This window comes from Eptesicus fuscus, chromosome 10 (assembly GCF_027574615.1).
Source record: "Eptesicus fuscus isolate TK198812 chromosome 10, DD_ASM_mEF_20220401, whole genome shotgun sequence".
Classification (NCBI taxonomy): domain Eukaryota; kingdom Metazoa; phylum Chordata; class Mammalia; order Chiroptera; family Vespertilionidae; genus Eptesicus; species Eptesicus fuscus.
The window spans coordinates 40881146-41025324 of NC_072482.1; the positions used below are offsets into that span (position 1 = coordinate 40881146).

Here is a 144179-nt window from a genome sequence, read left to right on the forward strand (position 1 = left end):
CAAATAGTTGTATATTGATGTCTAGAGAAATCATGTCTGAAATCCTCTATTGTAACGAAACGTTTTAAAGGTGGTTTTAATTAATGCCCTTTCCAAAGGCCTGGAACTGGCCCAGTGACTGTGTTTTTGGAACATGGGGTTTATTCTCTTCGGGGCCACATGTTTCGAACAACATAACTAACAAGGCTTGTATTTTCATCTCCACTCCGAGTTCTTTGCTTCATACACAATAGGACTGGCCTGGATTTTACTTCGCCTGAATGAAACTGCCCTTGTTCTCAGCCATGTCCCCTCGGGTTGTAGCCCACACTGCAGGAGGCTATGATGGATGTGCTAGGCCTTCAGAAATGCACAGCTAGGGAGGTTACGTACAAAAGAAGTCGCACTTCAAGGCCCTTAAGTGGATTTATGCAAAATAAGTTATTTTGCACTGTTTAAAATGAAGACAAATCCAGCAGTGTTCACCAAAAAGAACCGCCCCCAATCCTTCCTGCTCCACATGGTCTTTATTGTAGTCTAATTAACTTAAACTATTTTGTTAGCTAAAATCTATAACTAGATGTAATAAGAACCTCCCACAACTTATAACTTAAAGTCAGAGCTAATCATCTTGAAACATCAAGCAGTTTCTCAACTTGACGCTTATTATAAAACTGTCCAGGGAAATGGAATATGATATTTTATTCTTCATCGAGGCCATTAAGAATATATATGTTAGTTATCGCTTTGGCTCAGCGTTATAAATTATTTCTCCAACCTTTCCCAATACCAAAGAACTAGCGGGAATTCAAAGACAGAAGGAAAGCTAGGGCTGTGTCGGGAAAGACCACAGCTGGTGAACAAACTCGGCGGCAAACAGGTGCTCCGGGCCCAAAAGAAAATGATGTAAATGTCACTGGCTTAGAAATACTTTAGATTTTTACATTTCCCTTTTACAAAACTGGTCTTCAAGAGAATCTGAATCCAGTTGCCTAATGGCATAAAATCCTAAACTGATTGCAAAAGGAATGCCACTCCCCAGCACCCGTTTATGCACAGTAAAACTTTCAAAAATGTGTGAAGCATCCCTTTTAGAATTGGCAGACAAGAAATTTCCCGTAAAGAGTTCTGCAGCGTCAGGAATCTGAAGGTGGTTTTCTAAGGGCCTAAGGAAGAAAGTGTCCGCCCTGCTGAGAAATGAGGACGCGCGATCTATCCCGCGCTTTCCCCGCTCCTGGCAGATGAGGCTCCCGCTACCCAACTGAGAAAACAGAACAGCGGCTTCTTCTCCCGCTTCTTATCCCAAAGCCACAGGCCTGCTTTGTCTGCACTCCTGCCCTCGGTGCTCTCCTGTGAGAAGGGCACAAGAGGTCCTGCCCCTGTGAGGATCTCCTCATTCTCCGGAACCTTCCCAGGGACATCACTTCTGCCGTGTGTCTTCTTCCCTGCATCCTCTGTTTGTTCTTTTTCTCTGGATGGTTCCATCATCACATAGACGTGCTCAGGTCTCCATGCTCAAGGAACAAGTGACAAGAGCAATTAAGCTCTTCTAAGCCCACAGAACCCTCTATTCCTGACTCACTGCTCCCTGTTTCACAGCAAAACTTCTTAAAATGGGTATCTATTCACTGTCTCCACTCCCTAGCCCCTTCTCCCCTTCAGTCCACTCTTATTCATCTTCCACCCCACCCTCCACCGACTGCTCCTGCTGGGGTCACTGACAGGCTGTGTGCTGCCCTTTCCAAGGGTCATGTATCTGCCCTCCTGTTACCCAAACTCCCAGGAACTCTCCCAGGGGTGACCACGCCCTCATTCTTCAAGCATTTCCTCTTTGGGATCAGCGACTCCACACTTCCCTCGCTCTCTGTCTGGGTCTGCCAGTTTCTTCTTTCTCTCTTATGCTCCTCTTCCTTGATCCAATTTCTAATGTTAGATGCCTCAAAACTCAATGTTCCTTTTCTACATTTTCTCCTGGGATTAAATATTAGTTATGTGCTAATGACTCAGGAGTCACCAGTTAGGATTCATACTGCAAATAACCAAAAATCAAACTCTGTCTTAAGTAATAAAGATGGTGTATTGGCTTACATAACTGCAGTCCAAAATGAGAAACATTGATTTAGAGTAGCTTTCTCAGTGCTCTTAGACACAAAATATTCTTTCTTAGAAGACCAGAAAATGAGACTCCACATGACCCACTTGTCCACATTTCTCACAGATCTCCTTCTGATTCAATTCCTTTGGGTAGGGTAATATCGTGTACAGAGTGGCTTAAATCTAAGTTACCTGAACCAGTAACAATGATGTGGGAGAGGAAGGGTTGTCCTGATTGAGATAAAACAGTCAAGATCCATATCAGGTTTTAGGTGAGGAGTCAACTCCCTCCAAATAATGTTGGTGGCACACAGTGGTTGTGGGAAAGAAAGGATGGTGGGAAATATCCAGACATAATTTCCAAAACTACGCTTTATTCATTCTCTCAGTCCCAGACTTAAATATTCAGCTACCTATTTGACATCTTGTGACATGATCAAACTAGCATTCTTGACTCTCTCTTACCCCAATCTGTCCTCCACCAAATTCAATTTCTTCTCCAGTATTCCCTTATCAGTAAATGGAACCACTATCACTTTGCTAAAGACCAAAATTTAGAGATTACCTATGACTTCTTACTTTTCCTTATCCCACAATCTAATCTGTCAGCAAGTCTTACTGATTCGACCTCCCAATTTTATGTTGAAGCTATTCATTTCTCTGTGTCCCTCCATTGTCACCTCTCAGGCTCAAGCCATCAGTATCTCTTGCCTAAACTACGGATGCTCCCTGACTTATGATGGGAATATTTTATGATAAAACCATCATAAATTGAAAAAATTGTAAATTGAAAATGCATTTAATACACCTAACCTACAAAACATCATAGCTTAGCTAACCTACCTTAAAAGTGCTCAGAACGCTTATGTTAGCCTAATAGTTGGGCAAAGTCATCTCACTAATATTGCCCAGCATCACTAGATAATATCATACCACTTACCACTAGCCTGAGAAATGACCAAAATTTTAAATTCTAAGTATGGTTTCCACTGAATGCATATTTCTCTTGTACCATGGCAAAGTCGAGGAATTGTAACTTGAGTCAGCATAAATCAGGGACCATTTGTACTGTCATTCTGATTCCTTTCTTACCTTTTCATAATCCATTCTACACAGCCTCCAGAGCAGTCTTTTCAAAACATCAGAGCATTGCCCTTTTTTAAAACCCTTCACTGACTTTTCAGCGTATTTAGATGAAAACCTAAGCTCCTTATGTGGTGGCCCTACAATATCTGGCTCATGCCCTCCTCTCCATCAGTATCTATCTCATACCACTTTCCCTTATTCTCTACATTCCAGACGCAGGCCTTTCTTCATACCCTAGTCAGCTTGGATCTCCTTTCACTGTTGAACTCTTAGATCCTAGTCACCCATAATTTTACCATAACTTCTTGTCCTTTGAGTCCCTCACTCTGTTACTTCAATCACTCCTTATTATGTTCTCTAAGCCCCTGACTCTTTCCTGATCCACAAGTATATCAGTCACTCCACAAAAGTTCCTTCCAATCCAGCCGAGACAATAGGTTATCATCATATACAATGGTCAGCATATCAAAATATACATTTGGAGATAAAATCAGATATGCAGGAGACTTCTAGAAGCTAATTAATCCATTTCCTCTCCTCCAGCTATGTTGAACTTAGGTCAATTACATTAGGATTTCTGTCTCATATTCTTCGTCCTTTATGTACCTCTGCAACTTTCCTTTGCAAAATTTCCATATTCTACATTTTGAACCTCTATTCTAAAGGAACTGCTGAGTCTCTATTGCTCTGCAATGCATTGATCGGAGAACAGGAAGAAATACAGTTAACTCTATTAGGTTATGTTTTGCTTGAGCTGCAAGGCTAAGATCGGTTCTGATATAGGTGTGGAGCTTGAATTTATCCATTTTTGTTGCTCTCTATAGTAAATGGTGTCCTTGAAAAAGTTTGCTATAACTGGGTTTGGGTTTGTGCTTCTATCATGTAGACTCTTCTCTCTTTGTGTCCTAGGAAGATTTTAAGGCTGAGTAGCTTTTATAACTAAAATCAGAATCTTTGGGTGTATAAACATTAACAATGAATCAAAAAGATAACGGCCTATAAAGTGATGAATAGACTTTTATGTAATTTTTCTCAAAAAGTACACATCAAAAATCATAAATTATTAAATTCAGCTTTAACTAAGTAGAGAACAAATATCTTCAAATTATTTTGACCCAAAGAATAGAAATATGACTATGTGGATGGAATCAATAAAGAGCAAGAGCCGAACCCTGGGCAATTTTGTGGAGCTAGGTTAATTTTGTAAAGCTGATTGTAAATGGTTAGAAACTGTTAAATTTCTTCAGAAAAGGTTCTTGGAGTAAGAGCATTTCCATTAGTATTGACAAGAGAAATGGAGACGCAGGGTATACAGCAGGAAGGAAGACAGAAATTATTCTACTTAGGGAAAGTGAGGTAAAACCAGGCAGTTCAGAAAAAGCTCAAGAGGAGGAGTGCACCCAGAGGTGGGGACACGGATACGAGACTATGGTTGGCATTCGATGGAGGTGATTAGAACCCACAGGCAGGAATTTGAATTTCATGCCGGAGGTCACTGAGAAGTCCTCGAGCACATCTGACCCGTTATATATGACCCTACCGGACACTTCCATTCTCTTTTCCAGACCCCACCTCCATGAGCAGTTAATTTGTATTGCACAACCCAGTCTTGTGGCTTAGACAGAAACTCTTCGTTTCTTAGAAATTACCCAAAATATTTATAGCTTGACTAAGCTGATTTAAACCACACAGCACCAGCATGCCATGCCTCCTGCTCTCTGGGCTGCAGCTGTGGGCAGGCGGCCCGCCTCGGAGCCAGCGGTGGCTCGTGCTCCGCTCGTGAGGACTCCTGCATGGGTTACACACGACCCCACTGCTGACGGGGCCACTGTCCAGTGCGGATGCGACTGTCTCCTGTCACGTTTTCTTCAGAACCTAAACTCTCCAGGCATCCGAGCCTTAAGCAAGATCCTGAGCTCATCTCCGAGGTGAGGTATTTCGTGTCCAGATCCGATCAAATCTTTTACAAACCGTTTCCTAATCCAGGAAAAGCTGACTCTTACCCTTAGGTAAACCTAAAGTATATCCTGAAAAACAACAAATAAAAGCAAATTAAATGAAACAGTTGGAAAAAGAGCTCCTTTGTTCTGCCAAGAAGGTTCACCGTTTGCCCCAGGGTCACAGCCAGGCCCTGCGGAGGGCAGCCACCCAGCGCTGGGCGGCTGAACCAGACCCGGCCGCCGAGTCGGCTTCTCGGGCTTCAGGGGGAGCAGTGACTGCTATCAGCTTCTTCAATATCAGAGATGCACCACGTCTCCAGAGAAGATGACGTTGATCAACTCTAGGTAAACTGGACAGACTCTTATTTTTCTGTTTAAAGTAGCAGTGCTTCCTCTGGAAACATCCTTCTGTCATAAATTAGAAAGCACATGCAAGGGGAAATTTTTTTCTCTCCAAAATGTACATGAAGAAAAGGAAAATGGAAGAGAGGACTGGAAGGGGGCTGCTAAGAAATGAGAGAGACCACCGGCTGCGTTTGTTCTGAAAACTTTTCCTTTTTTTCCAATCCTTACCCGAGGATATTTTTCCCATTGATTTTTAGGGAAAGTGGAATAGAGTGGGAAAGACAGAGAGAAATATCGATGTGAGAGAAACACATGGATTGGTTGCCTCCTGCACATGCCCTGACCAGGGCCCGGGTCAGGGAGGAGCTGCAACCGAGGTACGTGCCCTTGACCGGACCCTTCGGTCCGCAGGCTCAGAGCCAAACCTGCTAGGGTTCTGAAAACGTCTCGTGGCCGACATTGGTTTCATTCTGCGTTTGATATACACCTGCCTCCTGGTAAAAGCAAGGGAATAAAGTCACAAACTCCGGTATTGTCATCACCATAAAGCCATGCCCAGGAGAGGCCTGGCGCGTCACCCACCGGAGGGCCGGGCCGCTGCTTCACTTTGCTCTTATTGTTTCTACATTAAGCTCCAGGGAAGCCAGCAAGGAGCTCCTACCAAGCAAGTGTTGTAATTCGTGAAACCCACGAGGAAGGGCCCTCCCCACAAGCGAGCCCCACGGCTGAGACTGGGCGGAAAGCAGCCTGAAACCAGTCACACCAAATAGAATGGTACAAAGATGATTCACCAGGTCCCAGGAGAATCCGTGAGCGTGACTGGCTGGCGCACCCGGGGCAACTCAGTCCCAAAGGGCAGAGCTGACGGGCCTGCCTCCCGCCTGCGTCCCCGGCCCTGGGGCTGCGGAGCTGGGGGTGGAGATGCTTAAGGGACGAGCTGGCTGAGGGAGCCCTCCTGTAGGGCTGGTAGCACTGCAGTGGCTGCTTGTTTGCCGTTAAGGCTCTTTGTGGCCAATGGATACATCTGCTCGAAATGCTCTCCAGGGTGTGATGTGAAATGATTTATCCAGAAGGCTGCACAGCTGACATCCGATAAAACATTTGGAATCAGTTTAGACGTGCGTTACCTAGAAGCAGCATTCCCTCCCCACTGCTAAATTTAAGCTCTAAGGAAATCTGTTTCTCATAGGCTGTCTCTGTCCTGGAAAGAGCATGCACCCCTCTTCCCCAACCCGTGGATTTGAAGTGTATAAATCACCCGTTCTTCTACCTCCCTCTGTGTAAGCGCACAGGCAGACGCACACACACCCCTATCTCTTTTAACAAAAACATTTCGGAACAGAAGAAGGAATTCACAGAAGTGATAACGATGAGCTTCCCAGGCCAGGAAGCGGAGGGAGGGTGCCTGCCAGTAGCTCACAAGCAACGGCTGCCTGACTCCTGCAAAAGCCGCAGAGGGATCATCGGGTCCCTCAGCCGCCCTTTAGAACAGAGACAGAAACTGTGAGATTAAAAATGTCCCCACAGAACCCCCGCGTACTTACTGGGTCCCAGAGAACCAGAGGCTTACCCTGCCGCTCACTGTGCTGGGGTGTGAACAAGCTGACGTGCCCGACAGCTAAAACCTAACAGGAAACAGTCAACACACACATGTAGTCTGATTCAGTCTATCCTAGTCTATGCTTGAACATTAAGAAACTTATTTTAAAACTAGAGGCCCGGTGCACAAAATTCGTGCACGGGGGTGGGGGGGCAGTCCTCAACCTAGCCTGCACCCTCTCGCAATCCAGAACCACTGGCTCCTAACCGCTAGTCTGCCTGCCTACCTGATCGCCCCTAACCACTTGCCTGCCTTCCTAATCACCCCTAACCGCCTCTGCCTCAGCCCCCACTGCTGTGGCTTCGTCCGGAAGGATGTCTAGAATGATGTCAGAAGGTCGTTTGGCTGTCAGGTCTAATTAGCATATTACGCTTTTATTATTATAGATGTTTCTTGATGCAATTTAAAAGCAAAATCAATATGTGGATGTTAATATCCTTATCTCAAATATAGATTTCAAAACAATTTCAAGAAAGAACGAACCAAGTTTAAGCAGAACCCAGGAAGAGTTCCAGGCGCTCAGGGGCTCGGCTCGCAGCGCTGGCAATTACAACCCACAGTCACAAGGACACCACATCTTTCACTTTGCCCGCTTGGCTTGGTTTTGCATGGTGATGATGCTACTTACCTGAGTTCTTCACCTCGCCTGGGATTACTGAGCCAGAGAATGGGAGGCAATAGCAAGGGGGCCAGGAAAGATGCCTAGGACTCTACCCAATCTGTAGCAGTGCTCATAAATGCCTCCAAGTGCAAGAAAGGGTCAGCAAGCCTTGTTTTGTCTGAGTCATCTCCTCCCCGAAAAGTAGCTCAGCAGGAGCATCTGACCAAGCACAGCCTTCTGTGGCCCTCTCTTAAGGTGAGCAAACAGGCAGGACCCCAGAACTGGGAAAAGCCTTTGGCTATTCTATGCCCAAGGCAGCAGATCTTCTGAATACTTACCACCTTAGAGAGTCCAAACCAGGTGGGTTGCTTGGTCCCTTGAGTTTCCAGGGTTTTCTATCAAGGCCTTTTGCCAAAACTGCTGTGGCCACCATGCGTTGTGAGATTACTGGGCTCTGCTAGTGAATGTAGCTAGAAGTTTCCCCTTGGCATTGTCCGGGATTGGCATTAAGCCCCTGGGGGAGAAAGTGGTTCTTTGTGGGAAGTCCTAGAGTCCCACATCATACAGCATGTCAGCGGTCAGAGCATCTTCTTCTGGCCTCAGTGAGCACAAGGAAACCACCTGCAGTCCTCAGGGCCACGGGAGAGCTTTAGCCTTCCTGGGTTCTACCGTGTGGCTCCCCGTCGGAAGTACTGCTGAAACACCTGTCCTCTCACACACTCAGTGTGGGACTTGCCACGGGAGGATGTGTTCTGAAAAGTCAAGCCATCATTGGCAACCTAGTGTATGTCAGTATATCCTGGTGAATGCAAATTGCTGTTGTGTAGCACTTACCATATTACTTTGTGAACTCACTGCATGACACATGGATTGCAAGGCCATCTATAGAATGTAACTGCCTCTAGTCTCCAGTGACAGGGCTGATGTTCTACACTGGCTCTGTCCTACAAATGGGACTACTGATGTCAACATATCCTAGATGTGCCCTAGCCGGTTTGGCTCAGTGGGTAGAGTGTTGGCCTGTGGACTGAAGGGTCACGAGTTCGATTTTGGTCAAGAGCATGTACCTCAGTTGCAGACTCCATTCCCGGCCCTCCCAAAAATCAATGGAAAAAAATGTCCTCAGGTGAGGATCAACAACAAACAAAAACATATTCTGGGTGGCAATTGGTGGTCACTGCCTAAAGTAGAATTACCTGGTGGGAGGTATCTTAATGAAGGCCAGCCCACTCCCTGCTTGGTTACTGAAATTTTCACTCAGTGCTCAGGACAAAGTTTGATTGTTCCCTGATGATGTGCAGAATGCACACAGAATGCAAGTTTTCTCTTTGATTAGAACATGCAGTGATTATGGAGCCTGGCACTATATACTCAGTCATGCAAATATTTTTTGAAAGTATCCCAAGATGCTTCATAGGCAAGAGTCGTGAAGCCAAGATTCAGAGTCGGATATAAAACTAGACACGGCACTGAGCCGTATTCCTTTTCTAATGAGAAATATTTTCAGATCTCTCCTATTGTGATAGGAAGTAATCTGGGTTCCGATGAGAGCAGTGTACAATACTGGCTGTCCCCTCGGGTGTCTAGGGCTCCTGGTCAAGGCTGGGCTGTGCTTTCTACAGAGGAATCAGGGGAACTTAATAGCTTTGATGGCAACCTACTGAGTCAGGAATAGGTGTAAATCAGGTTCTTATTGGGAGACTGTAGTACTAGTCATGGAGGGGCGTGGTGTGCCGGCGAGCTGACTGCAGTTCAACCCAACCACCGGGGCTCAGCATCTTTGCACTCACTGCCAGTCCGTGCGCCACCTGCCCGGCTCCTGCTGCCATCGCTTCCTGCTGTCAGGCAGCACTTGTTCAGTCCGCAGAACTAAATTGAGTCATCTTCCTGTTAAATTGGTGCTTAAACCTTCTGTGAGTTGAAATCCCGGCCCTTATAGCCGTTACTGTCATTGTTCAACGACAGCCACTGTGATGTTTGGTAGCTCTTGGAATCGTGTTCTAATGGGAAAATCTGTAGGAAGTAAATGCCAGATTTAAAAGTTATAAGGGCAAGTGAGCAAGTGCATGTGTCACTAAAACTATTATTCACAGTGGTTTCCGCTTTATTATGCCCAGTGTTCCGTCTGATGAAGAGCACACATTGAAATGCACTAACCCAGGACTTGGAAGCACTGTTTGGATTCGGGAACCAATGGAAACAGGCCTCTCCTCGGTGGGGAGCTGACTATGGATAGATTTTTAAATGTGCTCTGTGGAAAGCCAGGCGTTCTGAGTGTCTCCAGAATTCAAACCCGGTCCTAAGGAAGCACTGGAGGGCGTACCAGGGCCTGGCCTTTCTAACATTCAGATGGAGGCTGAGTGCAGCTGTCCGTGGACACAGGGCCATGGAGTTGGGGCCCCTGCAGGGCCATGGAGTTAGTTCCACACAAAACATTCTCCTGCAGGACGGGGTGGAAAGGCAGGGACTCGGAATATGACAACCAGCATTTACTCACATGACCATTCACAATGAATGGGAACTCAGAACTGGGCCTGTAGCCTAGTCCAGTACCTGGGGGGGGGGGGGGGGGGGAGACGGAAGAGAAAGTAACTTGCCTGTGACTATGTTGGAAAGGGAACAAGAGAGCTACATGGTCAGGGGAATGTTTAAGCCCAAATACGTCAGTGTAGTGACATAGCTTTGTTGGAGGATCACATTGAGATTATTTTAAAAGTTCTTTTTTGTTCAAAGAAAACAGCAAGGACAGTATCCATGAAGCACATTGACTTTGGCCACCGTATGTGGCTTGATTCCTTCTAAGCACAACCTTAACAGTTCTTGGTAAATCCGTATTTCAGTTCCATAGAGAGAAGGACAGTACTCTGCAGCCACTTCCTAAGTGAAATGCAGTGGTAAGGGAAAGGAGGTACACTTTGGGGTTCCTCAGGAAAGTGCGTTTCTGCTTGTCCATCGACCTTGCTCAAGTTCCACCACCTGATTCTCCAGCCCCTCACCCCGAAACCCTCTGTGAGCTGGTCTGTCCCGCTCCCAGAGCCCTCTGGTCAGGCTCTGCCTTACCTGCCTCTGAAGCCCGTACTGAGGCTTGGTGATGCCCACTGCCAGCGTGGGACCCACGAGCTCGAGTCCGGCTGCCACCAAACCCCCCAGTCTGCCTAGTCCCCAGGTTGCTCATTCCTCCAAGTTGGCCTCCTTGTCAGGATTGGGTCTTTGCCCAGCTTTCCCTTTAATTTTTGCCAGTTAGTTGCCCTGTCCAGTAGACTCTTCCCCCTCAAAGACAGGCTGCTACATCCTGAGCACGAGTTCCTAGTGAGGGAGCCCTGAAGTTGGCACCCCCGCCCCACGTCCTCTCCTCCAAACGTGGGCGGATCAGCTGGGACCATGGCTCTCCTTTGCTGGCTCCAGGAGCTCAGGTTCTCAGTCTGTGGCCCCGTTTCCTCACTCAGCTGGAGGACTGTGGCCATCCCACATGCACTTTTTTTTTAAGTTTTGTATTTAGACTCATGGGTGCACGAGTCCCACGTAGCCTCCAATCGATTTCCACAAATGGTGATGTCAACAGCATAGCTGTAGTACGTCACAGTTACAGGACACTCTATCGATGTCCTACACTGTCAACACCGGGGAACGGACAGCAGTATGTTACGGTTAACCAGACCCCAGACCTTACTCAGTTTTCACCACTTTTGAAACCTGTCATTTGTGTGTGTGTGTGTGTGTGTGTGTGTGCACATAGTTCTTGGCAGTCTCACACCGTGTGTGAAGTTGTGTGTCAAGCACCACAGTCGAGGTACAGGACTGTGCCATCACCACCACCGAAGGGCTCCGTGCTCCGTGTCTGTGCCGCCTCCCCCACACACACCCGCCGCACCCAGCGCAGTCTGCTCTCCACCTCGGTACTTGTGTCCTTTTCACAATGTTATACAAATTAAATCATAAAGTACGTAATCTTTTCATTAAGCATAATACCCTTGAGGCCAACCCAGCTTGTTGCTCGCATCGACGGTGCTTTCCTTTTATTGACGAGCAGCATTCCGCCGCCCCGTGTGCCAGCTGCTCAGCTGGATGAGGATGGAGGGACCATCGCCGCCGCCTTGGGGACCCGCTCCGCAGTCCTCCGGCGCAGTGAGTCCGCAGGGGCTCAGGCTGAGAACCCCTCTCCCTGACTGTGGGACACTGGGTTAAAGGAGAGTTAAGCTACTTCCAGCATTTTGCTATTACACTTACAGCTACTACAAACATTTGTATCCAGGTGTTGGGGGAACCGGAGTTTTCATGTCTCTCAGATAAATGCCCAAGAGTGCCGCTGCTGGGTGATATGGTGAATGCATATTTAGTTTTACGTGAAACTGCCAAACTATTTTGCAGAGTGGATGCACATTTCACATCCCCACATTCATTTAGCTGTTCTAGTTGGTGTAAAATGATACCTCACTGTGGTTTTAATCAGTATTTTTCTAATGATTTATGATATGCTTATTTGCCATCCATATCTCCTCTCTGGTGAAATATCAGTTAATATATTTTGCCCATTTTATATATATATTTTTTATAAATGTTCTTTATAGTCTGTAGATTGTCTTTCACTCTGTTAGCAGTGTTTTTCATAGCAGAAGTTTTTAAATCTATTGATTTCTTTTATGGATTTTGATGTCATGTCTAAGAACTCTGCAGTATAGAAACTAAGCACATGTTTATATGTGTTTGAATCTGCATAAAGAACGGAAAGGGCACCTGATCTAATTAAAGCGTAGGAGCTGTGGGACCAGGAGGATGTGGGCAGGGTAGGAGGTATGCCTTTTCATCTTTTCATATTAAATTTTTAACTATGTGAATAAATTAATTTAAAAAAATAGAGCATGGGCTTTGAGTCAGATCAGAATTTCAATACAAGCTCCATAGATTGGTTGTTGGCGTTTGGAAAAGTTATTTATTACTTCAGTTTCCTCATCCATAAAATTAAATGTAAAAATAGACAAAATACCCCAGGACATTTTATGAAGATTAAATGTATGTGAAAATACTCAATTTAATAAATAATGAATCAATTATAGGATTGAATTAAAATCATGAACCAAAGCAAAATTTATATTTTAATATAAAACAGCTTAAATATGTCCTATTGCTTCACAGTCGTCTTTGGTGACATACTGCTCAGTTTTTCTCAGCTGTGCTAGGGAACTATAATGGCTGCATTTGTGATCTCTGCTTCTCCAATAAATGCTGTTTTGATAAGCATTTCTAATGCTTATAAGCTATGTTCTTTACACCACCTAACAATTTCTAAAATTATCATTAGCTAGGAATTATTAGTTTTTAATTTTGTTTTGTTAATCCTTACCTGAGGGTATTTTTCCCATTGATTTTTAGAGAGAGTGGAAAGGAGAGGGAGAGACAGAGAGAGGGAAAAACATTGATGTGAGAGAGACACACAGACTGGTTGCTTCCCGCACGACCCCAAACAGGGCCAGAGATTGAGCCTGCAACGGATGTATGTGCCCTTGATAGGAATCAAAGTCAGTTCCTGGGCCGATGCTCTATCCACTGAACCAAACCGGCTAGAGCAGGAATTATTAGTCTTAATGTATAGGTGAGAACCAAGGGCTAAGAGAGGTAAAATGACTTTATAGTTTGTCTAATTCCAGAGCTTTTATATCTAACTTTGTTGTCGGTGTGATCCAGAATATTCTCCATGGAACTCCAGTCCCTAGGAATATTACTAAAAAAAATAAAAATAAATTCATTGGACAAATAAATTTAACATACACTTTAAAAAAGCATATTGTAAAAGCCCTTCTTCAGAGTTTGTAATGTATAGTAGCAAATCAAAGGTTCTGAGAAGTCCTGTAGTCTCTAACACAGCATTTTCCAAATTAACTTAACCACGGGCTTTTTACATATGCTAGTATTTCTATCAGCCCCGCTCAGAACTGGCATTCCATAGAAAACCTTTTAGGGAACCTTGCACTCAGCATATGTGCTGCCCTGTTTTAAAATGCTTGATATTTCTGTACTATCTAATCCTAATATGAGTGATACCAAAGTGCTCCAGTTTCACAAGAACTCTACAAATAACTTATATGACATGACGGCATCTTCCTGATGAAAGTAATAATCCTATGGCAAACTTAGTGAAATTATACATATGCCTTTGGTTTCTAAAGATAACCCTACAAGAGTAGCAAGTTTATATCAACAACTCTGAGAGCAAATGATAAACATAAATCTCTTTCCTAATAAGCCTGGTGCGCTATTAACATGTTTAAGATAAAAATGTAAGTTTATTGGAGGAGCTCAATTTAACATCAAATCAAGTTTATTGGAGGAGCTCAATTTAACTAATAAAAAAAATGTTAACATACAACCAAAGAATCTATTTTTTTTTATCTGAGTCACTACCTTTAATTCCAGTACTTATTATAGGCTCTCTTCTTATAGGCTCTTAGAAAATACTATTTTATATTATTTCTGCCACTCAGCTCAAATGTCAGGAGGAACTACGCTTTCTGTTCCGTGTCCCGGAGTTCTAACCTCTTATATAGTAACTATTTAAACAAATTCTTGGTGATGAGTGTGATGTTGATGGTAACGGTCTTAGATACATCATTATGGGCATACATCTAACATGAAATCATACTAAATGCCTCTTTTTCTAAAAGTTTTCCTTTTGTAATGTTGGCAAAATTACTCCAATACACTCTTTAATAGTAACAGCATCAGAGCAACGAGCTAGCCCAGGCTGGCCACTGTTATGTTGCTCTTAGAAGGTAAAGGAAAATTATCTTTTCATTCCAGCTTGCTGTTTTTTCTTTTTTTCCATTCTGCTGGGATTAAAAATAAAATATTAGAGTTATAAAACTCGAATGTTGTGCTGTTTTTGTTGATAAGTGCAATTAGTAATGTTTCAAAATTATTTTAAAACCTTTAAATGACTTAATAGAAGTCAGTGACATACGTAACAAAAAGCAGTTTAAAGATACAATAGAAATAAATTCATTTTCCCTAAAAACTAATTTAAATTAAAATGAAAATAAGTTTTATTTCCTCTACATCTTATGCAAGAAATGAAGAACTGAGAGTTACAATAACTAATACAATACCTTGATTATTTTTAATAGAACCACCTGTGATTTTTCCCTATGGAATACTTTACAAGGGTCTAAACTAAGACATCTAATAGTGTCAGGCATAAATTGTCATGAATTGAACTTAAGATTTTCTTATTAATTAATTTTTTTCCATGAGGGTGGATATTACTTCCTCTTTGTCCTAAGCTACTAAAAGTATACAAAAGACACTTTGGTAATATTCTTGAACACACTGTTTCCCAGAACTTTAAGTCTGGGTCTTTAGAGTAAGCTAAACCCTGCAGTGGAGCAAAATTTAGCTTGATTTGATGTTCATGACTTACAAAACAATCCAACTTTATTTTGCCTCTGACTTTTAAGCTTGGCTTACAATAAAATGAAAAATAAATCGATAAATGCATTTTGTGAAACTGTTTAAATGTTTATCTACCTAGCAACTTCAAATGTCTTCATATAGAACACAAAACTGTTACCTTTTCTGTTCTTAAGCTAACAATTGTGATACAATTCACACAACTTAAGATTCTAAACTAATGCCATCTGTTGCTATGAATCTGAAAGGTAGTGCCTCATTTGGCGACTTTCATTACATTAAAACCAGGTAATTTGGACTTGTGAACTCCCAGTAACCCATAAAAATGCTCTAATTTCTAATTTGGGAATTAGAAATTAGAATTCACATGTTCTTAAAATGAAAGCCTCAAAATAGTGATTCCTGATGCTCAAAATTAAAACCAATTTTAAAAATGTTTAACTTTAATAGAAATCAACCCCAAGTATTCATAAAATTTAACGTATTTTGTTAACTTCCTGCTTTGGGTTTATGTTCTTTACTGACTGATGGTCCATATAGGAGGACCCAGCAATTAATATGTTCATTAGAAAAGGATTTATTCAAATGCTTATCTACTGCTATAACTATATGGTATATATTGGTAATACCAGACTACATAATTTACTTGTCTCTTCATATCATACATAATTATAGGATTCCAAAGTTTACTTTTATTTTAACAAGTCTAAAAAGTACTTATTTTCAGGGCTATGAAACAAAATTTAATATATGTAAATAAATTAAATGCTCGTTAACACTCCACCAGATTTTGCCTTATAATATCTGACAGTTATAGTGTAGAGTGAAGATAGAGACTTCATTCTTTTTTTTTTTTAATATATTTTATTGATTTTTTACAGAGTGGGAGAGTTAGAAACATCGATGAGAGAGAAACATCGATCAGCTGCCTCTTGCACACCCCCTACTGGGGATGTGCCCGCAACCAAGGTACATGCCCTTGACCGGAATCGAACCTGGGACCCTTCAGTCCGCAGGCCACTGAGCCAAACCAGTTAGGGCTCTATCAAATATTTAAGTAAGAAATAATACCAATCATTTATAAATACTTCCAGAAAATAGAGATTGGAATATTTTTCAACTCATTCTATGAGGTCATTATTAAGCTTATTCCAAAGACAGCAAAAGAAAACCACAGACCAATATCCCTCATGAATTATAGTAAAACCCTTAATGAAATAGTAAGTAGTAAATCAAATTAAGACCCTCTTTCTGCAGTGCTGTAAAGGGCCCACTTCTTGGCCTATTGGTAAAGTACTGAGTGGGTATTTTTGGCCACTTATGGTTCAAGATTTTTAGATTTAAATACACACATGCAAGAAATAAAAGAATGACTAGTCCATGCCTTAAAAATATAACTAATTTAGTAAAAGATAAAGATTAATAGAAAAAGGTATAAAGTGTTTCAGGAAATAACCTAACTGACCTATATATTTAACTGTTTTTATTTTATTCTTGAGGGGACATGAGAAGAAAATGACAAGAAAAACTTTATAAAGGAAATACAGTTTGGGTTGCCTTAATCATGAATAGGTAAAATTTCAATAGGTGAAGAGAGAGAAAAATTTAGGTGGAGATTTACATGAGCAAAGCTTGAAGTGTATTTAAAGGGAGAAACATAAGGTCAGGTTTGACACTACCACTACATGTATCGATTTAGGGGGGGAGAAAAACACTTGAAGGCCACGCTGAAGATACGAACTTACTTAAAGTGTAGAGGAGTAATTTAAATTTTCAGAGCAGGTTGAGAATGCTATGGTTCTCCAACCACTTTCTCAACCTTTCATGTGTTGGTGAGATCAAAACTATTTTCATAACATGTTATTTGCCTTTTCAGTTGTTCAAGTTTCCAGATGCTACATGACATGTGATATCATAAGACAGTGAATGCAGAGGCAGATATGAGAATCTAAGAGTCCTCTATTAAACCAGGCAGTAAAGACCTAAACCGGAAGTAATGAGTTATATATTTTTACATATAAGAACATAAACCAATCTCATTCTTCTTGCTATTGTTTTGTAAAATAGTTTCATTAAAATGTTATTTACATTAACATATAATGGTTTATGATTTTTATATGAATTAAATTTTTAAAAGTTCTCATTTTGTTTTTGTTTGAGAGGGAGAAGGAGAAGAAATATCAATGATGAGAGAATCATTGATCAGCTGCCTCCTACATGCCCCCTATGGGGATCATGGGGATCGAGCCCACAACCCGGGCATGTGCCCTGACCAACAATCGAATCATGACCTCAAACACCAGCTGGGCGAAGTTTGTTCTAATTTTGAATACATTAAATTTGGAAAGATGTTACCCATATATATAAAAGTTACTTGGGGTCCTCAATAATTTTTATCCATATAAAGGGGTCCTGAGACCAAAAAGTTTGACAACTTCTGAAAAGAATTAAGGACATTACCATTTCAGTTTTATAACTACTGTGTTTAAAGATTAAATAAAAGATAACTCAGAGGGAAAAACTGATATAACTTTAGCGGCAAAATGGGGAAGGACACAAGAATAAAAGTTCAGCCTGAATGATTTGGGAGAATAACAGATTAAGAGATAAGGAAATTAAAAAGAATTACGTTTTGACACATAAAATGTCAGCCAAGTCGCCAAGTAGAGACATAGCTGAAAATGAAATACATAAAGGCTGAGATACAGCTGATGGTCATACGTGTAGGAAAGACCAGGCTGTTTTGGTTTCTTGGATCACTTGTCCCCAATTCCTTATTGGAGGACTGTTGTAGTTTCTTCTGAAAACAATCGCTTTATACCACAATTCTGGAAGCTTCTGGGTTACATTATTTTTACTAAGTGCTTTTTAAAATATTTTCTTAGTGGCAGTCTGGTGTAGTTGTAGGGGAACCAGACAAAAGACAAAAAAACCTCGTTCTCATTACTCACTTTCTCTGGAGTTCACATTCTGCAATTTATAAAATAAAGGGGAATGTGCAAAGATAATCTGTAAGGTTTCTTCAGATCTAAAATTTTATGAAACAGCTATCATCCCCTTATCATGAACACACACATATCCCCCAGCCTCCAAGAGCTACAGAACCAACCCAGATATTACCCAGCAATACCTTTCCCAATTAACTGCGTCTGTTATTGCTTCTGTGTAAACTAAGACTATCGTTAAATTTATTGTGAAAGCCACCTCCTTAGAATTTTAAGAGAAGGCCTGAATCTTGTATTCTGTCAACAAATTTGACTTTACCTGACTGGTAGACTTCTTGATTTTGCAAATTTTAAGCATATCCTGCTCTGATACCTACTTCCTTCCCCCAACCCCCTACCTACCCACCCCCATTCCAGGCTAAATAGTTCCATGTTTGTTTTGCTTCATCTTAAAAACCAATCCTGTCCATTCCACTGATCCTTTAATTTGCCTTTTGCTAGAATTTCTTCAATTCTATTAAATCTTTCTTGAAGTCATGGGATTGAACATGAACTAATAATTGCAGGCTGAATAATGTCATAGGAAAAAACATATCAGTTTCCTGGGCCTTTGGTGGCAATGTATCAGGCTGTTATCTTCATGGAACTGCTTATGAATTATAGTTTCTAGCAGTGCTTATCTTTCATTTTACCAGCAAAAAAACTCTTTTTTTCAATGAAATTTAATAGGATACCCTACAGTATAAAACAGACCATAAAATGCAACTGCTGACTGGGGTTTGTTGAGGCCTAAAGCCCCACAGATTGGATCAGCCCTTGTCCCTCCTTCAGATCTCATCCAACCAAGGCCCTTTAGGTGGTGCCCAGGCAGCATGAAGCACACATAGAAACCCATAGCATTGTTATGTATTAAAGATGTCAATGTACATGTGAAAATCAAAGTTTCAAATAAATTACTCAGAAGGCCTCTTTACTGCAACATCAATAAAACATTCATCTCAATTTACTCAAACACATAAAACTTTTTCACAGGTGCATTTTAGGGAAACTGCCCTTTTGTAAGAAGTCAAGGAATGGATACAGCATTCACTTAAAACAAATACTGACTATAATAACTAGTAATTCCTCCTATAGTAGATGTCAACATAGTACAAAATATCAAACACATATTAGCAGTGATCAAGATTAATTTTTATTGCACATTTGCTTACAAGTTTGCTTCTTTCAGATAGAGCTAAACAAGTATTGAGTTAGTTTCAGCCATTCTTCCAGCATCTGAATTACAGCAGTGAATTTCTTGCATGTTCCCCTAGACTCATGTCCCAGAAACTAGAACATTAGCCTTCCCTATCTGTCTAGGTACTGGAGCAGATTTAACATTTTCTAAAATTGTAACCATTCAAAAACGAACAGCACACTGTAAAGAAAACAATGTGTATGTCTTCATATAATCCAGGCTCAGAGAATTTCTGATAACATAATATTGTAAAGGCAACTATAAACCCATCTTCTTCTAAATTATTTAATTCTTTTAATGTATAATTAAGCATTGATTTCAGAAAATTTTAACACTTTGGAAAACTGATTCTCTCACAATTAGGCTTTTATAACGTCTCCCCTCCCATGAAGAAACAACCCACAATGACTTCAAATCTTATTAAGGAACTATTATCTGAGATTAAGCTGTTCAGTAGTGTTCCTATTTCCTTTCCACTGTACTGCACAGTTTAATGCAAATGGAGAATATGCTATCCAAGCTGAAATAATATGGCATTTGAGCAGTTCAAACTTTAAACAGACTAGAATGGTTCATAGCTTGATGAACAAAAAAAACACAAGAATGGAAAATTACTATAGTAAACACAAAATTTTGGCCATTAATGGAGCAAAAAAGTAATGGCTAATACTCCTACTTTAAGATAGTCAATATTATAGCAAAAAAGAAGTGACAACAGCTATTTGGCAAAAATCTTCTAAATTGTCCCAAGTTTTCAAATGGGAAGTTATTTTTAATGCATCACTCAAATTTTACACTTCACTCACTCACATTTTCCTTTTTAGACCTATTCAGAAGAAATTATTCTATTTAAACTTAATCTAGTTTTTCCTGACACACTTTTAAAGAAAATTACTAAAATCGAGAGTCTAAGAAACTTTTTAATCACTCAAATATTTTAAGCTTAAACCGCAATATAGAAATGAGATCTTTCTTACTCTATCTAGAATGATTTTGTTACCAAATTTGTGAAAACTCTATTCCACAGCTTTTCTGTATAACAATCACAATTTATGAAAAATGCATCTCAATTCCACAGCAAACTAGCATCAATGCTTATTCCACATAGGTGCTGCCAGTGGTCCCTGCGGTGTCCTTTCAACAATGACAAACTCATCAGGATTGCCAAATGCCTCATAGTAAACCAATAAATCTTGTATTGCATGCTCCTCAATCTGAAAGGAGGGAAGAAAAAAAAAAAAAGGCTTGTTTTAGTCTTTTAATTGCCAACTGAGAAGGAGGATGTTAGCATTCCATTTTCCTTCTGTGGAACTACCATTGTCTGGGAATACAACATAGTGGAATTAAAATTAGGCATCCTATTATCCCCTTGCCAAGAAGGCTTAAGGCCTCAACAAGGATAATCAGATACCCACCTTTCCTTGAATTTTAATCTTGAGTAGAAGAAAAAAGAAACTGAAAATAGTTGTTAAAACCCACTCATTGTGAGAGAATTTCTGTTATTGTACAGGTCTTTGAACTTTTGCTTCTCAGGTCTTTAGGGCAACTGTGGGTCTTTGTTTCCAATCCTGGCTCTTTGTTCTTTCAGCTTAAGTTTGTGGAATCTTAATATCCCTCAAATAAATTTTCTTTTCCTATGTAAGCCAGAATTGGTGTGTGTTGCTTCAAGAACTCAATGATCCTTACTGAACTTCCAAGGCAGGTGTAATATGCTATATAATGCCAAATTCTCTACAGGTCACTCTTAAAACAGTTCAAAGAATCACCAGTGCTAAAAATATTAGCATTATCACAATTTATTAGTTCTAAATTAGTTATCCTGAATACATCAATACTTAAATTGCTAAATCTCAGTTTACTTTTACATTGTATTTGCATTTTAATCTGACAAACATATGTACCTACACAAAGCAAACAAACATAATTTCTTAAGATCTAAGGATAAAATGTAGTGTAGAACTTCCCTAAATTAAACCCATTTATGCATATTCTTTACCTGAATCAAAGCCAAGGGTTTTTCTCGACTTCTGATAAGTGCTGCTTCCTGTTGTAGTTCCTCTTCTACAATAGATGCGAAAGTGACTGGGGCTACCACAGGAGGAGCAGTCAGTGAAGAAGATAACCAGGGACTGAAAGAATAACAGTAATGAGCTTTCATTCATCTTCCCGAAGTTCTGCACACAGTACCTCCTCTGAAATACTCTTTAACAGTGTTACATTTTTTCCCCAGTGACCTACAACATAAGGGACCTGGGAACTTTTGCATTCAATTAACAGAATGGCCAAAACCGGTTTGGCTCAGTGGATAGAGCGTCGGCCTGCGGACTGAAAGGCCTCAGGTTCGATTCCGGTCAAGGGCATATGCCTTGGTTGCGGGCACATCCCCAGTTGGGGGTGTGCAAGAGGCAGCTGATCGATGTTTCTCTCTCATCGATGTTTCTAGCTCTCTATCCCTCTCTCTTCCTCTCTGTAAAAACACAGAATGATGAGGTGAGAAACAGAAAAAAAGGAGAACTAATATTTTATTTGGATTAGTGCTGTAGAGAAAACTTTGGAAAACTCCAAAAAGTGGGATGGGGCAGAAGCAATATAACAACAGACAGGTAACTCAAACTGTGTAGCATAGCGTACTCAGAGAATACATTCTATTCAATATACTATTCCCAATATCTTAATATTCTCTTTCAGTGCTAAGCAATGGCCTATCTTTGGAGGTCCCAAAGCTAATCAATTAACCTTACTTGTGACTTTCCAGAAGGGGTACATCTGATATATGGTTGCCTTCTGGTCCTGGGGTGCCATGAGTAGAGCATCTGCAAAACAAATGCCAAACGGAAGACTAAAGCTTCTAGTTACACATCAGTAACACTGCTTATGAACAGGAATCCAGAGGGAGACTGCAATCCCAAACCAGGGACAGATTAATGTGTGCAGTTAGACTTACCTTTAAAATTATAAGCAAAAAAAAATCTGTATGTACTTATAAAATCTTGTATATAATATACCATAAGAGAAGATTTTGCAAGAAGTGGTCTGGTTGTTTTTTGGGTTTTTTTTATATTCATGGAGCCATTTATTGTAATCAAACATATATTAAGAAATACAGACAACTTTGTGAAGAATGTTTTACATTAATATTTTGACTAAAAAGTGACAAATTTGCACTATGTTCCCAACATCGTTTAGTTATAATGTTGATGAGATACAGTAGGAATTTAACTCGTATTTTTATCAATTAGCCTAGGGTGAAATTAGTTTCATTATACCTCTTCTCTCTTAAAGTTGAAGAACCTATCAATGACATTAAAAGAGCACTTACTTGTATATAAAAACAAGATAATTAGTATCTAAATTTTGTGAGCAATTAATATATACTGAGTGGCCAGATTATTATGATCTCTGAATGTATAATAATCTGGCCACTCAGTGTGTGTGTGTGTGTGTGTGTGTGTGTGTGTGTGTGTGTGTATTAGAGGCCCGGTGCATGAATTCGTGCATGGGTGGGATCTGGCCAGCCTGGCCGGGGGAGGGGACATGGGCGGTTGGCCGGCCTGCCTGCTGGTCGAACTCCTGGTCGAGGGGACAATCCTATCTAATAAAACAGTAATATGCAAATTAACCATACCTTCGCTATGCCCACAGCCAATCAGAGCGAACAAGATGGAGGTTAATTTGCATATGCTGAGGGAGGGAGGAGTGAAGAAAGCAGAAAGCATGGCGGGTGGGCGGTGGCGCAGCTGTGGAGCACGCGGCCATGGTGGCCTCTGAGGCGGTGGTGGGCAGTGTGAGCGGTGGCGACGTGGCCACAGCGGTGGCGGCAGTGGCGGTGGGCGGGGCACGCAGTGGAGGCGGCAGGCGGGGCATGGCAGGCGGTGTGCGAGGCCGCGGTGGCCTTGGAGGCGGTGGTGGCTGCAGGCGGGGCGTGGTGAGGCAGGTGGCGCGTGGTAGGGCAGGTGGGCGGGTGGGGCGCACAGCAGTAGCGTGCGGGGCTGAGGAGGCGGCGGCGTGCGCGGCAGGTCAGGGTGATCAGAGGCGGCAGCAGCACACGGCCACAGAGGCAGTTGCGTTAGCGGGCACAGAGGGTTGAGAGTGCGGGGCGAGGTGGGCTGGGTTGGGTGGGCGGGACGGGTGGGAGGCGCCCCGCCCATTCCGTCCGCCCCGCCCGCCGCAGTGGGAGAGGTGGGGGGGCAGGAGGGAAGCTCGCCAGAAGTCTTGCAGGAAATATTCCTGCAACGGGTCCCTAGTTTACATATAAGCCTTTTATTAGATAGGATATACACTGAGTGGCCAGATTATTATGCATTCAGAGATCATAATAATCTGGCCACTCAGTGTATAATCTAAATTTTGTGAGTGACTAAAATATAGTAAATGTTTTGACAAGCTAGGGACTACAGATAGGAAAGAAATATACGATATGATCTCTACTTTCATGAAGAAACAACATATAAAATGACATAATACAACAGAAAATAATTTAAGACAGTGTCTAACAAACTGAGATGTGGAGACTGTAAGGACCTATATAAAAAAGATTTGGTTATTTGAGAAGCCCCCGAGCAGAAAGGGGTGTGGGATGAGGAGAGTAGGAAGCATTCCTGTATGGGGGAAAATTAAAGGTACCACAGAGATGGGCCTAATTATGGAATTTTAGAGTGAGAAAGGTATCTAGAGATTATCTAGATTAATCAAGTGCCCTCTTTCAGCAATGAGCAAACATAGACCTAGACAGGTTTAACAAAGTCTGAGAGTGAACAAACAGGGCCTGAAATATTAACTTCCTGATTCATTTATGCACATCTGGGTGTGTGGCAGCACTATGATGCTGAAAATCAAGATGATTAAAACTCCGAAAGAACTTTGGTAGGGAAATTTTTAAATGTATTTAAGCAAAGATAAAACATGAGAATACTATAATTGATATCTATACCAATACTAGAGGCCCAGTGCATGATTGAATCATGCACGTGTAGGGTCCCCTACATGCTTTCGTTTTCGATTGCAGGGGAGCTGGGTGCCTGTCCGCTGGTGCACCAGGCCTTTCAGAAGCCTCCGGCTCGGTGGAGGCTTCTGAAAGGCCTGGTGCTGGAGCAGACAGGCACCCAGCTCCCCCACTTTTGATGGTCCACGTCGGGACGTGAGCTCGCACCGCCGCTGGTGACGAGAGCTCAGCGTCCCGCTGGCCCAATCAGCTACCCTGGCCACCCCAAGTCCCGCCCCCTGCGCCTCCCACTGGCCCAATCGTGGGCGTAGCGGAGTGATGGTAATTTACATATTACCATTTTATTAGGTAGGATGTACAAAGAACTATGGATTCACAGATGAAATTAATAGGGAAGAGGACATATGCTGTTGGCTTCACTGAGGAAATGACATTAAAACTGAGGAGAGTGACATAAAGATAAGGTTTTGGTCATACAAATACATGGACAGGTAAAATATTTTGGTGGCTTTAAGTAAAAGTAAGCTGTTCTCTTCAATAAACAGAAGAGTATGGAAGAGATTAAAAGGGAAATAAAGTTAAAATGAGGCAGAGGGGCCAGAATGCAAAATGCACTGAAAGCTAGAATGTTTAGACCTTATGTGTGGGCAAAGCTACTGAGAATATTTCCGTAAACTTATTTAATCTTTGCAATACTCTGGGAAGAAAGCATGTATTATTTCCCTTATACTGATGAGGAAACTAAGACTCAGAGCATTATACAATTTGCCTGATTCACAAATTGGGTAAGTGACAGAGACCAAACTCAAATCCAGGCCTTTTTCAGAGTACAGTGTGTTCCGTTATCACAAAGCTATGATTATTTCTAGTATTCCCCTTAGTCTAGAATACATTCCACTACAAATGTCTTCTCATTCTTTAAGGACTGGCTAAAGTATCACCTCCTCTCTGCTCCTACAACAAAATTACTCTTATAGAGCCTCACATGCTGTATTATTATTGTTTACTAGTGTCCCAGTGCATGAAAACTCATGCACTGGAGGGGGGGTTCCTCAGCCTGGCCTGCCCCCTCCTACAGTCGGGAGCCCTCAGGGGTGGGAGGCGACCCGGCGATCAGGGAAAGGCGACGCCCCCATCACACCTCTGCTGTTGCCACGGCCGGCAGCACAAGCCTCGGCCGGCTCTGGTTACCTGAGCCTTGGGCAGCCCTGGGCAGCTGGGCAGCCGCCATCCGAGGCTTGCCTGCACCTTGGGCCGGCCCTGGGGGACTGGGGAGACTGGGGAACTCCGAAGGCAGGCCTGCCCAGCCTTGCCACACGCCTGCCGCCCTGGCGGGGCTGAGGAAACTAGGCACCGCCATCTTGTGGCTGTGGGTGCTGCCATCTTTGAGGGCGGAGCAGTCAATTAGCATATTCCCTCCTTATTGGCTGTGGGCACCGCCATCTTTGCAACGGCATGAGGGTCAATTAGCATATTCCCTCTTTATTAAATAGGATACTTCTGTTTTACTACTAGACTAGTCTCTCAAGATATAGGCCTGTGTCTCACTCATCTTTGTATCTCAATGTCTAGCAGAACACTTGGAACATAGCTGTTTATGAAAAAGTAATTACAGCCGAAACCGGTTTGGCTCAGTGGATAGAGCGTCGGCCTGCAGACTGAAAGGTCCCAGGTTCGATTCCGGTCAAGGGCATGTACATTGATTGCGGGCACATCCCCAGTAGGGGGTGTGCAGGAGGCAGCTGGTCAATGTTTCTCTCTCATCGATGTTTCTAGCTCTCTATCCCTCTCCCTTCCTCTCTGTAAAAAATCAATAAAATATATTAAAAAAAAAAAAAAAAAGTAATTACAGAATAAATTACTGAAGCAGAAAGCCAAAAGATTTTAAGACCGTGATAAAAGCAGAGGGCCTAGCCAGTGAGCTCAGTGTTTGAGCGTTGACCTATGAACTAGGAGGTCATGGTTGGATTCTCAGTCAGGGCACATAGCCAGGCTCAATCCCTGGTAGGGGGTGTGCAGAAGGCAGCCGATCAATGATTCTCTCTCATCGATATTTCTCCCTTCCTCTGAAATCAATAAAAAAAATTGTGTGTGTGTGTGTGTGTGTGTGTGTGTGTGTGTATGTGTGTGTGTGTGTGTGTATGTATGTGTATATATATATATATAAAACCAGAGGGTTTTGTGTGTGTGTGTTTTAAAGTACCTTATTCCTTTGGATTACTGGTAACTTTTTTCTTCCAGATGTAGGTGATAAAGTACAAATAGGTATAGTTACAGGGTTCTTAGTTTTAATGATGTGCTATGATTTGATATCTACTGGATACCTGACCTATGATATCAAAAGTCTCCAGGATGAAATAAGAAACCAGGAGAAAAAAAAAAAGCCAAAAATATGACCTAGAAAGCTGTTGGGATTAACATATAAGATGATGAAAATCTAGATTAAAATGGCTGTAAAATAAATTTTAAAATTCTACTTTCTGATGGAACAGATAACTAACTACCTTAGAGTCTAAATGCAAATTCCCTCAAGTTCCGTAAAAGGACCTAAAAGTCAGTCTAAAGCTGGAGATAACAGACCTAACATAGTGACTAATGGTGATCAGAAATCATCCTGGTGTCCAGAGATCAGCTAAAGTGTTTTGAAACTTTCAAAGAAATGGAAAATATAATAATGTAGGACCAATTATTATTTAATTGTTAAGAAGTAGCAGCTACAAGCTCTCTTAGAAAAAAAATGGTATGTCACTGGCTAACAGAATTGAATATTAGGACTAAAGTATCTTATGTAGGCCTTGTTAAATTAAAGTTAAGCAATCAGAGCTTAAATATAACAATTATCTATGAAACATTTTGTAATTTATAAAGTCCTGTCATATACATTAGTAAGTCTTATACTAAACCTATAGGATAGGCATTACTGTTTTTATTTCATACTAGAGGCCCGGTGCACAAAATTCATGTTGGGGGTGATCTCTCAGCCCGGCCTGCACTCTCTTCAATCCAGGACCCCTCGGGGGATGTCTGACTGCCGGTTTAGGCCCGATCCCTGTGGGACATCCCTCTCAAAATCTGGGACCACTGGCTCTTAACTGCTCACCTGCCTGCCAGCCTGATCACCCCTAGCCACTCCCCCTGCTGGCCTGATCACCCCTAACTGCCTCTGCCTCGCCCCTGCCACTGTGGCTTTGTCCAAAAGACATCCAGTCTATCCGGTCTAATTAGCATATTACCCTTTATTAGTATAGATATGATGAAGCTGAGGTTCAGGAAAGTTCACAGAAGCCTATTGTAAGCGTTAGACTAAAACTCAAATCTGTTTCATAAAATTATAATCACAGAATTCTTTCTAATAATTTTTCAGTGGATAATCTCATTAATTATAAAATTATCCAAACAACTTTATGTCTATCAACATTTCATCTTTTTTTAAAAATATATATTTTTATTGATTTCAGAGAAGGAAGGAGAGAGACAGAAACATCAATGATGAGAAAGAAGCATTGATCCATTGATTGGCTGCCTCCTGTATGCCCCATACTGAGGATTGAGCCTGCAACCTGGGCATGTGCCCTAACCGGAAATCAAACCTTGACTTCCTGGTTTATAAGTCCACACTCAAACACTGAGCCAGGAAACATTTCATCTTAGAATGAAGTGAAATTGTTAAATAAAAAATAGAGATATGATTAAGCAAGTATAAAAATAATTCTAAAATTTCAGATAATATAGCATTATTAAGCTTAAGGTATTTGCAACACATTGCTCCAATAAACAATTTGTATAAAATTTAGTCTTCTGAAGAGAAAAACAACATAACTTTCCAGCAAAATCTTACAAATATTTGTTCAAACTTAAAACCATTAATCTTGCTGAATTTAGACTTTAAGAGAAAATCAAATTACTTTTTGCTCATACAGTTGACTTTTTAAAAAGAATTTTGTACTAGCGTAACTACAAATAAGATTAGAGCTGATATAACAATTCTTGTCTCATAAGTAGTTTTTCTTACTAATTAGAAACACAAGATCACATGTTCTGCTCAGAATTACACAAGGAGGTATTTAAGTGAAAGGAAAATGAAAGAAAACATTTTAAAATGAAAAAAAAACACATAATAATAAACAAATAGAAATTGCATAAATCTCTCTTTACTACATTTTTACATCCCCAAACAACACTGTCATTCTTGGATTTCCCTGGCCTTGAGCGGGGGGAGAGGGGGGAATCACATTTTTAACAATTAAAACAAGAATATGTGATTGGTAGAATTTCTTGAGATAAATCCCCTAATCTCTGCCCCCACCCCCCAATTCCCTCAAGGACCATAAGGATTCCTTTCTTCTTGCTTTAATTTCCACCATTTCCTTTGTTTACACTGTCCCTTTTCTCTTCTTTTAAAAATTCCATTTTATGTTAAAAAACTTGTGGCAATGAAATGTATCAATATTTTTTCTATTATTACTTATATGGCCATAAAGATAATGATCAAATATTTGGGATTGAATACATAAAAGTATTTATGAAATAATACAACTGTGGCCCAGTTATTTTTTTCCTTCTCTGAACCACTCATCTGGCACTCAGTCAGATATTGCTCTATGACTTCTTTAATACTATTATTAAACTGTACAGCAATTCCATTCTTGTTCTGTCATTTAACTTCCCTGTGTGCACATTTAGACTTACTAAATACATTTTAAACACATTTAAGGCTAGGCCTGTGTATTATAATTTTACATATACCCGAGAGGCCAGCAGAATTTTGTCCATATATCAGGTGTCCCATAATTTAGTGAATTAATAAATATTTTATTTTATCTGTTATGGTTTATCATTTCCTTTAAAAAACTCACTTATGAACTTATGATTAAATTATGACCTATGGTGAAATTAAAATTGAAAACTCAAGCTGTTTTCTTTCCCAGTGATCAGATGATAACACATAGCTATTTAAAACATCAATTTCCACTTCTACCCAACGTATGGATGGCATAATATTATCATATACTCCTTTAACTAAAAGTTCCAAAATAGTACAATAGCACATAACACCATTCATAATTAAGAGCCCTGATGTTATAGCACACTCTAGTGATCAACTATGAAACCACATGTCCTTAAAATTTTAGAGTTCCATAAAAATATGTATCCCTGCCCTGGCTGATGTGGCTCGGTTGAGCGTTGTCCTGTGCACCAAAAGGTTGCGGATTCGGTTCCAAGTCAGAGCACAAATCCAGGTTCAATCCCCAATGGGGATACATACAGGAGGCAACCAATGGATTTTTGACATTCCTCTCTCTCTCTCTCAAATCAATCAAAGCACATTTTAAAAACATTTATTTATCCAAAGAAAATAAGAAATTTTAATGTATAGTTACAATATTTAAAATATTTTAAAATAAACTTCATACATCTAAGGAATACAATATCACTTGCTATATTACAAACGTTACTTGAGGCAGAGGTATAATTTTATTTCATTTATTTATCCTGTCATTCAAAAAATGCTCACTGAGCACCTACTAAATCCTAGGAAACATTCTAAGTATTGGTGATGAGCAAAGAGATCAATCTTCCTTGCTGTCACTGAACTATGGAGTTGGATATACAGACATTAAATACTTGTAGCAGAAAACATTAAACAAAGAATCCTACTGAGAAATGTGATGAGTGAGAAGTGCACTGAGGACATACATAACAGGAACTAACCCTAAAAGGGAAGTCAGACTTTTCCAAAAAAAAAAAAAGAGACTGAATAGAGACTGAAAAAAAGAGTTGATGAGTCAAGGGGTAGGTAGGTAGAGAGAATGAAATGGCCTAGCCTACATGTCTCAGTGGTTGAGCATCGACCTATGAAACAAGAGGTGATGGTTCAATTCCCAGTCAGGGCACATGCTGGGGTTGCAGGATCAATCCCGTGTGGGGCATGTAGGAGACAGCCCATCAATGATTCTCCCTTCCTCTCTGAAATAAATAAAATTGTATTTAAAAAAAAAAAAAAAGAGAAAGAATTGGCATTTGAGAAACTAAGAAAAGGCCAAGATGGCTAGAATACAGAGATCATGTTAAAAGGTAAAGCTAAAGAGGTTGGCAGGAGCCAGGCTAGGTAGGCCTTGAAGACCATATTAGAATTCTAGCTGTTATCCTAAGAGCAGTCAAATCTGCATTTTAAAGAGAACATACTGTCTCAATATATTGAAGGAAAGGAAGAAAGGCTATGGCAGGACCGGTTAGGAGGCTTACTCAGGTGACCATGTGAAAGATAACAAGTCTGAATGGGGGTGATGGCAGTAGATATAAAGTTTAGTATATGAATTTGAGAAATATCCTATATAATAAAGAGGTAATATGCAAATTGACCCTCACACCCTCACACAAGATGGCTGCCCCCATATGGTCAAAGATGGCTGCCACAAGATGGCCGGCAGGGGAGGGTAGTTGTGGGTGACCAGGCCAGCAGGGAAGGGCAGTTGGGGGGGAGGGGGAAACAGGCCTGCAGGGGAGGGCAGTTGGGGGGGGGGGAAAACAGGCCTGCAGGGGAGGGCAGTTGGAGGGGACCAGGCCGGCAGGGGAGGGCAGTTGGGGGGGGAAACAGGCCTGCAGGATAAGGCAATTAGGGGTGACCAGGCCAGCAGGAGAGGGCAGTTAGGGGTGACCAGGGGACGACCAGGCCTGCAGGGGAGGGCAGTTGGGGGCGACTGGGCCGGCAGGGGAGGGTAGTTGGGGGTGACTGGGCCTGCAGGGGAGAGCAGTTGGGGGTTACCGGGCCAGCAGGGGAGGACAGTTGGGGACAATCAGGCTGGCAGGGGAGTGGTTAGGGGGTGATCAGGCAGGCAGGCAGGTGAGCAGTGGGAGTCAGCAGTCCCAGACTGTGAGAGGGATGTCCGACTGCTGATCACAGGGTCGGGGCTAAACCGGCAGCCGGACATCCCCCGAGGGGTCCCAGATTGGAGAGGGTGCAGGCTGGGCTGAGGGACACCACTCCCTACCCACCCCCAGCCCCCCGGTGCATGAATTTCGTGCACCGGGCCTCTAGTTTAAGAGATAAAAATGGCATGTCCCGATGACACACTGGACATTAGTGAGGAAGATGGACATGTCAAATGCCATTTATCAAGGAAGAAAAATAGGCTGTTTAATGTTTTCTCTATATATTTGTTTGATTTTGGTTTTATGAGAGAGGTATGGGAAAATATTACGTTTGAATTTGAACATATAGTTTAAGGTGTTTCTGAACATCCAAATGGGATAGAGATATCAAGAAGGCACTTGGATAACTAAGTCTAAAGCTCAGATGATAGATGTGGGCAGCAATATAAACTTTGAGTAGCTGATAACTGAACATAGAATCTCATGAAATAGATGGTATAGAAAGCATATCCTATAATAATTAAAGCCTAATATCGTTTGTTCAACCGTTCGACCAGTTGCTATGACGCGCACCTGACCACCAAGGGACAGGCACTCCGATTGGCAGGTTAGCTTGCTGCTGGGGTCCAGCCAATGGGGACTGGGCGAGATGAGCTGGACATGCCCTGGAGCCTTCCCATGGTCCCTCCCCGGCCCTGATCGTGCACCAGTGGGGTCCCTCGGCCCGGCCTGTGCCCTCTTGCAATCTGGGACCCCTTGGGGATGTCCGCAGGCCAGGCCGAGGGACCCCACCAGTGCACAAATCCATGCACCGGGTGTCTAGTAAAGTGATATGAGAAAATGACCTGTAATTGAACTTCAAGTACAATGAGTCACATAAAAGTCTATGGTGTTGGCAATATGGAGGTCACTGATAAACTTAGCCTGAATTGTTTGTTTAGTAATGGGACTGGAAGCCAGAATATATTATGAAGTGAGTGGGAGCTGACAGCTCTTTGGAGAAATCTGGCTGTGAAGGGAGTAGGGGATTGGTAATGATAGGACAAGTGCCAGAAGAAAGTGTGGGGGTTGAACAAGGAACTGATTACCTTCTCAGACCACATGAGAGTCCTGAGCATATTCAAAACCAGATGGGAAGAATCTACTTAAAGGGAAAAGGCTGAATATCCACAAGAAAAGAGAGGCTTAATTCACAGTTGAAGGATTTTGAAGTGTAAAGGGGTTAAGATACAAGCTAAGGTGTGTTAGCCTTAGATAGAAAGGATAACTCTTCTACTGCAAAACTAAAAAGGAGGGTAAGATGAATACTAATAGAGGCAGATTTGTGTGTCTCACAGTAGGCAAATAAAGAAGTTCCATTTCTTTCTATTTGAAAAGATGGTCTACAGGATATCAGTCATTATACATCTTACAAAACCAATGATAGTCTTAAGTTTTTCTTATACAAAAAATACTATATATTATATTCAGAGGATAACCAAATTTTAAAAATTCTTCTAATTAAAAAAACTTGTCTGGAATAGATGTACTTAATGAAATATTTTAATAACTATTTTTTAAAATTTTCTATTACAGTTTACAGTCAATATTATTTTGTATTAGTTTCAGATATATAGCACAGTGGTTAGAAAATCATGCACTTTACAGGGTGGTCCCCTGCTGGCCCAGTACATAGTTATTATAACATTAACTATATTCCCTATACCAGTGGTCGGCAAACTCAGTCAACAGAGCCAAATATCAACAGTACAACGATTGAAATTTCTTTTGAGAGCCAAATTTTTTAAACTTAAACTTCTTCTAACGCCACTTCTTCAAAATAGACTCACCCAGGCCATGGTATTTTGTGGAAGAGCCACACTCAAGGGGCCAAAGAGCCACAGTTTGCAAACCACAGCCCTATACTGTAATTTACATCTCTATGACTATTCTGTAACTACCAATTTGTACTTCATAATCCCTTCACCTTTTTCACGCAGCACCCCAACCCCTGCCCTCTGTCAACAGTCTGTTCTATGTATCTAAGTCTATTTCTGTTTTGTTCTTAAGATTCCATATATAAGTGAAATAATATGGTACAGGCAGTACTCGGGTTACGTTGCGCCATAGAAACGGATCTCTGACATAACCAGAGGACTTACTGTATTTTTCTGTCTCTGTCTGATTTCACTCTTTTTTATGGCCACGTAGCATTCCACTGTTTATATGTACCATAGCTTTTTTATCCACTTATCTATTGATGGCACTTGGGTTGCTTCTATAGCTTGGCTATTATAAATAACATTAAAATGAACATAGGGTTGCATATATTCTTTCAAATTAGTGTTTCTTGGATATATTCCCAGAAGTGGAACTGATGGGTCATAAGGCAATTCCATTTATTTTTTTAGGAACCTCCACACTTTTTCATAGTGGCTGCACCAATCTGCATTCCCATCAACAGTGCACTAGGGTTCCCTTTTCTCCACATTCTTGCCAACACTTGTTTGTTGATTTACTGACGATAGCTATTCTGACAGGTGTGAGGTGGTATCTCATTGTGGTTTTGATTTACATTTTTCTGATGATTAGTGATATTGAGCATCCTTTTATATCTATTGGCCATCTGTATGTTTTCTTTGGAGAAATGTCTACTCAGGTCTTCTGCCCACTTATAACTGGGTTTTTCTGGTGTTATCTGAGTTTTTTATACATTTTGGATATTAACACCTTATCAGATGTATCATTAAAAAATATCTTCTCCCACTCAATATGTTGCCTTTTCGTTTTGTTGATTGTTTCCCTTCCTGTGCAAAACCGTTTTAGACTGATATAGTCCCATTTGTTTATTTTTTCTTTTGTTTCCCTTGCCCAAGAAGATATGTCAGAAAAAAAACGTTGCTAAGAGAAAAGTCAGAGATATTACTGTCTATAATTTCTTCTAGGAGTTTTATGGTTTCAGATTTTACATTTAAGTCTTTAACCCTTTGCACTCGCTTGCTTTTTTCTCGATTTCTTTATTCTACTCGGGATTTAATTTTTTAAATACCCCAGATTTTATAAAGCACGGCAGTAGAATAAAAAACTGGAGTTTCTTTTCATACAAACTTATTTATTTGGATTTTTTTATATTTCAAATTATTGATACATTCAATACAATTCAACATACGAGCTGCTACCGATGCTAACCGTGTCGAGTCACACTCGACATCTGAGTGCAAAAGGTTAATCCATTTTGAATTTATTCTTGTACTAGAGGACCAGTGCATGAAATTCGTGCACTCGTGGGGGGGGGGGGTCCCTCAGCCCAGCCTGTGCCCTCTCGCAGTCCAGGAGCCCTTGGGGTACATCTGACTGATGGCTTAGGCCCGCTCCCCACGAGGAGTGGGCCTAAGCCATCAGTCGGACATCCTTAGCGCTGCCACAGAGGCAGGAGAGGCTCCCACCACCGCCGCTGCGCTCACCAGACGTGAGCCCAGTTTCTGGCTGAGCAGTGCTCCCACTGTGAGAGTGTACTGACCACCAGGGGGCGGCTCCTGCATTGAGCATCTGCCCCCTGGTGGTCAGTGCACATCATAGCGACCGGTCGTTCCGCTGTTCGGTCAATTTGCATATTAGCCTTTTATTATATAGGATATAGGATAAGAGTGTAAGAAGATGGTTTAGCTTCACTTTTATGCATGTATGTTTCCAATATTCCCAACACCATTTACTGAGTAGACTTTTACCCCATTGTATGTTCTTGCTTCCTTCATCGTAGATTAACTGACTGTATAGGCCTGGGTTCATTTCTGGATTCTCTATTCAGTTCCACTGATCTATGTGTCTATTTTTATACCAGCACCATAATTTTTTTATTATTATAGTGTTGTAGTATAGTTTGATATCAGATAGTGTAATATCTCCCCCTTTTTTCTTCTTTTAAGATTTCTTTTGGGGTCTTTTGTGTTTCCATACAAATTTTTGAATTATTTGTTCCTGTTCCGTAAAAATACACCATTGGTATTTTGATAGGAATTGTGTTGATTGTATAGATTGCTTTGGGTAGTATGAACATTTTAATGATATTAATTCTTCCTATCCATGAGTACAGTATATGCCTCGATTTATTACTAATCTTGTTTGATTTCTTTCTTCAATGTCTTATAATTTTCTGAGGACAGGTCTATTTTAAAACATTTATAATTATGTATGTAACAGATACAAAATATCTGTGTATGTGTACAAGTGGCACTCAAGACAAATATTTAAGAGATTACATGTATGCATTTAAAATTTGAAACATCTTTTAAAAGCACACAGGACTTTAAAAAACAGGATCAAAAATAGCTAGACAAAAAAACTGGAAACACCCAAATGTCCATCAATAGATGCAGATTGTTTTCTATCCATAAAATGAAATACTTCTCAGCAATAAAATGTAATGAACCATTAATACACATAGCAACTTGAATGAATCTCAAAATACATGCTGAGTACAAAATGATTTTTTTAAAACATACATACTGAATGAATCCATCGACACAAAACTCCAGAACATACAAGCTAGTCTATACTGACAGAAGAGGTTAGTAATTGCATGGGAGGGAGAAAGGGATTACAAAGAGGAATGAAAAAATTTCTGAGAATGAGTTATATTCACTGACTTCAACGTGGTTGGTGATAATGATTTAATGGTGTATTCACATGCCAAAACTTCCAATTATATAGTACTTTAAGTATGTACAGTTTATTATTAACCAATTATACCAAAATAAAGCTTCAATAAAATAGACATGTTAATTCCAAATGTATAAAAATCTGCCTCATAAATATTTAAAGATTTCAGAACATAAAACCACCATAGAAGATTTTAAGGTAGAAAATGTGTAAGTTTATTTTATTACCTTGCAACTTTTGGAGCCTGGGGATTTTCAATTCCTTTAAAACAAACTTTTTTTACATGATCTCCTGCACTATGCCCAGTTATAGATTTTTTTTCTTCTATAAAATCCCGGAATGATTTGGATGAAAATGAATGTAGAGAAGATCCCCTATAAAAGACAACAGAAGTTATGTTAAAATATTCATTTTTTAAAAAGCTCATTGCTTAAAGGCACAGGTGAGAATATAGACCAAAAATTTTATAGTTGTATAATTAAAGTTTTTAATGCAATGTTGGAATTTTTTGCTATTAACTGTGGTGAACTAATCAAAATTATGTGATAAGAATGAATAACAGTGATATTAATAATAGCTATTACAACTATATCTCAGGTAACAACAAAAACTATGCTCACTAAATTAAATAATTAAGCTCAGCAGAGGAAACATTACTTTTGCTAAATAATGCTGATAATTTTACTTCTTGATCTGATTGCTAGTTGCACAAGATTGTTCAGTTTGTAAAACCTCATCAACCTATACACTTCTAAGTGTATATATGTTTCAATAAAAAGTCATTTAAAATTTAAACCTAATTTTACATGGACAGAATAGAGGAAATAAAATGTAAGTTGATCTAAAACATAAAATAAAGTACACCCAACATAGGTGTAATAGTTTACTTTGAGTATTAGTTAAATCAAAAAAAACAGGCAAAACATTAAAAATTACCTATACAGATTATTTTAGCTTCCAAAGATTTCATACTTACTTTTTTATGGTATCAGAATCTTTTTATCCACCTATCAGTGTTTTACTTTACAATCCTTTACAAAAGGATTTACAGGGTGGCAGTCAGGATTAGGCACACAGGCTCTGTTGCTAGACTGAGTTCAAATCTTGGGTCTGTCATACACCAGCTTTGACCTTGGGAGGTTATTTAACCTCTATGCTTCCGTTTCCTCATCAATACCATAGTTATAATAATACCATCTCCATCGTAACAGTTCTTAGGATCAACTATTAATTTATGTATTTTAAACAGTACCTGATTCAGAGAAATGCTATGTAAATCTGCTACTATCCATAATTTTCACATTTAATAAAACTTATTTTTAAGAGAAAAAGAAAATGAAAACACAGAAGTTCTGACATGAATAAATAAAATCAGTTTATAGGCTTAATATCTATTCCCTTCCTAAAGTCTGACTTGGAAAAATTAATTCAAAAAGAAACTTTATTATTTTGTACACTAGAACTACACTGTACCCTTAGCTTCATTTTCAGAACCTATAACATTAGATTAGGAAATTGTTTACATTATTATTGTTCATAATTTTGACTTTCTAATTTTAATTTTTTCCTATTTTTATTTATTCAGAAAATAAAATGACCATGTTAATAAATGAACAAAATGCTAACCGGATAATTCACAAAAAAGTTAAATTCATACTTTTAAGATACCATAAAATCCACATCCAGATTAAGTTCATAAACTACAGGGTAGGGCAAAAAGTAGGTTTATAGTTATTCGTATGGAAAATACTACTACAAGAATAAACTTTCACGTACTCACAACTGTAAACCTACTTTTGCCCTACTCTGTATCTGGGGCACCCTATAAAAAACAAGGCCTTCTAAATTTCTGTATCTTGTTTGAATAACTCATTTGTACCTGCCTCTGACCAAACCGTATTTGCAAAAGACTTTTACATGCATCATCTCATTTAATCCTTACAATAACAATCCTGACAGAGAAGTATTTTTTCATCACCACAATAAAGTACAACCAAAGTTCAGTGATCTCAACAATCGTAAAATCACCAGAGATAAGGCAGAAGTGGGAGCGAAACACAATTCTTAATGACCACAAAACTCATACTTTGTCATCTAGACTACCACTCCCTTCAATAAGAAATCAAGAAAACAACATTCCTTATTAAGTGCCAAAGATGGGAGGAAAATAATGATGATTCACACTTCGTTTTATTAACATATGAAGTAAGCATCCATTCATAACAAAATTAGCTAAAAAATTTTACCAAATTTCTATTTACTCAATAAAGATTAAATGAACACAAACCTCTTCACATAAGATTTTTCTTTTAAAAAAAGTCATCAAAAATTTAATACCTTAAGGAAATCAGTTAATCATGTGAACATATTACAAATTAAGTTACTATTTGTTTATGTAATATTGATGGTGCTGTGTTAAATGTGTTCCATATATTACCTCCTGTGAAATAGGTACTGTGAAATTTTCACAGTACCCTTGTGAAATAGAAACTATTTTTAGCTCTATTTATAAACAAGAAAAGTAAGACAGAGAAAGGTTAAATAACTGATCTAAGTTCACAATGCTACCAAGTAATAGCTCTACCAATTAAATTCAGGCAAAGCTCACTCCAGAACCCCAGCCTAATCACTATACTCTACTGCTGTATCCACATTTAAGTCATTTACCCTAAGTAAAATCTTAGCTCATTATGACAGAAATTTTCTTTATAAATGTGTATCAGCAACATGGCCTACTAAAAATACTTCAAAAGGAATTTAACTGTCTTTGACTTTAAATTTTCTCCAAAATACATATATACACAGAACATTAAAAAGTTTTTATATCTATACAAAAGAACCACTCCCCATTTCCTTTCTCCTCCCAAAAGCACACATACCTGAAGGTTTCTACTGGTAAACAGGGTAACTATGGTGTAGTAAAGTATTGTATCATTAGTCATTTGGGAACATGCTGGCAAACACTCTTGCCAGAAAATCTGCTGAATGTCTCCTATAAGCAATTCACATCTCTCAACACAAAAACTTCACAATGATGTGTATAAAAAGTACAAGTTGTCAGATTCACCATAATGGTAATTCAGGGACTTCTAGATTTGGTAATCTGTACCCTAAAAGCTTTTTTTTTTTTTTTTTTAGTTATAACATCTCCTTAAGAGTAAATATAGGTAACAGTATTTACAAAAGAACTTACAAATTCATTAATTATGCACAGTAGTTACCTATAAAATGTCTTACGCAGGTTTCTTCAAATGAGTTCTATTATTCTTTCCACTGATCATACCATACTTTGAAAGAGTGTCTGATTTCCTATGATTTTACTTTCCTAACTCATAGGCTCTGGCCATTTCCCATCATAGCAACTAGAGGAAATTCACAGAGAAGCATTTGTAGATATTTGTATCAACACAAAAATTTAATCAAGATTTGTTTCTCATCTAAAGCAGCCCTAAAAATTTTGCTTTAATGAACAAAATTCCTAGCTCTAAAAAGTTAAATAATTGAAATTAGTCTGTAACTTATACACTAGCTCTAAATGGGATTTGGAAGAATTTACAGTCAGAAATCATGCCAGGCCACAAAGACTTCTTCCACTGAAGATTTATTTCTCCAAGTAAAACATTGGATAATGCAAAGTGGCCAACTCCCATATATACTTGGTGTTTTCACATTAGATTTAAAATTCAACTGGCTAGAACTTCATGCTAGTATAAGAACCAGTCACTTTTAATACTTACTGTCACATCTAACTGCAAACAACAGGAGTACAACTATATGCTGGGAGTCATGGACTAGGTGAATGAATGTTTGAACAAACTAGTAAAAATCCTTATTACCACCAGAGGCAGATGCAGAAGGCTAACTTGTGATTTGCTAATGAATTGTACATTAACCTTAATCCTATATAATAAAGAGGTAATATGCAAATTACCCCTCACGCCCTCACAAGATGGCTGCCTACGCCCAGGCCGGCAGGGCGGTAAGGGACAACCAAACGACTGAACAAGCAGGCTGTATGGGGCAACCAGGCTGGCAGGGGGTTAGTGAGGGACAACCTAATGATAATTATTTCCATTTATACTAAATATAAATCAAACTGCAGGAATACCAATCAATCATTTTATATAAATGTGTTCTTAAAATTTCTAACAAATGTTTTCTCATCTGTGCCATTAACTTAGGATAAAATTTCCATAACCAACAATAAATTATATGTAAATGCTTACTTTATATATATATTGTTTATACATATATATTGATATATATCTTACATATATATTGATATATATATATATATTTTTTATTAAGTTACCTCAGCCAACTGTTAAAGTGTATAAATAAAAGCAGTACATAATTTCAAAAGAATTTATGAGAAATGAACTTTAAAAGATCCTTCAGATACCAATGGTTGCAAGAAATCATGAAAAGGGCCTAAATTTTATGGCAATTCAGATACCTCTCACTTTGATAATTCAGAACTAAATTATCTATAATTGGTCAGTTAGATAAATTTTCTTGGTACCCTAAAACCCATTATTCATTTGTTTGTATTTAAATGTTCCAATCACATTTTCATTAAATAAATGTATAATAAACATTACTTACATGTCATAGCCACCAAATTAATTTTCAAGGAAAAATAACCTGATTATATTTGGGCCAAATTTTTTGGCATCTTTCTTCCCGTTTTTAGAATTTTCTTTAATATGCCATAATAAATTTCTTTTGAAACTTAGTCTCTTCAACATGGGAATCTGACCTCAGGTTGCTAATAATTACTGGGGAAAATTTTTTCCTAAATTTGAAAGTCAAACTCTGAAGTTTCAGATAAATGACTACCTTAATCCTTTTCCCTGAAATCACATATACAGTGAACAGGCATGTCATCAGGAAGGCAAAAAGAATAAAGCAATAAGACAATAGTAAACTAAAACTAGTACTAGTTTTGGAGGATGGAAAAGAGCTAGAAGGATCACTGATGTAGTAGAAATAAAGGAAACCTAATTGCCATCAAGTGGTGATACAGTATAAAAACCCAAAACCTTATAAAGGCTCACACATTGGTCTCATCTTATGTATCAAATCCTAAAGTAGGCATGAGGATGTAAACATGAAAAATAGTTCAGTTTACTTGTGGAGTGGTAGGGAATATCAGATATTTTCCCTCTTCTCCCTGCTCAGAAGATTGCCCCCTTCTTTATCCTGGTAGAAGGAAAATGTGACTAAAAATCACTAGTGATAGAGGCCTACTGAATATCTGTTATGTTATCTTTACACTTCCCTTAACTGTCATCCTGGGAATTTCCCTTGTTTGTATTTGCTGTGTACCTTCTACATGCAAGGCACTGTTCTTGTTTTTGGTGGTAAGGCAATGTATAAGACTGATTTAGTCACTGCCTCTGTAGGGTTTAGGGGTAGCAGTTAAAACATGTGTTTTCCTTAAGAGTATGAAAAAGACAAACAGAGTTTTCTAGATACTAAATATGTTATGATTTGAGAGAATTAAACCCATTCTCTAAAGTTTTACATACTCTTTTTTACATGGGCTTTCTTTTTCTGTGATCATGCTTTAGATCTACTAGTGGCTATAAGACACCAATTTAGGCCCATTGGTGGCATTCAAAATAAAGAGTTGTCTCCCTCAAAATAACTTACATTTTAATTGGGGAAAATATTTCCTCTCACACAAAAAAAAATATGGCTTCAGAGGCAGTGAAGGAACTCCCCCAAAACAAAGGTAGCCTCCAAGATCCTTTTCAATGCTTGTGAGAAACAGGGTTCTGAATTCCTTCTTGACCTTCACCCTACCCATACTTTTCCTCATCACAATGATTGGCAATCAATTCTAATCAGTTACAAAGAAAAGAGGGGAGCAGAAAGTACAATCTCAAAATTGCTATCTAAGCTTCTGGAAGATTATTCCTATTAATGCTGCCATTTTGGGTAAATTCTAATGGAGAAAACTTATTCAATGTTATGTAAATGGCCCTGCTTAGAAACAATGACAAGTTTTGATTATATAATAATGTAAAAATATTCATAATGCACACAGAAGGACAAAGAAATTAAGGTGGTAAAAAAAAAAACTTTGCTCTAATCAAATTTTTCTATAATATACAGGTGTTGGCAAAAGCAGATTTACAGCTGTTCATATAGAAAAAGACATGCAGGTTCTGATTACTAAAACAGCTTTATTAATTCAAAAGAATGTCACAATGCACTTAGGTACAATCTCGTAAGTGCTCAAATAAATAATTTAAAAATACAAGAATAAACTCTGTTTTGCATACTCACAACTGTAAACCTTCTTTTACCCACCCCTGTATATTATTTCTTATAAAAAATGAAAAAAATCAGAATGCTCCTGTAAAATGCTTTTGCAATAAACACTAGTTAAAATACAAAAAACTTTTGAACACCATGATGTACTGTCAAAACAAAAAAAAAAACTTGTCTTTATTTCCCAAGGAACTGTTTTAACTAAAAACAAAGAGGAAAATGAAATATTTAAAAAGATGGGGAAATAAGACATAGAAGCCAAGAACTACTTTAAAAGCTAAAATGCACAGATCTATGCTTATTAAAAATTAGACCATACCACGCATGTGCTGGTTTTGAGGTTTTTGAAGGAGTGGTTAAAGCTGTTTCCGGGCTATTCACTCCTGAATTATTTTCTTTGGTAGTCATTGCAATCATTTTTCGTTGTTTCTGAGAAAGTTTGACTCCAGGAGAAATCACTTTGCTAGAAATTAATAAGTTAAATTAATTAGTTTCACTACCTCTGAGAAAGTTCAATTCTGTAAGAAATAATTTTGCTACAAATTAAATTAAACCAATTAACATTAATTTCTGCTTAACGAAGGTTATAGGTAATTATGTTGCTTTCTCTTTATCTGATGTGGTTTTACTACTACTGGATCAAAATGACCATAAGAATCAACAGTGACAATATCAGTTTATACTATCAATAATCAAGTAATACCTACATATGAGCTTTCCACTTACTAATACACACACTTGCATCAGAACTAGTCCACAATGATCATTTTAAGGGCAAGTTTCTGGCATTTAATACTGTATTTCACAAGAGTTGGACTATTAACCCAACTAAATCTTTAGCACATGTTTAAGAAATATGTATTGGAGGCTAAGCTACCTAGGAAAGAGCTTATAATGAACTTTAACATAAAATGAAAAAAAGTAATAGGAAAAGTCCTGTAGGTCTTTCCAATTCTTTAGTGCAGAACTACAACACAACAGGGACTTTCCTTTTTTTTTTAAATGATTTTTTAAACAAACCCCAAATTTGTCTTTGGCGTAGCTCCACATTTTTGTCTATTTTCTTCAATTTGCATGATGGTTCTGAGATCCATGATAGGAGGGCTGACAGGACTAAAAGACATAAAAGTTACTTTACAATGCATTCATTTTTCCATAAAGTCCTACCTCCAAACTTCACCAAAACTGTAAATTATATATAAGGTTTTATAATGAGAGGATAATTTAGGTTGGCTTCATCAGCTGTTGACAACTTCAAAAGAGATATTTTGAATGAAAGCTAATTTTATACATACATAAATAACTATTTAAATGCATCCAAAGTCATAATGGTAAGTAATATAACAAACTCTTAAAGAAAAAAAAAAATGCCAAGCAATAGAAAAATTCGTAACTTATCTGACACCATAATGAGAAAAAAATTCTACAATCTTCAGAAATAGCCAATATATTTTTCTGACTTTACACCAAGCTATTCATAAAACATGTTTTAAAAATAGTCTAGCTCAGCCCAGCCAGTGTGGTTCAGTGGCTGAGCATCAACCCATGATCCAGGAGCACCTAGTCAGGGCACATGCCCATGTTGTAGGCTTGACCCCCAAGAGGGAGAATACAGGAGGCAGCCTATTAATGTTTCTTTCTTTCCTCGTCTCCCTTCCTCTCTCTGAAAACATATTTTTTTAAAATTTTAATAAAAGGTAGTCTAACATTAGTGATTAGAAGATACTTCTACATGTTCTTACAAATATGTTTACTTAGGCAAAAACTTTTGAGACTAACTTCTAAACTATCCTTAGACCATGAAGTAACATACACTGGGACATAATAATCCATGTTCCGATTGTGCAAAATACAGTATATTTCAAAGTAATTACAGATATCACCCAGATAATATAATTGGTAAGTTAACTGACAGATATCACCCAGATAATATAATTGGTTAAGTTAATTGACAGTTTTAGAATATTATAAACCACAGTAGGTATATAAAATGAAGCACAGTTCAATAAATGCTGAAAAAGAATACTGTATTTTAATATCTACTCCTTCAGTTTTAAACTGACTTTTCTAAATTTAAAAAATATGAATAAAATATAGGTTAAGTTAAAAGCACAGTATAACCTTAAATGAATATCCTCTAAAAATTAACTGTGATAACAATACAGTTTGTGAGATCTTAGGTTATCTAAGATCTAATGTACAAAAAAAAAAAAAAAGTAAGCCTACAAATGACAAAATGGTCTTCCTGAGTGGGATTTTTAACTAATATATACTATCCTCCCCCTACAACCTCACCCCATAAAAAGATGATATCAAGTCACTATTATGTGTGTGATAGTATTTACTAATATTCACTGATGACAATACAAAGGTAATTAAATTGTCTGGAAAAAAGGAGCCTATTTTAGCTGGTTAGTAATTTGTATGCATTAAGGTAATTTTCTGTGTATTATGCTAGAAATCTATCCAGTGAAACCTTGGTTCTCAAATTAAATTTGTTCCAGAAGGGTGTTCGAGAAGCAATTTGTTTGAAAACAATCGTTTTTTCCCATTAGAAATAATGTAAACTGAATTAATCCATTCTAGACCCACAAATGATCCCCCGTCTTAACCTTTCTTTTATACAGTACATGCCTCATGTACTTTTTAAATTTATAAACACTTCTAATTTATCAAATCACCCTCTATTAGCCTTAAAGGAATCACTTTCAGCATTCTTTACAGGACTGTCTTTCATGAGGTCAGTTTGTGGCATCTTTGCTTTTTCACATACCATTGCCTCCTATTACCAGCTACCTGCTTTTAATTTATTTAAATCAACAACAGGTTTTCTACCTCTTCATCTGCCTGTGATTGCTGTTTTATGAGCACTTTCACACCCTTAGCAACATTAGCATTCTTGATGACCTCTTTATGTTTTAAAATTGTGCTAATCTTTGATTTTGCCACTAACAATAGCTAATCTTCAGATTGTTGCGAGAGAGGTGGTTTTTGTCATGTTGAGGTATCAGCATGAATGGGTTGTCTGTAGCAAACTGAAACATGTTTTCTGTGAACAACTTGGTCTAGAAACAAGGTCTGACTGCATTCATATTTTTAAATCTGCTTCATTAAAAATATTCATTTGACTAAAAATGAATTATATTTTTCAGACTATGGCAAAAAAATGAATATCCTACCTGAAAGAGCCAGCAGCCCAACTAGAAGAGCTTGAACTATCAATTCTGTTACTCGGAATGGGCTGTGGAGCAGATATTTTAAGTATTGGTGATTTTTCCCATGGTTTTAAATCTTCTCTGAAATATGTAGGAGGTGTACCATTAACATATGGTTTCTTTTTCCCCTGGGAGTAAAGAAACATTTAAAAAGTGAATAAAAAAGCAAGCTCCTAGCAGAGCAGCTAATACTGTTGGCACTTAAATAAGTTACATTAAAGAGTAAAATCATCTATATAATAAAAGTCTAAGTGACCATTAAGGTGGAACGACCAGAATGACCAGTCGCTATGATGCACACTGACCACCAGGGGGCAGACACTCAACGCAGGAGCTGCCCCCTGGTGGTCAGTGCACTCCCACACGGGGGAGTGCCACTCAGCCAGAAGCTGGGCTCACGGCTGGTGAGCGCAGCGGCAGTGGCGGGACCCTCTCCTGCCTCCGCTGCAGCACTAAGGAGCAGCAAGCCAAGCAGTAAGGAGTAGCGAGCAGGTCGGCGGTAAGGACTGCGAGAGGGCATACACCGGGAGCCCTTGGGGGATGTCTGCCTGCTGGCTTAGGGGGCCTAAGCCGACAGGTGGGACCCCCCTCTCTCCTTACCGCCCACCTGCTCGCTGCTCCTTACTGCTAGGCTTGCTGCTCCTTAGTGCTGCAGCGGAGGCAGGAGAGGGTCCCGCCACCGCCGCTGCGCTCACCAGCCGTGAGCCCACCCCCACCCCCAGTGTACGAATTTTGTGCACCAGGTCTCTAGTATGACAATAATCATCTAGCATTTTCAATTCAGTTCTTCCACAGTTTAGTGCCTTAACCAATTCTCAAAACAAATCAGCGACTATAACCCAATTACTGTGAGCTTTGGGAATAATTTTTAGGAAAACAAGTTTACATATTAAATCCCTATTTACATGAGAATTAAGCAAAAATGTTAATAAAAGTTGTTCAAATAAGATATGAAGCAGTAACTTAAAAATTAAAGTCCATGCTCTGGCCAGGTGGCTCAGTTAATTGGAACATCTTCCCATACACTAAAAGGTTGAAATTCGATTCCTAGTCAATGCACATACCTAGGTTGCAATTTGGTCCCCAGTAGGAGAGTGTATGGGAGCCAACTGATTGATGTTTCTCTCTCTCTAAAAATCAATAAAAGAACATATTCTCAGGTGAGGATTAAAATAGAAAATTAGCTTGGCCGGCGTGGCTCAGTGATTGAGCATTGACCTATGAACCAGAAGGTCACAGTTCAATTCCCAGTCAGGGCACATGCCCAGGTTGCAGGCTTGATCCCCACAGTGGGGCATGCAGGAGGCAGTTGATAAATGATTCTCTCTCATCATTGAGGTTTCTATCTCTCACCCTTCCTCTCTTAAGTCAATAAAATTAATAAAATAAAATGCTATTATAATTTTGTGTTCAGGTGAAGAAAATGAACTACTGCCGCTTAATGTAAATTGTGCTAGATTACGAGAACACCATTCTAGAGAGTGTTGCTTCAGTTAACACCAAGGAGAAGAGACTGCAGAATTTAAATATAAGCTTACATTCAAATCATTTTCTTTTGATAATTTTTAGGTGGTGTTAACTGACATTACACAAAATAATTTCCAAATAACTTAGCTATAATATACTTTCCAATATGTCTATACAGTGTTCCTATATTTTCATAAAGTGCTCAAAACTGCCATTAAAATCTTTAAAACTAGAAACATTATGCAAATTTGAGAAAACTAACGGCATATATTGTCATTAATTAGGTTTTTGTTATTTTTACTTCAAAACACTGTCCTGGTTGATTTATATAATAAAATATAAACTGTCTATACGCCTAAGTTTTGAAGTTAAGGAAAGAGTACATTAATAGACAAGTAAAAACAAACCTCAATTTTATCTGAATGAAATGCTGTTGTAAAATCAGGGGACTGTAAATCTCTAGGACTACCCACTCCTGCATAGCTTCCTTCAGAGTCTGATGTCAACAGTTCTGGAAGAGATTCCACAGAATTTGTCTTACCAGACTTTAATAATCCTAAAAGGTAAATTTAAAAAATATATATGTATTACATCCAATAAACCAAATAAAGCCAAAAACTTGCACTTATCCAGACTTAACATTTAAATTATAGCCACTCTACCAAAATCTTAATAATTCAAGCTAAAAAAAAAAAAAAAAAAAAGAAAATCTACATTTTAAACAATAGTTCTCAATTATGCAATAATCCCAAAGAAGACAGTTCTCTGGGATCTGCTTTAAAAAGCAATTCAGGTTCCTGGCTGGTTTGGTTCAGTGGACAGCATCGGCTTGCAGACTGAAGGGTCCTGGGTTCGGTTCCAATCAAGGGCACGTACCTCAGTTGTAGACTAGATCCCTGCCCCTGGTCGGGGCATTTGCTGAAAGCAACCAATCAATGTGTCTCTTTCACATGGATGTTTCTCTCCCTCCCTTTCAATCTCTCTAAGAATCAATGGAAAATATCCTCAGGTGAGGATTAACAAAAAGAAAGAATGAAAGCAATTCATAACTTTCTTTTTCCAAATTAAAATAAAGACAAAATTAATAAACTTCAGTCCCCTGCCCTTTTCCTTTCACAACTATCTCTCTGTATAGAGGTATTTGCACCCTCACAGAGGAGGACTGGCCCCATTCTGTATGGGGGGAGCATCGTAGCCTTTCTACCTCTCAGTTAGCCACCAGATTGGCCCAGTACCCCTGAAGCCAACTATGGTCTGTTTGAGGGTTTTCTTCTGCTTTTAAAAAAGAAAAAAAAGAAAGAAATCTGTGGATTAAGAGCTATTTTTAGTTAGCTTATTACCTAAAGGAAGAGCTGTTATGAAATGTATATATCATTTCTTCTCTTAAGCAGGCTAAATACTTGTCTCCCTGCCATACCTGGTATCCAGATTCATTAGCTGGTCAGCATCATAGCAAATATTAACAGAATAAAAAGTAAATTTTGCTTCAGTTGTATTTCAAATTTAGTACAATCTAAATGAAGTAGCAAAATAACCAAAATAAACACATTATATGGGCTGTAACTAAAAGTTATACAATTGATTTAAAAGCAAATAAAGGACAATATATTCAAAGAAGTATTATTCTTTTGAAAGTAAATCACTTTGATCATATATATGCCTTTTTTATGGTAATCACTGCTAAAATAGAGTTCAGAAATAACATTCAAGGTTTTGTTTTTTTACTACAATATTTTAAATACTTTTCAGGGAGGCAAATTTTTATCTAAGAGAGCATTATTTAATACTGAAATGTTCCTAAAAGTTCAATCAGAAATAAATCTAATAAAGAGAATCATTAAAGTAGCCAACAATTGTTTGGGGTAAAAAAATATTTTTCACAGAATGTCTTTTGTCTAACTTTAAAGATCAAAGCAAATAAATGTTAAGCCTTTGCACAACTGTCCTTGATAAAATTTGCCTCATACTCAATTTTTTTTCCAGAATAGGTGTTTTTGGCCCCCAATTAAATTTAACCTTTCAATCTGCCTTAAAAATCCATCCACAGCTAACCAGTCTTCAGAATAAAATCCAAATACCTTAATTTGGCATAAAATATGCAATACCCTCCAAAATATGACCCTCTCCAACCCATCTCCTATCTGCACACAACCTATATGGCTGGGCCATGCTGAACTATATGCACAAGAAATGTGCAGTTCTTTCTATTGCCTCTAGGCTTGGAAACATATTACCCCCTTCTCTTAGTAGGTCCATCTGCCTCCTTTTCTTAACTAACTTCATTCTTCAAGATCCAGCTCAAGGATCACTTTCCTCTAAGAGATCCTTCCTATCTTCTCAGACTAGTTTCTGTGTCCCACAGCAAACTTCAGAGTACTATCACTTTCTGTAACCACCCTAACCCTAAAACAGTTTTTTTTGACAATTTTCTATTTCAGTAGCCCCAGCAAACAGCATATAATAGTATTTAGTACATGTCAAATGAATTAGGTAAAGAATAGAGACATGAAAGATTAAATCCGGAAATACATCCTAAAACACTTTCCACTAACCTGTAGATGGTAGGCTCTGAATAATATCTGAAAGGTTATAACCTCCAGAACTATCTGAACGTTTACGTGGCTTCTTTTTTGCTTTTGTTTTGGCCTTCTTGAACATACTTTCCCTAGGAAATAGGAAACATAAAAATCACTTTTAAAAAATAAATTAAAATGAAACAAAAGAACTATGCATGTTGAAAAAACACATAAGGCCTGGCCGGTGTGGTTCAGTGGTTGAGCGTCGACCCATGAACCAGGAGGTCAAGATACATATCCCCAGTAAGGGGAGTGCAGGAGACAGCCGATCCATGACTCTCCCTTGGTGAAATCAACTTAAAAAAAAAAAAATTAAAAAAGAAAACACATAAGGATATGCATGCTGCAGTCACATTTATCTTTGTGATCTAGAGCAAACTCCTTAATTTCACTGAACTTCCGTGTGTTACTATTACTTATTCTAACCCTAGCATTTCTGTGAAAGTTAGAAGATGGTATATGAGAAAATTCTTTGAAAGTAAAATACTGCTCATGTTCATATAAAAGCTATTATAAACTATAATCTTGAATGAGAAATATTTGCTGATAACTTTAAAGCATTTAAAGGAATACTTAATTCCCTAAATTAAGTATTATTAATCAGGAAAGGAAAAATAAAATTATCTATGAGGACTACAACTACCTTTCACTAAAAATTACAGATTTCATTCTATAATTTCAAGTTATACAGGTCTGCTATGAATACTATTATTTTGTAAAGGATAACATGTCAATGCTAATAATTTTATTATAATTTTTAATATAATAATATCTACATCAGATATCTACAAACTGCCAAGTATCCCAAATGCTAACAAACTCTAGAAAAGGAATTAAAAAAGCAAAAGAAAAAAGGATATATCAGAACCCAAGAGCAGTTTTCAATGAGCTACACACATACACACATAATACATTGCATATACGTAGTAAATGACCTGAACAACCAAAGATTTTAAGTCATTTACCAAGTAGAACTAATTCTGTTAGCAGCTGATAAGGGAGCCTAAAACATGAATTGGAAATTCTAAGCAGAGCTAGTCAAATGGTAGGCCTAGTACTGGACATTATCTAGAACCTGGAATACTTTGCTGGAGGACTCCCTAATGTTAAGTCATTGTAGGCCATATCTCTTGAACCAGTTAGTTTCTCTATAAATCTAGTCTTCATACCAATGTGGGGGAGGGGCGATCACTTAGTTGAATGGGGTTCAGAAAGAAATCAATGCTCTTTTCCAAATCCAACCACTTGCTCTGATCTTTTTTTTCTCTCTCTTGTCTTCATAAACCTGGTACCTACCTCTAATTCTTACATCTTTCCAGAATTATGTTTTAGTTTTTTTCTGTTCTGTCATTACTGCTCAGCAACCTCTTTCCAACTTCCAAAGCTGTCATCATGTCTTGACTGCCGTCTTCCCCTATCCTGCTCTCTGGGCTTTAGTGCATTATGCTTTTTGTTTCTTTAACCTCAGCAGGGCTTGGGAAGGTAGTTAAGATAAATGCTTGAGAAGGTAGTTCAATCTGAAGGCTACATTCCTTTCATATTTACAGGTAATTTTGTTATATATGCAAATATAAAGTATTCATTTACTTTGTACTATACTAAGGCTAAGAATGAGCATAAATGCATGTCTTATGTCAGGTTTCTCAATTTTTTTCTTTCAATGTCAATATGAAAGTGTCCAAGATCTGGAATGGGGAGGGGGGGGGGGGGGGGGGAGAAGAAAAAAAAAGGAAACAAAGCTTACGAATTATTTTGTTCCATATTTATTTCTTCTTTCAAAAAAATATCTCCATCTTCTAGTTCCAAGTAGCTAATATCTGGTCCATCCTGATATGGTGTAATGACTCTTTTATCCATTGCTGGAATCTACAGAAAAAATATGTCACCTTTTAAATACAAAATTTACAAAGATCTCTTTAAAAATTGATATAATATACCATTTGTTTTAATATATAGTGACATTAACTAGAAAAAGTCTAGAATGCCTAATGGCTTTCTAAATTTAAATCAAGGGGTTGATTAAATAAAAGATTATTCCATTAAGGCATGGGGGACAAAAAAAAAACCTTGACAGAAAAGCACCCCTTTATTAAAAATACAAACTAGCCCTGAAGGATCCCGGGTTCGATTCCTAGTCAAGGGCACATGCCTGGGTTGCAGGCTCAATCCCCAGGAAAGGGTATGCGGGAGGCAGTCGATCAATGATTCTCTCTCATCATTGATGTTTCTCTCTCTCCTCCCCCTTCCTCTCTGAAATCAATAAAAATATTTTTTTAAATGCAAATTAATCTATTTGTTATAGGAATCATGTAAATACATGTTTTTGCACTGTCCTGACCTTTGGTAAGTAATAATGAAAGTCCCTGAAGCTTTCAATAACTTTCATTTATGAAGAAATTAAAATATACTAATCTTATCGTTAAATATCTTCTATTTCAATTATCCTATTTATCTATGGAATCTGTAAAGAAATACTAGAAGAGGTCAACTGGGGAAAAGAGGGGGTATATGTAACACTCTCAACAATAAAGATTTAAAAAATATATGTATATAAAAAGAAATACTAGGTCCTGTTTTCTAAAAGACCCTAAAGTATTAGAATTCATTAGGAAATTATTCCACTGAGATGTCTGACCTAATATAATGCTTTCGATGATAATATCAAAAGAACATAAACCTTACCATTTTTCGGTAAAATGCAGAAAGATCCTTCAAAACACCAACACTTAAAACATCAAAGGACCTAACAAGTAAGATACAAAATTTTATCTTAATACTTAAGTAACTTAATACCTGTCAAGGTTTTCAAATATGTAGAGATAATTTACTTTGCTGAATAAATAAGTTATTTTTAAAACATTAATATCTAACTGCTACATATTCTTTTAGGAAGCATGCATAGTTATATATTTCAATAAACAACATGAACACACTAGACAAATATCTTATATAAAACTCAAACAACTCCTATAAATGATAGAAAAATATTTTCTATTGTAATGAAACAGCAGGTACATATTCATTTTTTAACTTTCATTTTCCACAAATTATAATCTTTAATTATAGAAAACAATTGCCTAACTATCAGGATACCTAAATTTTATCTAGCATTATCACTGCTACCAACTAACTTCATGACCTTGAGCAACTCATATTACCTTTCTGGGCTTCAGTATCTTCCTGTGTAAAATGACATTCAGAGTACATCAATAGTATTAAGGAACTCTCAGATCCCAAAGATGTACTTTAAGGCACCAGTGAAAATTTAAATCAATTTACATTTTGAAATATATTTTAAACTATTTTTACAACTAATCCAAAACAATGTGCATATTCAAATGTGTGCCATACCAGTTTTAATATTTTAAAGATAATTAACTTGTGATACTATGTCCTCATTGGTGTGCTCTTCTTTTTCTGTGCATATTTATTTGCACTTTTTCAAGCAAACACGTATTTGATTAGTAATGGTCAAATCTGCACAAATCTTTGTTTTAATGCAAGTCATATATGGCTACTCACGTAAAATTACAACAGTACAGACACTTGTGCCATCCTTAATATTAATAGTTCAGCTGATACTTGTCACAACATAATAACTGAGTAACAGTAGTATGACTCATCATTTTCCAATATATTTTAGATAGGTTTGGTGCTTATTCTACATTTTGGTTGATTCCTATCTGACAAACTGAATGGGCTTAATTTGGTTAATAATTGCTGTGATTAGAATTACTAATGTAATGTCAGCAAATAAATTAGCTTTATTCTGCAATTCTAGTCTGTCTCTCACACGAAAATTCAAGAGAAATTTTCAAATGACATTGTCTAATATTCCATAACATTAATATGTACTAGGAAAGCATTGTTTACAAAATAACAAAGCATTAAACTGCCAAAATATTATTTCCTCTAAATTGAACCCTAAGAGGCAATTATTAAAAATCTGTTAATAGAACACTTTATTTCAATCACTTTTGGAATTAGTTTCATTAAAGATTATAATGACTTTAAAAGGTCAGTTATTGCCCTAACCAGTTTGGCTCAGTGGATAGAGTGTCGGCCTGTGAACTGAAGGGTCCTGGGTTTGATTCCGGTCCAGGGCATATACATTGGTTGCAGGCACATCCCCAGCGGGGGGTGTGCAGGAGGCAGCTGACCGATGTTTCTCTCTCATCGATGTTTCTAACTCTCTATCCCTCTCCCTTCCTCTCTGTAAAAAATCAATAAAATATATTTTTAAAAAATTTTTTAAAAAGTCAGTTATCAAAAACTGTTATGATTTATAATAAATTATGTAGGTCAAAATTTTCTTGATTCTTTACCAAAAAAGTTTTCTGGGTTTTCTCAGCTTTAATATGAAGATATAAACAGAATCTGCTTGGCCTGTGTGGCTCAGTGGTTGAGAGTAGACTCATGCACCAAGAGGTCCCTGGTTCAATTTAGTTGAGGGCACATACCTGGGTTGCAGGCTCAATCCCCAGTAGGGGGCAGGCAGGAGGCAGCTGATCAGTGGTTCTCTCTCATCATTGATGTTTCTCTCTCTCCCTTTCTCTTGTTCTCTCTCTAAAAATCAATTAAAAAAATAATAAAACCAGAATCTAATTCATAAAGTTTTCATGAAATTAACTGTATCTAAGTAATACCTTTAGAATGCTACCTGGCACAATAGTATTTGTTATCATTAATACTTTTATTGTCATTATTACCATTAATAATTATTATGGCAGTATTAGTTGTTATTATTATTATGAGTAACACAAAATACATTAGATACCAAAGCTTTAAAAATGCAAACTGACACCAAGATCTCTAAACTCAAATTTGTGTTCACCAAACACTCATTTTTCTTACCACTGACTTTATAATGAATAAATGTAATAAAATTTTGACTTTATTAAAAATATGTAAATTTATTTCATTAAAAACAATCCACTGCTAAAACAATTGAAAACAGCATGATATTACCAAGATCCCTCTAATTCTAAAATGTCTATGACTCCTAAATCATTAACATCAAATAATTTCCATCCAGGTAATCCTCATAATATGAAATATTAACTTATAAAACAGGATGTATATATATTTAGCTGACATTTTATCTAAAATGAGTAATTTTTCATAAGAAGCATTTCATTACTCATTGATTTCTACATAAAGCCTTCCACACACCTACCAGCTTGCAACAAACTAGAGAAAATAAAATTTTCAGACCATCCCTTGCAGCCTAAGTTGGACAGGAAATGTCTTAAAGAGAATAAATACATACAGAAAATAGAAATCAATCAGTAACAAATTTTATGCATGCTTACATATAAATTAAGTACTAGTATTACAGATAGTGTCCAAAAGCCAAGGTCACAATTACATAGTTACAAACAAACCTAAACAAGCAGAGAGATGCATACATATAAAAAAATATACTTGTGATAATATTGTTTCACAACTTTGCAACCAGAATGTAAGCTCTACTGAGGATTTTGTCTATTTTATTCATTGTTGTATCTTATCAATGGCTAGCATATAGTAGGTACTCAAATGTTCATGGAATGATTAAATCCGCTTACATTTCATTTTTTCTACAAAACCAGAATTTATCATTATTCACTTTTAAATTACTAATATAACTGCTATTATTTCTAAATAATTGCTTTTGCAATGAACATATAATGTATATACCCAACCTACCTTGCTTCAAGTAAAGCTGCCATATTCAGTCCTATAAACTGTAAACAAGACAGTTTCAATTGCTCAGCATTATACATTGCTGCAAATTCTAGTAGCATAGCAGCATTCTTGAGGGTAACTACAAAGGAAGAAAATACATGCAAAATGAGATAAAAGGCATGCTACTACAGAAAATAAAATACTCTTCTAAAGTTGTCAGGTTTAAACATTTAGAACAAGGTAAATTGTTCATTTCTTGACAAAAATAACTTATACAGAGACAAATATATAACTCACTTTTCTTAAAATATATTTTTATTGATTTCAGAGAGTAAAGAAGAGGGAGAGAGAGAAACATCAATGACGAGAGAGAATCACTGATGGGCTGCCTCCTGCACACCCAGTACTGGAGATGGAGCCCACAACTCAGACATGTGCCCTGACTGGGAATCAAACCGTGACCTCCTGGTTCAAAGGTCAATGCTCACCCATTGAGCCACACCAACTAGGAAGAACTCACTTTTCATCCTAATATGCCAAAGTAATTTTAAATGATTGGTTATGAGAAAAAATAAAAACACATAAAAAAATTTTAAACAGAGAAAATACAGAAGGTGCATTATAGTCACCTAAAAGCAAACACATAAGAATTAATAATCTTCCACCTAATATTTTTAGAATACTTTTTACTTTAATTGATAACCAGCTTTCCTTTTCATTTATATAGCACAGAAGTCATCCTCTCGTCTATAAAACTAAAGCTATTCTTAAGAATAAGAGAAACTTATAAAATATATTTAATATCTATAAAATATGTTAAGTAATATATCAATTTATGTGGGTATATTTGCATATATGAAAACATACACACACTATATATAGTGGAATATAATTATATCTATATCTAACCATATTGTTCAGGCCAGTGCAGAACCTGGCATTCCGTATAAAAGATTCTGGATTTTGTTAAAATGCCAGTAACAAAATATATACTTTATATATGAAGTAGGATATTCTGGGACAGTCTTCTAGCAAAACATACTTCATATATACTAGCATGTAACTTTGACTTCTCAAACCTCACCATTCTTTTTCTTATTTACTCTGAGTCCCAGAGAAACAGAACTATCTTCTACGCAAGCTTCCACCATTTCTTTTTTCTTTCTCCCTTGTAACTCTGTCAAAAGTTATAACTGCAAGCAAGCAATAATCATCTCTGTCTCACTTCTGACTAACCTAGTTTCAACTAATGAATAATGAATCCAGAGTCTCCCATTTCAAAGAAATTAAAATGGGTCATATAAAAAATTTGGAATTGTTCAGCTGGGAATAAGAATTGCCCAGTAAATGAAGACCAAACCATTCTCTTGCTAGGTTCTAGGAAGATCGAGGAATTCATTAATCAAGGCAACTGTGCAGCAAGGGCCAAGAAAAAAATATCCAAGGGATACCAGGAAAGTGAATTGAACAACTAAAAATGTCTTCTATATGGATACTTTATACCTGTTGCATCCTTTATTTTATATATATTTTCCTTTCTTGCTTAAAAGATCAGAGCTATTGTTCTCTTTCTGATAACCCAGGAGAAGATACTCCATAAGAGTTCAAGAAAAATATAAATAAGACACTAAAGCTAAGACAAACTACTAGTATTTACAAATTAGAAAAACTTGACAGGAAATCACTTCACACTTCCTCAAGTGGCAATGAAGGAGAACAAAGATTAGATTAGAAAGTCACAAAACTTTTATATCAGGCTAAGGAAATTTAACCTTTATCCTAGAATAAGCAATTAAAAATATCTAAACAGGGGAAGACATAATTACTTCCTACAGAAAGATTAGAGAGAAGTTACAAGAGAGAAAGAGGATTTAAAAGACTACTGTGACATTACACAGAAGAGATGGGTAACAGTGAATTCAAATGAGCATGATCACAGAGAGAATAAAAAGGTGGGAAAAATGTGATCAACACAGTTAAGATGATTCAGTTTTGACAACTAAAAGAATCTGGTACACAGAACAAAAAATAACAAAAAAAACCTTGCAGTTTCAAAGTTGAGTGTTCAGGAGAAAAGCCAGGCAATTAACTGAAATGATGAACAGAGAAAGAAATAAAAGTTCAAGAGAAAAAAGATGTGTTTTGATCAAATATATTAATGGAATGGTTACATAAACATTCCATCAAATAGTAGTAAATGGGTAGCTAAACATAGACCTACAGTCAACACCAGGAAAAGGGTAAAAGTTTCTGTTTCCAAATTCACCCTTGAAATTCCAAAATAAGTATCACAACATATTTATTATTCAAATTTTTGTGACATTTTAAAAAAAGAATATATTTCAATTATAATGTACATATTTTCACATACTAACATCTCTGAAATAGATATGCTTACAAATGATGACATGAAATGATATAAATGTTTTCACATTTTTCATGATACAAAAAATATTGGTACATTTTACCATAAATGGCATCAAAAATCAATTAAATACAGCAATCCTAGACCAACCTGAAAACATACTAATATCCTAATTCAAAAATACTCACGTTTTTCAGTTAATGCTACTTCACAAATCTCTTTCAATCGAGTTATGAGAAGCTGATCAGCCACCACAAGAACGCTACATATAAAATCCACATTTTGAGATTCTAAAAAAAAAAAAAGGAAACAAGCATCACTCTTCATTGCTTTACAAACATAACACCTAGGAAAAACAAGTAATTAAGAGAGTAAAAGAGAATTATACGGTTATTTTCTAAATGTTGGAATTGTAACTATGATAAAAAGTAATAATATAAAAATATTTCTACCTAGAAAGAAACACAACAAAATGCTCTGGTTCACGCTAAGACCACAAAATGAGCAACCTGAGTTGATCTTTTTAGTGGAGAGGGCTACTACAATGCCTGACTTATTTAAAATCTCCCATGTTGTTAAACCAACATTTCTCAAATTAATAAATAGGAGGGAAAGTCAAATCTCAACCTCAAGTTTAATATAGGTATGTGTTAACATATAAATAAACATCTATGTGTATATATGAGGGAAGGAAAGGGATTAGGGATAAATAATGCTCTTAGGCTTCCTTATTTAAAACAAATCTGGTGCCCTAGCTGATTTGGCTCAGTGGATAGAGTGTCGGCTTGCAGACTGCAGGGTCCCAAGGTCGATTCTCAGTCTCTCAGTCAAGGCCACATGCCCAGGTTGCAGGCTCGATCCCCAGTAGGGGGCGTGCAGGAGGCAGCCGATCAATGAATCTCATCACTGATCTTTCTATATCTCTCTCCCTCTCCCTTCCTCTCTGAAATCAATAAAGATATATTTAAAAACAAACAACAATGAAAATGCACATGGTTATCTAAGAGTACATTTTTTTTAAACTACAGGAATTCCTTAATTTAAAATAACCTTATTGGTCCAGCGTACTAATGGCCGTAAGAAATGCCCCTGAGCCACTGCCAGAATAACAACATAAATAGAAAAAAAAAACACCAAAGGAAAAAAGGGGGAGAAATAGTTAAGAAGAAAAAAGTGGAGAGATGGAGTCATTGGAAATGGCAAATTAAGGACTATTTTCAAAATTTCTCTCCTCCAACAAAGGCAATGAGAATAATGCAAAAAAAAAAATTGTCAAAACAACTTTTTCAGAATTCTAAAAATTAGCCAAATACTTGTAATGATCTGGGGAGTGCTGACTCACAGAAATTTAGCTAAATCTTGGTAAGACAGTGAGCTTTGAGACATTGCAGCTTTTCTTCCTTATATCCTCCTCTCCCCTCTATCACAGTAGTCTTAAAACCAACAATCATGCAATTACAGTGGAAATGAAGAACTACAACCACTGGAGGAGACAGAACTATTGTGAAGCAACATTATTTTTTTAAAGTCATTATTTGACTTGTCTGGCTATTCCCTGGAAACCCCACCCACTAGCAGGGTGTGTCTTTAATGCACCTACTCAAAGCTTGCCCAATGTGAATAGTCTCTTCCTTTGGGGCATTTATTAAAAACAATCATCAGTAATTGTCTCACACTGAATCTGACTGAGACAATGATAAAGGATGGAGCAAACAAGAAACATAAAACTAGAAAAACACTTGAATAGCTAGGAAAAGAGATATTATGACTGAATGTTTGTGTCCCCTGGAAATTCACATGTAAAAGCTCTAATTTAAATATAGTATAGCTATATTTGGAGTTGGAGCCTCTAAGGAAGTAATTACGGTTAAATAAAATAAGAGGTTATTATACAATGATAAAGGGGTCACCAATACATCAATAGGATAATAACAATTATAAAGATATATGCAAACAACATTGAACCTAAATATATAATGGAACTATTAACAGAATGAAAGGCAGAAACAGACATCAATAGCCCTAGCTGGTTTGGCTCAGTGGATAGAGCGTCGGTAGGGCCTGCAGACTGAAGGGTCCGGGTTCGATTCCGGTCAAGGGCACATGCCTGGGTTGTGGGCTCAGTCCCCAGTGTGGGGCGTGCAGGAAGCAGCCAATCAATGATTCTCCCTCATTGTTGATGTTTCTATCTCTCTCTCCCTCTCCCTTCCTCTCTGAAATCAATAAAAATATATATTTTTTAAAATAGACATCAATATATAATAATAAAGGAGGGCTTCATATTCAACGTATGGATAGATCATCCAGTTGAGAAAAATCAGTACAGAAACAGCAGACCTGACCAACACTATAGATCAAATGGCCCTAACAGACACATGCAGAGCATTCCATCCAAATGAAGCAAATACATATTTCTCTCAAGTGCACACAAAACATTCTATAGAAGAGATCATATGTTAGGCCACCACAAGTTTCATCAATTTAAAAAGATGAAATCATACCAAGTATCTTCTCCTAATAAAAAGGTAAAAAACTAGAACAACAAGAGAAAATTTGGAATATTCACATATGTGGAAATTAATCAACACAGTCCTAAACAACCAGTGAGTCAAAAAAGAAATCAAAGAGAAAGCAAAAAATACCTTTTGAGACATATGAAAATGGAAACACAACATACCAGAACTGATGGTATGAAGCAAAAAACAAGTTCTAACAAGAAAGTTTATGCTGATAAATGCCTTAACAAGAAAGAATTCAAAGGAATAACCTTCAATATTTTGCACAACAAAGAACAAGAAAAATCACAAAGGAAGCCCAAAGTTAGAAGAAAGGAAATAATAAAAATTACAGCAGAAATCAATGAACTCAATACTGAAAAACACCAAATTTAAGAGTTGGTTGTTTGAAAAGATAAATAAAATTAACAAACATTTAAGTAGACTAAGGAAAAAAAAAAAAAGAGAGGACTCCAATAAAACCATAAATGAAAGAAGAGAAATTACAAATGATACCACGGAAATACACAGGATCATAAGTGACTACTTATTACGAACAATTAAATGCCAATGAATTGACAATCTAGTATAAATGAATGAATTCCAACAAGTGTACAATCATGAAGATCTGAACAGGCCAATTACAGAGTAAAAAGAGTGAATCAGTAATCAAAACTTTCCCCAAAAAGATTAGATGGCTTCACCAGTGAATTTCACCAAACATTTAAAAGAAAAATTAACACTGGCCCTTCTCAAACTTGTCCAAAAAGTGAAAAGAAACACTTCCAAAGTCATTTTATGAAGTCAGCATTATCCTGATACCAAAGTCATGCATGATACTACAAAAAAATTAAAGAATAATATCCCTGATAAACATACAAGCGAAAATCCTTAATAAAATATTAGTAATTCAAATTCAACAGTATTAAAAGTATTACACACCATGATCAAGTAGGATTTATGTCTGAGATGCAAAAAAAGATTCAATACATCAAATCAATAAATATGATACACTACATTAACCAAATAAAGGATAAAAATCATGTGATCATCTCAATAGATGCAGAAAGTACACATGAAAAAATTTAATATCCATTCATGATCAAAACTCTACAAAATTAGGTATAAAAGGAATGTACCACAATACAATAAAGGCCATATATGACAAGCCCATAGCTAACATAATACTCAAAAGTAAAAATATGAAAGCTAATCACCCTAAAATCAGGAAGATCTATTCACCACAGTACTAGAAGTCCTAGCCAGAGGAATCAGGCAAGAAAAATAAATAAATGACATCCAAGTTGGAAAGGAAAAAATTGAACTGTCTCTATTTGCAGATGATAAGATCCTATATATAGAAACCCTAGAGATTCCACTAAAAAGCTATGAAAATAAACAAATTCAGTCAAGTTGAAGGATACAAAACCAACATTAAAAAAAAAATCAGTTGCTTTTCTATGCCTAATGAACTATCCTTAAAAGTAATAAACAAAAAAGTCCCATTTACAATTACATCAATATAAAATACAGGAATAAATTTAACCAAGAAGATGAATGATCTGTATGCTAGAAAATACAAAACACTGAGGAAAGATACAGAAAAAGACACAAATAAATGGAAAGATATACTATGTTCATGGACTGGAAGAATTGATACTGTTAAAATGTCCATTCTACCCAAAGCAATCTACAGATTCAATAAAACCCCATCAAAATTCCAATGGCATTTTTCACGGAAATAAAAAATAAAATAAAAAGCAGCGTGGAGGGACTGGAGAGTGTCATGCTAAGTGAAGTAAGTCAGTCAGAGAAAGAGAAGTATCACATGATCGTACTCATATGTGGAATCTAAGTAACAAAATAAACTGTTGACAGAGTGGATCCAGAGACATGGAAGCATGGAAGAGTGAGGAATCTCAGAGGGAAAGGCAGGGGAGGGTGGGTAGGAGAGTTAATCAACCAAAGACCTTGTATGCATGGACAGACAATAGGGTGCTGAAGGCCTGGGGCAAGGGACATGTGTGGGCTGGAGGGGGTCAATGGGGGGATAAACGGGGACATGTATAATACTTTCAACAATAAAGAATTATTTAAATAATAATATTACTAATTAAAAAGCAATCCTAAAATTCATATGGAATCACAAAAAATCCCTGAATATCCAAAGCAATCTTGAAAAAAAGAACAAAACTGGAGGCATGGCACTTCCAATTTTAAACTCTATTACAAAGCTATAGTAATCAAAATGGTAATTTATTAGTATAAACACACATAGACCAGTGAAACAGAATTAGAGAGCCCAGAAATAAACCTCCATATATACAGTCAACCAATTTTTGACAAAGGTGTCAAGAATACAAAATGGGGAAAGGACAGTCTCTTCAACAGAGTGTTAGGAAAATTAAATGTTTGCAGGCAAGAGAATGAAAGTGAACCCATACACAAAACTCAACTCAAAATGGATTAAAGATTTTAAAGTGAGACCTTAAACCATAAATCTCCTAGAAGAAAACACGAGGGGGAAAAAACCTAAACATTGATCTTGGCGAAAATTTTCAGACATGACACCAAAACCACATACTACAAAAGCAAAAAGAAACAAGTGGGATTACATGAAACTAAAAAGCTTCGGTAGAGCAAGAAAAAAAAGGGAATCAACAAGATGAAAAGACAACCTTTGGAGTGGAAGAAAATCTGCAAACCATATCTGAAAAGGGGTTAATATGCAAAATACTTAAGAACGCCTACAACTTAAGAGCAAAAAATAAGTAACTCAGTTAAAAAATGGGCAAAAGACCTGAACAGATAATATACAAAGACATACAAATGGCCATCAAGGTATATGAAAAGGTACTCAATATCACTAGTATATAATCATCAGGGAAATACAAATCAAAACCACAATGAGTTGTTAGGATGGCTACTATCAAAAAACAAAAAGTATTGATGAGGATATGGAAGGATCACTTGTGCACTGTTGACCATTAAATTGGTGCAGCCACTATGGCAAACAATATGGAGGTTCCTCAAAATATTAAAAATAGAAATACTGTATGATACAGCAATACTACTTTTGGGTATTTAGCCTAAGGAATTGAAATCAGGATCTTGAAGACATACCTGTACTTTAAACAAGGGGAAAAGCAGGCAAGACAGAATTTTTGTAGTCTATTGGTCAAAACTATACTCCCTGTTGTCAATTCATCTCAATCACAGAAGTAGTTGTGTCTGAAGCTTTAAACCCAATCACACTTTAAACCCATTAAAAACAATTTTTACAGAGTTCATTTTCACATAGGTAAGGAAAACTTGCTTTTTCTATGTCTTTACTGTTAGTAATCATGCCTATTGCTAATTCTAAATTAAGCCTGTGTTGAAGACTTATTTCAATTAAGAGTAGAAATTAAGATTCATGTTTTTACCATTATTCAATTATATCTTAAAGATTTAAAATACCCTATCTCTTATTAATACCTTTTATCAACACAGCTTCATCAGTATAGAGGTAGTCCAAAATAACTTTCAGTATGTCAGACTGTATTGGCATTTCTAGAGCTGCACAACTGGAAGCCTAAATAAAATAAAATAAAATAAAACAATTAACTTAAACTAGAAAATACTACTATATACTGATTGAGATTGGTACAAAAATTTTGAAGAAGAATCACATCAAATGCAAAAGAATATAACATTTATAAAACACAAAGCTAAAATAAGATAGTTTTATTTTTAAATTGCCTTATAACATGAAAAAGGATCAAGAAAAATTGAGATAAACACACTGCATTCTAAATTTCCAAATAATAGGGAAATTTTGATTTAAGTAGCTTTTCTGCACTAATTTTCATTTCTAAGTATTGCTATTTTCCAGCAGGCTTATTGCATAAAGTTTAGTACAAAAGAAAAACTGAGTTAAAATATCAGGTTCCCATTGTTACTTTCTTTAGTATATAACCTCCCCAAAATCTAAAGAAGTTTTGTTAACCAACCTAGTTGGTTTATACTTAAATCTTACCTCGATCCATGAGCTACTACTCAGCATACTATGAAAATAATCTGAAAGAAAAAAATATCAATAAGAATAGTGAAACAATACTGAAACAAATAAATCAGCAACTAAGAAAAGGTGTACCTACCAAGTCTAGCACAAAGAACACATTTATGACAAGGAAATTCCTTTCCATCCACTGATTTCATGGTCACATCATACACAAATGAACTGCAAGAAAAACGTTTAATTAAAGCAAGAGCAATTTCTTTACATGTTTAGCAAATAAGAAAGTTCTTTATAGAATTTGGCTTGGCTTTTGACTTTCTTTTCATTAAAGGCAGCAGAGTATAAACAACTTGAGAATATATAATGAAGTACTTCATCTCCTTCCATTTTACAATAAAAATAATATTTAAATAGGAAACTGAATTCAGATAAATATTCAAAAACCTTTCCTCTAACTTTTCTTTTTCATTACTGGCCAATAATATAATGGTAAGTTACAGCACAGTCAAAGGTCTTTAATTCACTTATTTGTACAACCCATTCTATTCTAAGCATAATCCAGATATCTCCAGTTTCTCTTTCTCTAAAAACTTCACCTATAAGTAAATACCTAAAAACAAAATCCTACCTATTAAAAGAGTAATATGCAAATTAACCATCACTCCACTATACCCACAAGCCACGCCCACTAACCATGCCCACCAGCCAATCAGAGCGAGTATGCATATAAACCCAACCAAGATGGCTACAGCAACAGAGAGCAGGAGGGAGGCTTGGGTTTCCCAGGCAATGGAAGAAGCAAAGCTTTCCACACACCCTGGCCAGCCCAGGCCTCCGCTTAAGGCTACAAAGTTTCAATTATAGAAGATACACAAACTTCAACAGAAATGGCTGCCAGCCACAGAGTGAGCAGGAGGCTTGGCTCTGCTCCAAGCTACAAAGTTTCAATTGTAGAAGGTAAATAAATTCCAGATACCAGGGCCTCCGCTTGGGCCTGCAAACTACCACAGGCCCCTCGCTCAGGCCGCCCCACACCCCAAGGGAACCCCCACCCTGATCCGGGACACCCTTCAGGGCAAACCAGCTGGCCCCCACCCCTGTACCAGGCCTCCATCCTATCTAATAAAAGGGTAATATGCAGATTGACCATCACTCCAACACACAAGATGGCTGCCCTAATGTGGTCAAAGATCCTGGCCCCATGTGGACACAAGATGGCCACCACAAGATGGCCAGCAGGGGAAGGCAGTTGGGAGGCACCAGGCTTGCAAGGGAGGGCAGTTGAGAGGGACCAGGCCTGCAAGGGAGGGCAGTTGGAGGCGATCAACCCTGCAGGAGAGGGCAGTTAGGGGTGACCAGGCTGGCAGAGGAGGGAAGTTAGGGGCAAACAGGCTGGCAGGGGAGCAGTCAGGCATCAATCAGGCTGGCAGCGGAGTGGTTAGGGGGTGATCAGGCTGGCAGGCGGAAGCGGTTGGGGCAATCAGGAAGGCAGGCAAGCGAGCAGCTGGAAGCCAGCAGTCCTGGATTGTGAGAGGGATGTCCGACTGCCCGTTTAGGCCCGATCCCACCGGGCCTAAAGGGGCAGTCGGACATCCCTCAAGGGGTCCCAGATTTGAGAGGGTGCAGGCTGGGCTGAGGGACACCCCCCCCACTCCCGTGCACGAATTTCGTGCACCGGGCCTCTAGTATTTAATAATATACTATCAGTATAGTATAATCATCACTGAAAAGATTTACAAAGGAATCATCATAATGATGAAGAGGCATAATCAGTTTGATTTTGGAGTTAACATTTCCTATTGATCAAAAAAATGCAAAATGCAGGCAAGAAAAAATAATTAAATTTCTTTCTTAATTAGAAAGTAATCAGAAAAATTAATTGTACCAGTCTATTAAACAGTTAATATTTTATCCATTTACTTCAACAACTCTCCATTATTTCCAAAAATGAAGAATATTAGTAACGGTAAAAGTGTATCTACCTATACATTTTGCTTCATATGTAAGAAGAGTTCTATTTCTATACTTAGGTCCCAAAATCTAGAGATAAAAAGTTTACTTTCATTTCCTAACTTACCATTTTTTCTGATTTAGCTTTGGTTTGTTACCAGTTTTCTTGGCAATAACATTAATTTTTTCATTTTCAAATCTGACTCCATCTAATCTATCAACAAGAAGAGATAAAAATTAACAGTGTGTATATTTCCCTACCAAAACAAACAAGCAACAAAAATCCAACAAATCCAAAACAAACAAGCAACAAAAATCCAACAAATCAAATCTGAACATGATTATATAACTTGTATCACCTGGAAAAATATCTCAAAGAACTCCCACTCTGTGGTAAAGAAATAATCATACATTCTCTTTCAATTTTACTTAGAATTCAAAATGTATTAAAATATCACTACTGACCAAAAAATAGTAATTTTTTAAAAATCAAAGGTATGGTATAAAGCCTTTCATTGTTTTTAAATAGAAAATATGCACTCCTCCCCATCTCCCACCCCACAACTAAGGTTACACTGCCATAGGCAATATAAATACCTTAAAAATAGAGAATTCCAAAAAGTCTGGTCTGTAATATGACAAATACCGTCAGCATCTTTACATGTGTTATATGACAAAACTACACAAACAATATGAAGTCAGTGATATCCCTCCCATTTTGTATACTGAAAAACTAAAATACAAAGAAACTAAGAAACCTGACCCAGCTAGTTATAGTAAAGCTAAGAGACATACAGAGGTCTTTCTAACTCCAAAGAGAGTACTCTTTCCAGCAACCACACTGCCTGCCCCTCTAGATCTCTATTACACAAACACCATAGAGAGTTCAAACCCAGTAACAGTCTTCCCATATGTGAATGTTTTAATCCAGGGAATCCCATAGCAGCTTTAGCAGAAAATGAAGAAAACAAACAAACACGTACCTGCCCACAAAAAGGGAAGTGGGGAGGGAGGGAGAAAGAGAACAGCAAAGGAAAAGGTAATTTTTAAAAGGAGGACATACAAGAATAGATATTAAGGAGGAGCCATACCTACTACACAAATTACTGAAACCAAATTTCTTTGCAACATTTTGCAACATTCTTACAGGATCATCTTCCCCAACACTTTTTACTTTTTTGGAAGATTTGAGTTTGCTTCTCTGTTTTTCACTAATTGTATGTGCTTGATTACTTTTATAAACTTCAAATGCTGATTTCTGATTATCTTCATGGGAATTCATTTTATTCAAATGAGGATTCAGAGTACCCTGATATTCTTCTGGTTTTTTGTTTAAGATAATTCTTGGTTTGAAGCCATGAGTTAAAAAGTCACAAGTATCTGTGTATATAAATTGTAAAAGGTATTCAAACAAGTCAGGATGGACCTTCTCTACCACAAAGAGAGGGCATCCTACAGAATCTTCGTCTTTCCGGTAAACATCTGTAAAGTCTAAAGAAGTACCATCTGAAAGGAACAATTTCTGAAAAAAGTCAGAACGCAACGCCAAAATATATTTATGAGCAGGGAAGATTCTGTTGCCAACTTGAAATGTCACATCATGGATGCTGTCCATTTCATCTGCTTCCCTCAACAGTTTGCCCAGCTCTTCAAGAAAAGATGATGAAGACACAGCTGGAATTTCATAAAGGCTAGAAATAAAACCAAAAAATCATTTTTACTTACAAGAAAAAATTTTTAAAAAGCATCCCTAGCCCGGCTGGTGTGGCTCCGTGCTTGAGCATCGACCCATGAACCAGGAGGTCACAATTTGATTCCTGGTCAGGACACATACCCAGGTTGCCAGCTCGATCCCCAGAATGGGGCATCTAGGAGGCAGTGGATCAATATTCTCTCTCATCATTGATGCTTCTATCTCTCTCTCCCCCTCTCCCTTCCTCCCTCTGGAATCAATAAAAAAATTTTAAAGCATCCCTAGCCAATTCTCCATTTAAAGTGCAATGTCTTTTTTATTTGCTAAACTTAGAAAATTTTACATTTGGCATTTCCTAAAATATAAGAATATTGCACAGTCTTAGATATTGTATCACCCTTTAAATTTTTCTATTCCTTTTTCTCCTAAACTAAAATGATAAGAATTAAGTTTTCCTTTGAAAGCAGTGTTTTCTCTTTCAACAAAGAAACACTAAAATATAAATTTCGAATGACTATTTCATAGAAAATTTTTAAATGATAAAAATAACTAAAAACATTCAAAAAAGGATACAGTTCTCAACCTCTTCCTCTTTTATGTCCATTTATTTTACAAGTAAAGAAAAATATATAAAGAATTGAGTAAATATTTTGGGTCCCAAATCCTAGAATAGGTCAGAAACTCAAGGAAGTAAAAATAAACACACACACAGACACACAATTGGTCTGTAACCCTGTGTCTTTTAGTACTTTAAGAGTGCTATCACACCTTCCCAATCTACATTTTATCCTTCCAGGTCTGGGAGACCAACCCTCTTGGTTTGCCTGAGACAGAGTGGTCTCCCAGTGCTAAATACAGAATAGGCATGGGCAAAACAGGATGGTCACCCTACTTCTAGTACTTCTTTCCTTTTCAATACTTGATATTTACCTTAACCTGTCATCTCTCTACTAGTGTGACTTAAAAGATTTGTATAGAGATTCACACTACCCGACCCTACAGGTGACTCTACACTAACTCTTATCAATTCTCATCATATTCAAGGGTCAGAAATTGTTGCAAACTACGTAACAAATATTCATATTTTTCAGGATCTGGGACCTTAGAGTACATCACAAAGCACTAAAGGTATAAATAAATTTGTGTGCCTATTCTATATAATAAAAGCCTAATATGCTAAATGTCCGACCGTTCGTTCGACCATTCGACCAGTCGCTATGACACGCACTACCAGGGGGCAGATGCTCCGACCAGTAGATTAGCTTGCTGCTGGGGTCCAGCCGATCAGGACTGGGAGAGACGGGCCAGACACACCCTGCAGCCCTCCTGCGTCCCCTCCCCAGCCAGCCAACCTCCTGCGGTCCCTCCCCAGCCCGCTGGCCCCGATCGTGACTGGGCAACACGGGCCAGACATATCCTAGAGCCCTCCCGCGGTCCCTTCCCAGGTCCGATCGTGCACTGCTAGGGTCCCTTGGCCTGGTCTGCAATCTGGGACCCCTCGGGGGATGTCAGAGAGCCGGTTTCGGCCTGAACCCCGCAGGTGGGGCCGAGGGACCCCACCGATGCATGAATCCGTGCATCGGGCCTCTCGTATATACATAAAGATATATGTATACATCTTCAATATTTTCAATAAATATCAGTTTTCAAACAAATTACCAGTGTAACAAATTCTACCTGTGAGTTATCCTGGTAGCATAATTCTATGTCTAAAGTTTCTACAAGACATGGCAACAGCTCTTCAATTAAATCTGGTCTAGGAGCAATGGAAAACAAACAAACACAAAAAAACTCCAGTGATTGTTCCTTCTAAAAGTGAAATGAAATATATACAAGTATACCTTGTTTTAGGATCTGACTGCAGAATTGCAAAGTTGCATCCACTTGGATCTGTGCTGACACTAACAGCTCTGTGGGCAAATGTAAGTTTCTCAAGTCGAATTCTTTCATATACACTATTTGTATCAGAGACACAAGACACATCTGATGAGGAATTATGAAGGTTTGATAAAATCTCTGCTAAAAGGGAAAAAAATCCAATTAATTAAGGTTTTATTAAAATGATTTAGGAAAAATAGAAAAACAATTAGAATACAGAAATATCTTTCATATGTATTCAGTCCATTTGAAAAATTACATCGTCTTTCTCTTTAACACAATGTGCACCCTATATATTGGTTGTATAATGCATGAAATTTTGGGGGGCAAGTCTCAATTATCCATTAATTTCTCCCTTTCAATAAAAAATCCTCCACTTGCAACCAAAGTTATCTTTCTAAAAAGCAAATCTTGTATTAAACGGGATTTTAAAATTCCTGTTTGTATTACAAATATGTAAACTTGGCATCTACATAATTGATTGCTTATTTGTTCCTTTCTTTCCTCCTTCCCCTTTCTTCCACTTATTCAGCAAATATTAGGGTGACTACACTATCTACCATACAGTGATCATCAGTCTATCCGTAGTGATACAGTAGTGAACAAGACAGGCATGTCCCTACCATCTTGGATACACTTCTAGCAGAAAAAACAAACATTAAACAATGATAACATCATTACAAGTCATATCAAGGCTATGAAAGAAAAGTATGAAATTTACATTGAAAAAAATGATTCTGCCTACAGTATGAAGTATATTTAAAGTATATGGAACCAAAGACAAAGATATTAATCCAGAAAATATAAATGATATAGATTGAGGTTGTAGAGATGAAGCTGTAGAAAAGTGTAAAGATTTCAGAAATATTGAGACCAAAATGACAAAACTTGGTGACAATTGGATGCAGAGGGTAAGGGAATTTGGGTGTCAAAGAGAACCATAACCATTTACTTAAATTGAAACACTGAAAAGTAGATGTGGGTGTTTGAGTTCAGTTTTAGACCACTAAATATGATGTAAGTAAGACACAATTTTAAGGACTTCAACATTTATAAGTCAAACCTGAATTCTAGTTACTCTCAAATTCATTCTATTTCAGTCTCAGGGGTTTATTAATATTCCCCCAATACACAGTTACTCCAATTTCTATATTCTCAAAAAAATGTATTAGTATTTGTCTCCATGACTGCAAATCCTATATAATAATAGACAAATATGCAAACTGACCATACCTCCGACACACCCACAAGCCACGCCCACAAGCCACGCCCACCATCCAATCAGAGCGAGCATGCAAATTAACCCAAACCAAGATGGCTACAGCCACAGAGAGCAAAGTTTCCTAGGTAACAGAGGAAGCCAAGCTTTCTGCCTGCCCTGGCCAGGCCTAAGCCTCCACTCAAGCTACAAAGTTTCAGTTATAGAAGGTAAACAAATTCAAACAAATGGCAGCAGAATGGAGCTTGAGAGAGCAGGCCAGGGTTGCCGCCGGCAACAGGGGAAGCAAAGCTTTCTGCACACCCTGGCCGGGCCCACCTGCTTAAGGCAACAAAGTTTCAATTATAACCCCAACACAAATGGCTGCCGGCCGGCCTCAGAGGGAGCCCCAGGCTTGGCTCCGCTCCAGGCTACAAAGTTTCAATTGTAGAAGGAAAATAAATTCCAGATACCAGGGCCTCCGCTTGGGTTGCCAGGGGGCGTGGCCGGTCTGCAAACCACCACAGGCCCCTCGCTCAGGCCGCCCCACACCCCAAGGGAACCCCCACCTGATCCGGGATGTCCTTCAGGGCAAACCAGCTGGCCCCCATCCCTGTACCAGGCCTCTATCCTATCTAATAAAAGAGTAATCTTCAGATTGATCATCACTGCAACACACAATATCACTGCCCCCATGTGGACACAAGATGGCCACCACAAGATGGCCAGCAGGAGAGGGCAGTTGGGAGGCACCCGGCCTGCAAGGGAGGGCAGTTGAGAGGGACTAAGCCTGCAAGGGAGGGCAGTTGGAGGTGATCAACCCTGCAGGAGAGGGCAGTTAGGGGTGACCAGGCCGGCAGAGGAGGGAAGTTGGGGGCAAACAGGCTGGCAGCAGAGTGGTTAGGGAGTGATCAGGCTGGCAGGCAGAAGCGGTTAGGGGCAATAAGGAAGGCAGGCAGGCAAGCAGTTGGGAGCCAGCAGTCCTGGATTGTGAGAGGGATGTCCGACTGCCCGTTTAGGCCCGATCCCGGGATCGGGCCTAAAGGGGCAGTCGAACATCCCTCAAGGGGTCCCAGATTGGAGAGGGTACAGGCTGGGCTGAGGGACAACCCCCCTCCGTGCACGATTTTCGTGCACTGGGCCTCTAGTATTTATATACATGACTATGCCCCTACAAATTTGAGTGTCTCAGAACAAGGGCCCATTTTATATATTTTAGTATTATTAAACCTGGCCCTATACCTAGCATATAGTAAATGTACCTTAATGTCAACAGACTTGACTAATTTATAAGGAAATGAAAACAAATAATTATCCAAAAATCATTATTTTGTGGCTTTATGATTTTGAAAAACATGTTTATATAATTACAAATGTAATTTATATATTTTTAGCATATAATAACTGATTTGTTCATTCAACAGACAACTACTATGTGCCAGGAAATATGCTGAATGCTAAGGATATAGAACAGACATGGTCCTTGCCATTTTATAGTCAATAGGAGACAAGCATTTAAAAAATTAATCACAAAGATAAATACATAAGAACAAGTAAAAATAAGTTGCATGATGAAAATACAAAGGGAATATTATAAGTGAAACCGGATAACTCAGTTTAGATTGAGGAATCAGTAAAAAATATTTTTGATGAAGTATAAATGAAGCTGAGATGTAAAAAATTAGGAAAGGCCCTGGGACTAATCACAACTGGGGTGAAAGGAAGAAACTCCAAGAGTCAGGCAGGGGCCTAATAGGCCATGTGTTGGTAATGAACAAACAATTAAAGAGTTTTTAAACACAGACATATTAGGATCTGATCTTAAAAGCTCACTCTAGTAATCACTGAGAATAGATAAAAGGAAACAAGAGTGGAAATAAGAAAATTATTTTTTCAGTAGTCCATGTGACTTGGGCTAGGGTGGGAGCAATGAGATGTGAAGAGATAAATAAATTCTAGTTTTTCTGGGAGAAAAAAAAAAATCAACTGATTATTAATCATGGATGAAAGAAAAAGTCACTAACCTTAGTTAAAAAACAATGCAATTAATCCGCAAGTTTATAAATTTATAATCAGATAATTAAGAATGAACTATACATACAGCCCTGCAGGAATGGCTCAGTGAATTGAGCATCATCCCATGGACCAGGAGGTCCTGGGTTCGATTCCCGGTCAGGGCACATGCTTGGGTTGTGAGCTAAATCCCCAGTGGGGAGCATGCAGGAGGCAGCCAATTGATGTGTTTCTATCATTGATGTTTCTATCTCATCCTCCCTCTCCCTTCCTCTCTGAAATCAATAAAAATATTTTTTTTTAAAAAAAGAATGAACTATATAATGAAAAATTTCTACTTCCACTGGTGGCATCTTAAAACTATCCTTTATATTAATCAAGAAATGAAAAAAAACTTGTTTTCAATTATTCAGCAATTGTTTTAAAAAGCTATACTTTTTAAAATTCTCAATGAACATAAAAACTTTATTTTTCCTGTGATTTTTCTCTAAGTCATGTAACATAACTTTTAAACCTTTAATTTTATCCTATATAATAAAAGCCCAGCAACCGAACGGCAGAAAGGCCAGAACAACCGGTTGACCAGTCACTATGACATGCACTGACCACCAGGGGGCAGACACTCAGCGCAGGAGCTGCCCCCTGGTGGTCAGTGCTCTCCCACAGTGGGAGCGCCGCTCATCCCGGTCAGCCAAGCGGGAGCAGCCACTCAGAGGGCGAGTCCACAGCCACTTGGCTGACTGGAATGAACAGCTGCTCCCACAGCAGGCTGATCCCAGCAGGCCACGCTCCCCACAAGTGCACGAATCCCATGCACTGGGCCTCTAGTATATATATATAAATATGTAAAAAAAAACAAAAAACAATAAGCATTAAGCTACTAAATTCTCAATTTGGGGAGAAAGACAAAAAAGGGAGTTTGGAAGATGGTTCACAACCATCTGGGGAGTTGTTTTTTGTTTGCTTGCTTATTTTTTAACTTTACACTTATCTAGCCCTAAAGTAAAGTCTGGCAATTAGTAACAGTGAGCCACTGTTACTGATGAGAATGTACCATGACCTCAGGATATGCTAAGATAGATAAAAAGCTGAAAATTCCAATTTAAATAAATCAAATTCCTTTCACTTACCTGCACATACACAAACCAAAATCAAAAGAGACATAAGGGTAAATCTTAGGAAATTAAAAGTTACCTGAAAGGAACCTTTATGTGCCATTCACATCTATGAACTGACCTTTCTTTTCAGAACTCTTTCTTTTTTCATCAAACCATTTCCCTCTAAATCCTTCTCCATCCTGGGTGACAAATAAAATTTCATTCCTATTTAAAGCAATATCAGAAATGAAGACTTGGCGTGGATAAGCCCATCGACACTGCTTCAGAGAACTGCTGACTGATCTCCAGCAAAACACCTAAAATAAACCAAATTACATCCTATATAATAAAAGGCTGATATGCAAATTGTCCCCTCGACTGGGAGTTCCACCAGGAGTTCAACCAGGGGGTGGGGCCAGCCAGCCAACCACCTGCGTCCCCTTGATGGGGCCAGCTGTCCAGACCCCACCCATGCACAAATTTGTGCACCGGGCCACTAGTTGGAATATAAAGCACTATAACACGTGATCAACCAAAAACTGAAATCAAGAGGTAATGTTTCTAAAATAAAGTTCTAAGTAATATGTTTCAATGTTCATTCTGCAGAAAAACCTAGATACCATACAAGTCAAGATGGTTTTTGTGGATGACCTGCTCCTCTCCGATACTGCAGGTAGTATCGGAATAAACGCTCATATATGATTCAGCCCTGTCTCTGCTTAACTGGCTCCAGTAGTGACAGGCAGCACGGACCCACTGATTGTCTGGTTACCTATTCTTGCAACCACGTAGGGATTTAAGTGAGAATTTCTCTGGGTGAGTACTGGGGATCCCACTTGCTGCCTGGACTGGGGGTTCCTGGGGCTGAAGCCTGGACTCTTTATTTGCAGTGCTGCCAGGAATTTTCCTGTTTTGAGTTCCAGCTACAGCCTCGGCAATTCCCATCATCTCACCTGAGACCCACATTGAATCAAGCATTTTTGTAGGAGGAATCAAGCGTGTTTTTAGCATGAGAAGCACTTGCTGCCTCTCATCTGGGCTTCCTTGTAAGGAAGCATGTACTATGTATGGCAGCACTGTGTATGCCACAGGAGGCATTTTACCAGTACTGCCTCTCATCTGGGTGAGCATGATCAGCTCTGGGTGACAAGGGACCTCCAGCCGTCCTTGCCTGGTCTCCGAGCCCTTAGTCTGATCCACTCTGGGACGAGAGACATTGCTCTGCTTCAGTTGGTTTTAAATGCAGGGCATTCTGAGGTTTCTATGGCTAGACAGACAAGGAACATGGTGTGAAGCTCTCATCTGTGTTTTGTGCACACCTGTAAATACTGTACATTGAGAATGTCTGTTAATTATTTTGTGTCTCTTTGTTGTTTGGTTTAATTTGTTAAAAGACGGGCACATCCCACTTTGCTAGGGGCTCCAGCTCCTTGTAGCAGGCTGAACCCGTGGCAGGGATTGCAGGAACTTCCCAGCAGCTGCCAAGAATTCTTAATCTTGGGGACCCTTCCTGCTCTCCCTCTCAAGGCATCAGCTGCTGGAAACTCTTGGCTAGTGAAAGTTCTTGTCTGTCTGTAACGTAACTTGGTTACTGATGTTCTTTGCTTGCTTTCTTATCTTTGGGGGACTTAGTTTGCTCTTCGCCATTTTATGAACATAGGGAATCCTCTGCCTCTTCTGTTTAGGCTTTGTGCCACTCAGAACCTATTTGCTGTGCTGGGTTAGTGTGAGATAAGAGTCTAAGGCTAATGTCCCAGTCCACCCTTTTGAGAGTACTCATTTATTTACTGTAGGGGTTTTTGTTTCTATTTTTCAGATCTCTTCTTGTATATCAGATTTCATATTGTTAGTCTGCTCAGAAGAAAAAAATATGGGAAATAAAATCTTCTAAACCTACCAAGTCTTTCTCTTAGGAGGATCAGATCTGCATAAGTGCCCTTCCCAGGCTGTAGAAATAGCAGTGGGAGGCCACTCCGATTTTGCAAAGAAAACTAAAATAGTACTTTCACATTAAAGTCACTGGAGGCCAAATTTAGCAATTTTTAACAAGTGGCAATACGTTTCTTTGCATGAATTCAGTATGACCTGTTTCCAATTGTGGCTATATTAACCAAGACTTTGACTGGAATGTCATGTCTGAGAGAGACATGTCCAGACTCTGGATGTCACCAGAAAGCTTTAAGAAATGAAGCCAGTAAGAGCACCTTGGAGAAAGCCTGGTACCTTGCTTCGTCACATGGTTCATGGCAGTCTTTTCAGGTTACAAGCCCTACTCAGACTCAGGGAATACCACCTCTAGGCACCATTGCCACCCCCTCCCAGGCCTCACTGTCCCTCTGACAGACAGCAAGAATCTCTTGGCTCTGAAGGAAAAACTTCGTCCCTCCTCAGCACAAAGCAGTTACACAAGAGACCCTGCGTCCCTTTTCTCTGAAAGAATTCAGAGCCAAGGTCCCTGGGACTGTGGTAGGCAGTCAGACAGACCTGAGCAGAGCAAGGGCAAATGGCCAACCAGGGGAGAAATGGACTAGACCCTGAGGTGTGCTTCTCACCACTCCAACTGCTCTGAAGCTGGCAGTGGAGGAACCTATACAGAACTGACTTTTACATTTTGCTGAGTAGAAGTTGGGATACCTACTGATAATATATAGAACTATTCCATTCATTTTGGAAGTCATATACTGGGACCTTTATATGTTGGACCCACGTCTGGGAAAAGGATGCAAGGTTACTGCAGTAGTTCCCTGTAGCAAATGTCTGACTGTTACTGAGTGTTCTAGTTATTATCTTTCAGTATCTAATAACTACAATATGAACTGTTCTGATAACGTCACCTTCCCTTATAGTAATGGACATATTAAGCTGCTGGCTGGTTGGTTTCTGATATCTGGGGTAACTCCCTACCAACAGCACCGAAAGGCCTTAGGATCTTTATGTCTCAGAAACATCACAGGGTCTGAACCAAAAGAGACTTTCTCAAGGCCGTGGCACCAGACTGCAATGACTATCTCCACCTGTGGAGCCCTGCTGCATATATTGCTTTGACCACTTTTGTTATGCTGGTAATGGTAGGCTCCCTTAATGTAGGAAGTTACCCGGCTGGCTTGTAGCATAGTAAAAACCCTGAATGTCACCTCCAAGGCTATATATACATGGAATAAAAGAAGAGCTGAGCCAGATCAGGGAGGCAGTTCTAGAAAATCAGGCCGCAATAGATTATTTGCTGTTGCAGCACAATCATGGTTGTGAGGAATTTAAAGGAATGTACTGTTTTAATCTTTCTGACAATTCTCAGTAATTAGAAAATATATCCAAGATCCTGCATTTGGTGTATTCCATCCCTAGGAACTGCTTTCAAGGCAGAAGCAAATATAGTCCAGCAGGATTAGACTTTTTCATCTAATACTAATCTCATAGATATGAGGTGATAGAAATAACAGTGGGGAAACATTAGGGGCAAAAATAGAATATTGGGGACTAGCTATGGTTATGGGGAATATTAATCATGCTCTGTTAACTATGATTGCCTTGTGTTGGTTAAAGTAAGGACATTATGACCTGGCTGGGAGGTGTACGCCTCCCAGGACCTGGGAGTCAACCTTGGAACCATTCTCATTCAAGAACTGCCTATTATCATGGAAAGATTAACAACTTTGTTGCCCAAACAATGGAGTCCCACTCCAGCCTCCTACTTTCCCATGTAATCTTTGTCCTACCCTATATAAGCAGCTGTTTTATGGGGGGGCTGCAGAGCAGATTTTTGTGGATGACCTGCTGCTCTCCCATACTGCCGGCAATACTGGAATAAACGCTCATATATGATTTTTTTTAATAAAGGTCAAGATGGTTTTTAAGAAGTATCTTTCAGAAAAAGTACATCAAATAAACAGTAAGTATTAAATATGCTTCAAAGACATTCCTCTTAAGCAATTTTCAGTATTGCTTGTTTTGGGCATACAGGGCTGCTGCAATACTAAAAAAACACAAAAATCTTATCGGTAAAACTTAGGTTATCAGACTTGCTGTAGTACTGTCTGTTTACAAGAAGAATGAAAAGCATCCTGTGAAAATCCAAACTTGATTCTAAAAGAAAAATAAAAGTATAACTAAATTATATTACTAACATAAAACTTTAGAGATAGAAATAATCATCATACAGTTTGACATGCTTGGTTTAATGGCTTCCTAGTGGTTCTGCAAACCATAGTATTCCTGATGGCTTAGGGGCTGCTGCTCAAGGATACTGAAAATAATGAGATGGGACGTTGGGCTTCCCAACCCAGCTTTATCCAGAACAGCTACCCTTTTATCAGCTTCATAGATTAGCATTTCAAGATTTCATGTGAAAAATTTTAACAGTGATTTTAAAAGTTCAATCCTCTCATAACTAAGAAAAGTGAAGCACAAAATGGTATCTGCCAAAATAACTCAAAAGTTATGCACACACAAAAAGACTATATTGATTCCTTCACAGTTTCGTTTTTAATGTAAGACTACTTTTAAGTAAGTAAATATCCAGAAGTATAAGCCATATTAATATAAATGAAATACACCCCAAAGTCAAAATAAGTTTAATACTTAAGATTTTATGCAATCCCATGCCTCCGCTCCCTTCCATCTACAAATTAGATCTAAATCTTAAATATAGTTCCCTCCATTAAAATGATCAACTACAATAGGTTTATGCCTGTAGTGTACCTGTAGGTGAAACCTTATGATTTTAATTCTTCAAATTCTAAAATGTCAAATTTCACAGCACTTTATAAACATCAGAAAAACATTCTAATTGTATGACTTATTTTATAGCAAAAAGCAGAAAGCAATCTGTGTTTTTCTAGTCAGTGTAAAATTTTTTCAGTGTACTAATGTATAATATATATTTTTTAATTAACAGTTTTATTAAAGAAATATACTGGCATGTTTGCAAAGGGAACTAAAATTAAAACTCTATAGCATTTACTTCAATGAAAAGAAATAAGATTATTTATATAGTGATCTAGAAATACATTATCTTTTATATGATAGTTATAATATCTGCATATATATATATTATGTATATATTTGTTTAAAACTGAATCTGTGGAAAAAATTTCAATTATGCATCAAATTTTTAATATTGCCTGCTTAACTTTTTTTTAAAGAGTAGTTACATAACATAGCTCATATCTCTGTAATTCAGTATCATTTATCAATACTGTGTACATATAAAACAACCCATCCCTTACTTATTTCCATTTTAAGCACAGTAAATGATATTTTAAACTACAGTTTAACAAAGCAGTACTATGCAACATTAAATGTCATCGTACTTTCTTTACAATACCAGCTCCATACTAATTAGTACTGAATGTCAAAACAAATTGAGAAACAAAGTCAATAGAAGTCATCACTATCATGAAAATACATTTACACATTATCAGGTCCTCCACAGCTACCAAATGACATTAAGATTACTACGCTTTTGCATAAATATATACTCACCCTTCCAGCTCCATCCATTGCAAGAATACAAATTTTTTCACTCTCATTTTCTTTCAAATGTTCAGGATCAACCTTGTATTCCAGACGCCCCCCAGATACAAGAACCTTTTTCAAGTTTAGCTGTCTGGGTAAAAAAAAAAAAGTCTACATTATGTTCTCTAAAATACACATGCTCAATTTTAAAGAAATTACTACTCAAATAATAACTTAGGGTGAGTATTGAGAAAGGGGAGGTAAGATGATTTATCCTTTGGTATTCTTAGTCCCTCTCTTTCTATAAGTTTCCCCTATACAACAGCTGTTTTTTTCTATGGCAATCCTTTTCTCCCAAAAGCCTCTCCCCATACAGATATACACATTGAACACCTAAAGCCCAGCTTGCTAATGCACACATTCATTCTACCTTAAATAACTGATAAGGCTAAAAGTTCCTAAGTGTATTTGCATTTTATCAGAAAAGAAAAATTTTAAACCTCAAAACAAAATAGAAATCCTTAGTTTCAAATATGGACAACCCTAAATAGATAAAGCTGCCATGAAAATTATCAATATTGTTCATTTAATAACTCATCCACTAACCACACATTTCATTATATCTGCACATGGGATATGCCTAAAGTATTGTGTGAAACCTACTGTTACTGCCATGATTATCCTCGCTCTAAGATATTCTGTCTGCATTTACGATTTTTTTTCATTTCAAAATTACTATGTTGTAACAATCTGCAACAAAAGAATTTTCTTAGTGAAAACTTGGATATAACATATTTATGTAATTTAATGTCACCAGGGCAAGTTTTATAAATGTTAACTAAAAACCTAATATTCCACAAATCACCTCATACTGACAAAAACCCTAGTCAGTTTTAAGGAACATGTATGCTCACATTTTCATGTTTCTGTAACAAATATGACCTACAATAGATAACCTTTCAATTGTTATACACAGAAGTTGTAATAAATTGATGATTGACATTTTCTGCTCATGAGTTAATTTCAGGGATGGTATCTATTTATGAAGTTACCATCTCATTTATATTAGCAAAAGCACATTTCAATGCATTTCAATTTCAATGCCTGATTACTTTTTAAGTTTGATGGCTACTCTCTAGAATTCCTGCACACTATTGCTTCCACTAATTGAGCTATACTCTTCCAGGGTCAAAGATCTATTTCTCTACTTGTATTTATTATTATTATTATTATTATTATTATTATTATTATCCTATTTAATAAAGAGAGAATATGCTAATTGACCATCACACCCTCACAAAGATGGCGGCACCCATAGCCAATAAGGAGGGAATATGCTAATTAACTGCCACACCCTCAAAGATGGCGGCACCCACAGCCATAAGATGGCAGCGCCCAGTCCTCTCAGCCCCGCTGGGGCAGCAGGTGCGTGGCTCCAGAGTCCCCCAGTTCCCCCAGCCACCCAGGGCCAGCCCAAGGTGCAGGCAAGCCTCGGATGTCGGCTGCCCAGCCGCCTAGGGCCGGCCCGAGGTGCAGGCAAACCTTGGATGTCAGCTGCCCAGCCACCCAGGGCCACCCGAGGCTCAGGTAACCAGGGCCGGCTGAGGCTTGCGCTGCCAGCAGTGGCAGCAGCAGAGGTGTGATGAGGGCATCGCCTCCCGCCCGAGGGCTGCCGGACTGTGAGAGGGGGCAGGCCAGGCTGAGGGACTCCCCCCTCCAGTGCATGAATTTTCATGCACTGGACCTCTAGTAGAATATAAAGAATTATTATGTAAACCACTAAGATATTAGTCTGAAAGAGTCTTCTCTATAAAAGTTAAATACTTAGGAATGACATGATAAATATAAGTAGCAAAAAAAAAAAAAGCTGTTACATCAGATATGGATTAATCAACTATAAGATTGAAAATGTATGAAAATTATAGGATTCTGCACTTAACTTACATCACAATTGTTTTAAAGCACTTGTTCCTTAAATAATTCAAAATGAAATCATAGATGACACATTATGACTTATGCAGGAAACACAGGGAACTCCAATTGGTGGACCCATCCATACTTAAAACCTTCATGTTACGATTTTCCACTGTAACTGGCATTTTGATTGGCCAACCACTAGTTTACTGAATGCTACTATAACATGCTTTCAGATAATAATAGGCTGGCTAGACAAAGATTAAAAATATACCAGTCAGGTAAAAATACTTGGACTGGGTCCATGATATATGATTAACGTCTTTTTAAAATAAATAAGTGCACAATATAAAAAAGACTACACATGAACCAATGATGATTGTATCACAAACCAAGAATTATGTTTCTTTCAGAGAAATACACATACTTGGAAGCCATCTTCTTGCACTGATAGTCTGTAAGTAAATAAATATCTCCCCTTGTAGTAACACAGACTGTGGCCCCATCACTTGCAGCAACCAAAGACAGAGTGATGTCCTTATGATGAAGGGCAGAGACTTGACGAGGAGCAGTTACACATTTCTCTCCATTGGGATCTAGTAAATAACCTAAAAAATTACACAAATATACAAATCACAAAATAAGAATTTTAAGAATCCAATTTACTTTTCAGATAGTGTCATCAAAGATTTCTTACCCAGTTGTCCACCATTTAGTCCCATAGTGTAAACAGCTTCTTTAGTCCATAACACTGTATGAAACCTGCCTGCTGCTACTCCAATGATTGTCCTTCCTTTCAGATATTTTGCCTGCATCTATTACAAAAGACAAATAAGACTGCAGCTTACTATATATCTATTAACTAGTACAATTTTGCAAAGATCCAGTAGAACAGATAGCAAATATATGGCATATTTGCTACCAGTGCTCCCTCAAGTGCTCAAGGCAGTTGTCACTAATAGATGTTAGCACTAAGATCCCAAGTCTTCTCAGAATGCAAGACATTTTGCCCTAATTGGTTTGGCTCAGTGGATGGAGCGTCAGCCTGAGGACTGAAGGGTCCCAGGTTCGATTCCAGTCAAGGGCATGTACCTTGGTTGTGGGCACATCCCCAGTGGGGGATGTGCAGGAGGCAGCTGATCGATGTTTCTCTCTCATGGATGTATCTAACTCTCTATCCCTCTCCCTTACTCTCTCTGTAAAAAAAATCAATAAAATATATTTAAAAAAAAAAAAAAGAATGCAAGACATTTTGATGCAGCCACTTTATGTCAGCAGTTTTAATATATAAAAAGCAATATGCAAAACAGGCATATTCATCCTTACTAGAAAATATGGTGCTTTTAAATTTGACATATCCAGGGTCTCTCATCCATGGCACTAATAACATTTTGGACCAGATGGTTCTTTGCTGTCAGAGACTGTCTTAGGCATTGTAGAAGATCTGGCAGCATCCTTAGACTTTAAGGCATCCCTAGATGCCAGTAGCACCACTCCCACTCCTGCCCCCAGTTGTAACTGAAAATGTTCTAGACATGGTCAAATAGCTCCTGGGGAGCAAAACTGCCCCCACTTGAGAATACTCAGATATGGTCCTATCAGCCTAGAGCTCTGACAATGGAATAAAAATGGAAGTAAGTATCTACCATTCCTAAAGAAGCCTTACAAAATGATTAAATACCCACAAATTCCAGTGGGAGGAAATCGATCTTTTAAAAAAAGTACCACACATTGGATGTGCCGGCCGCGTGGCTCAGTTGCTTTGGAGTGCTGTTCCGTGCACCAAAGGGTTACATGTTCAATTCCTGGTCAGAGGACTAGGTTGTGGGTTTGATCCCTGGATGGGGTGTGTATAGGAGGCAACAGATCCATATTTCTCTTGCTTCAATGCCTGCCTGCCTCTCTTCCTCTCTCTCTCCCTCTCCCGATTACTCTTTCTAAATATATCCTTGGGTGAGGATTGGAAGAAAAAAAGAAGTACCACAGATTGAAAACTACCTCCAATTATTTTGGGGTAATTCTTATTGATTCATTAGTCATCCCAAATGGGAAATCATTGGATTTAAAAGCTTATTACAAATGTGTATCTAATAATAACTTTAAATCCAGAGGATTAAATCCAGTGAAGAGATTTAACATTTGAAATACATAATATTATGAGTTGAAATCACATTTATTATGGTGATGATTCCAGTAACATTAATTTAGAGCATCAGTCCCACTTCTGTGTACTAGGTCCCTGAGTTGAGGGAAGAGTACTTTCAGGTGGTGGTTGTACAAATTGGAGGGGGAAAGTAGAACAAAGAGCAGTGGCGTTTTTATCTATATTCCATCACATCAGCTTGCCAGGTGTGATTTCTGTGCAGAGGTAGATTTATCATGAAGCCAATATGCTTAGACTTCTAGGTGCCTCATTTGCATAGCCATTTTGTATTTATAAACTTGGTGTTTTTATTATTTATTATTTTTGTTATTGTTGTTAATCCTCACCTGAGGATATTTTTTCCATTGATTTTTAGAAAGAGTGGAAGGGGAAGAGGGAGAGAGAGAGAGAGAGGGAGAGAGAAAGAGGAAGAAACTGAGGAACATCGATGTAAGAGACACATCAATTGGTTGCCTCCTGCACAAACCCCGACTGGGGCCAGGTACTCTCGACTGGGAATGGAACCAGGGACACTTTTGGGGCATGAGCTGATGCTCTAACCACTGAGCAGACAAGCCAGGGCTGGGGTTTTTTGTTTGTTTGTTTTTTTATAAGGCCTTAAACCCCAAAAATCTGGGTCCCCCTTGGTTTATGAATACTTAGAAGTTTAAAGCAGTTTAGTGCCTAATTTCCCAAGTGCTTTCTTTCGTACTCCAAACAAATGTTAATTTGTACCACGTTTAATTTCTCCTGTGAAAAATATGTATCACTGAATATAAATAAAATAAGTTGCTCTGTTAATACCTTCCATCCTTTTGTCCATACAGGTTTTAAAGCAAATAGCCACTTATTGTTTAAAAAAAGAGAAGTTTACCTGTCTGGGTACATTACAAATGGAAGGTGGAGGAATAATTCCTAATTGATGAAAAGTATTACGACCAAATGTATAAATACATCCATCTTCAGTTAATACAATAGTATGATCCTCAGCAGCGGCCACTTGGGAACAATTATGACCATTCAGCCCTTCCACAAGCCTAGGGACCTGCAAAATAAAATTAACTTTAGTTTAATAACCATTTATATAGATATACAAATAGAATCTGATAATACTATGTCTAAAATGACATGACTGATACATTGCTCTATCATGATAAATTCTACAATTCAGCAAGGAACAGATGAGTTTAACAAAATTCTGGTTTATTAGTAAAACACAAAACGCCTAGTAAGACACTTTAATAATTTAATGCAACAAATAATTTTTGAGCCCTTAGTATACACCAAGTACAAATTTGTTTGGTATAGATAAAGGGAGCTCTTCAGCCAAAGAACTCATTGGTATATTGAAAAAATAAATAACAAATACAGGAAACAATACATCCCTTCAATGAGACATTTACTAGCTATTTGAAAATCAAATCTCTTAACTTCTCAGTAGTTCATTTTCTTCACCTAAACACAAAATTATAATAGCATTTTATTAATTTTTATTGACTTAAGAGAGGAAGGGAGAGAGATAGAAAAATTAATGATAAGAGAGAATCATTGATCAGCTGCCTCCTGCATGCCCTCCCCCACACCCCCGCCCCCAGGGATCAAATCTGAAACCCAGGCATGTGCCCATGACCAGAATCGAACCTGGGGCCTTTCAGTCCTCAGGCCGTCATTCTATCCACTGAGCCAAACTGGCTAGGGCTCTCTCTCCTTTTTAAAGTACCCTTTAATCGACGGTAAATATACCAGTAGTCCCTTCCCAATATTTGCTATAAAAATAAAATTTTTCTTTGATGCTTCACAATTTTGCATCGTATCTAATTTGAACATGATATACTAGAAAAATCATTGATTGTTAAAAATCTATTACCAATTGGGGCCTGGCTGGTATGGCTCAGTGGTTGAGCAACAACCTATGAAACAGGTTCAATTCCTGTTCAGGGCACATGCCCGGGTTGCAGGCTCAATTCCCAATGGGGAACGTGCAGGAGGCAGCTGACCAATGATTCTCTCTCATCATTGATATTTCTATCTCTCTCCCTCTCTGAAATCAATAAAAATGTATTTTTTTAAAATCTATTAGTAATTGGTACATTATTTTCTCCTTATATTTGGCTAAAAATTTTTTTTGGTTAATGTAAGCTTCCAATTTATCAAAATTTTACTAAAGTTACCTAAATATATCAATTACCAAGCATGTCTGTTCATCTCCATGGCCTAAACGTCCTCCAGGACCATGACCACAGGTATATACCTGCCCTTTCTGAGACAGAAACACTGAATGAAATTTACAAAGCACTACCTGTAGGAAAACAAGAAAATATTATTAAAATTCTCCAAATAAAACATTCTTAATTTTATTTTAAATTAATAATAGATTATTGCTAACTGTTTAAGCTGGATGATGGGTACATTGGTATTCATATTATTCTCTCTACTTTGTACATGTTTCAAGTTTTCCGTAATAAAAATTACAAATATACACATTTTATTTTAAAACTATGTTTAAAAACAAACATATAATAAAAAGAACAAAGAAGGAATTAGCACGGGCTACCCATAGAAGAGACTAAACAAAGGAAAATGCAAATCTTAAGTCTTCAACTACAAAAGGTAGTAGCCAGTTGTTTCCCAAACAGCAAGAACTGAGCAGAGTGCAATATGAAGCATAAAGATCATCAAATAGTGATATATGTTATTTAATTATGGAAATGTTTTAAGGTAAATGTATTTTTAAAAACATCAGCTAGCTATACAAGGGAAATGTGGGGTAGACAGTATGTCCTTTTTATTTCTCTAATTTTGTCTAATATATCTTTAATAGCACACTTACATATCAACACGGATGTACTTACATACCTAACCCCCAGGCCACACTGTTATATTTTCAAATGCATCTAACGTGCAGCATATTTATTTTATGTTAATGCCATTTAATAATCCTTTTTTCTTATTTTAAAAAATTATTTGCATTTATATTTTTTAATTGATTTTAGAGAGAGGAAGGGAGAGTGACAGGTAGAAACACACACACAAAGTGGTAAGAGAAAGATGAATATGTTAACAGTAGTAAAATCCATAGAAGTGGAAGATAACATCCAGCATAATGATAAAAGACCCAAGATAAAATCTCTACACTTATATCAATTAATTTTATAATTACTTATATTTAAGAACTCAGGTTCACTTACCTAAAACTAGTAATACTGAGCTTCAACAATGAATTCACTTGAGAAACAACTTGAAAAATTCTAATTTTACTAGAGGCCCGGTGCACGAAATTCATGCACAGAGGGGGGTTCCCTCAGCCCAGCCTGCACCCTCTCCAATTGGGGACCCCTTGGGGAATGTCCAACTGCCGGTTTAGGCCCTATCCCATCTGGGACCGCTGGCTCCTAACTGCTCACTTGCCTGCCTGCCTGATCGCCCCTAACTGCCTCTGCCTGCCTGCCTGCCTGCCTGCCTGATCGCCCCTAACTGCCCTCCCCTGCCGGCCTGGTTGCCCCCAACTGCCCTCCCTTGCCGATCTGATCTCGCCCCCAACTGCCCTCCCTCCCAACCTGGTTGCCCTCAACTACCCTCCCCTGCTGGCCTGATCTTGCCCTCAACCGCCCTCCCCTCCCGGCCTGGTTGCCCCTAACTGCCCACCCCTGCTGGCCTGATCTCACCTCCAAAAGCCCTCCCCTGCTGGCCTGATCTCACCTCCAACTGCCCTCCCCTGCCGGCCTGATCTCACCCCCAACTGCCCTCCCCTGCAGGCCTGATCTCCCTCCCAACTGCCCTCATCTGCTGGCCAATTTGGTTCTGATTGGTCAGTTTCAATGCCAGTCAGTGTCAAAAGCTCTGCCTCCTAGGCAGCCATTGGCTCCCCACAGCACCCACATTTGGTTCTGATTGGTTGGTTCCTATGCCAGTCAGCGTCAATGTCTCTGGGCCTATCAACAGGGCCTGATCAGAAAGGCAGGGCTGATCAGCAGCCCCAGTGAAGGCCTGGAGAGAAATGGAGGCGTGGCTGCTGGCCAGACTGGGAGAGAAAGAGAGAAGCAAGTGCTGATCAAAAGCTGCCACAGAGACAACGGATCAGTCCCTGCTTCTCTCTTCAGGCCTCCCTCTGGCCCTGATTCGCAGTCCCCTCAGCAGTCAGTGCTGGGGAACCGCACCTGCAGCGGAAGCAGTCAGTGCTGGGTTGCCACAACCCAGCATTGACTACAGGACTTACTTCCGGTTGGTTGAGCCTTGGCCATTATGACCCAGGGTTTTTATATATTAGGATGTTACACAGAAACAAAAGCTACAAAATCAACAGAAGCTCTACCTTTTTAAAATTAAATTGATATCTGTATAGTGCCTTCGAATTTCTAACAGTGCTTGAAAAATAGCTCACAGTTTTACACTATTTTACAAAGAATAGATGATTAAGGCTAACAAAATCTAATATAAATTAGTAAATTTGTTGATTGATTCCTTCATTCAAATATATTATCATACCTTAAACAAAGTTAACATAAGCTAAATGAAAAGATGAGCTATCAAATACAAAGTTCTTTTTAATTCTAAAAGTACTTAGACTGTACTTCAAAATACCTGTTTAATATAAACCCCACTCCTGGAGAACAGATCCACCAACTCTGGATGATGTTTGCTATTCTGGCTTCCGTGACCCAGGGTGAAATTTGTATTATCTCCCCAAGTGTAGACATCTGTAGGATCTAAAGTGAAAATTAATTTTTACACTTTTCTATTTTAAAACAAATATTAGTGTAGTTCAATTATAGATATATTCCACTAATCATTTTACCTCTCACATGACTCTCTACAGAAATTTAACCACCATATTTAGAAAGATGTTTCCAGCATTCTCTTTTAAATTATGACTCTACTAATATATTACATAATTCTAAGAACAGAAATCAGAAAATCCAAATCAGCACAGGCCTGCCTCAAGTAAGCAATCTATTATTTGTTCTTTGTTTCTAAAGTTTAACTAAAGCTTAAAGTTTAACTGCCAAATGAGTAAAATAGCACCTGCCATAACCACTTAGTCTCCATGAAAATAATACTTGAACATAAAATGTTATTAACACACATATATATAAAGGTCCTAAGTAAAGCAAATGTGATATTAATTACTGTTCCTACAGAAGTATTAATTTTTTAAAAAATATATTTTTATTAATTTCAGAGGGGAAGGGTGAGGGAGGGAGAGAAACATCAGTAAGAGAGAATCATTGATCGGCTGCCTCCTACACCGCCCCCCCCAATAGGGATCTAGCTTGCAACCAGGATCTGTGCCCTGATCAAATCATGACCTCCTGGTTCATAGGTTGATCCTCAGCCACTGAGCCATGCCCAGCCAGGCTAGAAATATTAACTTTCAATAGCTTGCTCCTTATTGATGTAAATAAAACTATTGATTAAGGTACCCATTAAACTGGGATAAAACTTAATCACAGCTAAGTTTATGATATGAACCTTCATTTTTATTTTGGAAGGCTTATATAATTCCTTTGTAATATAGTATCCAAGGTAGAAATAAAATGAAGAATGAGTCCTTTCTTAGCTTGATCACTAGTTAAATGAAAATTACAGTGTGTCCCATTTAAATCTCTTCTCTTTTCCAGCCAATTTCCACTTCCAGAGCTCAAAGGGCAAATTGGAGGGATAAGTAGAATTAGAAGAATGTACAGGTGGAAGAATCATTTCCTTTTTCCCTCTACCTTAAATGTTGATGCTATTTTCTAGATGCACACTAATGACTTTACAGTAGCTAAAATTCTAAATGCCTTCCCTCTTGTAGGCTGTTTTTACTTGTATAGACATAAAATAGATTAAAATTGAAGAATGTAAAATAGAAGTGTTCTGGAAAACCAAAATTATCAACCCACATTTACCAAAGTAAAAGTTCTTTGCAGAGATATAAACACAAATTTCCTCAGATATTTAACAAGAATAAAATGTCATTAAAATTTTCTAAGCTGCACCTTAATGGAATATATATATATGTGTGGAATTTTCTTACCAGTATTTTTGAATACCACATGATTTGGTCTGTCCTTCATTACAAGATCCAAAGCTGACAAGCCTTCTTTATCTTGGGTATACAGACTAACACCATGCTAAAAAAGAAAAAAGAAAAGAAAAAAATATGTGTGTGTGTGTATATATATACACACACACACATATTTGTATGCATGTATTTTTAACCATTTGCCTATAATCATTAATTTTATTCTTATTTATCAAAAATACAGATTAAGCTCATAAAAACATTTAAAAAAATAAACATTGAATAACAATGATCTCCTATGACCAAACACATATTTTTCTCACACAGAGAAATCAAATACCCAATTCTTGGTAGACTAAGGAAAGACCAAAAAATATGAAGAAATAAGAAACATTTCAAATCAAAATGAGCCCTGGCTGGTGTGGCTTCCTGGTTAAGAGTGTTAGCCCATGGACTGAAGGGTCCCAGATTGAATGCAGGTCAAGGGCACATACCTCAGTTGCAGGCTCATCTCTGGCCCAATTGGGGTGCAAGTGGGAGGCAACCAATCAGTATGTCTCTCTCACATCGATGTTTCTCTTTGTCTCTCCCCTCCCTTCTACTCTCTTTAAAAATCAATGGGAAAAATATCCTCAGGTGAGAATTAAAAAGAAAAGATATCAAGGCAACGGCAGAAAAATATTTATAGGATTTTCTGTACATAAACATAATGTGACCAACTATGTTCCATATCTTTTTGCCTTGAATTCTATTGTATCTATTATTGACAATGAGACTATTATATTCTTGTATTTCTATTTTTGTGATGTGTTTTCATGTTTTTCCTTAAATTTTTAATAGCATTGTTTAATTTTGGTTTCGTGTGTGTGTGTGTTTAAGGATGAATTTAAAGTAATCTGTATAGTTTTATATCTCTACAATTAAAATTCAAACATGAAATAGAACACCCTATTCCTATCACCACACTTTCTGTCTTTGAAATCATAATGAGGGTAAGGAGTGATAGAGAGCTTGGTTCAAATCATATTACTGTTACTTCATCATTACAGTTTCTTCAATATAAAATGTATACCCAGCCGGTGTGGCTCAGGTTGAGTGTTGACCTATGAACCAGGAAGTCAGGGTTTGATTCCTTGTCAGGGCATAAGTGCGGGTTTTCAGGCTCAATCCCCAGCAGGGGCATGCAGAAGGCAGCCAATCAATTACTCTCTCTTATTGATATTTATTTCTATCTCCCTCTCCCTTCTTCTCTGAAATCAATAAAAATATGTTTTAAATAAATAAATAAAATATAAAATGTACTCCTTTTCAAGAATAAATTCTGCCCAGCCTGTGTGACTCAGTGGTTGAGAGCCAACCTATTAATTAGGTCACAGTTCGATTCCCAGTCAGGGCACATACACAGGTTGTGGGCTTGATCCCCAGTAGGGGGCGTGAAGGAGACAACAGATCAATGCTTTTTCCTCATCATTGTTTCCATCTCCCTCTCCCTTTCTCTCTGATCAATAAAAATATATATTTAAAAAAATTTAAAGAATAACTTCTAATATTTTCTGGTAGTTTAATAAGACATTAAACAATTACTAACACTCACCTCCATTTTAACTGGTGCAAGTCATCACTGCCTGTCCACACACAGAGTTTGTCTGGATAGTTATAGGCTGAGATGAACCAGGAAGTTTTTAAACTCTAACTGTGACATGTTGACACGCTTGGTTTTGGGTTACTCAGGAAAGAGAAATCCCCTATTACCTCGTAACAATGGATTCTAATAAACTAAAACCAATTCTAACTTTATTATGTTCCGGATGGTTATAGTACCTGATTTCACAAGGATTGTCAATGAACAAAAAACACTTATTAGTGAGAAAATAAGTAAAACAAAAATCAGAAGTAATCTAAGATCATAATAAATTTAAAACTTTATGTTGCTTACTGCTTTCAAAAAAATTAGACACAATAAATCCATATGGGAAGACCTAAGCTTGGCCTTTTTCAGAGTATGGCAGGTATATTCTAGGGCAGAGTGTTCCAAGCTATGAATGACAAATGGGATCCCAGAAACTTAGATCCCTGGAGAGTTTATTTTGAAAGTTTTGTCAATTTGTTCTAAACTTTACTTATACCAACTAAACACTTGTAAGACTACATATACTGTGTTACCCTAAGTAGCCCAACCTACATAAAGGACTAGGGACTTTTTTGGGGCTTTAGAGCTCCCTAGAAATGGTGGGCTCTGAAACTTTAACATGCTTATCTTAAATTCTAAAAGTAGCAGGACGACCAGTGTGTACTCTATCCCATTTCTTCAAAAATCAACTCTTGCCCTTGCCAGCGTGGCTCAGTTGGTTGGAGCTTCATCTCCTGCACCAAAAGGTAGCAGGTTCGACTCATGGTCAGGACGCATAAAGGAGGCAACCGTTCAATGTTTCTTTCTCACATTGATGTTTCTCTCTCTTTCTCTCACCAGCCCCTCTTTCTAAAATCAATAAAAACACACCTTCTGGTGAGGACTAAAAAAACAACTCTTTAAAGGGCCCCAAAACAGTAGATAAATCCATTAGCATATTAAAAAGCATCTAAGTATATACCAGGTTTATAAGCCTGAGCATTTCATGCCAATGCCCTACAAGGAGCAAATGGACTTTAGACACATCTATTCCACTAGTAACACTACTGGAAATGTCTATCTGCAAGTACAGAAAACTGTTTTTGTTTGTTTTTACTGTCTTCCCCAAAACAAAGCATAAGATAGACTGGCACACAGGTAATTTTCTTGGGAAGACATCCTAGAAAGCAGTACTGAGAGACCAGGAGAGTAAATCAAGGAAAGATGATCAAAAAACAATACAAGGATGAGTTACTGAATAGGCACTGTTAAGGAGGCTAGTGCATGATCCTACCAGGACCTTATAAAATATACTACAGAATAATTGTCCTATCAAGAAACAAAGGGAAGAAGGAAGTATTTACCACTGATTCCCCGGTTCCCTTTCTTCATTAATGGAGAGCGGCTCTTATAGGGATTTTAACTCTCCCATACTTTTAACTGGTCATGCATTTGAAAAGCCCTGAGGCATAAAATCAGAGGCATGCAATACAGAAAAGAAATGCAGATTATACCTACACAAAGCTACTAGAAGCCTGTGCACAGTGGTCACCACGGCTGTGGCTGCAATAAGAGATAAGGCCAAGATGACATGAAGTGGTTCAGCAGAAGTGCCTGATTCATTAATATTTCCAAACTGCTTATGAGCTAAGTTGAATTACTTTAATATGGCTATCTGGCTACCGCTGCCCATATATTACCAAAAAAGTCAGGATTAAAAAAAATATCTTGAAACTAAATTGCTAATGGAATAAAATAGGGATGTATTCTACTCTCCTTCTTTCAAGAAAAACGTAATAGTTTTAAATAAACAAATTACACTTACCTTCAACAGAGACCAAACACAGTCAATATGTCCATAAAAGATGCTTCTGTGCAACGCTGTCCATCCTGACTCCTTGTCTTTCACCAATGGATCCACTCCTTTCTCAATGAGCCATTCTAATACTCCTTTCTTCCCACAGGAGGAAACAAGGTGGAGGGCATTTCTGCCAAAGTCATCCTTGATAGTTGCAGCATTATAACAATGACTGGAGAGAAAGGCCTTAATCTGGTTTTCACTCCCTTTGGTTACCACAGAAAGGACATCCAAAGCATGCTTCAGGGATCGACACTTTAATGTGCAGTCAGGGATGGAAGAATTCATCCTAATTGTTTTTATACTGCTATTTCTTTAGATAAAACTATTTTTTTAAAATGAAAAACAGGGCACAAAGGTGCTACTCAGAAAAAATTTATAGAGAATAAATGGCCTGCTTAGGATTATAATTTAAACCCTAATGGCAATAGTATAAAACTATAAATCTTTGTACAATTGGTTTTGGCACTTAATCAAAAAAATTATAAATATCACTATAAAATTTATATTAAATACAAGTTCGTTTTTTAAAAAGTAAGTTTCCACAGTTTATATATTATTCCTGGAGTCAAGCACCAAGGGGGAGTGAGGAGGGGGACTCCCCCTCCACACTGTCTGATTCTTTTAAATATCCATAATTGCAAGGGTGACCTGTAAGAGAAGGGAGAAGGAAGAGAAAGTGAAAATACAAAATCTCTCACTCTCCTCAAGTATTTCACAATACATCTCCCTTCATATTTAAGTGCCTTTAATCATCAGAGAAATGCAAATTAAACCATAATGAGATTATCACTTCAAACCTGTCAAAATCGCTATCATCAATAAATCAACAAAAAACAAGTGTTGGTGAGGATGTGGAGAAAAGGGAACCCTGGTGCACTGTGGGTGGGAATGCAGACTGGTGCAGCCACTGTGGAAAGCAGTATGGAGTTACCTCAAACAATTCAAATGGAACTGCCTTATGACCCAACAATTCCATGCCTAGGAATTTATCCGAAGAAACCCCAAACACTAATTCAAAAGAATATATGCACCCCTATGTTCATTGCAGCATTATTTACTAGTATAATAGCCAAGATTTGAAAGCAGCTCAAGTGTTCATTAGTAGATGAGTGGCTAAAACAGCTATGGTATATTTACACAATGGGAATACTACTCCGCTGTAAAGGGAAGAAAATTTTACCCTTTATGACAGCATGGATGGACCTAGAGAACATTATGCTAAGTGAAATAAGCCTGTCAGAAAAAAACAAGTACCATATGATTTCACTCATATTTGGAATTTAATGAACTGAACTAACAAGTAAAATAGAGACAGACTCATAGATAGAGAGCAGGCAGACAGCTGTGATGGGGGGAGGATATTTGGGAGGGGGGTGCAGGGATTAAGCAAAAAAGGAAAAAAAAGAGAAAACTTGTGGACATGGACAACAGTGTGGTGATTTCAAGGGGGGGGAGGATGGGTGAAGGTGGAAGAGGGTATAAGGGGGATAAATAGTGATGAAAAAAATAACAGTTATAAACAAAAAATTAATAAATGCAACCAGTTTAAAACCTACAGGAAAAACATTTTAAAGACAAAACAAGGAGGAAATCTTCCTTTATAGTCTCTACAAATCATTAGGAGACCAACAAAATAAAAGTCAAAAAACATGACCACATTTCTCTAAAAAGAGAAAACTTAAATGGATTTTTAAAAAGAAAATCCAGTGTTGTTCAGTGATTAGAGCATCAGCCCATGTACTGAAGGGTCTAGGGCAGTGATGGCGAACCTATGACACGCGTGTCAGCACTGACACGCGTAGCCATTTCTGATGACACGTGGCCGCTGAGGCGGCCGCATGCCGAGGATGAAACATTTGCTGCTCCTGAGGATGAAACATTTGCGAAATAATGTTTTTTCCTCAAAGTGACACACTACCCGAGTTATGCTCAGTTTTTTGGCGAAGTTTGACACACCAAGCTCAAAAGGTTGCCCATCACTGGTCTAGGGTTTGATTCCTGGTCAAGGACGTGTACTTGGGTTGCAGGTTCAATCCCCAGCCCTGGTATGGGAGACAACCAACAGATATGTCTCTTTCACATCAATGTTTATCTATCTCTCTCTCTCTCTCTCTCTCTCTCTATCTCTGTCTGTCTCTCTCCCTCCCTCCCTTCCTCCCTCCCTCCCTTTCACTCTTAAAACCAAGAAAAAAATACCCTCAAGTGAGGATTAACAACAACAGAAAAGAGGCTTACCTCACACAAAAGAAATGCAAATTAAAACTATGAGCTACCATTTTTTTTAACCTATCAGAACAGCAAAGTTTTAAAAGGTTGATATTACTATCCTATATAATAAAGAGCTAATATGCAGATGATCGTTGCGCCCTCACGCAGAGGCCGGGGGACCTGAGGCTGTGTCCCCTGCATGGCGCCAGGCAGGACAACCTGAGGCTGCACTCCCCACCCTGCGGAGCTTGACGGGGGTGGGGTCGGCCAGGTCTGGGTCTCGCATGATTTCGAGGCGCGCGCAGGTGGGCAAGGACTTGACTTTGGGTCCCGAGGCGCGCCCCAAACTCTAACATGAGGGAGATTTTCATATAAATTTTACTAATTTTCTTTCATCTCTAACACTTCTATTATAGAGAAAGGGCAAATAGCAATATTAAAACATTTCCTCTAATTAATTCCCTTTTAATGTGCACGAATTTTGTGCACCGAGCCACTAGTGTAGTGATAAAATTGTGGGAAAATAGGAACTCTACACCATGGTGGGAGTATAAATTAGTACCACCCCATATGGAGAGCAACTTACTAATATTTATCAAAGTGTTAAATACACATTCCTTCTGACCCAAACAATTTTACTCCTAGGAATTTATCCTGCAAAAGTATATCCAGCTCTAATCAGTTTGGCTCGGTGGATAGAGCGTCGGCCTGCGGACTGAAGGGTCCCAGGTTCGATTCTGGTCAGGGGCATGTGCCTTGGTTGCGGGCACATCCCCAATGGGGAGTGTGCAGGAGGCAGCTGATCGATGTTTCTCTCTCATCGATGTTTCTAACTCTCTATCACTCTACCTTCCTCTCTGTAAAAAAAAAATTTATTAAAAATATTAAAAAAAATATATATATATATATATATATATATATATATATATATATCCACATGAGGAAGACGGGTGTGGGCTAGAAGGGGTCAATGGGGGAGAAAAGGGGGACATCTGTAATACTTTCAACAATAAAGATAAATTAAAATACATATACATATATATATATAAAAGCCTAAGTGACCGTTATGACTGAACGACCAGAACGACCAGTCACTATGATGTGCACTGACCACCAGGAGGCAGACGTTCAACACAGGGGCTGTCCCCTGGTGGTCAGTGAGCTCCCACAGCCAACCTCCCGAAGCCGGCCAAACTTCCGCAGTCCTTCCCCCTGGTGGCCGGACCCAATTATCTGATAGGGGCCTGCCAGCCAACCTCCCACGGTCTCTCCCCCACATCAGCCAACCTCCCACAGTCCCTCCCCCACAACCACCTCCCCCATGCACAAATTCGTGCACCAGGCCTCTAGTACAGTGGTTGCACGGACCACCAGTGGTCCGCGAACCACTGGTTGGCTACTGCTGCTATAATATACATATATATACATATTTATATATACATATATATATTCATTCATGTATGAAATGGCCTAAGAACAAGAACACTGATTGCATCATTATTTAGAATAGTAAAGCATGGAAAAAACCTAAATAGTTAAAGGAAATATGGTATATCCATGCAACAGAATATTATTCATGTATCAAAAAGAATAAAACAGCTATATAATTTCTGATATGAAATAATTTACAAGATATATTGTAAAATGTATTTTAAAATGAGATGCATTTGCCCAGCAGGTGTCGCTCAGTTGTTGAGCACGAACCTATGAACCAGGATGTCACAGTTCAATTTCCAGTCAGGGCACATGCCCGGGTTGCAGGCTGGAACCCCAGTAGGGAGCATGCAGGAGGCAGCCAATTGATGATTCTCTCTCATCATATATGTTTGTCACTCTCTCCTTCTCCCTCCCTAAAATTAATAAAAATATATTTAAAAAAATATATTTTTTAAATTAGATTCAATTATAATACTATTTGTGAGAAAAATGTATATGTATGTATAGGTTTATTAACAATGTCCAGAAGAATACACAAGAAAATGGTTAATAGTGGCTCTAAATAAGGGCACCAAAGGTTGGAGATAGGAATGGAAGGCTGACTTACTCTTTACTATAAACCCCGTTTTAATGCTTTACCATATGCATGTATACCTATTCAAAAATAAATGTCTAAAAAAATATAAATAAATGCTAATATATTGATTGGAGAGATCATAAAATGCACAGAAAACTCAACCATCATATATGAGCCTCTAAGCTTCCTTTTTTCCAGTATGCTACCCTATCTGCTTTGTTCTACTGAGATCTGGAGAAATGAAATATCACTTGTCAACTATTTGATAATCTACACTCCAGTTTCTTAACTTCCTATTAGAAAACTAACTACCAATACATTAGAAATTTTATATATCTACAGTAGACTATATTAAGCATTTATCATATTTTTATTTATTATCTTCTAATTATTTATCTTCTTTCAGTATTTTTGTCCTCTGGATTTTAAATGACTAGTCAATTCCTTCATACTGCTAGATTTTCATAGGCTTTATAGTAAAAATTTTATGCTAAGTCCCTTGTCCAAGATATCAACTATTATATTCTTCAAAATACTTTTTTCATTTTGTTTTTATAATACTTCGAATGATATAGTAAAAATTACTAAACAACTATTTGGAGGAACATCAATGAGTTTACTATATGTACAGGGGAAACTTCCATGTGCCAGACAGATATGAAAAATCCCAAATCAGCATTGTCTACTCCTATTTCAAAGTACACTAAAAGTCAGAAGCCCTAAATCTAACTAGTTTTTAACTATTCGATTCCCCATTTGGAAATGATAGCGTAGAACTAGATGATTCCTCATCTTTCTAGCTCCGTTTCCATTTTAAGTCTGTAAGTTTTATAATTTGGCAGTCCTTATAAAAATCATTCACCCTTAAAGTACTGATTTGAACCAGAAATAAAGTGTTTGGGAGTTAGCTGAAATAAAGGAAAAGGAGCCAAAGCCTCAAGTAGTTTAAAAATGTTAAAAAACTGGCCCAGCCGGTGTGGCTTATTGGTTGAGCATCGACCTATGAACCAGGAGGTCACAGTTCGATTCCCGAGGTCAGGGCACATGCCCAGGTTGTAAGCTAGATTCCCCGTGTGGGGTGTGCAGAGGCAGGGCATCAATGACTCTCTCATCATTGATGTTTCTGTCTCTCTCTCCCTCTATGAAATCAATAAAAATATATTTTAAAAAAATTAAAATGTTAAAACTGGAACACATAGTATATGGCAAAATTCAAATTCCATTAATCTCAATCTGCTGAGGCTCTAATAAAATTTTGCCATCATGTTTTCAGTGTCTTCATAATACCTGAAATGAACTACTTATTGGTGAATCACTCAAACCCTATATGAAAGAATTTAAGATACAGCAGAAAATAATTCCCTAATTTATTACTATATATAATTTAAACCTTTAAAGGGAAAATTTAAAAATGTTAAATATAAAAATACCATACTAAAGTATCCTACATAATAATCCTATCTAATAAAATAGTAATATGCAAATTGACCGTACCTCCGCTACACATAAGCCCCACCCACCGGCCAATCAGAAGTGAGTATGCAAATTAACCCAACCAAGATGCCTGCAGCCATGGAGCGAGCAGGAGGCTTGGGTTTCCCCGGCACTGGAGGAAGCCAAGCTTTCCACACATCCTGGACTCCACTCAAGGCTACAAAGTTTCAATTATACAAGATAAATAAATCCCAACAAAAATGGCTGCAGCCACGGAGCAAGCAGGAGCTTGGCTCCACTCAAGGCTACAAAGTTTCAATTATAGAAGATAAATAAATCCCAGATACCAGGGCCTCTGCTTGGGTCGCCGGGGGGCATGGCTGGCCCGCAAACCACCACAGGCCCCTCACCTCAGGCCACCCCACGCCCCAAGGGAACCCCCACCCTGATCCGGGACACTCTTCAGGGCAAACCAGCTGGTCCCCACCTGTGCACCAGGCCTCTATCCTATCTAATAAAAGAATAATATGCAAATTGACCATCACTCCAACACACAAGATGGCTGCCCCCATGTGGTCAAAGATGGCTGCCCCCATGTGGACACAAGATGGCCACCACAAGATGGCCAGCAGGGGAGGGCAGTTGGGAGGGAACAGGCCTGCAAGGGAGGGCAGTTGTGAGCGATCAGGCCAGCAGGGGAGGGCAGTTGGAAGGGACCAGGCCTGCAAGGGAGGGCAGTTGGGGGAGATCAAGCCTGCAGGGGAGGGCAGTTAGGGGTGACCAGGCTGGCAGAGGAGGGAAGTTGGGGGCGACTGGGCCTGCAGGGGAGGGCAGTTAGGAGCAAACAGGCTGGCAGGGGAGCAGTTAGGCATCAATCAGGCTGGCAGGGGAGTGGTTAGGGGGTGATCAGGCTGGCAGGCAGAAGCTGTTAGGGGCAATTAGGAAAGCAGTCAGGCGAGCAGTTGGGAGCCAGCTGTCCTGGATTGTGAGAAGGATGTCCGATTGCCCGTTTAGGCCTGTTCCTACCTGGATCGGGCCTAAACAGGCATTCGGACATCCCTCAAGGGGTCCCAGATTGGAGAGGGTGCAGGCTGGGCTGAGGGACACACACCCTGCCCCCTGTGCACGAATTTCGTGCACTGGGCCTCTAGTACTATATAATAAAAGGCTAATATGCAAATCAACTGATCAGCAGAATGACCGGTCGCTATGTCACGCACTGACCACCAGGGGCAGACATTCAATGCAAGAGCTGCCCCCTGGTGGTCAGTGTGCTCCCAGCCGCTCAGCCAGAGCCGGGCTCACAGCTGGCAAGCACAGTGGCAGTAGCGGGAGCCTCTACCGTCTCCATGGCAGCACTAAAGATGTCCGACTAATGGTTAGCATATATATACTAGAGGCCTGGTGCATGAAATTTGTGCACAGAGTGTGGTCCCCTCAGCCCAGCCTGCACCCTCTCCAATCCGAGATCCCTCTCACAATCTGGGACCACTGGCTCCTAACTGCTCACCTGCCCACCTGCCTGATCACCCCTAATCACCTCTGCCTGCCAGCCTGATCGCCCCTAACTGCCCCCCCTGCCGGCCTGGTCACCACTTACTGCCCCCCTTGCCAGCCTGGTTACCCCCAACTGCGCCCCCCGCCAGCCTGTTCACCCCCAACTGCCCCCCTATGCCAGCCTGGTTGCCCCTAACTGCCCCCCCCCACCACCAGCCTGGTCGCCCCACACAGCCTGCTGCTCAGTCATTTGGTCATCCCTCACTAACCCCCTGCCAGCCTTGTCGCCCCACACAGCCTGCTGTTCAGTCATTACTGTTACTGTGACAGTGTCCTGGACAATTTGCATATTCCTCTATTATTAGTGTATATATATATATATATATATATATATAGAGAGAGAGAGAGAGAGAGAGAGAGAGAGAGAGAGAAGCACATAGAGAATACTATGAACATTAACATATAAGTGACTAAGAGTTAGTATTTATTAGAGTGCTACATATTTGGATTCAAATATAGTAATGCCAGCTGTTACCAATTATGTAACTAAGAATTACATAATCTCTACAAGCCCTCATTTCTTCATCTGGAAATGGAGACAATACCACCAACCTCAGAGTTACTGTAATGATAAATAAAACTGCTTAGCATGGTGCCTGGCACCAAATACACATTCAAGAAACAGCAACTTTTATTACTATTACTAGTGGCCCGGTGCACAAAATTTGTGCACATTAAAAGGGAATTAATTAGAGGAAATATTTTAATATTGCTATTTGCCTTTTCCTATAAGTGTCAGAGATGAAAGAAAATTAGTAAAATGTGTATGAAAATCTCCCTCCTGTCAGAGTCTGGGGTGCTCCGCAGGACCTAGAGTCAAGTCCCTGCCCACCACCTGCACACACTTCAAAAACGCAGGACACCCAGACCTGGCCAGCCCCACCCCATTGGGTCAGACCCAGACCCAGCCGGCCCCACCCCCGTCAAGCCCCTCTGGGCGAGGAGCACAGCCTCAGGTCCCCAACCTGGCGCCAGGCGGGGGGGGGGAGGGGGACAGTCTTAGGTCCACCGTCAAGCCCCGCCGGGCAGGGGGTGTGGCCTGAGGTCTCCTGGCCTGGTGCCAGGGCAAGGGGCATGGCCTGAGGTCCCCATCAAGCCCTGCCAGGTGGGGGGCACGGCCTGAGGTCCCTCACCCTGGCCAGGCGCCATGCAGCCTCAGGTCTCTGCTGTTCAGTCGTGATGTTACAGTGTTCTGGCTAATTTGCATATTCCTCTATTATACAGATAGATTTCTTCAGCAACAAAAAGGTAACACATTTTAATACCAAAGTCCATGTTTGAGCTTCAGTGCCTCCACAACCTGGTCTCCACGCATACTTCTCCAATGAAATCATGAAACCAATGACCTCCAAATTGCCAAATACTTCTGGGTACTTTCAGTTATTATCTTACTTGACTTCCCTATTTTTGAGTCATCAACACCACATTCTCCTAAGGAATCTAGAAAGGGATGCTGAAAGCATAGGATCTCTCTCCTATCACTTCTTCCAAAGGCATTATCATCCCTTCCCCTAACCTTTAAATGCTGGGCTTCTCTCAATATTTCATCTTCAGTCTTCTTTCCTCTCTACTTGGTATTCTCCCTGAATAATTTCAATCTCTCATGTTAGACTTTAACGTACACGCTCATAATTCCCAAATCGGTTTCCTGCCCACTTGTCTCTTCTAAATTCCAGGTCCATATTTCCAACTAGAAGCCCGGTACATGAAATTCGTGCACTCAGGGGGGATCCCTCAGCCTGGCTTGTGTCCTCTCGCAGTCTGGAAGCCCTCGGGGATGTCCAACTGGTGGCTTAGGCCCGCTCCTGCCTAAGCCAGCAGCCAGATATCCTTAGCACTACTGTGAGCCTGGCTCAGGGCTTCTGGCTGAGTGGCGCTCCCCCTGTGGGAGCACATTGACCACCAGGGGGAAGCTCCTGAATTGAGCATCTGCCCCCCTGGTGGTCAGTGCGCATTATAGTGACAGGTCATTCCGCCATTCGGTCGATTTGCATATTAGTTTTTTATTATATAGGATGCCTAGTAAATCTTACTTATGCATTCACACAAATGCTTATTGAAGAAAAAGAAAAGGAAATAAATATTAAGCATCTAATACATACTGAGTATTTTACATTGCAAATTGTACCACCAGTAGAAGAGGAGTTAGAATTCAAACACAGATCTGTTTAACAGTCAAGTCCAAGCTATTTCTACAACACTACACTGCTTCTCCAGTGCATCCACAGTAGAGCACAAGGTAATGGGAATACAAAAATAAATAGGACTTAAATATTTTAGGTAAGATGATAAATATAGGTTCAAGGACAATACTTAAATGAAAGTATAGCTCATTTAACAACTGCATTGAATGAACAAGATTTATTATCTACTAGAGGCCCGGTGCATGAAAATTCGTGCACTTGTGGGGGGGGGAGGGTCCTTCAGCCCAGCCTGCACCCTATCACAATCCAGGACCCCTCGGGTAGGGTTCCTAGGCCTGGCCTGAGATCAGGGCCTATCGGGGCTTTCCTTCCCCTGGCTGCAGGCAGCTGGCCCCACCCCAGCTGCTGCCACTATTGCAATCTGTGGCCTCCCTCTGCAGGCGACAGGCTGGGGTGCGATGGCTTGGCTGGCCTGGGCCTCCTTCTTTCTTTGCTGGAGGACAGGCCAGCCCAGCAAGGGACCGTCTGCCTACCTGATCACCCCTAACCGCTTGCCTGCCTACCTGATCACCCCTAACCACTCCGCCTGCCTGATCGCCCCTAACTGCTTGCTTGGGGGTGAAGCCAGCCCAGCAAGGGGCCATCTGCCTACCTGATCTCCCCTAACCACTGGCCTGCCTACCTGATCGCCCCTAACCACTTGCCTGCCTACCTGGTCACCCCTAACAGCTGGTCTGCCTACCTGATCACCCCTAACCACTCTCCCTGCCTGCCTGATTGCCCCTAAACGCTTGCTTGTGGGCAGGGCCGTCTCATGAGGGGCTGTGGTGGTCTGGTCTCTGGTCATTTTGGATTAACCAGTCTCAATCACTAAAGGATAGCAGTTTGGTAGAGAAGTCTGATTTTATTTAAGCAGGTAATTAAAATGTATCATGATTATAAACCTATTATTGTGAAGATAAAACAAACGACTCATAGGAATGGGGAGTGGACAAAAGGGATCTAGGGAAGATTTCCTACAGGAGATGTTTAAGCTGAGACTTAAAATGAGCACATTTGCCTGGCACATTTGATTGAGCACAGACCTATGAATGAGCATGTCACAGTTTGATTCCCAGTCAGGGCACAAGCCAAGGTTGCAGGCTAGGACCACAGTGTGGAGCCCGCAGGAGGCAGCCGCTCAATGATTCACTGATGTTTCTACCTCTCTCTCCCTCTCTGAAATCAATAAAAATATATTTTTTTAAAAAGATGAGCACGTATGCCTGATAAATTCAGGGTGGGTAGGCATTTGAGGCAGAGGGACCAGTAAATATAAAAGCACTAGGATTATCCTGGTCCATTCTGAAAATTCCAAGCAATTCAGAAGACAGAAATGAGTGAGGCCTAATATATACACAAGAAAGGACTAGAGTATAGACAGCCTTATCTGCCTTTTAAATGAATAAAGAAAATGAGCAATTCAGAGACAAATTTAGGATCCTGAATTGACAAGATGTGGTGACAACTCCCAGGTTTCTGGCTTAATTACAGAAATTCTTGACTATGTAAATTCTTTGGTAATCAGAAAAACAAAAAAAATTTAAACAGAAGAATAAAAATTAAAATTGAAAATGTGTTTTATATGTGATGCATATGAAGTGCTAATAGCTACAGGCAATTGTTCAACCGTGAAGACTGGTCCACTACAGCCAGTGGTGGCTGAGCCCTCACAATGGCTCACAATTCTACTTATGCTTGGTTAAGAGTTCGGTTATCTTTCTAAAACACAAATCTGATCATGCTATATTCTCTGACATATCCAACCAAAATGAACCAATATCTGCCCAGGCAGACCTCAGAGGCATTGCGGGTTCACTCCCAGCCCACCGCAACAAAGCGAGGTGTCATCTTTTTGTTAGTGGAGGGCCTTGCCGTCAATGTGTAAAAAACACAGCGGTGAAGTGCACTACTGTGAAGGGCAGTAAAACAAGGTATGCCTGTATTACATGTACTAAGAATAGCTTCGTGACTTCAGGAAGAGGATTCCAATTAGGCCTGGTGACCATGTAGCACATAAAGTTCCGACTCTGAATTCAGAACACCTGAGCCTGTAACCCAGGTACAGCACTAACCAGCTAAATGACCCTGGGAAACACACCATTTCCTAAGTATCGATTCTCTCACTTGTAAAAACGGGATAACAACTATCTCCTTCTGAAAAATAAATGAGACAATTCATTCATATGTAGGCACCTAACAAATGTTTAAAAAGAGGGGGGGGAAATGGGGACATATTGACATACAGGTCAGAAAATGGCCTACCTATATTAGAGTTCTTTCTGCTTGGAATGCTTTTCAACCAAATCTTTACAGGGCTGCCAACTTGCCCATGGCTTACAAACATAATATCTACCATCTCTTAAACGTTCATGTGTCCAAGCACAGTGCTTTACATCAATTAACTAATGTAATCCTCTTTTCAGCCGCAGTATTGCCCTTGAATATATATGATGAGCTCCATTTCATGGTGAGGAAATTGGTGTGGAAGTTTAAGTAGCTCAAATAAAAATCACACAGAAAAAAAAAAAAATAAATCACACAGGAGAAAAGGGGACTCTAGATTCTACCTAATCTACTCTTCCCAAAATACTCTCTTAAAATGCAGTTGGGAAACCTTCGATGAGAAGTAGAATATTGCTGTTGAAAAAAAAAAAAAATTACCCTTACTTGTAGTCACAGAGTTGGGTTCCCACCGTCTAAAACTTACTTGAGGGCCTGACAACATGAAACAAGAGCAAAAGTCCTCTGGGTCCATCTCCGCCAAAGGAACCGCTCCCTTTTCGCCCCGCCAACTCACACGGAATCCCCGAATTAGCATCCGCGGAGCGGACTCAAGCTGTGCCACCCCGGGAAGGGGAAAACGCCTCGAGGAATGGCCTCACGTTCAAGGCTCAAGGCTCCAAGGGAAGGGACCCAGCCCAACTATCTGAAACTCGCAGAGCCACAGCGTGAGAGGGCGTGTCCGGCAGGTCTCCAAGGCAGCGCGCCACCCAGATGCACCATCCACAGCCGAGGGCAGCGGCGGGAAGGTGGCTCCGGGAGCCCGGCTCTCCGCCCGTCCCGCAAGGTCTCGCACGAAGCCCGGCAGCCTGGGCGCCGCCGGGCCCCCTCCCCGCGGCCCGCCCGCACCCTCCGGAGAGTGAACGCCGACCCATCGCCCCCCCCACCCCCGCCTCGACCCCGCGGCTGGAGGGACGCAGCCGTCCCGGCCCGCTGCGCGCGGCCCGGCCGAGCCCTCCCTCACCAGTCGCTAGATGAAAGTGCGCCGGCCGTCTCCGCGGGGTGCGCACACAGCCGCGCAGGGACACATCCTCAGTGAAGGCGACGGGAGGAAGCCAAGGGCGCCAGGAGGCAACCGGGCCCCAGACCAGGGGAGCTGCAGAGGCGGCTGGACCTACAGCCGCGACTACCGGCACCGGGGAGGGGGGGCCAGGAGAAAAGGCCGGCGCGGGTTGGACCCAGGAATAAGACGGGCGTTGATTGGCTGGGGCTCGTGGATGCCTCCCGGGGATTGGCTGCCGTCTGCCCAGAAGGCCTCGCGTGGCAGCACCTCAGCCGTGGCCTTTCCCTGGAGCCCGAAGGGAGCGTGACCTGCGGGCCTTGGGGCCGCGGGCGCGGGCCGGGGGCGGGGAAAGGCAGTGGCCGGGACTCAGGGCCAACAGCGCGGGTGGAAATGCCCTCTCGGGGTCTGCTGTCGCCCCAAGTGGAAACGTTGCTCTCCCGACCGCTGGAGACTCGGAATTCGGGATAAACCCGGCGGAGAGACAGCTCCGGAGAGCTGGCTGAATGCCGGGGGCAGCCGGCCACCACAGCCGAAGCCAAAGGCCGGGGATCTCGCACAGAAGTGGTTCCTCCCATTGCCCTACGAGGGGGGGTCATGGAAAGCCATAGGCGTCGTCCCGAAGAGACGCAGCCTCGCCCCTCCGCGGCTTGCTCATGCACCTAGATTACCGGGGAGCCACTCCCTTGGTCACTGCCCTCTGGACCGGCTGCCAACCGGGTCACGCCCCTCAGTGCCTGACGCTAGGCTTGCACTCCCTTGAACTGCACCCAATGGAGCGTTTAAAAGTGAAGAAAAAAAAAATTAGGGAGGAAAGAAGATAGCCAATAATCAATACTGGGAGACCGAATGGGAACGCTGCGGAATGCCTCATACAGTAGGCACTCGGTAAATGTTTGTTCAGGGGGGGGCGGAGTGACTCAGAGCAAACAACACTGGGAGCTGGTTGGCCATACAGCTCTGCCACGCTGTCAACTATGCAAACCCTGTAGTCTCATCTATAAAACGAAGGAGTTGAACTAGATGTCTTAAGGGTAACCTGTGCAGCTTTACCTTTTTTTTTCTTTTTTTTTTTCTTTTTTGGGAGCCTTCCTTGTGGAAGCCCAAAGCCATATGGCTGATTAGGGAGAATAACTAGCTCTCCTGTTGCCCTTTCCAATTCAATATTCTCGCTCTTTACCCCTTATTCTAGGTGCCCTACTTCCTACTTTAACATATAACAAAAACCAGTGTGTAATGTAAAAGTTGAGTGATTTTGAAAATGAACTATAAATACAGGGCGTGGCAAAAGTAGGTTTACAGTTGTTTGTATGGAAAATAACAATAAATAAATTAATACAATGATTAATAAATAATAATATAAGAATAAACTGTTTCACATACTAACAACTGTAAACCTACTTTTGCCACACCCTGTATAATGACTTTTATATTCATGAACAAAGAAGCCAATAATGTCAAGGAAAGCTAATAATGTAAATAAATGCATTGATGTAACTTCCAACCTTTTATCTGTGTCTTATTTGGATCCTGGTGAGTTAATTAGCTTTCTTTAAATTTATTTTATTTTGTCCCCTCTATGCCCTCTTCCACCTCCCTCCTCCCCCATAATCACCACACTGTTGTCCATGTACATAAGTTCTCTCTCTCTTTTTTTTCTTTTTTGCTCAATACCTCCACCCCCCTAATTAGCTTTTCAGAAGCCTTAGTTTCTTCATTTGTAGAATAGGGGCAATAATGAATTTTAGAGTTGTGAAAATGTGATTATATGGGTAGAGATGTACAGCACTTAGTAGAGTGCCTACCACATTACAACACATCATAAATAGTAAATGTTACTTTTTATAACTAAAGAAGTAGCAGTGGAATTATTCCAGTCATTCATTCATTTTAACAAATGTCAAATGTCAGGCTCCTTTGGTAAGCACAGGGCATCCGATAGTGAACAAAAATACATAGAGACGCAGATAATCCCAGACAAGAATAGATTGTGGGTGGAAGGGGTCAGTTGGGGAAAAGGGGTGGGGGGCATCTGTAGTACTCTCAAAAATAAAGATAAATTTTTTAAAAGAATAGACTGCAACTTTTACAAGGACTGCAAAGAATATTATGCTACATTTAATCTGATTTCCCAAAGAAGTGACACTTGAACTAAGATCTGAAGAATGAGTAGGAGATAACTGGATGAAGCAGGAAAGAAAAGAACATTCCAGACCAAAGGATGTCTAATTACTCCCCATTTCCTTGGAAAATTTAGTGCCTCCAAAGATATTGGTTATTTTCAGGACAGAATATCATATGAAATGACTAGGAAATAGTACAAACAAAATACAATTAAGTGAACAATGCACTATAGGTGTGGGTAGGGAAGGAAGACATTAAAATTAGTCATTTTGTTTGGCTTTTTAAAAATTTTTGTTTGTGTTTACACATAGAAGAAAGATAAATATACCAGTAACAATGATTATGTCTGTGTGAGGGTATCAATGATTCTTAGTTCCTATCATTTTGAATTTTATAATTTATTATTGTTTGCAATAATTAAATGTTACTTGATTGATTTAAAAAATCAAAATTTGGAAAAATAATTGACTGGAATTTCTAAAAAAAGAAGACTTAAAGGAAGAAATAAATCTAGAGATGGCTTTCAAGGACTCCAGTGATTTAGAAAGGGAGAAATAGAAAAAGAATAGCCCAGGCAGCAGGTGTGGAATTGGAGGAGAGGCCAGAGTAGAGCACTGCAGAAACTGGTTTTAAGCCACATAGCATCTGCAATAAACTCCCTAAATGCCTTTTTTCCAAAATAAATAAATAGGGCTATCTATAATCAAAATGTATTTTTGCTGTTGTTCGAGTTGTATAAGAGGTTGCCAGGGTTGGCCCTACTTCAGCTGGTGACAGAATAGAGAATATTAGAACGTGTATGGTTTCAATAGACCAAAACCCAAACCTGGTTAGGTTCTGCAAGAATGGTTATTACTACAGGAAGGTTAGCAGTTGGCCAAAGGTGACTAAAAAAACCTTATTGTTTGGCTTTATTCTCTTCTGTTCCAGACTGTCTCCCATATGAAAAACCTTGGCTGGTAATAGCTTTTTGATACAGAACTTTGCCATTAGGGAAGATATCACTGAGCCCTCTGCCTCAAGCACAAAAATTCCAGCAGCCCCCCGAATGGGTTCATATTGGCTTAGATTAGGTGAAGAGTCAAGGATATCATGATTGGCAATCTCTATGAGAGTCATATGGCTGAAGCAGAGTAAAGAGTAGTTCGCCCACAGAAGGCAGGAATAGGGCAGACAAAACAATAAACAACTATTGGGTGTTTCTATATTATTAGATCCAGGAGATATGGCCCCAGGTGCATTCTTCCTCTGTAATGATTATCTTTCAAATCCTCACTTGGAGGAGACCGCCTTCTCACCAAACTGTTAATCTTCTCCTGATGCCCTTTCCTAACAGTTGTCCCCTTCCCTCTACTACTTCTATAACTTATGCATATTATTGTTACACACTATATACAATCCATGTTGTTTTTAGATTTATTAGTTTCACATGTGGATGCAGTAAAAGCAAGGGCTGTGGAAGCAGACTGCCTAGATAGAAAATAGACTTCTATCCTTACTAGCTGTGAAACCTCAGGCAAGTTGCATAACCGGTTTCTTCATCTCTAACATAGGATTAGTAGTACTTCTGAGGCAGGACAATAAGCCAGGACCAGCGGAATAGGGAAACTGAGACAGATAGTTAAACAGCAGTTTGCAGCCATCTAGTAAATCCTATCTTCCCTAAACCAGGAACATTTGAGAGGAAATGGTTTGTACTTCTCCTCGCCAACCAGAGGGTATATAGTTTAAATCACCCTACTCAGGGAGACAGCAGAATTCCAATTAGTGCCATTTGCCAACCACACCAAAGGACAGATGAAGTTAAGGGAATAAATCTCATTTTGGTACATCAGCATAAAGTCCCCTAAAATCTCTCCTAAATGACCAGACTTTAAAACCCCTCAAAACATAGGACTCAGGGCAAGCTCTCCCTCCTCCTTACACTACCCCTTTTTGATTCCCCAAAGGCATGGACCTCATAGGCGTGCAATCAAGGCAGCAATGAATAACAATGGGCAGCATCAGCTCATCCAGGACAAACCCTCTGAACCTGTCCCCAAGGCCGCCTTTTCTCTGACTTCTTAGTAAGCCAAAGCAGACCATCCTAAGCTAATTTCCCCAGCCCTTTTTTGTTTCATATCCACAGCTTTAATAAACATCCTCTAAAATTCACCTGGACTCCTATTGTGACCTTTTTTTCCTGCACGAAGTCAAGAATCCACACACTACCAGCTGGACCTAGGCAGGCCAGCTCAGGGCCAGGTCCCCCTTTCAGTAACACTTCTTTCATAAAGTTCTTACGAGGTTTAAATGAGATGACTATCTGCAATGCTCTTAGTAGAACACTTTGCACTTAGTAAAAGTTGACATACCTCTACTCTTCTGGATGGATATATTTGCATGAGATCTTGTGACAGGTGGGATAGAAGACACCAGGAATGACCCACAAGATGGCAGTGTTTGAATATAACTTGAGAACTGTATGAGGTTGAAAGCAAGAGTCCACCAACACATCTAAAAATTCAAGGCAAATAGTGGAGAAATTCAAGGCAAATTCAAAGCCTACACAAAACAAGTAAAACTTGTAAGAAATCAAACCTGTGAATTTGGTAAGCTTAGCATTCTTTTATTTTTTATTTATTTTTTAAAATATATTTTATTGATTTTTTTACAGAGAGGAAGGGAGAGAGATAGAGAGTTAGAAACATGGATGTGAGAGAAACATCAATCAGCTGCCTCCTACACACTCCCTACTGGGTATGTGCCCGCAACCAAGGTACATATCCTTGACCGGAATCAAACATGGGACCCTTCATTCCACAGGCCAATGCTCTATCCACTAAACCAAACCGGTTAGGGCTTAGCATTCTTTTAGAATCAGAACAATCTGAACTCACCAAACTCTCTCTGCCCCTTGACTGTGACTGAGAATCTTACTTAGAATTGCTTGTGTTCCTTCCTTACCTATGTGGGGTGAGGAGAAAACTTTCCTCACCCCACATAGGTAAAAGCCTTTCCCCTCATGGTTCTAATAATCAAATAGACATGAGACAGATTAGCAAGAGAAAACAATCAAGTTTATTACATATATATATACTAGCTTTCCCGTTGCAGGAAAAATCCTGCAATAGGATTTCCTGCTGCACTCTACCCCGCCTCCGTTCCTCCCTTGTTCGCCCGCCTCACCTTCTCCTCCAGCCCGCCCGCGTTTCCCTTCGCCCCCGGCCCCGCCTCCGCTCCACCTTTATCACCCGCCCCACCTTCTCCTCCAGCCCGCCCGAGTTTCCCTTCACCCCCAGCCCCGCCTCCACCCCGCCCGCCCCGCCTTCTCCTCCAGCCCGCCCGCGTTTCCCTTCGCCCCCGGCCCCGCCTCCGCTCCACCTTTATCACCCGCCCCACCTTCTCCTCCAGCCCGCCCGAGTTTCCCTTCACCCCCGGCCCCGCCTCCGCCCCGCCCTTGTCACCCGCCCCGCCTTCTCCTCCAGCCCGCCCGCGTTTCCCTTCACCCCCGGCCCCGCCTCCGCCCCGCCCTTCTCCTCCCCCCGGCCCCGCCTCCGCCCCGCCCTTCTCCTCCCCCTGGCCCCGCCTCCGCCCCGCCCTTCCCCCAAGCTTTACTCCCTTCTGCAGCTGTTGGCTTCTTTGGACCCTGTCTTGATATGCAAATTAGCCGCCATCTTTGTTGGGGCAATTTGCATACTCATACTGATTGGTTGGTGGGCGTGGCTTGGCTGGTGGGCGTGGCTTAGGTGTAGCGAAGGTGCGGTCAATTTGCATATTTGTCTATTATTAGATTAGATATATATATATATATATATATATATATATATATAACCCAAATACATGAGAGTCAGAGACCCCACATGCAGAAGAAGTTAAGAAACAGAAAGGGAAAATGGGTACATGGGACATTCTGAGCTAGGAATGAAGTAAGGTGCTTTGGGGGCTTCAAAGGGTCATTGTGAGGCCATATAAAGAGCAGATGTTTAGAAAATAGAAGTGTGTCCTGCCCTACAGAAAGGTCAAAAGAAGTTATCTCTGATAATCTCTTATTATGGGCAAGGCCCCTAGTTCAAGTTCTTCTAGGTAGTTAAGGGAGAGGCAGAAGTTTCTCTTAAGCCTGCAGCTAAAGCTGCCTTTAGCTCAAAACAATCCGTATACCACAGAGGCACATCTTGGGGTGACTAGTTCTGAACCCCCACACCTAACTGCATAATTAAACAGGCTGTTATCACCACTACTTGCTTAAAAAAAATAAAGAAAAACAAGTTTGATTTAAATTGGCAGACTGGCCCAACTGGCGTGGCTCGGTGTCGGAGCAGCGACCTATAAACCAGGAGATTATGGTTTAATTCCTGGTCCGGGCATGTGCCCTGGTTGTAGTTGCAAGCTGGATCCCCAGTTGGGGGGGCGGGAGGGGGGGGCATGCAAGAGGCAGCCAATTGATGATTCTCTCTCATGATTGATGTTTCTGTCTCTCCCTCTCTGAAGTCAATAAAAAAATATTTTAAAAATAAATAATAAATTGGCAGACTGGACACATACTTTAGTTTTGTCTTTATGCCACAAATCCCTAGACCTGGTAGAAAATATATATATTTAAAATAATTAAATTCGCAAGTGCATTGGAAAATAAGAAGGTTAGCTATTGATATCCCAGAACAGAATGTATGAGGATTCCCTGAAAGATGGATAGAAGGCTGGATGGGTCAGAAGGAAGGATTGACAGTTCCAAACAAAAAGAAGACAAGACTGCTATGAAAGATAGTAGCAGCACCAAAAGGTTTCACATCTAGAGGTGGCTATTAGGAGCAGGAAGGAATCCAGACTAAACCACAAAGAAACTAATTGGATTATCACAGCAGGAGCAGTGAGCCCATTGAAGCTTCCTCATCCCCCACTTCACAATAGCAACAGAGGCATCTGTATCTGTCTCTAGGTAGAATAAAATACATGCTCTGTGGCTGGTGACACCTGGAATAATCAGGAAACTCTTATACTCAGAATCCTAGCTACTAGTTCTTCTTGTTCAACACCAGGCCGCACCCTTCGCCGCACCCTTCCCCACACCCTTCCCCATACCTCCATTGATGACAGGTATTCAGTGGTGACAACAGATCTTATTCCTCCCCTCAGGGATAGTGTAAACCAGACATAGCCTCCTCCATAAGCAATTTTTAACAACTGAATCTCAAATACACAGATGATCACAAAACCAAGAATCACCAAATATTTGAGGAAAGCCAACATCCTGCGAGACATAAAATTACAGATCCAAGAAGCTCAGCAAAACTTAGGCATGATAAATACAAAGATAAGTATGACTAGAAACATCAGAGTCAAATTGCTGAAAAGCAAAGATGAAGAATAATCTGGAAGCATTCAAAGAGAAATGGAATATGTCATACAAAGATTAATGATTTGAAACCCTATGGATTTCACAACAGAAACTAAGAAGATGACAGTATATCAGTATCTTTAAAGGTTTTGTTTTTAAAAAATTTTTTTTTTCATTGATTTTTAGAGAGAGAGGAAGGGAGACGGGGAGAGAGAGAGAGAAACATCAACTGTCTTCTGCAGGCCCCTAAATTGGGGATTGACCACAACCCAGGCATGTGCCCTGACCGGGAATTGAACCAGCAGCGTTTTGGTGCACAAGACAATGCCCAACCAACTGAACCACAGCAATTCAAGTAATCCAAAGGAAGCAAGAAACCAGAAACAGTGTCACAAAAATCTGATGAAGCAGGGTATCAGTATCTTTAAAGAGCTGAAGAATGAAACTGTCAATCCAGAATATGCTCCTCAATAATGAAAGCAAAACGAAGATATTTTCAGAGGAAAAAAAAACTAAAGAGAATTAGTCCCATCAGAACTGCCTCATAAAAATGCTAAAGGAAGTTCTTTGGCCTGAAGGGAATGCTGCCAAAGGAGAACTCAAATTTTCAGGATGGAAGGAAGAACACGAGAAATAGAAAATATTCAAGGTAATACAGTCAATGCTCATTTTTCACGAATTTTGTATTCATGAATTTGTTTACTCGCTAAAATTTATTTGTAACCCCCAAATCAATACTCAGAGTTTTCGCAGACATTCAGAGACATGTGCAGAACAGTGAAAAATTATAGTTGCTCAGTGGCAGATTCCCAGGCCAGTCCCAGCTGAGTTCAAACAAGGCCGTGCTCTGCCTTCTTGTTTCAGCTCTCATAATGTAAACGGGTGTCTTTCTGTGTCAATCTAGTGCCATATTTTGTGCATATTTATGCTCTTTCTTGATGATTTTTCTCTTTAAAATGGCCCTCAAATGTAATGCTGAAGTGATATTTAGTTTCTAAGCCCAAGAAGGTTATAAAGTGCTTTATGGGAAAATGCATGTTAGATAAGCTTTGTTCAAGCATGAATTGTAGTGCCGTCAGCCATCAGTTCAATGTTAATGATTCAACAATTTAAATTAAATAAGGTTGATCAGTTGGCAATATTGTGACCAGAGGCTCACAGGAACCTAACCTTGTATTTCCCCAAGGAATGATGGCTCAATTTTACTAACTTGATGTTTGTAGTGACTTTATAGAACATAACTACTGTAAATAATGAGAATCCCTGCATAAAAAAGTTTATTTTCCTATCAATACCTTTAAACACATGACTCCAAAGCAAAAGCTATGACATTGCCTTTTAGTTTATAATGAATTTAGACATAACACAAATGACAACTATAGCCTAAAGGACAGAGTGGGGTAGGTAAATGGAACTACACAAAGGCAAGGTTTCTGTATTTTAAGTGAATTCGTACAGTACTAACTCAAGTAGACTGTGGAAAGCTAGTAATACATATTGTGATTCCTAAAGCAGCTAGTAAAAAATACTAATGGAAAGAGGTATAGCTAAAAAGCCACACATAAATTAAAATGGAATTATAGAAAAGATTCAAGTAATCCAAAAGAAGTAAGAAACCAGAAACAGTGTAACAAAAATCTGATGAAACAAATAGAAAACAAATAATAACATGATAGAAATAAATACAGCCCTATCAATAATCACATTAAATGATTAAGTGCTAAACACTCCAATGGAAAGGCAAAGATTGTCCCAATGAACTTTTTAAAAAACACCCAAGAATATGTTGTCTAAAAGAGACTCACTTTAAATATAAAGAGGCAGACAGATTAAAAGTAAATAAATGGAAAAAGATATATCATGAACATAAAAAAAGCAGACTATTATTATAGCAGAAAAACAGACTTTGAAATAAAAAGTACACCAAAGATAAAGAAGAATATATTTAATAATGATATAAGGTTCAATTCATCAGGAACAAATAATGTATATGTGTCTAATCATAAATATGTATGATACAGATAATAGAACTTCAAAACATAGGAAGCAAAAATTGACAGAACTAAAAAGAAAAATAGTCAATTCCATAATCATAGCATGAGGTTTTTAAAACCCATCTCTCAACACTAGATAGAACAATTAAACAAAAAATTACAAAGTCTGTAGGTGATTTGAACCACTTAGACCTCTAAGATGGTTAGTTTTTATGTGTCGACTTGACTGAGCCATCAGTTTTCCAAACTTTTGGTCAAACATTTTTCTGGGTGTTCTGTGAGGGTGTTTCTGTGAGGATGAGACTAACATCTACATCAATAGGCTGAAGAGAGCAGATTGCCCTGCCTAATGTGGATGGACCTCAGCAAATCCTCTGAAGGCTTGAATAGAACAAAAAAGCTAAGAGGGAGCTCCTGCCTGACTGCCTCAGAGCTGAGGTAGCAATTTTTCCTACCTTTGAGTTTGAATTGGAAAATCAGCTCTTCCTGGGTCCAAGCCAGCAACATTTAGTCTAGAACTCACACCATCTGCTCTCCTGGGTCTTAGGCTTTCAGACTGGAACTGGAATGACACCATTGGCTCTCCTGAGTCTACAGCTTGCCCACGGCAGATATTGGGTTTTACCAGCCTCCATCCTATATAATAAAAGCCTAATATGCAAATTGCCCCCTCGACTGGGAGTTCAACCAGGGGGTAGGGCAGCTGGCCAACCATGGGAAGGGAGGCCCCGGCTGGCATCCAGCAGCTGCTAGGGACCCTACCTGTGCACAAATTTCGTGCACTGGGCCTCTAGTAATCACATAAAAGCCAATGTCTTATATTTTCTCTGTATCTCTTTCTCTCTCTCCATTTATATTTATAAATCCCCACATCCAATGACTTCGGAATACATATTCTTTTCAAGTGCACATGGCCCATTCAGCAAGACAGACTTTATACTGCATCTTAAAACAACTCAATAAATTTAAAAGAGTATGTTCTCTGATCACAATGAACTAAATTAGAAATCAATAAAAATAAGATCTAGGAAAATTCCAGTTCTTTGTAAAATAAACAAGATGTTAAAATAATCCATGGGTCAAAGAAGAAAATCACAAAGGAACTTAGATAGTATTTCATACTAAATAAAAATAAAAACACAACATATCAAATTGCGCATAATTTATATACAGAAATTTATAGTTTTAAATACTTGTTAGTAGAGACATCTAAAGTCAATGACCTAATGCTTCCCCATTAAGAATCTAGAAAAAAGAAAGGAAAGGAAACCCAAAGTAGGTAGAAGAAAGAAAATAATAATCAAGATAAGAGCAGGAATCAATTGAATTGAATATAGAAAAACAATAGAGAGATAAAGAAAAGCTAAAAGTTGTTCTTTGAAAATATCAACAAAATTGATGAACCCTTTGCTATAGTTAGTTATCAGGAAAACAATAAAAATTGAGAACTGTGAACAATTTCCAAGGTTTGAGACTGTACCATACTTGCAAAGCCAACAAATTAGCCTCTATTGTTTCATGGGTGCTGACATACTACAAAATGCATCAAGAAATATAATTTGAGCCCGGCCGGTGTGTCTCAGTAGTTGAGCATCAACCCATGAACCAGGAGGTCATGGTTCGATTCTCAGTCAGGGCACATGCCCAGGTTGCAGGGTGGACCCCCAGTAGGAGGCAGGCAGGAGGCAGCCAATCAATGATTCTCTCTCATCATTGATATTTCTATCTCTCTCTGTCTCCCTTCCTCTCTGAAATCAGTAAAAGTGTATTTAAAAAGAGAAATATAATGTGAATAAAGAGATCAATAAATGATAGATATGTAATAAAGCAAGTATATTAAAAATGTTAATGGTGTAATCTTGGTGGATACATAGTCCACAGTAAAATTCTTCCATGTTTGTTGTATGTTTAAAAACTTAAAAATAAAAAGTTGGAGGAAACGAGGCTTGAAAACATCAATGACAGCACATGAACTTCATTTGGATCATAATTAGATATATAGGCTGTAAAATAAAAATTATAATATACTAGGAGAAATTTGAATACTGACTAGTTCCTTGTTAATTGGTTTCAGGCCTGTGTAGGCGATGCTGTCAGTCCCCAGGGCCCACAGTCCCTGCCCTTCCCACTTCAGTGCATGTTACCCAGAGTTCATTTGCCAGCACCTGCATATCTTTGCCTGAGGCCTTTCTCTGCCTGCTGAAATCTGCTTTGCCTACTCATGTGGCTGCCTGCCTGCAAGTGCTGAGGAGCTCATGCTTGCTGCAGGAGCCTTCTGCCAATGTCTGACTTACAACCTTTCCTTTTCTGTCTCAATTCCCCCACCCCCACCCCCTCTCAAATAGACTATTTGCACTCAAGTCTTAGTTTCAGTATCAGATTCTGGAGGAACCCCAAGTGTGACATTGGGATACTGGCATTTTAGTTATGTTTTTTAAAAAGAGTTCTTAATTTTTAGAAATACACATTGAAATAATCACAGATAAAGTTATACTGTCTAGGATTTGCTTTAAAATAATCAAGGGAGAATAGATGGATAAAAAAGTGACAGAATGATAATTGTTAAAGTTTAGCGACAGACATGGGTGTTCATTCACAATATCTGTCCATGTTGTGGATGTTCAAAATTGTACTGAAAATGATCTGGAAGGGCTAATGAGTATAAAAGGTCTGTTAGGCCTGGACAGAAACTCTGGCCTGAGCTCTGTTCCTCAGGCCAAGCAGACTTGCCTGAGGAAGGCATTGGTTCAAAAGTTGACCAGGGAACCTGCACATGAATAGCCACAGTAACCTTATTTGTAACAGCCTCCAACTAGACACAACCAGAATGTCCTTCAATAGGTGAACAGTTAAACAAGCCATGGAATATCCTTACTTTGGAATACTATCCAATAATGAAAAAGAACTAATTATTGGAATACACAATAGCCTGGAAGGACCTGAAGGGCAATATGCTGAGTGTGTGTAGTGTGGGGGGGTCGGGGGGACAGTCTTAAAAGATCATGCATTATTCTATTTACATAACATTTTGAAAAGATAAAAATATAGAGACGGAGGTAGGGGTTAGGGACAGAAGGAAGTAGGTGTAACCATAAGAGGGTAGCAGGACAAAAATCTTTGTGGGAATGGACCATTTTTGTATCTGGATTATAGTGGCGGTTACATGAAACTACACATTTGCATAGACCTGTACACAAAAATACACACACATACATAAATGAGTACATATAAAACTGGTGAAATCTGAATCTGAAATAAGGTCTATGGATGTTACCAATATCAATTTGTTTTGAATTTGAGCTATTGTTATGTAAAATGTATCTATAAGGGGAAAGGAAACTAGGTGAAAGGTTTTTGCAACTTCCTGGGTATCTATAATTATTGCCAAAAAAAACACAACACGTTTTCTAAAAAGTAAATAAATGGAAATATATATATTTTTAAAGGCATCCCGATTCCAATGGTAGCTAGGGTAGAAGCCCTAGCAGTTGACAATGCTGACAATGCAACATTGCAACTTCCATTCCTCTAGAAGAGGAAAGGGTAGAGTCTTCTCTGGAAAGCCCAGTAGCCTAATATGTACAGGCCATGCAAACTGTAAACCTATTACAAAGCCCTCTTGGAGATTGGATAAGGTGCCCAACACTTTAACACATTCCTTTTTTGATTAAACTAGACAATGTGGGCTCTGTTGTTTGCAGCTTTGAAAGCTGGCTGATTTTTATTCTGATAGTCTCAATTGGATATCTTCAATTTCTGAGTGATTTTGAAGAGTGATAAACAACTCTAAAACATATCTCTGCACACTGAAGCCACTAAGAAATTGATATCAGGCTAGAAGGTAATAGATATGCAATATTCCTCAAGAATTTCTTGTTATGAGCCTGATTATAGCTGCCTTGTCACCTCTAGAAGCCGAGAGAACTGAAGCCTGTGCTAGCTTGCAATTATTGTAGGCTTTCATCTTCTGACTTTTTTGTTCTCCTGAAATTCCTGAAAAATCAAACTCTGGTGTGGACTGCTGTGTCCAGGACATAGATTTTTCTTCTATACCTCACTAACGGTACAGAGTACTGCTCTCCCTCACACCTTCTAGGAGTGGGCCATACAGGTTCTTAGATGGTAAGAAGACTGCATGGAAAACCCTCTGCTGTTATATACAGCTTCAGTAAGGGCTCTGAAAAGGGGGGTGTTGAAAAGGGCTTTACAATTACCCTATATTATTAGATCAGGAATGGATAAGAGGACAAGCAAATGACCAGAGAAGAAAGCACTAGAAAAAAAAGTGAAACATCTAGTTAAGAGGAAAAAAAAGAAAAAAAGAAGACACAGAAATTATCTTAACCTAAGTGAAAGGAGAATGAGGAAGAGAACCAGGGCAGGATCTTTAAGGACCCCATAGTCAATATTTCCCCTACTACCTTTATTATGCTTTATACTAAATGTATATGGGGGTTGGGATCCTTATTGGTATTGGGACTTGTACCCAATTCACTCATGTTATAACATAAATAAATTAATTTACAAAAGCAGAACCACACAAACAACTTGATATGAATGGAATTTTTCTTGGCTCCCAAACAGAAACAGCCAGTTTTATTATACATCTATCTTGATACGAGTTTTACATCTGTGAGTAAAATGTAACTGAATAAGCACTTTCTAGAATTTTACACAATTGCACATGTGCCTTCCCAAAATGAATATAATAGGATCATCAGAGGTATGCACGCTATGACTTGCATAACAATTATTTCTTCTTTGTTATTGTTCCTTCTGTATCTTCTAAAATTCCAACATTACATTTTAGATTTTTGATGAAAAAATGCAAAGCAAAGCAAAACAAAACAAAAACAGGGAAGTTGGGATAGCTCTAGGTGTGCCAAGGGCCACCATTAATTATTATTATTATTATCATTGCCTACTTTTCTTTGGTGCTTTCCAGTTTAGAAGGTACTTTGATATCCTTTGTTTCCCATTAGTATTTTGGTTTGCCATAACAACACTGAAAAAGAAGTAGGGACTCAATTATTACCAAAAAGTTTAAAATGAAAAAGATGATACCCAAAGGGGTTAATTGACTTGCTCAAGGTCACAGAGCAAGTAACAAGATCCCTCATCTCTCACATCAGGAAACAGATTATTAAACCTTCTGCCCTCCCTAATGCTAACAGGTTAAATTAGAGAAAAGAGAGCCCTGGGGAATTTCCTCTAATCACCCCACATTAGCTGAATGTCACAGATTGCATTCCAGTTCCTCTCAAATCCCACTGCACTTGCCATCTGTAAAATTCACCCGAGCTCTTCCTCCTGTTTTGACTTGTCTTCCTTTTAAGAGTTTCATAAATGAATGGGAGAATGGTGTGTGTGCGTGCGTGCGTGTGTGTGTGTGTGTGTGTGTGTGTGTGTGTGTGTGTGTGTGAGCTCCCTAATTATATAGCTCAGGTATTAGAAACAGAAACCTAGACTTCTGTCTCACAAAATTTAACACAGTACAATGCTTACAAATAACCTACTTGAATGTATTAGATTAGGTAATAGTCAGCATGGAAAATACACATGTGGCCCTAAGAATATAAGTCAAAGAAAAAAAGAATTTTAGTGGAGGTAGACCATGTACTTTTGTACCTATTGAGTCCAACACCATCATTTTAATCATTCTTTTGCCAAGACATTTAATTCCCTTGACCTTCTTTGTTGCACATGCTGAACTCAATCACATCCCCAGATCAACCTACAGTCAACTTGGCCTTTTTCACTCCTTTCCTTGGTTAGACTAGAGACAAGATTACAAACAACAGAAAGATGAACATACATTTGCTTAAATAATAAAGGGTATTTGGGCTAACATGTTCAAAGGTTAAAACTGGCTTCAAATGGGGCTTGATCTTGCAGCTAAAATGATATGAGCAAGACCAAGCTTCTTTTTATTCTGCCTCCCTCAGGGTCAGTTTCATTCTCAGCCTAGGCATTGCTCCACTGCCTTCTGGTTTTCAGTAGTGCTACTGAGAATTCTGATGCCATTCTTGTTCCCAGTCCTTGGTATGTGACCCATTTTTCCTCATGAGAAGCCTTATCATTCTAAAATTTCAAAATAATTTTACTTCATTCATATCCAGCAGGAAAATGCAAATAGGTGTCCCTGAACTCAAAGTGAAAGTACTAGGTGACAGGCACACCATTGAACCAATCACTCTGGCCAGATAAATTGGGAAAACTGATGATGGGCTTAAACTCAGTTCTGTGCTCCCATATTGAAGCTGGAATGGAATCAATTTCTGTAGAATCACATGGATCCCAAATGGAGATTAGTAGCTATTGAAAAGAGGGAAATAGATACTATAGAAATAATTAACACATGTTCTTTACTTTCTTTCATCTTGGCTGGTAGGTGTTAGTAGAATAAAGCTAACAATCATTTGTAATGAACGAATGAAAAATGGTGGTCTCCAAAGTCTGCAGAATTCTAATTCCATTAATTATTCTCCCCCCCTCTCCTATTTCACTCTCTACTAAATGCTTTTCCTCAGTTTATTAACTTGATCGAGTACCTCTCTTCACATAAACAAGTAAAACTCACTCAAACCAATGCTACTTAACTATTAATACCCAACTAAAACTCAGATCTGATGAACAGGTTCTTCCTAACACCCTCTTACTAAAACACCCCTCTGTTCCTCAACGTGTTCTTGCAAAAAGTAACAAAACCAACTTGTTCAACTAAAGGTGCATTCCTGGTGGTTTTTGGCTGAAGAGTGTTAGCATTCCTTGCTGTATCCATTTCAGTATTCACTGAAATTCAATGAAGTATCCTTCATTTCTCTTCTGAATTACTGACTCAGATCTGATCCTGTCACTTCCATGCTCCCATATTCCTAAAAATAAAGTTTAAATATTTTACCCAGTCCTATGACACTGACCCTACAATCACACCTTTTATCTTCTCAATCACCACCTCCCCAACTCCAGCTTTATGCACCAGCCTGCGTGCATTTCCTTGCAGCTCTTCTAAAGCAGTTTTCTAAACTCTGGCATGCCCTTTGGACCCCTTCTGATGCCTGGAAATCTTCATCTAGCTAATTTTTATTTGTGCCTAAAGACTTGGCTTAAGCATTTCTGCCTCTGAGAAGACTTCTTGCATATCTCCAGGAGTCATTAGTTTGTGTTTATTTCTTTCATAGCATATATTACTGTACTGTACTTACTTGTCTATCTTCTCTATAAGGCTACTAACTTCTTGAGGTCCACAACCTTGTCTTATTTATCCTGATATCTTTCTGGCAGTGGATCATACCCAGGTTCTTCTCCTGCAATGTTTGAAAATGGAAATGAGGAGTGGGTTACGTTGCTCAGGGACTGAGAACTGCCTTGTGGATTTGTTAAAGATAATAACTGTTCTACAATATACTAGACAGTCCTGAATTATCCCCCTCAAAATGCCAATAGTATCTCCATTAAGAAACACGACAGGTTCTCAATAGGTGTTCATATATTCAAGAAATGAACAAATGAACATAAATAAATAAATAAATAAATAAATAAATAAATAAATAAATAAATAAAAACATGAGAGGATAAATTGATGAATAAATGACGAGGGAGAAAACCAGCATGTATTTGGGAAAGAAAGTATTCTGGAAGGGGAAGCCTCAACTGGGAAATTCATGCTCTGACAAGTTAAAAGTTTCTCCTGGTCGTATTCACTGTCCCTTTCCCCTGGGTGTTGTAAGTGCAAGGTATAACCTGAGTTAAAATAATTAAAGTTAAAAGATTCAAATAAAGATTTCTAGGGTGGGATATAACACCAAGCTATTGAGATGTGAAAAGGGAGACATTTCTATAAGGCTTCTCAGACTTGTGCCTATGGCATTTCCCTCACCTTTTCAAGACAAGTCCTCTTAATTCTGATTTGAACTTTATATTCAACCATTTAACCTAAAGCCTATTACTTGCAGTTTATTGTTGCTGCAAATTAAAATCCACAGGGAACAGATATGCACTGTGGTTTTATTTGTCAGTGCAAGTAATGTGTGAGTCACTTCCTCCCTTCAGGGGAAACTTAGCTGGGTAAAATTTCTCTGAGGCTCAACTTTTCCTGGAATAACTTTGTCATTAAAGACAGAGGCACTGAATCAAAAGCTAATTGAATAAAAAACGGTGGTGATTTAATCTGAAATTCTATACCCATTTAGTGCCTAAATAATTGGTACCAAGTGTCTTTTATGCAAGGATGACAACTCTCCTGGGTCCCAGTGCAATCATTTTTGGTTTTGAAGGCAGTTTTAAACTTCCTCAATGTGTTCATATACCCAATGACATAAAGAAGATTTCAATGTAATACCAACGCAAAAATATTAGCTGGTGAGCATGATCTAACCTGTACTTCAACAATTAAGAGGCACCCTTAAAATATTTTTAAAAATTTAGAACATTTTTTATTCACACTTTTCACGGAAATATTTTTCTAAACTTCTAATTTCACTGGAGAAAATAGTAGTAGTCTTTTCACAAGGATGACCATGAAGGACATCTGTTCATCTTTAATAATTATAGACCCAGCATATTCCTAACTCTCAGTGTTCTATTTCTTAATTTGCTATGTAAAAGGAGGGGAGAAACCCTCCCTTTTGTTATGATTCTTTTGAGACCTATCAAATTGGTAAACTACTCCATGCTGACCTATCAATGGGAGCTAATGGCTAGCAGAGTACTAAAATAGCCTTTAGAGATTCACTAAATTCACTAGTAAATTCAATGGTGGAAATTATTTTAGGCACTCAGTAGTTCAAGAGAGAGAAATTTGGGAATAGTCTGGATCTCAAGCAAGCAAAGCCTGGAGTTATTCAACTTATATTAATGAAGTAAAAGATGATTCCATACAGAGATCAGCTCCTGAGATCTTACTTTGCAGGAAGCTGCCATCTTTACTTTTAAATAAAGCTAATTAGATGTAGCTGAATGGATGTAAGAATTACACTAAATTTCATGAGACATATCTATTGGGCACATTACATATGCAGGCCCCCTGATAGCTACTGCACAGAATTGTAAAAACTCAATTTATAATCCATTATGGGGAATCAGATAGATCAGCAATTTTCAACATTTTTCATCTCATGGCACACATAAACGAATTGCTAAAATTCTGTGGCACACCCACACAAAATATTTTTTGCCAATCTGACAAAAAAAAAAAAAGGTATAAATTTGATTCATTCATACCGGACAACTATTGTTGTGTTGGCTGTTGTCATTTTTTATTTGACAATCTAAGGGAAAGTAGGTCAGTGCCCCTGACTAAACAGTCAGATATTGCATGTTTTAAAAATTCTTGCAGCACCAGAGGTGGGAGTCGGTGTTGTGGTCCGGGCAGGGCCTCCAAGCTGCGATGCAGGCAGGAGCGCGGCCGTGACTGGAGCTGCTGGCAGACCCACAGGAACTCGCTGGAGCAGGCGGAAGATCTCAAGGCGTTCGAAAGGAGATTTACTGAATATACGCATTGTTTGCAACCTGCCCCTGGACGCTGGAGAATGCTTCTTACAGTGGTATCTGTCTGTACAGCTACTGGTGCCTGGAACTGGTTACTAGATCCCGAGACATAAAAGGTGACCTTCCTGCCGAAACCGGTTTGGCTCAGTGGATAGAGTGTCGGCCTGCGGACTCAAGGGTCCCAGGTTCGATTCCAGTCAAGGGCATGTACCTTGGTTGCAGGCGCATTCCCAGTGGGGGGTGTGCAAGAGGCAGCTGATCGATGTTTCTAACTCTCTCCCTCTCTCTTCCTCTCTATAAAAATCAATAAAATATATATATATTTTTAAAAAAAGGTGACCTTCCTCACGTCCTTATGGAATCACCCACTTTTCACCATTAGTTGCGTCACTCTCATAGGCCTGTTCTTTGCTAGGGAGCAAAGAATACACAAGAGAGTAGTTGCTCCTCCCATTACAGCCGCGCGATGTCGAACTATGTTAGCAGAGTTGCAACATGTCTTGTGATGACACAGGAAAACGGATTCTGGAACCGAGGCCTCGTGTTCGGTGACCATCTGCAGTCCCGGTAACGGGACCTAAAGCAGCCTTTCTTCAGGAAGTGGCACAGCAGAAGCCAGCAGGGTTCCCTGTGCAGTTGGAGGTGGACGGTCAGAGCGACAGCCGCCAAGACGCATGCAATATGTACCCAGATAGCTTGGTGGCGGCTCGCATGATCAGCGCTGATACCCGGGGCTATTTGCGTGTCAGTATTAGTGTCACTTTAGTACTTCAGATCCTGCAGAGATGGTTGCAGATGAAGTGTGTGTGTGTGTGTGTGTGTGTTACTAAGTTAAACTTAGAAACAGAAACTCATCCAGTTTTTATCCTGTATTTTTGCAAACGACTGTAAATAGCAAATCAATGCCAGTGTCGAAGAGGAAAGCGTTATGGGGACTTGGTTCGCCTGCAGTTCTTCAGGAACATCAGCTTGCCCTCTCCACGGCTCTTTAAAACCTACTGCTAAGTGTAGCGGTGCCTTTCGTTCTTACACTCCTCTCTTTAATCAGAATGCAGGAAACCAACGGGTTGGGCTTGGACTGAGGAAAACTCATCTTCATTATGGTGTAAGAAATCATCGATGTTTTGAGAAACAATTTTTGTTAAACCAGAGAGTGAACTTCAGCCACTATTGGGGAGATATTTTCCTACTCATTGTTTTCATTTAATGCTAAATTTACTTGATATTTTAAAAATAATTTCAGGAATGCTTCAGAAGCTTCTAAAAATACCAGTTTAGTTATAAATTGTGTATTGTCTGGGAATTTGACAGTTATTGTTTTAGATCATTGGATTTTATGCTGTGATCAACGTGCCATTGCACTAGTATTGCAGTGTACTTGATCATCCACTCCATCACAAGGAGAACTGGGGGCCAGTGCCACAAACGAGAGTCTACAATTCTCACTGCTTAGAGAGTGTTATTGACATACTGTGCATGCATATTAGCCACAGGCACTATAATAACTTAAAATTAAACTATTGAGATTGCTTAAACATTTTAAAGAACTGGAGGTGCCTTTTACCTGTTTATTAGAAGATTTTGAGATGGTTTAAATAATTTCAAGAGCAGTCTTTTAAATTTCATTTGACATAAAGCTGAAAATTCAGTAATAGGACAAAAACTTTTTAACCAGGCTACCATTTCATGGAAATGTGTTCATCCTGGCTTTCACGTGCATCAGATTTTATTCTTTGAACTGTAGCAATAAAACCCTCTGCTCCTAAGAAGTCCTAAGAAGGTATTCTCTGTACTCTGCGTTGTTTTATTTTCTGTAAATTTTGTAGGTAAATATGTGTATAAAAATAAATACTTTATATATATATATAAACAACACACAGTTAAATGGCCTCTTTAAATAATATAACTATAGACTGTGGATTCCAGATCATGAAGGAACGCATATCTTTTTATGTTCATCCTTATCAGTCAACTTCTCTTTAGTACCTGAAGCATAAAAACCCCTCTGAGGATAAGTTCTTTAAAATGTTTAAGCAATCTCAATAATTCTTGCAGCACACCAGTGTGCCATGGCATACTGGTTGAAAATTGCTGAGATATAACATAACTAGTACTGATGGTAAAATGAAATACAGTACTGCCATAAAAGGGACACCGTGGAATTGTAGAGCTACAAGAGAGAGATCACAATTAGTTGAAGGGATCAGAAAAAATCTTCTAAGTGGAATTATTTGTGAAGGAATTTAGTAATGAATAGGACTTTGTGGAGCATCTAAAAGCAATTGCTTATTTCCATGATTGCCAATGTAGGGAAAAATTGTGAAAGACTTTGAAATGGACCAAAAAGATTACTGGATGACTTGAGTAGGAAACTACGTGAACTAGATCATTGCTAGGGCCACTGGGCCTTTCATTGTCTTTGAGCTATTTTACAACTCTGTAATTTGTAGATGAACTTTGAAGCAATGCAGATAACTCCTGTTCATAGATATACAAATCTAACAGTCTATGCCCTCCCCACCACCTATGTTCAGTCCAGACACCTCAGGTAGACTCTCAGTGCCACAGTCCCAGCACCGAGGTTGTCAGCTTCACTTACACTGACTTTCTCACTAAGGCCTCTCCTTGTAGAGCACGATGTCCAAGGAAGTCCTGATTTCTTTCCCAAAGGAGCCCATAATATCAGTCCTTCCAGTGCCTGCCCATGCATCTTCCTCTCACTGTATCCCTAACACACAGGGATCACCCTATCACCTTGAAAACAACAACAACACACAGTTAAATGGCCTCTTTAAACAATATAACTATGGACTGTGGATTCCAGATCATGAAGGAACACATATATTTTTATGTTCATCCTTATCAGTCAACTTCTCTTTAGTACCTGAAGCATAAAAACCCCTCTAGGATAAGAACTATAACAAAAGGGATTATTAGTACTTTAGAGTTATCTGAGTTTGAGGTTATCTCATAAGGTAAAATATCCTTTTGCCTCTTATGTCTATAAAACCCATGCAGTTGTTTTTTTTTTAATTAATTTGAGAGACAGAGAGGGAGGGAGGGGAGAGAGGGAGGGAGGAGAGACAGAGAGTGAGAGAGAGAAACATCAATTTGTTGTTCCACTTATTTTATGCATTCATTTGGTTGATTCTTGTATATGTCCTGACCAGGGATCGAACCCAAAACCTTTGCGTATTAGGGTGATGCTCTAACCAACTGAACTACCTGGCCAGGGCAAAACCCATGAAGTTTTAATTTAGAAATCTATATATTCTAGAAATATTTTTTGGCATAGACATGTTTTTCTAATTACTTAGAAATGGTGTGAGGCCATGCAGAAGTCTACTGCCCAGCATCCAAGCCTATTCTATTTGCATGTCATTGATAAGAATGAAGCAGACAGGTATGAGAGGGTCCTCTCATGTATGGTTGCTATTCTGTCTCACTATAGGGTATCATTATTACACTTTAGAAAAGCACGCAATAAATAGTGTCTTACAGGTTTTTAGAAAGCTCAAGAACTAAGAGAAACCAGAATTACTATATTCCCAGGAAAACTCTGAGTGAATGCCCACCTGGAAAGGAGAGAAAGAGATGCCAACACAGATTATGTATTACTTTAATTGAATCTCTGTATATGATTTGCCTACAATTTTTCTATGTTTAAGGTTGCAAGATAGTGCGTTCATTATGACCTGGCATTATATCATGTTCAGGTTATGTAATTATAAAATAATTAAACTGCCTTCATAAAATTATATGGAAATTAAATGATCACATTTTAGAAATGGGCTACTTGATCATGTTCAGTGTCTAACCCATAATAAACTTGGCACCACTAGCGAGAGTTGGAAACAAGACACCAAGTGAGCACTGCTTGGCATTCTTCCACTGAAATCCCTGCTGTGGAAGATTGGCCCTTTCAAACAGCACCAGATACCAAACTGGCATTTAACTTAAAAATCTGTAATCAACTAAGATCTCAACAACCACTTACATTTTGCTGCATGGCAATTCTAACTACCAATTATGAAATAGCTGCTAATACCATCAATAAAATGAGAGAATGTGAATTGAGGGGGTGGGGGATACACAGAGAGCAAGAGATCACTACCCCATTGCTGAAAGGAAAATTTTATGAAAGCATACCTTGGAGATAGTGGGTACAGTTCCAGACCACTGCACTGCAATAAAGTGAGTATCCCAATAAAGTGAGGTGTAATCCTTTTGCTGGTGCAGGGTCTTGTCTTCAATTTGTGAAAACAAAAACAAAAACATAAAAAAACACATCCATGACAGGCAACAAAGCAAAGAACAATAAAGCGAGGTATGCCTATAATGGATTAGCTGAAATGAAGAACAGACATTTTGAGTCTTTTTTAATTGAAATTCCTTAGACAGGTATCTCTCATTCAGTTACTCTCATTCCAATTAACACAGTAAAAGTATAGCATCCTAAAACCCATCATCCTGAAAAGTTATGTTTATTTTCATAGTTATGATTATATCTTAAAAAATATATATTTTTTATTGATTTCAGAGAGGAAGGGAGAATAACCTCACAGGGTGATAAATTCCTAACTGGGCCGGTCATGGTGGGTAGTCATGCCCCATGCCTATTGCTTATTTATTTTTAATATACTTTTATTAATTTCAGAGAGGAAGGGAGAGGGAGAGAGAGATAGAAACATCAATGATGAAAGAGAATCACTGATCACACCTCCTACTGGGGATCAAGCCAGAAACCCCAGCATGTGCCCTAGACTGGAATCAAACCCAGGACCCTTCAGTCTGCAGGCCGATGCTCTATCCACTGAGCCAAACTAGCTAGAGTACTATTGCTTCTTTAGTGAAGGGTTTTAAGCCGGCTCTGTCCATTGTTCTTGTGCATCCTGGTTAACACACCTCTGAAGTACCAGAAGTAATACCCATAGAAAGGGGTATTAACCCTCAAAAAAGCACTTAACCTTATTAACTATTTTGTAATCTAATTTCCATCTTGCTTTCTCCAATCTTCCTCATGTTTCCCTCCTTAATTTCAAATGAATAAAAGAAGCTACAAAACTGTTATTCTCTGGAGCAGTTAAAATCTTGTTCCCCAGTATATGTTGTCAGTTTGGCTCAAATAAATGTTTATAAAGATTCTCTACAGGTTTGGAAGTTTCTTACATCGACAGTTGGAAGCACTTTGGAAACAGCAGCTGGTGAATATGAATCAGGATAGGACTTGGTCCTGGAAGTATCTCACAGTCAAAGCAAAGCCAGCAAGTTATAGACCAGTCGAAGGCAAGCTGATCCTGGAAAATACAAATAAATTAGACAGTAGTTTTTGATTCAGCTATTATTTTTCTAATGATTGCTTTCTTTCTATATGTGTAGGGAGAGGATTATTTATTGATTTTGAACTTTGGAAATGGTGAGCCAACTTCTAAAATTTTGTTATTGTCATCATAGATATATATGTTTAATAAATGCAATGAAAGAAACCTATATTTCTTCATATTCATATGTTTAAAATATAAGAGCAATAGATTTAAGTGAGAATATTTGGAAGAGGGAGCACTTTTACTTTTTTGTTGTTGTTAAACTCACTCAAGGATATTTTCCATTGAATTTTAGAGAGAGTGGATGAGAGGACGAGAGGGACACACCGATTGGTTGCCTCTCGCATAAACCCCAACCAGGGTTGAGGATTGAGCCTGCAACCAAGATAGGTGCCCTTGACCAGAATTGAACCAGGGACCTTTCAGTCCATGGGCCAATGCTCTAGGCATGATCATTGCAATTTTCTTCGATTATTAACATTTCCCTATTCTCAGCAGTGTTTTGTTTTAGTGAGATGGACAGAAGGGGAATGGCAAGGAAAAGTCTACAAGTTAAAATACCAAGGTAATAATTCCTCTGGATTTTCAGTTTTCATTGGCTCTCTGAAAAGCAGATTAAAGCTTGAAACTCTCATTGACACTAAAAAGAACCCCCAGGATTGGATTATCCCAATAGGAGGTGAAGTATGGTAGAAACCATAGTTGAGTAAAAATTGCTGTTTAATATTTTAACCTTGCTGTTTTGGGTTCTGTACTCATTTAAAAGTTATTTTGATTTTCTGAACTTATGTATGATTGAATACTCCTTTGATGGCGGTTTGAATATTCCATTGATTGTGACCTCACTGGTCATCAAAGCACATTCCTCTGGGACTCAAGACAGTTCAATTATCCTAAGTTGTCTCAGTAACTACAGATAACTGAGTTTCGGTTGACTCAGTGGTCCAGGCAGTAGCTACAGATAGTGCATTCCTGTTGACTCTGATCCCAGAATCTGGACAGCACAATTATTCTAAATTGTCCAGGTGGTCCCAGATAATGTGTTTCTGTTGATTCAGTGATTCGTAGATACTTTAGATAACTAACTTGCTCCGTTTCACTTCTGTAAAAATGCTTTTCTCGAAACAGGTTCCTCATTCCAGACCCAAAGATGTAATCGATACCTTTGTGATATTCTGCCGATATAAGCCAGAGGTGGCAAGCTGTTCGGGGCTGCGAGATTTGGAGCTTTAGCCCCTCGTATGCCGCCGGCCTTTAATAAATGACTCCATAATTCGACTTTTTTGAAGCATCCTTTGTGAGATTCGGGGTACATCACAACAGAGGTAGACAAACAAACAAACACCACCAACAACAAACTGGAAAAACTGGAATTAAACCTGGAGATTGCAAACCAGAACCTAATAGTAGCAAATGTCCCTTTACCCCGCCCTGTTTTTTAAATTTCTTCTTTTTTTTTTTGTTTTATTTTATCCCACCCAATTTAAAAGATCCCTAGATGAAACAGAACTTTTAAATATATCTGCCACTAGATGGCACTATATAAATACTTTTACTTGCACTTTTCTTCCCAAAGACTAATCAGGAAGGAGGCAAAATATTAGGTAAGGTCATCAATCCATTTTAATCTTTTTAAAATTGCTATAGTTTATTAATTTAACTACATCTTTAAATTATAATCCTAAGTTCCTTGTAACGACTTGCCAAAACCTTAATTTTCTATCAGCAAGTACAGTTCTGAGAGATTGGCTCAAAGGTAACTTTAGGTTGGTTCTTTGGCAGATAAGAAACTGAATCATAAGAAGGTGAGAAAATTGATAATATGTGAGAAAGCAGACAGGAAAAAGAAATGCATTTACAAGAAAATCTTTAATTTCTTTGGTTTTCATTAACACTGCTGGTGCCTCAGAAGACGGTTGGTTTAATATTCTATCAGTACTATAATTTATTCTTTTGTTACCCCATGAGGATTGAAGACGAAAAGGTCCATGCTAGCAGGAGGACCAGGAAGAGATTATATATGCGAATAGTTCTGTAGCTCTTGTACCAGGAGAGGGGTTGTCTTGTACTATTTCTTTTAAGTCACACAGAGAAATCTTTGCTTGGTTGCCAAAAAAGCATGATTGTGAAGTTAAAGAGAGAGAGAGGAAAAGGATGTTTGAAAGGGGTATGCAAAGCTATGAAGGAAAGTCAGAAGATGTGTGATGACTGCAGCATCTGTGATTTTTTTTAAGAGCTAAGAATGGAGGGGCTGAGGGGGAGGTTAAGGAATATAACGCAGTTTGGAAAAGCAAGGTTAAGTGTATTCAGGCCTGGGGAATTGAGGACACCTGGTCATATCCAGACAAAATGTAATTCTTGTGACTGGTGGTAGGTAGGAGTAACCCCGGTCACCTGCCTTCCTAAGGCGGGTTGGCTGTTTCTTGACTCCCCTTCCCAGGAGCAGGCAGCCGTTCCACAGAGCTGAGGTGCCAGGTGCTGCTTCCGCCCTACAAGAGACAAAAGGACACGGAGGGAAGATTGTAAAGTCATCAAAGAGCCTGAGTGGACAACCACATCCCTGTAGCTGGCAGTTGTACTAGTCCAGGGAGGTCTGGGAGGAATGGAGAGACAAAGGAGCTGGGACATTTGGGTTGGGGTGGGGTGAGGAGTGGAGGAGGGCTGATTTGAATGAGCCTTCTTCTTCCAGCACACAGTCATTCAGTAAACACTTTTTTCCTTCCTTTGTGTTTTAGCTTACAAACATTGGCTCCTCTGAAAAGGTCACTGCACTATTCAGACAGAATTTGTGACTCTCAGCAGCTGGGAATACCTTGGAAACAAAGAAAACACTTAGGAGAAGAAAAAAAAAAATCAGAGTCATCGCTAAGCCAAAAAATGGGGGAAAGATTAACCTCTAAATTGTTTTTTAATGAGAAAAAACACACAACATTTCTCTTTAATTCATAACCTTAATAAATTCTACTTATAGTTTACAATAATCCTAAGGCATTCTAAAGACACTTTTATATTAGAAAAGAGTTTCATATTAGGAAAGAAATGCCCTATTCCATCACTAAAAATTATGGAAAAGCATATTTTATTTGCACTAATGAAGAATCTAATAAGGACTGCTGAATTTTGGAGATCACAGAGTTGTGTTTATAACCACAATAAAATATTAGGCTACTACACCAGAAAAGCCTTGGTTCATTTATTTTGACACAAGTATTTGAAATAATTTAGTTTCCTTGGTAAATGGTCTGTAAACTCTTCAAAGTGTTGTGAGCTAAAATATTATTAATGTGAATTCATTCAATGCATCTCATAATTTTGCCGAGAAATGAGATGTAAGCCCTGCATGTAAGCAAACCTTGGAGGAGAGCAGCAGAGAGATGAACAAGGATGAACAGTGAGGCTGAATTTATGGGAGTTCAGAGCGAGAAGGTGGGAGGCACCAGCAACTGGGCAAAGAAGTCATGAAACGTGGATTTTGCTATCAATTATCATCCTGATCCGCTTGCAAAATAAACCATGTGGTTAATAAACATAGGGAGTAGTTTCTAAGGAGTCCACGGCTTGCTCAGTTGAACTCCTATTAGCACTGTGAAGAAGGCTTTTCGGTATAAAATACTGGTACGTTGACTCTAATTACAAAAAAGGTATAACCACCATCCAACTAACTCCATATGAGCACACTCTCACAGAGTCCCTGGGAAATCTTTCTCAGGAGTGAAATTGTGAGAAGAGAAAGTCAGGCATGGAGGAGACTGTGGAATGAGTCTCTGTCCCACAACTTCAATTTCATGCCAGGTCCCGAGGTTGCAGGTGACTTTCTTGCTTTGTTCTCATGGAGGAGCCCTTGCCTCCACCAGAGAACCTTCTCACCCAGCCTCGCTGCTCTTGTCTTTTGTTCTCCCACCAGCTCCTTCCAGGAAGTCATCATTCGGTCCCCTAAGACACTCCTCAGTGGAATTTCAGATAAACTTTCCATCTCTCTCTCTCCCCCAATTTTTTTTGGGGGGGAAGGCAACCAAAATTTTTGGTGGCCTTATTAGAAGAAAAAAAAAAATTTTTCAGTTGTTCAGCTTACTTTATCATGATTCTTACCCACAGCTTTATCCATTATTGAACTCTAAGCTTCTTACTTTGTCAGAATTATCTTTTCAGATAACAGATGCTCAAAAATATTTAAATCACCTAATCTCCATTCAGCTCTAGAGATAACATTCCACATGAACTGTGGGCATATTGCTGGGATTTTCCTAATAATTTAGTATAATTGAGTTCCCATGTGTGAAATCATTCAGTATAATCTAGTTCCCATTCTCACCCATCTAGTATTTCATTAAGTTTATGCTGGACATCAATTCTACCATGACTTTACTCCTACCCCTCCCCCATCCCAGGCTGTGTTAGGGGAGCCTACGCTGGGACCCAGAGCTTCGGTGACCAATAGTCCCAGTTTGTGCAGAATTGAGAGGTTCCCTAGGATGTGCGATTTTCTGTACTAAAATGGGACAGTAGCAAGTAAACTGAGATAATTGGTCAACCTAACACTACTCCTCCAGTCCCCTAAAAATACTTGTTTTTAAAAATATATATATTTTTTATTGATTTTTAGAGAGAGAGAAAGGAGAGGAAGAAGGGAGAGAGAGATAGAAACATCAATGACAAAGAAACATCCATCAGATGCCTTCTGCACCACCCCTCCCCACTGGGGATCGAGCCTGCAACCCTGGCATGTGCCCTGGCCGGGAATTGAACTGGTGACCTCCTGGTCACCAGCCGGGCTAAAAATACTTCTCACAAACATACTGTAATCTTTCATTTTCTTGTCTCTTTCACTAGACTGAGTTTGTGTTTTTGTGTTCCCTATCACCTAGCACAGTGCCTGACACTTAGTTGATACTTTACACATTTGTTGAGTGTGTAAAAGAAGAGAGGAATGCATGTGTGAAGGAGGAGGAACAAAACTTTTCTTTATTTCCCCACAAGGAGGAGAAACATATCCTTTCTGTCTCTCATTCCTAACACAGAAGATTTCCAGAGAAACCGTGGTTTCTACAGCAGCCCAGAGATTCCAGGATAACTTTGGCACAAAGAGGCCCAAGGAGCACACCACAAACTGCCTGCTCTCTCTTCCTTTGTGAAAAAGTCTTCTCTCCCCCTTCCCCTTTCAGGCTTCTAGAACATTTGTGTATCTTCTCTGCTGCTCTGAGGGCATCTTGAACTATCTGTATCTTATTCATTTTTGGATCCCCAGAGCTAGAATTTTATCTGGTCCATAGTACATGCCCCAAAAAAGAGTAAAAGAAAATGTTGAAAGTACAGGGGAATTAATTCATGAGTATTTCATACGATAGCTGTAGGAATGAGAGGAACTAAACTTAAGGAGTTACTCATAATAGCAGCATAGATTGACTAAGCACTCTTCTGGATTAATTTTATTTTAATCCTCAAACAAATATCATGAAGTTTGAATTATCCCCATTTCATAAAGGAGAAAATTAAAGGTCAGAGAGATTATGTCATTGCCCACAATCACATAGTTCATGAGCAGTACAGTCCAACCTGCTTTATGTTTCCTTTCCTTTTACTTGTTTTCATATAGGGAGAGAGGTTTTTGGCGTGCACGGACAGTTATAGTACCACATATGAAGAAAGCAGAAGTTTGGAAAACTGGCTCCCAGTATATATTAGAGAGGGAGAAGGAGAATGGACAAGAAATACCGAGGGGGGTTTATATTATTATTAAAACGGTTTGTGGAACCAACCACCCCCAAAGTTCCCTTTGGAATGTGAATTGTAGACATGACTTCCTCAAAGCTCTCACTCAAATACTCTAGAGTTTGAGATTTGTAGGGAGGACAAGCTATAGTATACAGGCCTGGGCCTGATTTTGTTTTTTACATTTATTAGTGAGATACAAGTGAATGTGATTATGTGATCGTTAGGAACTCAGAAGGGAAAAATCCAGTCCCAGATCACACTTGAAACCCCCAAACCTGGAGGAAGTTCACTTATGAAAAGGAGAGCCCTTAAAGTAAAGGAAAGTTTGAAAAGGGTCCTAGGACTGAAAACCTATGAATTTTAACAGAAAGTATGCATGTATGTGTGCATGTGTGGGAGGTGGTCAAGGTTACATTTTAGTTGTACTATAATCAGACATGCAAAGAAATATAGCTTCTTTACTTCCTATAACTGGGGTGGGAAGTAGGTGAAGAAACAAGAGATCCTTTTTAAAATTTAATTTCTAATGTTTTAAAGATTGTAATATATACATGACGATTAACCATTTTAAGTGTCATTGGCAGAATTAGAGACACTTTAACTTGCCAATTAAAGTATCTTCTGGGTTAATCAGTTGTGTTCAGACAAATATTTTGTCAATTCAAAGGTCAGTTCCCTAATGGGGATAATCCTCTTTCTGTTTTTCTACTCAAGGTAACGTCTGTAGGGGGAAATACTTTTGGCAATGTAGACATTTAGCATTTATTTAGTATTTCCCATTGGTCTTTGCCATCTGGTGGATAGTCTGAAGTAGTCTTTGGACTAGTGTTGACTAAAGTATGAGTGGAAAGTCTACTTTGCCTCTTTAGCTATTCCCACCTGCATCTTCCCTTAAACCTCCACCCCGAGTTGCACATCCAACTTCTGACCATCTTCTTCTGGAAGGGGAGACATTTTTCCTCCCTGGAAGGGGCTTCCTCTGTATCGTATCCTTCGTTTTCCTTATAGGACTAAGCACAGTGGCTCAGCCTTAATTGTGGATGAGCTGTCCTCTTCACACCTTTAAAGAAACTCTGATTTGAGTCTTTCAAGTATAGCCTTGAATGTGGTAGCCTTGTCATAACTTGGGAACAAGAATTACTGAGGACCAAACAGCACCAAAATCTTATCCTTATTACATATATACATGAAACTTTAAAATTGACAACCCTTGTATCAAGGACTACATGACATCTTTACTAACCCTAACCCATCTAAATGTAATCTTAAAAGAAAAGTATAGAAAACCAAATATTTTTTCAGAAAACAATTCACTACTTGACTTGGAGTGATGAACACACAATACAGTGTACAGATGATGTGTTGTAGAACTGTGCACTTGAAACCTGCATAATTTTGTTAGCTAGGGCCAATGAATTCAATAAGAAGGGGGGAAAAAGAAAACACTTCACTTATTTAAATATTTATGAGTCTCTTCTATGTGCTTGCCATGCATCTTGCTAGCTATATTTCCAAGAATTGGATTTAGCAAATGGGGGGATACTCCCAAAGTGAGTTATGATTTAACACACATACACATGCCTACACATACATACACACACACACAAGAACTGATTTAAATAGCATGTGATTCTCCTACTTTTTACTTTATTTAGTTTAAAAATATGTTTTTATTGATTTTTTTGAGAGAGAGAAAGGGAGAGGGAGAGAGGGAGTGAAACATCGATGAAAAAGAGAAGCATTGGTAAGCTGCTTCCTGTAAGTCCCCTACTAGGGATGGAGTGGTGTCCTGATCAGGAATTGAACTGGTGACCGCTAGGTGCAGGGGATGACCCTCAACGAACTAAGCCACACCAGCCAGGACTCACTTTATTTTAACCAGAGAAATAATAGAAGCCTATAAGTAAGTCCATAGGTCCTGATTCAATGCCACAGAATACATGTTCTTCATTTCCATAAGAAAAGCTTTTAAATGGTGAAGGAAACATCTTACTTTCCTAGTAACTAGAATAATTTTAGAAGTTTTGCCATTTCAAAATAATATCCAAGTCTTTGCCTTTAAAATTTTCCATGAAAGTTTTTTCTAACAATGCAATCATTATGTTCCAATGTTTTTAAGAAGTATTAACCTTCTATATTTGATAATTACATACTGATATATACTACACTAAGAATATTAAGAATAAAAGCTTTCTTAATGTTTAATATCCACTTCTGATATCTTGTCTTTTCTGGGATGAAATCATGTGAACTAAAGATAGCTATCAATTTAATTAAAACAGCAATATGGCTAAGTTTTTTAATATTAAAGTTAGTTAGGCACTGATATCTCTGGCACAGCTTGATAATTTACATTAATATTAGGACAAGAAAACTTTTTATAAACAACATTTATATTTTGGGCTTTTCAGAGGTCTTTTAATATGGAAAGGGAAGGAGATCAAAAGATAATGGAAAGAACATGGGTTCTAACAGAAAGAATTCATCTGAAAAAGTGAAAATACAGAGATGTGGTTAACCTCAGCTGCCCCAGATCACACTGGATGGAACAAATGTTAACACTAACCTTTGCTGAGATTTATGCAATTTTCCTGGTTGTTCTGATTTATTCTGTTGCTAGTAAGGTAAATACATTCATTTTAATTGAACATATGTTTGTTCTACCTTATGCAAGCAGCATTATCAGTCTGATCAAGAATTGGGCAGTGCCATTCTCTAAGAACCAGGTACGTTTTTGTGATAGCTGCCTGTCCATTTCAAACTAAGCTGTCCCAAAAAGCTTTAGTTTTCCTCTACCCCATCCATTCTCCACCTCAGTTCTTCACAATAGACCACAGAAAAGGGGGGGAAGTCTCTGATGCTTTTCAAATCTATTTTAGTCAAATGGGTCAATACATACTGAACACCAAGTTTGAGAAACTACAGAGACTTTTACCTTCTTTTATATTTCCCCCTATATTGATCATTCTTCATTTCCTACTTTCAGGGAAAGTGTGATAAGTAGAAGGCAGCAAGCCAAGTGGTCTTTGGGGGTGAAAATAAAATGAAAAATAAACCTCCGTGTTCCAATTTGCTTTTTAAACCATGAATGAAGAGTGCACAATAGGCATGAATAGTGTTGGTGGCATCTAGAATTAAGACTGTTGCTATCATCTGAAAATTCTTAGGGAGCTTTAATGGTGTTGGATTTGCCCTAGTAAAAGTGTGAAAGAAGCATTTTTAGGCAATAAGAATAGCTAAGATTTATTGGATACTTCTTATGTATCAGGAATTTTCTAACAAGGTTTATTTTATGTAATCTTCACAATTCCATTGTGAGGGATATACCATCATTATTTTTGTTTTACTGATAAGGAAAATGAGGCATAGAAGTTGTCTAACATCACACAGTTCATAAACGGTGGAATACTTAGTGTCATCCCATGCACCAAAAAGGTTGCCAATTTGATATCTAGTCAGGGCACATGCCCAGGTTGGGGCTCCATCCCCCAGGGGGAGCATGCAGGAAGCAGCTCATCCATGTTTCTGTCTCACATCCAATGTTTCTATCTCCTTCTCTCTTCCTTTTTCTCTCAAATCAATAAAAACATGGTTTAAAAAGCACATTGGAACACAGAAAGTAACCTTCACATATATAGTCAAATGATCTTCAACAAAAGTATCAAGAACACTCAATGGGGAAAAGATAGTCTCTTCATTCAACAAATGGTACTGAAAAAACTAGATATCTACATGCAAAAGAATGAAGCTGGACCCTTATCTTATACCATACACAACAATTAACTCAAAATGAATTAAAGACCTAAATATAAGACCTCAAATTATGGAATTCCTAGAAGATAATATAGGGAAAAGCTTCATGACAATGAATTTGGTGATAAATTACTGGATGTGATAATAAAATCACATGCAACAATAACAAATATAGACAAATGAGACTACATTAAACTTGAAAACTTCTGTGCATCAAATGACACAATCAACAGAATGAGAAGCAAACTACATAGCAGGAGAAAATATATGCAAATCATATTATCTGATAGTGGTTAATATCCAGAATATATAAAGAACTCCTGCAACTCAATAACAACAGAAGATAACAAATAATCCTAATTAAAAGTAGGCAAAGGACTTGAATAAACATTTCTACAAGGATGATAGACAAATGATCAATAACCATATCAAAAGATATTCAACATCACAAATCATTAGAAAAATGCAAACCAAAATCATAATGAGATATCACCTCAGACCTATTAGAATGCCTATAATAAAAAAGACAAGAAATAACAAGTGTAGGTGAGAATGTGGGGAAAAGGATTGTAAAATGTTGCAGCTGCTATGGGAAACAAAATGGCAATTCCTCCAAACAGTAAAAATAGAACTTCCATTTGATCCAGCAATCCCACTTCCGGATAGATATCCAAAAGAATTGAAAGCAGGGTCTTGAAAAGATGTTTGCAACATTCACAATAGCCAAGAGGTGAAAGCAACCTAAATGTCCATCAACAGGTGAATGGGTAAACAAAATGTAATCTATACATACAATAGATTATTATTCAGCCTTAAAAAGGAAAGAAATCTTACACATGTTACAGCATGGATAAATCTTAAAGACATTATGCTAAGTAAAATAAGCCAGTCACAAAAGGACAAATACTCTATGATGCCACTTATATGAAGTATGTACAGTAATGAAACTCATAGAAACAGAAAGTAGAATGGTGATTCCAGGGACTCGGGCAGAGGGGGCCATCGGAGTTGTTGTTTAATGGATATAGAGTTTCCGTTTTGCAGGATGAGAAACAGGAGCTCTGTTGCACAACAATGTGAACATAGTTAACACTACTAAACTTTAGAGTTGAAAATGGTTAAGATGATAAATCGTATGTTATTTGCTCTTTACCACAATTAAAAGTAATAAACAACTAAGTAAATAAAATGGAGATATTAGCTAGCTGAAAGGCACATATCAATGCTTTCTTCTGTGATTTCTAAGATCTATTCCTGCTCTGATATTCTAAGTTGGGTACAAGACTTTCTGAAGTCACTAGTGTTCATGATCTCCAGAACACTATATGACCTACCAACCCCATCCTGTGGTACTACTCACTGTCACAGTTCTTCCGATCCTATTATCTAACAACTTCCCCAATAGTAGGTATTTTTGGTTTTATCAGAGAAACCAATTATTAACATACTTTCTTACTAAAATAATCTCAAATTTTAATTATCATATTACTAATATGCTAATTAAAACGGACATTCTTCCAGACGACGTTTGAGACAAAGCCGGGGCTGCAAGGGAAGCTTGGGTCCCGGATGCCAGAGGGAAGCCGGTGCCAGCAGCCGGGGGAAGGTAGGCCTACTCTTGCACGAATTTTGTGCATTGGGCCTCTAATACACACACACACACACACACACACACACACACACACACACACACACACACGGATATTCTCAAATAATAAAACTAAATCTAATGAAGCAAATATACTATTAAAGAAATATTTGTTAGAAAGGAGGACAGGAAGGATGAGAGTTTTGCCCCTCTCCCCTCCCCCAAATCATTCAATGGCTTCACAGTCAACAAAAAGGAATATTAGGCCAGAGAATCAAAACAGTATGACTGAACAGGAAAAAAAAGACAATATTTGGGAATGGGTATTTGGGCAAGACAGCAAAGACAGATATCTTTCCAGGAAAGCTGAGAATAGAGTTTGATTTTGGTCAATTCATTTATGCCTTCTTAATATTCAACCTTGACTGGACTGTATTACTTTCTTTCTTCACTGATGTCAGCACATTGTTGTTCCCCTCCCATTTGCGCATTCTCAGGACATCTCCCCAAATGAGACTGTCATCCGGATATGTACCGCAAGGAAGCACTGGAAGAATGAGAAAGGTAGTAAGTCCATTAGAAGAACCACAGGGCAGGGGACATTGCTCTGCCCAAAATAAGAAAGTTCCATAGAGAAAAACAAAATGCATCTAAAACAAAATGGGTCAAGGAGTCTAAGTTCTCCTCCCCTTACCAACGGCAGAGAGAGTTCTCATATCTCTTCGGGCTCAACAGCAAACTGTTTCTCTGCTTCCACGGCTTCCCGGAAGGTGGTAAGTGAAAGAACAGCCAGAAAAATGGAGATGGTAAGAGGAAATTCTTGGTCACTTTCAAGATTCATTACCCGAAGAGTTCCAGGAAGCCCTGGGAAGTTAAATACAAAAGTGTCCAGGGAGCCCTAACCGGTTTGGCTCAGTGGATGAAGCATTGGCCTGCGGACTGAAGGGTCCCGGGTTCGATTCCAGTCAAGGGCATGTACCTTGGTTGCAGGCACATCCCCAGTAGGGGGTGTGCAGGAGGCAGCTGATCGATGTCTAGGTTGCAGGCTTGGTTCCCAGTGGGGGGTTTGCAGGAGGCAGCCCATCAATGATTTTCCTTCATCATTGATATTTCTCTCTCTTCTCTCTCTCTCTCTCTCTCTCTCTCTCTCTCTCTCTCTCTCTCTCTCCCTTCCTCTCTGAAATCAATAAAAAAAATACATATTTTTAAAAAGTGACCAGGAAGACAAACAATGTGTCAGAAATTGTGAGTAAAGTGAATGGGCTCTATAGATAGAGGTTGCTCAGGAATCCCTGCGATCTCTTGGCAAATAATCTCTTTGTATTAGATAGCTTACTATGCAGAATTTTCTGTTAATTAAATCTTTTAATATAATTCTGTGACAAGAGTGCTATTGAATTTCAAATATTTCTGGGTTGGGGAAAGAGGAAGAATAGGGAGGGAATTACAACACTGGACAGTATTATATGAAACAATTACCCACAGAATTTATGAAAGATTGATTACAAGAATAACTGTCTTCACCTGTGATTTTTCTTTTCTTTATTATTTGTATTTTTAGCTATTGAATCAATGTGACATTTTAGCAAGGACTCTGATAGTCTTTAAATTTCTTGCTTTTGTGTTAAATGAATATCAACCATTAATCTCTCTTCTAGTATTATTTTGGTATAATGCAAACTCATCATCAATGATTAACAGACTTTTCCTGGTCAACTTTTTTTTCTTTCTTTTATCTCTGACAGAATAGCTAGGTTGTATATATTAGCACAGTGCATATCATGCACACATATATGGAGACTACTTTGCAGTTACAAATGGGCTGGGTTCCAAAAGTTCACATTTGGGTCAGTTGATTGGAACTTGGGATGAATGTATGTATAAAAATATTTTTAGGATGCAGTTCTTTTAAAGTCATGCTCCCATGGAAACTGGTGTCCCATAGAAGTTTTCATAGAAAAACACAAGAAAGTGATGGTAATTTTCAAGTAATGTAATTATTGGATATCATTTTCTTGGCTTTAAGGATTTTGCCCAAATACTTCCCTCACTAATAAAAGAACACTCGAGAACTTACTATGAGCTAAGTGTTTGCATACATTATCTTATTTAATCTTTTCAAGGATCCTATTTTATAGATAGAAAAACTCAAATGACTAATTTTCCCAGCTATTCAAACACTAGGTGGTAGAGCTAGTGCAGTATATTTAAACATGTCCACACCTTCTTTTACATTTTCTCCCATTGAGAGTCTATGTCCTCTTCCTTTGAAACTGAGCTGGCCTTAGTAACTCACATGAACCAGTAAAACCCAGTGGAGGTGACATTGCGTGTCTCCTGATGCTAGCTCAGAAAGGGTGATGCACTTCTACTTGGCTCTTTTGCGATGCTGTCATGTAAGAAATCTGACCATTCTGAGACCTCCATGCTAGACAGGTCATATATAGTCACTCTGGTCATCATCCAGCATCAACTGTTAGACATGTTTCCAGAATAGCCTTAGATGCCTGCAACCCCATGTCTGACTGCAAATGCATGAGAGACTCCAAGGAACTACCTTGTTGCTCTGTTAGTGTTGGGGCAATTCATTATGCACTAATAACAACCAAAACAGCTAGTCTGTTGGACTCTAACACTCATTTAAAGCTATACATCTTGCCCAGCCAGCATGGCTCAGTGGTTGAATGTTGACCAGGAGGTCTGGTTAAATTCCAGGTCAGGGCACATGCCAGGGTTATAGGCTCAATCCCTAGTAGAAGGCAGGAGGCAGGAGAGCAATGATTCTCTCTTATCACTGATGTTTCTATTTCTCTCTCCCTCTCCCTTCCTCTCTGAAATCAATAAAAAAAATATTTTAAAAACAACAACAAACACATTTTTAAAAAAATCTATACATTTTATTGCTTTCTTTAACCCTTTAATACTGTTACTACTTTTTCCTAATAAAACCTAGTATGGGACTCAACTTAGTATATAATTATACTAGAGGCCCAGTGCACAAAATTTGTGCATGGGTGGGATCCCTAGGCCTAGCCGATGAGATCGGGGCCTTCCTGCCGGCTTCCAGCTGCCAGCCAGGGCCTGCCGTACATGGGGAGGGGCCACGGGAGGTTGGCTGGCCACGGGAGGTTGGCTGTGGGAGTTCACTGACCACTAGGGGGCAGCTCCTGCATTAAGTGTCTGCCCCCTGGTGGTCAATGTGCGTCATAGCGACCGGTCGTTCTAGGCATTCCAGTGTTCCAGATGCTTAGGCTTATAGATAGATAGATAGATAGATAGATAGATAGATAGATAGATAGACAGATAGATAGATAGATAGTTAGCTGTTTAATTAAGTTGAGAATATCCATAGTTCTTTGAGTTCTGCAAAAATTTTCCTGAATTCTATTCTATTTCATAACAAAACACAATTTTAAAAATAATGGCCAAGTTCTCATTCACACAACAAACATTTATTGAGCACCTACTATATGTCAGGCGGTTTAAAAACTGCTGTAGATACAAAAATGAATTAACATGAGCTTCATCATCTTGCCAATGATGGAAGGCTGGTAGAATATGGGGAAAGATTCACATTTAAACAAATAGGACAACAAAATAAGAGTTCTGTAGTACAGAAAACAATGGAGAAAGGAAAGGA

The 144179-nt window shown here is 38.9% G+C and overlaps 1 protein-coding gene across 1 annotated transcript; it reads right to left on the minus strand.

The window, feature by feature from the left end:
* Positions 1 to 19160: 19160 nt before the first annotated feature.
* IBTK (inhibitor of Bruton tyrosine kinase) lies at positions 19161 to 105397 on the minus strand. The gene is made up of 29 exons (XM_028160307.2): positions 105203 to 105397; positions 92524 to 93207; positions 89102 to 89198; positions 87667 to 87791; positions 85274 to 85384; positions 83960 to 84130; positions 81640 to 81757; positions 81370 to 81550; positions 79056 to 79179; positions 73714 to 73891; positions 69230 to 69407; positions 66787 to 67386; positions 65823 to 65909; positions 63885 to 63967; positions 63764 to 63804; positions 63223 to 63319; positions 57439 to 57540; positions 54907 to 55024; positions 51901 to 51961; positions 50963 to 51084; positions 49195 to 49307; positions 47050 to 47198; positions 45140 to 45303; positions 42981 to 43073; positions 42280 to 42423; positions 35909 to 36055; positions 21970 to 22041; positions 21225 to 21357; positions 19161 to 20442 (listed from the first exon to the last, which is right to left on the minus strand). The coding sequence occupies exons 2-29, from the start codon at positions 92842 to 92844 to the stop codon at positions 20317 to 20319; spliced, it is 4056 nt and encodes a 1351-aa protein (XP_028016108.2). The 5' UTR covers positions 92845 to 93207; positions 105203 to 105397; the 3' UTR covers positions 19161 to 20316.
* Positions 105398 to 144179: the final 38782 nt, after the last annotated feature.

Bases quoted from the DNA above. Each gene is read 5' to 3' on its own strand.
- IBTK (XM_028160307.2), bottom strand. From the start codon at position 92,844: ATGAATTCTTCCATCCCTGACTGCACATTAAAGTGTCGATCCCTGAAG. The intron at 51,962-54,906 runs GTAGGTTGGGTA...CTTACTTGTTAG, and splicing joins GCAGCTTTACTTGAAGCAAG to GTCCTTTGATGTTTTAAGTG. The intron at 49,308-50,962 runs GTAAGCTTTGTT...CCTATTTCCTAG, and splicing joins AATATGGAACAAAATAATTC to GGAAAGTATGTTCAAGAAGG.